Source organism: Heteronotia binoei, chromosome 2 (assembly GCF_032191835.1).
Source record: "Heteronotia binoei isolate CCM8104 ecotype False Entrance Well chromosome 2, APGP_CSIRO_Hbin_v1, whole genome shotgun sequence".
Classification (NCBI taxonomy): domain Eukaryota; kingdom Metazoa; phylum Chordata; class Lepidosauria; order Squamata; family Gekkonidae; genus Heteronotia; species Heteronotia binoei.
The window spans coordinates 188,395,708-188,507,265 of record NC_083224.1 but is presented as its reverse complement, the minus strand read 5'-3'; the positions used below and the strand labels follow the sequence as shown (position 1 = coordinate 188,507,265).

The window sequence follows — 111,558 nt, the reverse complement described above, 5'->3', positions numbered from 1 at the left end:
GCACAGCTTACACCACAGAAATCATGGATCCACGGCTTCGTGGCAGCGCCATGGACCAAAAACTTGCTTTTGGACCACGGATCCTCATGGATCCACATGATTTTTGCCTTGGATCCCCCCAAGCCGTCCATCCAGTCATATATCATGTCCATGGGCACAGCTTACACCACAGAAATCATGGATCCACGGCTTCGTGGCAGGGCCAGGGACCAAAAACTTGCTTTTGGACCACGGATCCTCATGGATCCACATGATTTTTGCCTTGGATCCCCCCAAGCCATCCATCCAGTCATATATCATGTCCATGGGCACAGCTTACACCACAGAAATCATGGATCCATGGCTTCGTGGCAGCGCCAGGGACCAAAAACTTCCTTTTGGACCACGGATCCTCATGGATCCACATGATTTTTGCCTTGGATCCCCCCAAGCCATCCATCCAGTCATATATCATGTCCATGGGCACAGCTTACACCACAGAAATCATGGATCCACGGCTTCGTGGCAGCGCCAGGGACCAAAAACTTGCTTTTGGACCACGGATCCTCATGGATCCACATGATTTTTGCCTTGGATCCCCCCAAGCCGTCCATCCAGTCATGTATCATGTCCATGGGCACAGCTTACACCACAGAAATCATGGATCCACGGCTTCGTGGCAGCGCCAGGGACCAAAAACTTGCTTTTGGACCAAGGATCCTCATGGATCCACACGATTTTTGCCTTGGATCCCCCCAAGCCATCCATCCAGTCATATATCATGTCCATGGGCACAGTTTACACCACAGAAATCATGGATCCACGGCTTCGTGGCAGTGCCAGGGACCAAAAACTTGCTTTTGGACCACGGATCCTCATGGATCCACATGATTTTTGCCTTGGATCCCCCCAAGCCATCCATCCAGTCATATATCATGTCCATGGGCACAGCTTACACCACAGAAATCATGGATTCACGGCTTCGTGGCAGCGCCATGGACCAAAAACTTGCTTTTGGACCACGGATCCTATTGGATCCATATGATTTCTTCTTTGGATCCCCCAAGCCCTCAATCTAATCACATATCATGTCCATGAGCAGAGTCTGCACCACAGAAATCATGGATCCACGTCTTCGTGGCAGCGCCAGGGAACAAAAACATGATTTCGGAGCACGGATCCTCTTGGATCCACATGATTTTTGCTTCGGATCCCTCAAACCCTCCATCCAGTCACATATCATGTCCATGAGCAGAGTGTGCAACACAGAAATCGTGGATCCATGTCTTCGTGGCAGCGCCAGCGACCAAAAACTTGCTTTTGGACCATGGATCCTCATGGATCCACGTGATTTTTGCTTTGGACCCCCCCAAGCCCTCCATACAGCCACATGTCATGTCCATGGGCATAGTTTGCACCACAGAAATCGTGGATCCGTGGCTTCGTGGCAGCGCCAGGGACCAAATACTTGCTTTTGGACTACGGATCCTCATGGATCCACGTGATTTCTGCTTCGGAACCCCCAAGCCCTCCATGCAATCACATATCATGTCCATGGGCAGAGTTTCCACCACAGAAATCATGGATCCACAGTTTCGTGGCAGCGCCAGAAATCAAAAACTTGGTTATGAACCACCGATCCTCATGGATCCACTTGATTTTTGCCTTGGATCCCCCCAAGCCCTCCATACAGTCATATATCATGTCCATGGGCAGAGTTTTCACCACAGAATTGGTCGATCCACGGCTTCGTGGCAGCGCCAGGGACCAAAACTTGCTTTTGGACCATGGATCTTCATGGATCCACATGATTTTTGCGTTGGATTCCACCATGATTTTTGGCAGACCTTGCACCACAGGAATGACAGGTCCATGGCTTTGTGCCGGTAACAAGGAGCCAAAATATGGTTTTGAAGTGTGGATCCTTCTTGATCTTAAAGTTATTTGCGTTGGATCAAGGAAAACTCGACATTATACCACATGTAACATCCATGGTCATAGCTTGCTGAACAACTATCACACATTCACAATTTTATTGTTCACCACACTCATTATCCATCCAGATGTCACGTCTATGTCCAGCGTTTGCAAAATACAAATTGGATTTCGAGTACCTTGTATGATGTCACAGTGTGGTTACATACTTTGAAACACTTAATCTTCATGAGTTCTGTGACTTTTCATTTTTGAATAGTTGGGCTCATCATGCATGGTCCCCCTGAGGTTTCTTTCACATCACACAGCACGTCCATGACCACAGAATAACCCACGAAAACCTCAGAACACTGCCAAGATGCCAAACACTGCTTCAGCTACTTTGAGGCTTGTGCATTATGACATCACACCAATGTCTACAGGATGACCAAACAAAAAAAATCTGTAATGTCTCTACCTTATCAAGGACACCACAGTAACATGAGAAATCAAAATCATGTCCGTACCTTTCACTGTAAATAACTGCATTCTGAACTTTCTGATGCCACTGAGTTGCAAACTATCCAAGGCAGATATTGTAATGGTCTTATCTTTGACTTCAAAACATCTTGCTCACTAGATAGAGGCCACCAAATTAGAATAATGGAATCATAGAGTTGGAAGGGACCTCCAGGGTCATCTAGTCCAACCCCCTGCACAATGCAGGAAACTCACAAACATCTCCCCCTAAACTCACAGGATCTTCATTGCTGTCAGATGGCCATCTAGCCTCTGTTTAAACACGTCCAAGGAAGGAGAGCCCACCACGTCCCGAGGAGGAAGCCTGTTCAACTGAGAAATTGCTAACGATCAGGAAATTCTTCCTGATGTTGAGCCAAAACCACTTTTGATCTCAACCGCTTCTGCTCCTACCTTCCAGGGCCGCAGGAAACAATTCCACACAAGGCAAACACAATTTATCACCAAAAACCAAGTGTCCACATCATGTTCAGTGATTGTGTCACTTTACTCTGCTGTGGTTAGGACCCTACCAGACTACTGCGTTCATTTTGGGGCACCACAGGTTAATAACGAAATATGTCCAGAGGAGGGCAATGGAGATGATGAGGGACATGGAGACCAAGTCCTATGAGGAAAGATTGAAGGAGCTCGGTCTGTTTAGCTTGGAGAGGAGACAACTGAGGGGTGATATGATCACCATCTTCAAGTACTTCAAGGGCTGTCATATAGCGGATGGTGTGGAATTGTTTTCTGTGGCCCCAGAAGGTGGGACCAGAACCAATGGGTTGAAATTAAATGAAAAGAGTTTCCAGCTCAACATGAGGAAGAACTTCCTGACCATTAGAGCGGTCCTCAGTGGAACAGGCTTCCTTGGGAGGTGGTGGGCTCTCCTTCCCTGGAGGTTTTTCAACAGAGGCTAGATGGGCATCTGACAGCAATGAAGATCCTGTGAATGTTGGGGAAGGTGTTTGTGAGTTTCCTGCATTGTGCAGGGAGTTGGACTAGATGACCCTGGAGGTCCCTTCCAACTCTATGATTCTATACAATTCTATTATTTTAGTGTAGAACAGGGGTGGCCAACAGTAGCTCTCCAGAAGTTTTTTGCCTACAACTCCCATCAGCCCAGCAAGCATAGCTGATGGCTGGGGCTGATGGGAGTTGTAGGCAAAAAACTTCTGGAGAGCTATCGTTGTCCACCCCTGGTGTAGAATGTCAATTTGGGGACACTGCTAAACCAGGAATAAAGGTCAACTGTGAAATTGTTTTCCAAGACTCCTATCTTTTCATAAGAGGACCCATGAGGATCCGTGCCTCAAAATCATGTTCTGGATCCATGGTGCTGCCACGAAGCCATGGATCCATTATATCTGTGGAGCAAGCTCTTTCCATGGACACAACATGAGATTGGATGGTGAGCTTGGGATGAGCCAATGCAGATATCATGAGGATCCATGAGGATATGTGCTTCAAAGCCATGTTTTCGCTCCATGATGTTGCCACAATGCCAAGGATCCATGATTTCCAGGGTGTAAACTCATGAGGATCCATGGTGCAAAACCAAGTTCTTCTTCCATGGTGCTGCCACGAAGCCGTGGATCCATGATTTTTGTGGTGGAAGCTCCGCCCATAGACATGATATGCGATTGGATGGTGAGGTTGGGGGAATCCAAGGCAAAATTCATGAGGATTCATGAGGATCCATGGTCCAATACCAACTTTTTGGTCTCTGGCACTGCCACGAAGCTGTGTATCTATGATTTCTGTGGTGCAAGCTTTACTCATGGACATGATATGTGATTGGATAGTGAGCTTGGGGTGGCCCAAAGTAAAAATCATGAGGATTCATGAGGATCTGTGTTCCAAAAGCAAGTTTTTGGTCCCTGGCGCTGCCATGAAGTTGTGAATCCACAATTTCTGTACTGCAAACTCTGTCCATGGGCATGATATGCGACTGGATGGAGGGCTTGGGGGGCTCCAAAGCAAAAATCATGTGGATCCATGAGGATCCGTGGTCCAAAAGCAAGTTTTTGGTCCCTGGTGCTGCCACGAAACCGTGGATCCATGATTTCTGTAGTGTAAACTGTGCCCATGGACATAATATGTGGCTGTATGGAGGGCTTGGGGGGATCCGAAGCAGAAATCACATGGATCCATGAGGATCCGTGGTCCAAAAGCACGTTTTTGGTCCCTGGTGCTGCCACGAAGCCGTGGATCAATGATTTCTGTGGTGGAAACTCTGGCCATGGACATGATATGTGACTGTATGGAGGGCTTGGGGGGTTACAAAGCAGAAATCACGTGGATTCATGAGGATCCGTGGTTTATAACCAAGTTTTTGATTTCTGGAGCTTCCACGAAGCCGTGGATCCATGATTTTTGTGTTGTAGACTCTGCTCATGGACATGGTACGTGATTCCATTGAGGGCTTGGGAGGATCTGAAGCAGAAATCATGTGGATCCATGAGGATCCGTGATTCAAAACCAAGTTTTTGGTCCCTGGCGCTGTCATGAAACCATGGAGCCATGATTTCTGTGGTGTAAACTGTGCCCATGGACATGATATGTGGCTGTATGGAGGGCTTGGGGGGATCCGAAGCAGAAATCACATGGATCCATGAGGATCCGTGGTCCAAAAGCAGGTTTTTGGTCCCTGGCGCTGCCACGAAACCGTGGATCCATGATTTCTGTGGTGTAAACTGTGCCCATGGACATGATATGTGGCTGTGTGGAGGGCTTGGGGGGATCCGAAGCAAAAATCACATGGATCCATGAGGATCCGTGGTCCAAAAGCAAGTTTTTGGTCCCTGGTGCTGCCACAAAGCCGTAGATCCACGATTTCTGTGGTGTAAACTGTGCCCATGGACATGATATGTGGCTGTATGGAGGGCTTGGGGGGATCCGAAGCAGAAATCACATGGATCCATGAGGATCTGTGGTCCAAAAGCAAGTTTTTGGTCCCTGGTGCTGCCACGAAGCCGTGGATCCATGATTTCTGTGGTGGAAACTCTGGCCATGGACATGATATGTGACTGTATGGAGGGCTTGGGGGGTTCCGAAGCAGAAATCACATGGATTCATGAGGATCCGTGGTTTATAACCAAGTTTTTGATTTCTAGAGCTGCCACAAAGCCGTGGATCCATGATTTCTGTGGTGTAAGCTGTGCCCATGGACATGATACATGACTGGATGGACGGCTTGGGGGGATCCAAGGCAAAAATCATGTGGATCCATGAGGATCCGTGGTCCAAAAGCAAGTTTTTGGTCCCTGGCGCTGCCACGAAGCCGTGGATCCATGATTTCTGTGGTGTAAACTGTGCCCATGGACATGATACATGACTGGATGGACGGCTTGGGGGGATCCAAGGCAAAAATCATGTGGATCCATGAGGATCCGTGGTCCAAAAGCAAGGTTTTGGTCCCTGGCGCTGCCACGAAGCCGTGGATCCATGATTTCTGTGGTGTAAGCTGTGCCCATGGACATGATACATGACTGGATGGACGGCTTGGGGGGATCCAAGGCAAAAATCATGTGGATCCATGAGGATCCGTGGTCCAAAAGCAAGTTTTTGGTCCCTGGCGCTGCCACGAAGCCGTGGATCCATGATTTCTGTGGTGTAAGCTGTGCCCATGGACATAATATATGACTGGATGGATGGCTTGGGGGGATCCATGGCAAAAATCATGTGGATCCATGAGGATCCGTGGTCCAAAAGCAAGTTTTTGGTCCCTGGCGCTGCCACGAAGCCGTGGATCCATGATTTCTGTGGTGTAAACTGTGCTCATGGACATGATATATGACTGGATGGACGGCTTGGGGGGATCCAAGGCAAAAATCATGTGGATCCATGAGGATCCGTGGTCCAAAAGCAAGTTTTTGGTCCCTGGCGCTGCCACGAAGCCGTGGACCCATGATTTCTGTGGTGTAAACTGTGCCCATGGACATAATATATGACTGGATGGATGGCTTGGGGGGATCCAAGGCAAAAATCATGTGTATCCATGAGGATCCGTGGTCCAAAAGCAAGTTTTTGGTCCCTGGCGCTGCCACGAAGCTGTGGATCCATGATTTCTGTGGTGTAAGCTGTGCCCATGGACATGATACATGACTGGATGGACGGCTTGGGGGGATCCAAGGCAAAAATCATGTGGATCCATGAGGATCCGTGGTCCAAAAGCAAGTTTTTGGTCCCTGGCGCTGCCACGAAGCCGTGGATCCATGATTTCTGTGGTGTAAGCTGTGCCCATGGACATAATATATGACTGGATGGATGGCTTGGGGGGATCCAAGGCAAAAATCATGTGGATCCATGAGGATCCGTGGTCCAAAAGCAAGTTTTTGGTCCCTGGCGCTGCCACGAAGCCGTGGATCCATGATTTCTCTGGTGTAAACTGTGCTCATGGACATGATATATGACTGGATGGATGGCTTGGGGGGATCCAAGGCAAAAATCATGTGGATCCATGAGGATCCGTGGTCCAAAAGCAAGTTTTTGGTCCCTGGCGCTGCCACGAAGCCGTGGATCCATGATTTCTGTGGTGTAAACTGTGCCCATGGACATAATATATGACTGGATGGATGGCTTGGGGGGATCCAAGGCAAAAATCTTGTGTATCCATGAGGATCCGTGGTCCAAAAGCAAGTTTTTGGTCCCTGGCGCTGCCACGAAGCCGTGGATCCATGATTTCTGTGGTGTAAACTGTGCCCATGGACATGATATATGACTGGATGGATGGCTTGGGGGGATCCAAGGCAAAAATCACGTGGATCCATGAGGATCCGTGGTCCAAAAGGAAGTTTTTGGTCCCTGGCGCTGCCACGAAACGGTGGATCCATGATTTCTGTGGTGTAAACTGTGCCCATGGACATGATATGTGACTGGATGGAGGGCTTGGGGGGATCCGAAGAAAAAATCACATGGATCCATGAGGATCCGTGGTCCAAAAGTAAGTTTTTGGTCCCTGGTGCTGCCACGAAGCCGTGGATCCACGATTTCTGTGGTCCAACATCTGCCCATGAACATGATATGTGATTGGCTGGTTATCTTGTGGTGGCCCAAAGCAAAAATCATGAGGATCCATGAGGATCCGTGGTTTGGAAACATGTTTTTTCAGTGCTGTGGCGCCACCAATTCGTGGAGGCATGATTTTTCTGGTGCTGCCTATAGTCTAAGAGAGGATCTACAACATGATGGTGGTTTGATTTCATTTCACCATAAAAATCATATGAATTCATGAGGATCCGTGCTTTGGAACCCAGTTTTTGCACTGCTGAGGTGCCACGAATTCGTGGAGGCATGATTTTTGTGGTCCTGCCTATAGTCTAAGACAGAATCTACAGGATTAAAGTGGTTTGATTTCATTTCAATGTAAAAATCATATGAATTCATGAAGATCCGTGTAGATCCGACTTTTACCCAGACCCACCCTTCCCCACCTCCTTCTCATGACCTGCCTAATTCACAGAACCAAAATTACTGTCAGATGACTATCTTTCTTTGTTGACCTTAAAGATGCCACTGGACTCAAACTAAGAATAGTTTATCTGTATTATTATTGTTGTGTCCAGTAGCAAGTTAACAAATCAATTAGTATTATTAATCGAGTTAACAATAATCGTAGAAATTATCAGAAGACCATAGTTTGAATCCAGTGGCACCTTTAAGACCAACAAAGTTTTATTCAAGACATAACCTTTCGTGTGCACTCACACTTTTCCAGAAATTAACCAGCGGTATTAAACTTGAAACGAATTATCAACAAGAGAATCCAATTGCTTTTGTTTATGCTTTCCTCGCGGATGTGCCTAATGGGATATGTAGTTTCTACACGTACATTCTACACTACAGAGTGGAACGCTCGCGATATATTGTCTCTGCTCCACGAGAACACACGCCGCAGACGACTCGCCTCCCGCGAGGACTGATGGGAAACGTAGTCCGTACGTTTCCCCTCCTCGCCTTCTCAGCAGAACGCGGGACACCGTAAGAGCAGAAGAATGTGAAACGAGCACGATCATCTCAAAGAAATAAAACATAAATACAGAAAGTCGGAAGGACGAGACTCCGGCCGCTTGCTTTTCTTCCTGCGTCTCGAATGCTAAACTATTACCCCCAGCAACCTTTGCCTTTTCGTTTGCCCATAATCCATTGCGGCAGTGCTTCCGGGGGGGGGCAGCGCAGTACAGGAAGAGGCTGGCGTGCGGTGCATTGTGGGCTAGGGGAGAGGTGGGGTCATTTTGGGGAGCCATGGACAACAATCGAGATGTGCCAGGTGAGTCCTAGCTTCAACCCATTCTCAGCCTCCTCCCTGGTTCTCTTACTCCCTCCCCCACAACCGTTGTGTGGCCTAATTCTGCATATTCGTAGTTTTCCTACTGATATTACCATCAGTCTCATCTCCCCGTCCTTTTCTGTCTGGCCTGTGCTTAGGGCTGCCAGTCCCCAGTTTGGGGGCAGAGGATCCCCCGCTTTGGAGGCCCTCCACCCGCTTCAGGGTCACCAGAAAGCGGGGGTGGGGAGGGAAATGTCTGCTGGGCATTATTCCCTGTGGAGACCGATTCCCATAGGGAATAATGGAAAATTGATCCACAAGCATCGGGGGGGGGGCTGTTTTTTGAGGTAAATGCCCCAAATCTGCAGTATAGCATCCGATGCCCTTCCTCAAAAGACCGTCCAAGTTTCAAAAAGATTGGACCAGGGGGTCCAATTCTATGAGCCCCCCCAAAAGCTGCCCTTATTCATTATTTCCAATGGAGGAAAGACATTTAAAAGGTGTACGGTCCCTTTAAATGTGATGGCCAGACCTCCCTTTGGAGTTCAATTATGCTTTTCACAGCCTTGCTCCTGGCTCCACCCTCAAAGTCTCCTTGCTCCACCCGCCCCCCAAGTCCCCAGGCATTTCTTGAACTGAACTTGGGAACCCTACCTGTGCTATATTTTGCCCCAAGGTTCTTGTTACCTGTGGCTGGCTTTAGAAATGCGCCTCTATCTTTCCCACACAGGCGAGTAATCTTCTGGCAACCCTTCCCCCTTGAAAAGGCAAAGCCATAATAAACATTTTAGCTTCTACTAAAATTTTTATTATGGCTTTCCAAGGGAGGGCACCAAAAAATGGGAAACTTGTTGAGGTAGAGTTGTTGCGTAATAGGGAGTCAGATGTTGTGGTCAGAAAGCTGGCTTAAAGTTGGATTCAAATCCCTGACTTGCAATGTTCCTTGTAATGTTTTCCCCTTCTGAGTAGAGTAGTTCACATCCTGAGGTGAATATGACTGCTGTAATTGACAACAACCTTTAATGGCATACAGCAGTATCACAAACAGACAAGGAAATAGTCATTAACACTTCTTAATGCAATCTCTCCTCTTGGTGGCCAGATACAGAAATTTGGTTACTGTTTCTATAATCACATGATAGAGAGTGGGGGGAGGTAAATCTTCCTCTTATCAGGTTGGTTTTCTTGGTTTCTTAGTAATGGCTCCAGAAGCAAGGCTCGGAGATCACAATAATGAGTACAATGCAAAAGGATATGAACCAAGATTTCTATGTTGTTGGTGGCACAAGAGCATAATCTATCAACGCATGGGACTGCTGTAATCTTAAAACAGGCAATGCAAGACTCTGCATGGATCCAGATTGCTGCTGAGCGGGGCTTGTGTTAATGAGTGGCCGTTCTCACACGCACAACTTAGGGAATGCTGCCTGCCATTGAGCTTGCTGCTAGACACTGGGCCACTTGCTCATTCTCAGCCTTGCAGGATGGAATGGGGTGAAAGGGCCAGGATTCCAGGAGTAAGGAGAAACAAACAAACAAAAACCTAATTTTTGTTAAGAGGATAAGGATCATATCCAAGTTACCTTAAAATAGAAAGCTTCTTAGTTCTGTAGAACTTGAGAGTCTGCTCTCTCGCAGTAGTCAAGATTACCTGGATATGAAAAGCTATTACATTGGATTGATTGGACTACTTATAATCTTCTAAGGGCACATTTGATGTGCTTGAGTTTGGCTTACTAGGAGTGGGTAATTCATTGCAGAAAGGAATTCTCTCTCTCAGAGCTTTCAAAGGCGCGCATGTGCTGTGCGTCTTACGTCACTGGTGGCTCACCAGTTGTAGATGGCCCGTTTGGACTTTGATGGGATTATAAATTGCCATTGCTCCATGGGAACAATCTAAAAAATAAAAGTTTTATTTCTTTGCTTTTCTGTTTTCATCAGGTTATCAAAGTTGCTAATAGATTAAAAACATAATAATGTCTTAAAAACTATTCAAACCAAATTAAAAACACACATTAAAACAATTACGACCAAAGCTAAAATGCGTATACAAAAACATAAAAAACATTTTTTAGACTTTATTTTCTGTTGCAAATGGAATTACAAGGTCCTGAAATGTAAAGAACATCTGAACTATAAGGAACTTCTTTTGCTGGTGTGTGAAAGAGGCAATCCCCCCCAAATAAAAACTGAACTGTATCCTCAGTATTTTCTCAGTATTTGAATTGTATTCCAGTATTTGCTTATCCTTGTTGTACAGGAATAGCTATGATTTGATAATTTGTCTTACATAAAAGTCTTCATGTTACATAGTGTTTAGAAATAATATTGGAGAATTAAATATATGAACTCCTTGTCCTGAACCTAGTATTTATCAGTATAAAAGAAAATATTCCATAATCCATTTCTTCCTGTTTTTTCGGTGGAGGGGGATGGGTTTGGGTGTATGGCTGGCTTCTAATATTAAAGATCTATATAGAGATTAAAACTGGAGTTTGGTAGGTGGTCAGTATTACAACTTCCTTGGTTTAGGGAAAAAAAGTTATGATTCCCAGAGTTATTTTCCTTTTGGAAATATACTCATAAAATCGACAAGGCAAATTTATGGCACAACCAAAGGTAGACTTACAAACTTTACAAAGAGGAACATTGGAAGGTGGGTCAGTATTTCTAAACATAGCAAATGATTAACATGTAACCATATGGAAGGCCGTTCATAAGTGGACTCATGCACGAAATAAGGGATAATGCATGGGATGGAGAAAGTAGAGAAAGAAGTACCGTACTTTTCTCCCTTTCTCACAATACAAGAACTCGTGGGCATTCAATGAAATTGCTGAGCAGACAGGTTAAAACGGAAAAAAGGAAGTACTTCTTCACCCAAAGGGTGATTAACATGTGGAATTCACTGCCACGGGAGGTGGTGGCGGCCACAAGCATAGCCACCTTCAAGAGGGGTTTAGATAAAAATATGGAGCAAAGGTCCATCAGTGGCTATTAGCCACAAAAAAAAAATTGCCACTGTGTGACACAGAGTGTTGGACTGGATGGGCCATTGGCCTGATCTAACATGGCTTCTCTTATGTTCTTAAGAAGAACCTTGATTTAATCTTCATTCAAGAATGTAATTTAATTCTATTGCCCAGGGGTTTTTTTGTAGAACAGCAGGAACTCATTTGCACATTAAGCCACACCCATTGACACCAAGCCAGCCAGAACTGTGTTGCTGCTCAAAAAAAGCCCTGCTGTTGCCTGATATTCCATAGTATGCTTCTACAGTAAAAATTATAAGGAGAGACTGTATAAGACTTAATATCCCAGTGACTGAGGCTGTAATTGATATCTGGACATCTTTCAGAAGGATTTTAAGCTCAGGTGTTTCATATTGAAGAAGAAGAAGAAGAAGATATTGGATTTATATCCCGCCCTCCACTCCGAAGAGTCTCAGAGCGGCTCACAAACTCCTTTACCTTCCTCCCCCACAACAGACACCCTGTGAGGTGGGTGGGGCTGGAGAGGGCTCTCACAGCAGCTGCCCTTTCAAGGACAACCTTTGCCAGAGCTATGGCTGACCCAAGGCCATTCCAGCAGGTGCAAGTGGAGGAGTGGGGAATCAAACCCCGTTCTCCCAGATAAGAGTCCGCACACTTAACCACTACACCAAACTGGCTCTCCTATATATTGCAGTGCTCCGTATTTAATGTATGCTTTGGAATCATGCAGCTTTGATCAGCTTTGTATTAGAGTCTTAGTTGTAATCCTTAACGTGAATTCTTTCCTAAATTCAAAAATGAAATAGCAAAATGGTTTCAGTTTTTTCAAATACGTTGCCTTATCATGGCAGATCTTGCATGTTTTGGCCATGTCCAACAGTAGAAACATTCTGGTCTATGATTCTTGCAGATAATTCCATGTTGCAGCAGGGGTCCCCAGTGTGTTGGCTGTGGTGCCCACCAACCCCTTTTCTGGTGCCCTCAAAGTAATTTTTAAAAAGTGAGTGTGTGGTAATGTGGGGCTGTTGCTCAGCAAGACTTCTGATTGGCCACTCAAGAACGGATTGATTGTGCAAATCAAAATAAGGTCTCAGCAGGAGTTGTTACCCCAGTGTCGCTTTTATTTTCTCCAGCCCCTCTTTCCCAGTGTATGGTTCTCCCCTCTTTTCTCCCCTGCACATGGGTTTCCTCTGTGGTGCTCTGCCTTCTGCAACAGGCATTTTGTAGTTGGCCTACCGCCCTGTGTTAGAATTCCAGGGGTGCCCACAAGTTCAAAAGGTAGAGAAAAGGGGTGGCTAAACTTGCTTAACGTGAGAGACACATAGAATAAATGTCAGATGTTTGAAAGCCACAAGACGTGCATGTCAGATGTTTGGGAGTGAAGGAAGGAAAATAGATGGGGGCAGGAGAGAGAGAGATGGAAAGAAAGCAACTTTAAATGCATCCTCCAAGCCACTGGCTTGGCTGGGAGAAGTGATTTTAAAGAGAGAAATGCCTGCTCCAAGCTGGCTGATGGGGCACTGGGGGCTTTGAGAGCCACAGAATATGTGTGAAAGAGCCCCATGTGGTGAAAGAGCCACATGTGGCTCCTGAGCCACAGTTTGGCCACCTCCGGTTGAGGACTTCTTTATTACAGGAATGATCATCCCTTTTGATCCCAGGACAGTATTGTCAAGATAAGGTTTCTGTCACTCAGAAAGCAGTAAATACTTCACGGGAGGGGTTTAAAGTACTCCCCCCAGAGCTCCCCCCCAGTCATTCCAATAGAAAAATTTAGCAATTGGGGGCACAGAAGAAACCTGTTTTTTTTTTCTTTTGAAAGTTTCTGGGTCCCCCCCCTCAGCCTTCACATTCTTAAGCAAATTAAGAAGAAGAAGATATTGGATTTATATTCCGCCCTCCACTCCGAAGAGTCTCAGAGCGGCTCACAATCTCCTTTACCTTCCTCCCCCACAACAGACACCCTGTGAGGTGGGTGGGGCTGGAGAGGGCTCTCACAGCAGCTGCCCTTTCAAGGACAACTTCTGCCAGAGCTATGGCTGACCCAAGGCCATTCCAGCAGGTGCAAGTGGAGGAGTGGGGAATCAAACCCGGTTCTCCCAGATAAGAGTCCGCACACTTAACCACCACACCAAACTGGCTCTCTAAAGAGCTGTGTTAGTCTATTTTAATAGCTACCGATCAGTGCGATTAACATAAGAAGTCTTAACCCGATTCTAGAAGCTAAGAAGAAAGGAAAGGGGCAGATCAGATACATGAAGTGACGCAGCCTTAGCGAAATACATTCCTTATTTATCCACCTTTTCAGATTAAAAAAAAAGTCTTCCAAATTGGCTTGTGGCTAGTAAGAACGCAACACGTGGATGTTATGCATTAAAAAAAGAAAATATGGGGCTTGCGAAAAGAGGGGTGATTGTGACGAAGGTTGATGCTTCAGTTGGTAGCACACCAGAAGCATTGCTCAAACCCAAGGATATAGAGACTCAGAAGGTGGAATTCACTGCTGCAGGAAGTGGTGGCGATTACGAGCATAGACCCCTTCAAGAGAGGACTGGATAAACATCTGGAGCAGAGGTCCATCAGTGGCTATCAGCCACAGCATATTGATGGAACTCTGTCTGGGGCAGTGATGCTCTGTGTTCTTGGTGCTTGAAGGGGGCGGAGGGCTTCTAGTGTCCTGGCTCCACTGGTGAACCTCCTGATGGCACCTGGGTCTTGGCTGCTGTGTGACACAGAGTGTTGGAGTGTATGGGCCATTGGCCTGATCCATTGTGGCTTCTCTTTATGTTCCTATGTAGGTACTAGTATTGACACTGGCTGACATGGCTACCACCAAGGTTTGGGGAAGGGGCGGCTTGGGTGAACAGTATGGGAATGAGTGTAGATACTGAAATGCTGGAGTAATACACACTTCTTTGTTTCCAGTTTGATTTGGATAATATATCAGTCTCTGCCTTCTGGGCGAGGTTGGCTCTGCTTAGAGCAACAGCAAAAAAAAAAGGAAGAGAAAGGTACGTGGGGCAGGCCATGCCAGGAGGTGCACAAAGTGCAGAAACACTGCCACGTACTGCTGAAGCCATGCCTGGAAGGGAAGGGAGAGCAGCACGATCAATCCGCTTCATTGTAGGACTGACAAATGGAGTTCGCTTTCACGGGGTGGCGGCAGCTACAGTCATACACAGCTTCAAGAGGGGATTGGCTAAACATATGGAGCAGAGGTGCCTCAGTGATCGTTAGGTGTAAGATATGGATAGAACATTCTGTGTGGGACAGTGATGTTCTGTATTCTTGGTGCTTGGGGGGGCAGCAGTGGGAAGGCTTCTGGCCCTGCTGGTGGACCTCCTGATGGTGTCTGGGTTTTGGCCATTGTGTGAAACAAGGTGTTGGATTTAGTGGGCCGTTGGCGTGCGCCAACATGGCTTCTCTTATGTCCTTGTGTCCCATCGATGGTCATCTTACTAGGACAACTACAGTGTAGATCTTCTGTTCACATGTAGTTTGGTTCTGAGTCCCCAAGTTTCAGTTGGGAAGCCGCTGTTGGGAACCGTGTCCCTGGAGAACCACCGCCAATCACAGTAGGTGGCCAGTACCAGTGATTGTCAGCTTCATGTGCATCCTGTGGCTCAGACTTTCATTCATAATCCTTCCTCCGTCTCCCTCCTGCAACCAGGGAAAGCCAGCCGGTGGTTTGGAGTCACGATGCCCAAGTCAATGAAAGCCAACGTGAACATCCTTCATCAGGAGAAGCTGATCGCCCAGAAGAAGCGCGAGATTGAGGCCAAGATGGCCAAGCGTGGCCAAGTGGCCAGTCAGCAGTCGGCACAGAACAGCGAGTGCGTCAGGATGGTGAAACTCTTTTCGGATGTAACCAATACTGGGTGGGGGAAGATAATGGGTGCTTTCACGTGCTTGCAAGTGGATTTTGCCATTCTTACATAACAAAAATCTAGTTGCAAAGTGCGTTATTTAGTTCGTGTGGATGCATCTAATGCCATTCAAGTGTTTTTGCAGTCCTGTTTATAATCGCATCTATAAATATGACAGCAATTGTTACACTTGCATTCTTTTTAATGACCTTTTTAACAACCGTGTAGGAAACACAATTCTTGGTATTGCTATAGTGCTGTTTGAGTGCTTTTAGTAGTTCATGCATTTTATCTTGTAATCTTTAGGTTAGCCCTGTATGGTAAGTCAATATTGCCCCTCCTGTAGTGGGGCTGAGAGAGATGGTGTGCCTCCCAACAGAGCAACAGACATGCATGTAATGGTTGCTTGTACTGTACCAGGCCTGCCTAGCAGAGCCAGCCAAATGCCTCCACAGCGCCCACAGGTGGTATAAAAGCTGCAGCCTGCCTTCTGACTTTGGAAGATAGACTGCTCTTGTGCAGGAAGATTCCACAGGAAGATTGGCTCAGACTTATGTAACTGTCTAGTGCAGCTTTCCATTTCTGGCTAGATGAACCTCTGGCAAGTCCGTGTGCGTTATAATGTGCTACCACCGTTAAAAAAAATGGTTTCTCTGGCTTAAAAATCCCATACGTTATCTGCTTGCTTACGCGCGAGGCTAGATTGAGACACTCCCCTCCCCAAACCAAATCTCAATTTAGCCTTGATTACTGAATGGGTCTATCTTAACCCTTAAGATGATAATCCACAAATAGCCAGCCAGCCTCACCAAATAAAGAGTTAATGCTTCCCGATGGCTCTGCTGGCTGACCATAGAGGCTGTCTGCAATGCCTCTGAACAGTTTACGACTCAACGTCCCTCCCAAAGGGCCATGTGGTCTTGCTGCCTTGCATGTTTGTTTATTTATTTATGATTTATATCCCGCCCTTCCCACCAAGGTGGCTCAGGGCGGCTCACAACAGATGGTCAAACATAAAATTAAATTGGTATTTAAATATATAAACATTTAAAACGTTCAAAACATTTAAAACCTTAAAAACCTTAAGCATTACAACAGTATGTTATAGCAAGAATCTGGTAGAGCTACATTTAATTTCCTATGTCAGTTAGGTGTAAGCTAGCCGGAAGAGGGTTGTCTTACAGGCCCTGCGGAACTGAATAAGGTCCCGCAGGGCCCTCACCTCCTCCGGCAGCTGGTTCCACCATGTAGGGGCCATAACAGAGAAGGCCCTGTCCCTAGTAGATTTTAGGCAGGCTTCTTTTGGCCCAGGGATAGCGAGAAGATTTTGGGTTCCCGATCTCAGTACTCTCAGAGTACTCAGTACTCTGCGGAACATGTTGCCCCTCCAACTGCAGAGTCTCAGCCAAAGCACTAACTTCCCTTCCCTTCCCTCCCTTCCACAGCTACTCCTCCTTATTTGGTGGTCTTTCAGTTGGAAGGAACACGGGTGTCTAGAGCCGGCACTGTATTTGGTCTCTCCTCCACTCTTAACTACCTTTTCCTCTGGGACTCGAAAATCTTTAGGGCTTTAAAGAATGAGCCATGCCCCCAGCTGGGGTACCTTAGGACCTTATTTGCATGTGCAGTGGAATGAGGGGGTGGAGCCCTCAGCTGGTGTAGCGAACTGTGCTACTTCAAACTGTATGGAGTAGATTTCAGCTTTGCATTTAAAAACTCCAAACAAATAGAGAACCAGCACAGCGGGGTGAAAAGCCCTCCCTTCTCTTTCTTTGCTTGCTGTACTCTCCAGTGGAGTCCAGAGTCTCCACCTACCCACCCCCATTTGCAGGGAGTTTTAACAGAGAGGAGTATTATAAAAGGGGACCCTCCATCTGCATTCTGATGTGACTTCATTTTGCTGTCTCCTCTAAGCTGAGTTGGTGTGAGCTAGCTCATAGTTTCTTAGCCTGTGCCTCACACATTGTCTTCTTAGGTGGGGAAGGATGGCCTTGGAGCAACCTAGTTTTTGCAGTAGCCTAATCTCTCACACACGACTTTAATACCAGTGGCTTACAAAGTAGAATTTTTGCTCACGTGACTCCTCAGCTTAGAGGGAGCATTTTGTTTTTGTGTTTCATTTTTCTGTACATGTGAGGCTAAGCCTTAGTGGCTACAGCCCCATAGACAGAAATGTATGGGGCTTGGTTGCTTCTTCCAGCATCACAGTTAGGTACAAGGAAAAGCCCCATTCCCTTGACTGCTTTTTCCAGTGGCCAGCCACCCAGCCCCAGCTCTCTCTCTTGTGCTCTTTCTGTCACTCTCTCATGCTCTCTCTCTCTCTCCCCTGCTCTCTTTCTCTCTCACTCGCTTTTCTGTTGCTCTCTCCTCTTATGCATTCTCGCTCACTGTTGCTGTCGCTCTCTCGTGCTCGCTCTCATTTTCTCTTATGTTCTCTGTTGCTCTTGCTCTCTCTTGTGCTCTCTCTCTCACTCGTTGCCGGTCTCTCTCACTCTCTGTCACTTTTGTTGTTGCTCTCATGCTGTCCCACTTGTCGCTCTCTCTCTGTCACTTTTGCTGTTGTTCTCTCTTGTGCTCCTTCATTCGCTGTTGCGCTCTGTCATGCTCTCTCTTGCTGTCACTCTCTCTCCTGCTCTCTTTCGTTCTCTCGCTCGCTTTTGCTGTCGCTCTCTTTTCTCACGCTTTCTCTCTCACTGTTGCTCATACTCTCGCTGTCACGCGCTCTCTCCTGCTCTCTCTCTCTCATGTTGTGCTCTTTCTCCTGCTCTCTCTCTCGTGTTGCGCGCTCTCTCCTGCTCTCTCTCTCTCTCACTGTCGCTCTCTCATGCTCTCTCACTGTCGCTCTCTCATGCTCTCTCACTCTTGCTCCCTCTTGTGCTCTCTCTTGCGCGGGGGGTGGGGGGAGAGAAAGAGCCTGGAAATGGAGGGGCCCTACAGAGGGAGGCGGGGGGTTGCACAGTGCAGCCTGCCCCCCGACCCCCCATAGCTACAGGCCTGCTTAACTATCAGAATTTTTTAAAAACTGCCTCAACCTCAAATCTGTGACTTGCCTCTAAGCACTGTGAACTTCAGAGGTTTCCCTATTTACATTCCAGTGACGACAGCGGAGATGGTGAAGGCAGCGTTTCCAACAAGTTTGCCAATGACGGGAGCTTCCTCCAACAGTTCCTCAAGCTGCAGAAGGAGAAATCCGGGAATGGTGGGTCTGACCACATTCTGCTTCTCCCACGTGACCTTATCCAAATGCTCAGATCTGAGCTTGGCATGCAGAAGGTCCTATCCCCAGCGTATCTGGTTTTGAAAAAGATCTCGTGGTAGGTCTTGTGAAAGACCCCCCCTCCGTGATGCTGGACAGCTACTGCCAGGCTTGTAGCTACAGGGGGGGGGGGCAGGCCACTCCATGCAACCCCCTCTTCCATCTATATGGCCCCTCCGTTAGAGGGCCTCCAATCTGCCTTCTTTGATCACTGCCATTCTGACCAAGTGCAGCATTGCTACTGTAGCATCGCTGCCAAGGGAGGAAGCCTTCCTTGGAACAAAAACAAGTCCCTGCTAGCTGGATCCTCAGCGGCCAGAAGCAGTGGGGGCCTTGGAATGTGAGAGGGGGTGGTTCCTTCCAGGACAGCGGGAAGGAGGCTTCGCTAGAGAGACCAGCAGGGAGAGGCTTCAGATCAGCACTGAGACAAAGGGGGGGGGGGGACTGTCATTTTATTTGAGAAGCAGAGAAAGTGTTTAGGGGCAAACTGAGTGACCCCTGCCCCCACCACAAAAACTGTCGCTGTGGGCCCTACCAAACATGAAATCCTGGCTACGGCCCTGGCTATTGCCTCTCTGAGGAGACAGTATTGACCGTGGTGGACTAATAGTCCGGTTTAGTATAAAGCATGTTTGTGTATTTTCTCATTTTAGTCGGAGCAGGGTTATCTAGCTGACTGTAACATCTTTGGAGTAAAATTAGTTGAAAACGTAAAGAACTCGACGGGAAGGGGCTTGAAGCTCTGCAGAGCCTTGGGCCCCTAGATGCAGGCGACTACGTGGCATAGGAATAGTCTTTAAGATCAAGAGGAGAAGTTTGATATAGTCGAATTGGTATCGTTCTGGGGTCAGTTAAGAGTTCAGACGTTTAGGATGTATGAGGCTGGTCAGGAAGGGGCTGCCTTAAGAATCCGAAAACTGTAAGACTTAAAAACGTAGGGTCGGAGGGGGCATTTCTGTGCGGTGTGTCAGATAATAATAATAATGCAAAGCAAGGCAAAGCAAATGTACACACATGTTCTTGGTATTCATTAGGGATACAAACTAAGTTTGGTTTGTAATAATAGAGAGTAGTCTTATTCTCTCAGATGTGAGGGTGTGAGCAAGTACATTGGCTTAAGGCCTCCCAGTGTGCCCACAGCTGTGTTGACATAGAGACATAAGAAAAGGCCTGCTGGCTCAGGCCAGTAGTTCATCTAGGCCAGCATTCTGTCTCACACAGTGGCCAGCCAGTTCCTGCAGATGGCTAACAACAGGGCATAGAGGCCAAGGCCTTCCCCTGATGGTGCCTTCTAGCTCTGGGATTTGGAGGATCAGCACCTCTGAATGTGGAGGTTCCTCTCTGTCACCATGGCAAGTAGCCACCGATCAGCTTATCTTCCATGAATCTATCTCATCCTCTGTTAAAACCAGGGCTTCTTTTGTAGCAGGAACTCCTTTGCATATTAGGCCACACGCCCCTGATGTAGGCAATCCTCCAAGAGCTTACAGGGCTCTTAGTACAGGGCCTACTGTAAGCTCTAGGAGGACTGGCTACATCAGTGGGGTGTGACCTAATATGCAAAGGAGTTCCTGCTACAAAAAAAGCGTATTTCTGTGGCTGTCACTGTATTCCACTAGCAATGAATTCCATGTTCTAATTGCTCTCTCATATTTGAATTGAGGACCTCAGAGCCCCCGTGCCACAGCTCCATAGAAACGTGTGTCCTTCCCCTCCCCCCTCCAGATGCTTCCTCCAGCTCCACTGAAGCCTCCTCAACAAACACGCCGGCTTCCGGTCCCGTGAAAAAGCCTGCCTTGTCCGGGAAGCGCCCCAACTTGAGCGTCAGCAGCATGCTGAGCCAAGTCAAGAACTACACCCATTCCAAGCAGACCCCCGTGACCAACCGCCTGAGCGTCTTTCAGTCACCGGATGAGGAGGATGAAGACGACTATGAGCAGTGGCTGGAGATCAAAAGTAAGTCTGGGGACTGAGAAGTGGCAACATCCTTTTTCCTACGAAGGCTGCGTTTCCACGAGGTGCTGCCGGAGTGGAATGCAACAGGCCCCAGGCAGTGGTCTATTGCCTCTTGAGCCGGGCCTTTTTTGTAGCAGGAACTCCTTTGCCTATTAGGCCACACCCCCCCGATGTAGCCAGTCCTCCTGGAGCTTACAGTATGAAGAGCCCTGTAAGCTCTTGGAGGATTGGGTACATCGGGGTGTGCGGCCTAATATGCAAAGGAGTTCCTGCTACGAAAAAAGCGCCCTGGTGCAGAAGTGATGACAGAGGAGAGACAGAAGCAGCAAAGGAAGAGTGGGTTTGCATTAATTGTAAACGAGGCAAAGTGAATTATCCCCTAGTGGGATACGGCAGTAAATATGCAGCTGCTGAAGTCAGTTGGTTGTACCTCTGCATACGGAGTAGAACTTGCATTGCTGTTCCAGTTTGGTGCAGTGGTTAAGTGTGCGGACTCTTATCTGGGAGAACCGGGTTTGATTCCCCACTCCTCCACTTGCACCTGCTAGCATGGCCTTGGGTCAGCCATAGCCCTGGCAGAGGTTGTCCTTGAAAGGGCAGCTGCTGTGAGAGCCCTCTCCAGCCCCACCCACATCACGGGGTGTCTGTCGTGGGGGAGGAAGGTAAAGGAGATTGTGAACCGCTCTGAGACTCTTCGGAGTGGAGGGTGGGATATAAATCCAATATCTTCTTGTTATATATTTACAATAAAGAAGAGGGTCAGGTATCCTTGATTTCATCCTCACAGTAGCCCTGTGAGCAGGGCCGGCCCTAGACTGGCCGGCACCCTAGGCAAGGCTAATTTTGGCACCACTCCCCCTGCACTGATAACGTCACTGAGTCGCATGGGAGCGTCCTGCGTGTGACTGGCTCAAAGTCAAGCCAGTGAGCTTCCACGGCACAGAATTCGAACCTGGCTCCCCAGGATCCTAGCCTGACTCGATAACCAATACACCACACTGGATCTCGAGCTCTGGACTCCTCTGCAGTGTCTTTGGTCTCCTTTTCACATATGCCGGATCTGGATCTCGAGCTCTGGACTCCTCTGCAGTGTCTTTGGTCTCCTTTTCACGTATGCCGATTAGTGAGAACTGCTCTGCTTTCCCATGCACCTCTGAGGGTTTGTTGTCTGAACAGTCTGTTGGCAGTGAAATAGCTGCATATTTGTGTAAGAAGACGACGTCATTGGATTTATATTCCGCCTATACTCAGAGTCTCAGAGCGGCTCACAATCTCCTTTATCTCCCTCCCCCACAACAGACGCCCTGTGAGGTGGGTGGGGCTGAGAGGGCTCTCACAGCAGTGCCCTTTCAAGGACAACCTCTGCCAGAGCTATGGCTGACCCAAGGCCAGCAGGTGCAAGTAAAATGGAGCCTGTAAAATGGAGCTGTTCCTCCAGGCTTTCGGCTAACTGGCAGAGCGGCTTTCGGCTTTCCTCCAGGCTTTCGGCTAACTGGCAGAGCGGCTATTTCACTGCCAACAGAATGTTCAGACAACAAACCCTCAGAGGTGCATGGGAAAGCAGAGCAGTTCTCACTGATAATCCATTTATTTTGGCCCTTCCTCCCCAAATTGCCCTTAAATTCCTTATGGCGCAGCAGGGCTTTTTTTGTAGCAGAAACTCCTTTGCATGTTAGGCCACGCCCCCTGATGTAGCCCATCTTCTTGGAGCTTACAGTAGGCCTTGTACTAAGAGCCCTGTAAGCTCTTGGAGGAGTGACTACATCAGGGGTGTGTCTGTGGCCTAACATGCAAAGGAGTTCCTGCTACAAAAAAAAAGCCCTGTGGTGCAGATAGCAGTTGTCGCTATTAATTGCAACCAGATTGCTTCCATATCTCCACCTGCCTGGTCTTCAGTACAAGTGGCACAACGGATTCTTGTTGGCTCACTGTCTGTTTTTAATTTGGGCCTTTATAGTTACAATTTTAAAACATTGTTTCGTTGTCACGTTTACGTTGTGACCCACCTTGAGCCCCCCGTTCAGGGGAGGGCGGGATATAAACCAAATCCAATAAGTGAAAAATAAATATTTCCTCACAGAGGCAGGATGAGGTGCCCGTGCAGAAAGCGAAGTGCCTGTTCCCCTGGATTTTATCCCAGGAGTGTATTCATTTATTTTTAAAAACTGGCTTATGGAATCAATTAGGATGGCCGTTTGCAACAGAAAATCGAAGACGAGAGTCACCCCTGAGCTTTGTATTTTAAAGTCTGGTTCTTTGCGACAGATTGCCTCACTCACAGGGTCCGGTCCTGCCTTTGCATCACCCTATTCTGTTCCCCCCGCCCCACCCCAAAGAGTCAGGCTTAATGTGCTTTCCGTCGTGGTTCCACCATTTCATCCTGTTTCCCCCCCCCCTCCTTCTCCCCGCCGACTCCTGCCTCGTGCTGTGTGGTTCTTAGAGGTAATGTGCCTGTTGGGTGTGTGAGTTGAGCCCCGTACTGACAGCGTGCTTAAAGTTTTACCCCCAGAGGATATGAAGACCCGCCGCGTGGTGGAGAAGCTGGCCAGGGTGGTGGCCGAAGGGGGACCGGATCTGGAGAAGGTCGCGCTGGAAGACTGCAAGGATAACCCAGTATTTGCGTGAGTCTTGAGCTTTTATTAAAAGCGTTAAAAATACTTCTTGACTTGCCGTTTCTTCCTCAGAATAGTTGTGAACGATATTCATGCGATACAGCACATCTGTAGCTATATGCTCATTAGGAACAAGAGCTCCATCTAAAACCAACAGCGCAACACTTCTGAGCTAGGCATTTATTTTTTTTGGCAAAGCATCCCCAGGGCTTTGGCCAGAAAGTGCCCTGAGCAGAACCCACCATTAGGCGGGCACGTGTTAGGTCAGGGGTGTCGAACCCGTGAGGGCCAGATCTGACATAAATAGACCTTGTTGGTCCGGGCCACGTCTGTCATAAAATGTAATGCCAGATAGCAGAGATGTAAACTTTATAAAGGACACAGACAATTAAATATATATATTTTAAAAACCTTAAGATAAAACATGCTTAAAACATTAGCACTTGTTGATCTCGATGCTGTTTTCTTTGTATCACTCCCAAGGAATCCAGGGAACTGAGCAAGGGAATCTCTGCCTCTTTCCTTCCTTCGCCAGGGAACCAGGAGGGGGAGGAGCCTCAGACAATTGAAGGGAGAGAGGATTGGCTCAGTAGCTCTGCTGTGCAATTGAGAGAGCCTGGCAAAGCAAGTTCTCCCCCCCTTCCTCCCAAAGGGAGGAGCCTCAGCCAATGGAGAAAATAGAGCCTTTGCTCTGCAGCTCCTGTGTGACTGAGAGAACCTAGCAAAGCAAGCTGTGATACAGAAGGAAGCAAGAGAGGGAGAAGGAAGCAGATGACAGCCAGTTGCTCGGGGGCCTGATAGGAGCTCTCTGGGTGCCTGATTCGGCCCCCGGGCTGCATGTTTGACACCCCTGGTTTAGAGTTTTATTTGTCTTTCCATTCTGATATACCAAATGTTAGAAGGAAATTTTTGGAATTACTGAGATTATATCAACATGTTATTAACTTAGATGCCTGGAGATGTTGTTCCCCCTTTGGGGGAACCTCTCTTTTCCCTTTTCTTTTTCTAAGCCCAGCCCCTCTTTTTCCTTTTCTAGCAGTCTCAAATTTTTCGTCATTTTTTTTCCTTAGCTACAGTAAATGCTTCAGCACTCGCCGAATTGTCAGGTCACTGCGGGGGTATTAGCCGTCCCCAGCCTTGACCTGGATGGCCCAGATAGTCCGGTCCTGTCAGATCTGGGAAGATAAGAAGGGTTGTCTCTGGCTAGTATTTGGAAGGGTGACCTTCGAGGAACACCTGGGCCATGATGTAGAAGCAGGCAATGGGAAACTACCTCTGAAATGTCTCTTGCCTAAAGAAAACAAGTCTAGCTCGCCACCTAGTGGTGCATAATGGTAAGTGAGCTAGAACTTCTGCTGCCAGACAATCTTAGGATCTCCTGGCTACACTATGCACACTGCCTTATGATAAATTACAAATAAATATAATAATAATAGCCATCCCCAGAGGCTCTGCTTTTGTGGTAGAGCTGTAATAGAAAAGTTACCTCATTTTGTATTTAGTTGTAACTTGTATTCATTTATAAGAGCTGAATAAATATTGCTTTTATTGAGCAGGTTTCCTTGCTGCCCAAATGACTTCCATCTGTTATATCTTTGGCTGGCTAGCAATGATCGATGAGTTACTTTGTCTGTGGTGAAGTTTAGATTTTATGCCTCTAGAACTGGACAGGCATTTGTTAAAACTATTTCTGGGGTTAAGTGACAGTGAGGCTGTTGTTGTGTTAAGGACATAAGAAAAGCCATGTTGGATCAGGCCAATGCCGCATCCAGTCTGACATCTGTGCCAAACTTCTGGTGCTTTTATGAGGTCCACCAGCAGGGCCAGAACTCCAGAAGTCCTCCTATTGTTGCCCCCCAAGCTCCAAGAATACAGAGCATCACTGTCCCGGAAACAACATTCTATTTATACGCTGTGGCAAATAGCCACTGATGGACCTCTGCTCCCTACGTTTATCCAGTCCCCTCTATGCTTGTAGCTGCCATCACTTCCTGCAGCAGTGAATCCCAAGTGTTAATTACTCCTTGGGTGAAGAACTACTTCCTTTCATCTGTTCTAGTTTTGCCAGGGTGCATTGGGGCACGTAAGTGCTCTGGTTTTAAAACAGGAACAGGTACAAGCAAGTTTTTCAGCTGGTTCTGGCTTATGCTGGTTAAGGTTTTCAGTGGTTTAATTAGCCTAAATTGGAACTAGGGACCATTTGGAAGTCAGCCCGGCAGGCCAGACTTTGGGCTTCTGTGTCTCTTGCTGCCTCCTGCTAGGTTTCCCCCCCAGCAATGCGGTGGACTGCTTGATTGGTCTCCCCACCTCTTTCCCTCGCAGGTGCGATTTTCCTCTCCCTCTATCTCCCCACAGGTTTTTGCATGATAAGAACAGCCGGGAGTTTCTGTACTACCGAAAGAAACTGGCCGAGATGTGGAAGAAGGGGCAAGACAACACGGAGGGGACCTCTTCTCAAAAAGGTAAGGCAGGGATGTGTGCCCCAACACGCACTGCTTTAGGCCAAACTCCTAGGCCACTTGGCCTCTTTGTACAATGATAGGCCTAGTCTGGCTTTGAGCCGAAGAGTTCTGTGCTACTCGAAAGCTTGCTTCTTGCCTCCTGCACCATGCTCTTGGCCTAATGCAAACCAAACCGGAGGTGCTCTTGCCTAGCTAATAAGTGCCCAACCCTAAAGCATCAGGAGCTGACTGTACATCCTAGCTCTCTGATATCTTTCTCTAAGCCCTGACCTCATGTAGGCGGGAGTGGGGTGGGGGGGAGCTCAGAGTGTGCATTCAGCTAGCTGGAGAACTGTAAGATGGATTTCTTCTCATACAATTGCTCCACACTGGAGCCTGCGTGGCTTGAAAGCGGCACAGTGGGGGTGTGAGGGCCTCCTGGAGGGGTTAGCAAAAGCATTCCACGATGAGAAGTTCAGTTGCGGGAAATGGCTTCTCCACCTCCCGCCAACGGCCCTGGCAGTACGCAGTCATTCCAAGGGAAGCTGTAGCCCGGGCGGCTGTCTGAGGCTTAGCTAAGGACCCCCCTCCCGCTCCCCCAGCAAGAGATGTCCTCTGTCAGATTACAGGAAGCTTATAAGGAGCTGTACGGCAAGCCGGTTGCTGTGCAAAACATCGATACAAGGGAACATTCTCTCCTTTGAGAGGTGTGAGAAGTCAAAAGGGCTTCGGAAGGGATTTTCTTCTGCCATTACTGTGGCTGCCCATCATGGGGTTACTGAGCCGGAAAGATTTTTGCGTCTGGAATTCAAGCCAGAAGGATTCTCTGATTAGGAATTACCAGAGCAGCAGCAGCAGCAGCAGTCCTGCAAACCAACTTGCCTCTCATTTGTGAATCTCTTTTGAAAAAGGGCATTGTAGAAGGGAGTCAGATACTTCCTTTTCCCGCCTGAATGATACCCAAAGAGTGCTTCCAATAAATACAACCTCCCAACCGAGACAGTTAACCTTTGATTTCCATAAAGGGCTTTGCACAGTTCGATGAACCTCATTGCCGGACCCCAGGATTAGTTCCGTGTTCTCAATCTGCAATTTCTCTTTGCCTCATTCTCAGCGCTGTAAATTTGCGACCATTTGGAGGCGGGGTGGGGGTGGGGGTGGGAAGCTATGCTTTGTTTTAACCAAAAGGAAATAAAGGAATTAAAATCCACCTCTTCCCCCTTCCCCTTATTCCATCCCCTTGGGAGTTCTTAAAGCCAGATTAAGCTTGTGGCTGTTGGGTGTGTGAGTTGGGGGCCCCGTACTGACAGCGTGCTTAAAGTTTCACCCCCAGAGGACGAAGACACCAAGGACTGCGCCGAGAAGCTGGCCAGGTTCGTGGCGGATGGGGGCCCCGTTGTGGAAATGGTCGCCTTGAAGAACCACCGGGAGAACCAGTCCTTCAGGTAGAGGCTGCAAACTAGGATTCGGGCAGTGTAGACCCTTCTGATGGGATGGGGGCATTTTTCCCACCAACCGAATGCAGCGTGGGTTAGACAGGGGAGTACATGTGTCTCAAGTCCCCCTTGATGGTGTCCTGAACTTCACAAGGTGCCATTGATCCAGACTAAAAAGGTAAAGGTTGTCCCTTGCGCAAGCACTGAATCGTTACCGACCCATGGGGTGACGTCACATCACAACATTTTCTTGGCAGACTTTTTACGGAGTGGTTTGCCATTGCCTTCCCCAGTCATCTACAGTTTACCCCCAGCAAGCTGGTTACTCATTTTACCACCCTTAGAAGACTGAGTCAACCTGGAGCCGGCTACCTGAACCCAGCTTCCACTGGGATTAAACTCAGGTCGTGAGCAGAGCTTGGACTGCAATACTGCAGCTTACCACTCTGTGCCACGGGGCTCCTTGATCTAGAATATTATTATTTCGTTTGCGGATTTCTACCCCACCTTTCCCCCCAGTGGGAACCCAAAGCAGTGAACTTTGTTCTCCTCTCCATTTTGTCCTCACAACAACCCTGTGAGGGAGGTTAGGCTGAGAATGTGGGACTGCCCCAAGGTCACCCAGCAAAATTCCATGGCAGAATGGGGATTCAAACTTGGGTCTCCCAGATCCTAATCTGGCTACTGCAGCATGCTGGCTTATTCAGCCTAGATCAGGGGTGGCCAAACTGTGGCTCTTTCACACATATTGTGTGGCTCTCGAAGCTCCCACTGCCCTGTTGGCTGGCTGGGAAAAGGCATTTGTCCCTTTAAATCACTTCTCCTAGTCAAGCCAGCCGACAGTTTGGAAAATGCATTTAAAGTTGCTTTCTTTGGGGAGGGACAGTGGCTCAGTGGTAGAGCATCTGCTTGGGAAGCAGAAGGTCCCAGGTTCAATCCCCAGCATCTCCAAAAAAGGGTCCAGGCAAGTAGGCGTGAAAATCCTCAGCTTGAGACCCTGGAGAGCCGCTGCCAGTCTGAGAAGACAATACTGACTCTGATGGACCAAGGGTCTGATTCAGTATAAGGCAGCTTCATATGTTCATATGTTCTTTCCACCTTTCCACCTTTCCCTCTCCCATCTCCCTCCCTCCCTCTGATGTTCATGTCTTCTGCCTCTCAAACGTCTGATGTTTATTCCGTGTGGCTCTTATGTTAAGCAAGTTTGGCCATCCCATTCAGATGGCCTAGGTTATCTCCAAGGGCCATGCAGACTGCTCCTGATAAGTGTGTGTGTGTGTTTTAATTGTTTTAAACCAGTGTTGTTTATAATTAATGGTTTCTCACTGATTTTGTATTGCTGTGAGCTATTTCAGGCAGCGAGTGGGACGTAAATAAAATTAAAATCTTAACTCTGCATCAATCTCAAGGCAGAGCAGCCAGGTCATCCTTCATTCTTGGCTGCTTCTCTCTAAAATATGCCCGAAGCAGCTGGCAAGCATCGAAACCTGAAGAGGGCAATAGAGCACAGCAGAACAGATAATTTTGTTCGGGTAGGGAATATTCAAAGCAAGATTTAAAAATAGCATCTTGGGAAAGCATCGACGCAGCTACAAGCGGGATGAAAGTCAGCATGAATGCACGGGGTCCCCGGCCTTTTCTAACCTACGGGCGCTTTTGGAATTCTGACACTGGATGGGAGGGCCCAGCCACAAAACAACTGCCCCAGGAGGCAGAACCAGCCACAAAACGTCAGGGAAGCCATGTTCCACATAACTCCAGTAATAACTTCAACATTTCAACCAGAAGCACTGCTTAATGGGGTGCCTTTTTTTTTTTTTGTATTTGTGTGCGTGCATGCGTACTTGGTGACTTCTGGCGATCCTTAGGGGCTAGGACTTCTCAGAGAGGTGGCTTGTATCACCTGCCTCTGCATCCCAGCCCTGGTATTCCAAGGAAGTCTGCCATCCAAGTACTTGCCAGAGTCTGCCCTACTTAGCTTCTGATATTGCTCAAGCTATCCAGGTCAGGGCACCGGGATGTCTTTTAAAATAATTATCCTGCTCCAAAACATATTTTTTTTTTGCCAGGGCTTTTTTTTGTAGCAGGAGCTCCTTTGCATATTAGGCCACACACCTCTGATGTAGCTAGTCCTCCTGAAGCTTACAGTAGGCCCTGTACTAAGAGCCCTGCAAGTTCTTGGAGGATTGGCTACATCGGGGTGTGTGACCTAATATGCAAAGGAGTTCCTGCTGCCAAAAAAAAAAAGCCCTGAGAAAAGCTAACCCAGTACCAGTTTCATATTATCTTTACATATCATTTCCACCATGTATGATCAATAAGTCTTTCCAACTCTATACAGCCTCTGTAGTGTTGTTTATAACATCCAGTCAGAGAAGAAGATTTTACAGTTGTGGTTTTCACCCTGCAATACGACTCAGTTGCACAGCAAATAGGAATCGCCCAGCAAATAGTAAGGATGTGGCTGCTGGCCCTCGGGCACACGAGGTTGACGAATCGTATGTTTATCTCGTAAATATCCTCATACAAAGAAGGTTGCCTTGTCCATTGGATGTTCTGATCTTTCCTGATGGGACATTTGACGTTTCAAATTTGGGTAATCATAGAATAGAATCATAGAATAATAGTTGGAAGGGACCTCCAGGGTCATCCTCTCCAACCCTCTGCACAATGCAGGAAACTCACAAATACCTCCCCCTAAATTCAGAGGATCTTCATTGCTGTCAGATGGCCATCTAGCCTCTGTTTAAAAACCTCCAAGGAAGGAGAGCCCACCACATCCCGAGGAAGCCTGTTCCACTGAGGAATCGCTCTAACGGTCAGGAAGTTCTTCCTAATGTTGAGCAGGAAACTCTTCTGATTTAATTTCAACCCATTGGTTCTGGTCCTACCTTCTGGGGCCACAGAGAACAATTCCACACCATCCTCTATATGACAGCCCTTCAAGTACTTGAAGTACATATCACCTCTCAGCTGCCTCCTCTCCAAGCTAAACATGCCCAGCTCCTTCTACCTTTCTACATAGGACTTGGTCTCTAGACCCCTCACCATTTTCGTCACCCTCCTCTGGACCCATTCCAGCTTGTCTATATCCTTCTTAAAATGTGGTGCCCAAAACTGAACACGGTACTCCAGGTGACATCTTACCAGAGCAGAGTAAAGCAATACCATTACTTCACGTGATCTGGACACTATAGTTCTGTTGATACAGCCCAAAATTGCATTTGCCTTTTTAGCTACCACATCACACAGTTGACTCATGTTCACTAAGACCCCTAGATCCTTTTCACACATACTACTGCTAAGACAAGTCTCCCCCATCCTATAACCATGCATGGGATTTTTCCTACCTAAATGCAGAACTTTACATTTCTCCCTATTAAAATTCTATTGATTTTAGCCCAGTTTTCCAGCCTGTCAAGGTCATCCTGTATCCTGTTTCTGTCATCTACTGTATTTGCAACCCCTCCCAATTTAGTATCATCAGCAAATTTAATAAGCATTCCCTCTTTTTCCTTCATCCAAATCGTTTATAAAGATGTTGAACAAAACAGGTCCCAGGACAGATCCTTGAGGTACTCCACTTGTCAGTCCTCTCCAGGAGGATGAGGAACCATTCATAAACACTCTTTGGGTGCGATCTGTCAACCAGTTACAGATCTACCTAATGGTAACAGGATCCAAACCACATTTTACCAACTTGTCAACAAGGATAGTATGTGGAACTTTACTGAAATCAAGATAAACGTTGTCTACAGCATTCTTCTGATCCAGCAAGGTAGTCACTTTCTCAAAAAAAGAGATCTGGTTAGTCTGATGTGACTTCTTCTTGAGAAACCCATGCTGGGTCTTAGTAATCATCTCCATTCTCCATAATAGTCAATTATAGTCACATCCATAATAGTCAATTCAAGGGGAAGAACCTCTGGGGTAATATTTATTTTGATCTGTACCATAAAAGACACAAGCTGGGAGGGTCAGCAACCGAAATGGGCAGGGCAAAATGCTTTTATGATGTGTTTTAGTTACGTCTTGCTTTTCTCCCCAGTACTTACTCAAAGTGACGTTACAGGGGTGTCAAACTCATTTGTTATGAGGGCTGAATCTGACATAAATGAGACCTTGTCAGGCTGGGCCATCTGTGTACCTATTTTAGATTAGGTAGCAGAGATATAAATGTTATAAAGGACACAAACACAATTAAAGATTTTTTTTTTGCAAAAAACCTTAAAACAAAACCTGTTTAAAAAATTAGCACTTGTTAGTCTTAAAGGTGCTTTCTTTGTATTTTTGCCATGGAATCCAGGGAACTCTGCAAAGGAAGCTCTGGCTCTTTCCTTCCTTCCCCAGGGGACTGGGAGGGGGAGGTGCCTCAGCCAGTAGAAGGAAGAGAGGCTTGGCTCAGTAGCTCTGCTGTGTGATTGAGAGAGCCTTGAAAAGCAAGCTCTCTCTCCCCTCCTTCCTCCCCAAGGGAAGGAGCTTCAGCTAATGGGAAAAACAAGAGGTTTTGCTCTGTGGTTCCTGTGTGACTGAGCAAGCCTTTCAAAGCAAGCTGTGATGCAGAAGGAAGCGAGAGAGAGAAGGAAACAGATGACAGCCAGTTGCTCAGGGGCCTGATAGGAGCCCTCTGGGGACCTGATTCGGTCCTCAGGCCACATGTTTGACACCCCTGCTTTAGAACATCATTCTTTCCTCTGTTTTCCCACAAGAGCACCCCTCTGTGGTAGGCCTGGCTGAGAGTTTGTGATGTGATGGGCCCAAGGTCGCCCAGCGAACTTCCGCGGCAGACTGGGGATTCAGACCCAGGTTGCCCAGTGTCCTAGTCGGCTGCTGTATCTGCCTCTCAAAAATGACTAGCAGTGAGCAAAAAAGGGATGCTTGTTTTGTTTTTGCTGCCTTGCCCAGGTTTTTGTACGAGCCCAACAGCCCCGGCTACAAGTATTACCGTCAGAAGCTGGAGGAGTTCCGGAAGGCCAAGGAAGATGCTGAGGGCGTGCCTTTAGTGCCGGAGCCCAGCCTGAAGCGCAGAGCCACTCCCGAGGGGGGACCCTGTTCCTCCACGACACCAGTGGTCTCATTGCTCAAGCCGGTGGCGGCGGCGGCGGCAGCCGCGTCCACATCCACATCCATGTCAAAGAAGAAGCGGAAAAGCCGGTGGGGCCCCGAGGAAGAGAAGGTCGACCTCCCCCCTCCAGAGCTGGCACAGACAGAAGACCCTTCGCCCACTCCGTTGTCGGGTTAGTGTTTGCTGCACTCAGGAAGGCAGTGGTTTGCCTCTGGCTCCTGCCACTCATTCTCGTGGAACAGCCCTCTTATCTTAGCAGGCACGAGCAGCTGACTCTCCCGGCGAGCCCAAGAAACCCTTTTATCTCACAGAGGCCCGCGATGAAATCTTATCGCCTCTCCCTCCCCACAGCTGGCTCTGAAGTTTGTATGTTGCAGCCTACGCTTCAGGGCTGTTGAGACTGTGTTTCCCTCCTCTGCAGATGATGCCAGATCTCTAATCTCTGCCTCCCCTGCCCTTCCTGACATGCTACCTCTGGCTCGCTTCTGGAGGGAGGGGGGAGGGGGCTTGGAACAGGCAGCCCACGATGCAAACAGTTGGGGGTTTTTTTCTCTCCAGTTGAGTAAAAAAGCAAACACACAACTCGCGGCTTCCAGAGCGGTCTCCTTTGACAATTGTAGCTTTGTATACTGCGTTCAGAGAGCCCCGCGGCGCAGAGCGGTAAAGCTGCTGTGTCTGTTTTTACTTTTCCATATTATGTTGACACCGTATCCTAGTCTTGAGACTGTAATAAACTGTGATGAATACTGCAGTCCAAGCTCTGCTCACAACGTGAGTTCGATCCCAGCAGAAGCTGGGTTCAGGTAGCCGGCTCAAGGTTGACTCAGCCTTCCATCCTTCCGAGGTCGGTGAAAGGAGTCCCCAGCTTGCTGGGGGGGGAAGCATAGATGACTGGGGAAGGCAATGGAAAACCACCCCGTAAACAGTCTGCCATGAAAACCTTGTGAAGGTAAAAGGAGTCCCCAGCTTGCTGGGGGGAAAGTGTAGATGACTGGGGAAGGCAACGGCAAACCAATCCGTAACAGAGCTCTGCCAAGAAAATGTCGCGACGTGACGTCATCCCATGGGTCGGTAACGACTCGGTGCTTGCACGGAGGACCGCCTTTACCTTTTCATATTCTGAGTTCAGAAGGAGGAAACCTCTACAGTGCACGCATATTGTAATCTGGGAGGAGGACAGTGGGTTTTGACTACTCGTGAGGTGCACAGTTAAGCAGAATATTGAAAGCCGCTGGCTTGGAGGATTTGGGGCGGCATCAGCTGCACACTTTAGGAAACAGTTTCCTGGCCTGGGGGACTACAAAGTTTCCAGAATTGCCTCGCTTGGATCTGACCGACGTTCTTGTTTCTTGCAGTAGCCGGTCTGTGTGACATCACACTGCTTGCAAGCGGGGTGGTAAAGGCAAGACCTTCCCCAGTTGCTGGCACCTGCTATAAAAACACCCCCCCCCCCGATGTAGCCCATCCTCCAAGAGCTTCCCGGGCTCTTAGTACAGGGCTTACTGTAAGCTCCAGGAGGATTGGCTACAGCAGAGAAGCCATGTTGGATCAGGCCAGCAGCAGGTCTGTGTCACACAGTGGCCAAAGCCCAGGTGCTGCCAGGAGGTCCAGCAGCAGGGCCAGAACTCCAGATGACCTCCCGCTGTCGCTCCCTCCAAGCACCGAGATATATTGCTGGCTGCCTTCTCAAGGCCTCCTTCCCCCGCAGAAGCAAGCATGTGAGGAAGGGCAGGGAAGGCATCATCTGTGGAGGAGGAAATTGCAGCCTGAGCAGCCCTGTAATGTACAACTTGAGAACAGCAGCAACCAGGGCTTTTTTTGTGAGCAGGAACGCAGTTCCGGCTGGCTTGGCGTCATGGGGCGTGACCTGATATGCAAATGAGTTCCGGCTGGGCTTTTCCTGCCAAAAAGCCCTGTGCGGAATAACGGTGATGTTGGGTGTGGCCTAACGTGCAAATGAGTTCCTGCTAGGCTTTTTCTTCCCAAAAAGCCCAGTTGGCAACCGATATTCAGGGTAGACTGCCTCTCATTGTGGAGGCTCCGTCATGCATAGTAGCTTTGTGGAGACCTAACGCAAGTTAAGCCTGGTTGGGTTAGGCCAGTCTGCTGCTTTCCCTTGTCGCCGTCATCCGTTTTGGTGCTTGTGAGAATCGCGGACGTAGGTCCCAAAGGCCTCTGGCTGACCTCCGCTGGAATCACAGAAGTTGGAACTCTTAAAGAAGCTGTTGTGTAAATAGCTCCTAGTGGAGTGAATGAAGATCATTAGGGGGTTGGAGCGCCTGCCTTCTGAGGAAGGGCTGAAGAGCAGGGCTTTTTCTCGAGCAGAAACTCCTTTGCATATTAGTCCACACACCCCTGATGTAGCCAATCCCCCAGGAGCTTACAGTAGGCCCTGTACAAAGAGCCCTGTAAGGAATTCTAGCAGGACCTCCTTTGCATATTGGGCCACACACCCCTGATGCAGCCAATCCTCCTGGAGCTTCCAGTAGGCCCTGTACAAAGAGCCCTGTAAGGAACTCTAGCAGGACCTCCTTTGCATATTAGGCCACACACCCCTGATGTAGCCAATCCCCCAGGAGCTTCCAGTAGGCCCTGTACAAAGAGCCCTGTAAGGAACTCTAGCAGGACCTCCTTTGCATATTAGGCCACACCCTCCTAATGTAGCCAATCCTCCAGGAGCTTCCAGTAGGCCCTGTACAAAGAGCCCTGTAAGGAATTCTAGCAGGACCTCCTTTGCATATTAGGCCACACACCCCTGATGTAGCCAATCCCCCAGGAGCTTACAGTAGGCCCTGTACGAAGCCCTGTAAGCTCTTGGAGGATGGCCTACATAAGGGGGGGTGGGGCCTAATATGCAAAGAGGTTCCTGCTGCAAAAAAAGCTCTGGAGAAGGGCTGAGGAATCTAGCACATTTCCATCTAGAAGAGAGTCAAATAAGAGGGGGACACGAGAGGTTTATAAAAACGATGCACGGGGTGGAGAGAGTCGGCGGCGAGACATTTTTCTACCTCCGTCCAAATACTAGACCTTGCAGGCCTCCCATGGAGCTGACGGGCAGGAGGTTCAGGACAGACAAAAGGAAAGACTGCTTTACGCAAAGCGATTAAAATGTGGGATTCATTGCCACGGAATGCCATGATGGCCACAGGAATAAACAGTTTTAAAAGGGGATTGGATAGATTCACGGAGGGTGTCTATCAGCGGCTGCTCGCAGTGGTCACTGGGGGGAACCTCCGCATTCAGAGGCACTAATCCAGAGCCAGGAGGCAACATAAGGGGAGGCTTTGGTCCCTATGGCCTGTTGCTGCCCATCCAGAGGAACTGGTTGGCCACTGTGTGAGAGGATGCCAGATTAGATGGACTGTTGGTCTGATCCAGCAAGGCTCGTCTCATGTTCTTAGTGCCCCGAATACATTGTTCTGTGGGTTGGAACACTGCTCTTGTTTTCTGGACTTTGCAGTCCTTCCTTTCCCTCCAGGTACCCATGTTAGTCATGTATGGCATAAAAAGAACAACTTTTGAGTAAGCCCCAATAAAAATGTCTCTTGGAGAGATCCACTGACTTACTATGGAGGCAATTAGGAACACAATGCATAAGAAGGGGGGAATGATCCTACACAGGGCTTTTTTTGTAGCAGGAACTCCTTTCCATATTAGGCCATACCCCCCTGATGTAGCCAATCCTCCTGGAGCTTACAGAAGGTCCTGTACTAAGAGCCCTGAAAGCTCTTGGAGGATTGGCTACATCAGGGGGGTATGGCCTAATATGCAAAGGGTTTCCTGCTACAAAAAAAACCCTGCTTCCTACAACTTGGAAAGAGGGACAGGGTTTGACACCTTTAACACTCGGCCTCTTTCAGTCCAGGACCTCAAGGGTCTCGGCTACGAGAAGGGGAAGCCGGTCGGCCTGGTGGGCGTGACAGAGCTCTCGGATGCTCAGAAAAAACAGCTGAAGGAGCAGCAGGAGGTAAGTTAACAACACCCTCATTGCTGTGGACAGGGCTTTGTTTGAGCAGGAAAGCTCAGCTTTTGAGCAGACTGACTCGGCATCAGGGGGTGTGGCCTAATATGTAAATGAATTCATGCTGGGCTTTTTCTACAAAAAAGCCCTGTCTCTAAGTCACAGCTGGAGGTTAGCAAAACTGGCCACTAGGCTCTGAGCCACTGTGGAGATTGTCTGCCAAGCAGACCTCGTAATGATCAGTGTTTTGGTCTGTCGCAGTGGATAGTCCAGCAGCCCCTCAAAGTATGCCCTGCCACAAAGCTTTATGGTGCTACTGGACTCTTGCTCTTTTCTACTGCCATGGACAGACAAAGATGGCTACCTGCCTTGATTGGTTTGGTTTAGGCCTTGGCTGAGACGTCCAAGTGCAGGTGACCCCAGTAGTCTAGAGATCTGCGCAGTGCCAGACTGGGGTTTGGAGCTTCTTTGGTGGGAATTTTCTCATTTTATTTTTGAGATTTTGGGGGGCGGGGGTTGCAACATCCGTATTCACAAACCATAGTTTACTACCCCTTGCATGCAGCCACTACCCCTTGCATGCAGCCCTGAGTATGGCATCTTTCCTGCCTTTAAGCAGGAAGCAGACAGACAAATCGGGACTTGCTGTTCATGTCTGATGGGCTAACCAGAGTGTGCACAAATCACAGTTGCCAGGGTATAGCAGTTAAGCAACTTCTGTAATAGCAGGATGGGAGTCCCTTCTGTCCCCTTGAGAGCCAGTTTGGTGTAGTGATTAAGTCTGTGGACTCTTATCTGGGAGAATAATAATAATAATAATTTTATTCTTATATCCCGCCCTCCCCCGCCAAAGCGGGCTCAGAGCGGCTCACATGACATGGTTTACACCATGATTACACTAAAATCCAGTCATTACAATAAAAGACAATTAAAATAGTTAAATACATTCAGTTAAATTAAATAAACAATTAAGATTATTAACAGCTACAAAATAAAATGCCACAGTTCAATATATGTATAAGATGGCTAGGTGTCATTTCCGGGTTCCATCTTAAACGCGAGTTGATAGAGGGTGGTTTTGCAAGCCCTGCGAAACTGATTTAGGTCCTGCGAAACTGATTTAGAACCGGGTTTGATTCCCCACTCCTCCACTTGCAGCTGCTGAAATAGCCTTGGGTCAGCCATAGCTCTCGCAGAGCTGTCCTTGGAAGGGCAGCTTCTGGGAGAGCTCTCTCAGCCCTGCCCACCTCACAGGGTGTCTGTTGTGGGGGAAGAAGATTAAGGAGATTGTAAGCCGCTCTGAAACACTGTGATTCAGAGTGAAGGGCAGGATATAAATCCAGTATCATCATCTTCTATCCAACTTTACTACCAGTAGAAAAGAATGTGCGCCCCTGCCCCGCCCATGACGCCCCTTGCTGTTGCTGGCTTCCAAGAGGTACAGCCAATAGAAGGAGAGAGGTCACCCAACGCTGAGACAAACCCTGACCTAAAAAAGTCCTACTGTGACCCCAAATTACTATGAATAAAAAAATTCTCTTATGGTATCAATTATGCATATTAGAACAGGCATACAATTGTAAATACAGATCAGTTCATTCCCAATTCGCTCAGTTGTTCCAGTTGGTGCTGAATAATTCCAGTCAGAGTTCATCCAAAATCACAGTCCCATTCTCCTTAATCCCAGGAATAGCGACAGGACTGTTAACTTTCACTTCCTGTTTCAGCAATTTCCTCAGGTATGGGATGAACAAAATTTTCAAAAGTCAATGAATTTTCAGCATTCCCATGGGGACAAAGACTTCTGCATGTTACTTTCTAACAGAAAGTAGCCTTCTTTAAGGTCAGGGTTTGTCTCAGCTTGCAAAGGGTGCCAGTCCCGGATTCATTTGAATTGGCATTCCAAGGTCCTTCGGCGAGCCAATCATTGCCAAGAAAATAGGACTCTGTTGCACCCCGGTTAGCAACGCAGGGGCAGAGAATACCCTTCCCCCAATGGGTAACAGGCTTGTGTTCGGGGGGTTGGCTGTCATGCTTCATGGTGGTAAATGATGGGCGAGGCTTTGTGAGAAGCAGGCAGCAGCGAAAGCGAGCCGCATATTGCCTTTTCTCCCTGTGGGCCCTGCCCAAAGATAGTAGTTTTCAGGTACTGGCTGTGAGTTCATTAAAAATCAAAGCCTGAGGCCAAACTGAGAAGTCTGCCTGCTCTTTGCCTGTGATTTATTGCTCGGGCTTTGCAGTGCCTGGCAAGCGAGTGATTCTGCTGCATCTCTGCATTATGGGCGACTCAACAGTTACCTTCGAAGGAGGCTGCCTGTTGTATCTCTTACTGAATTGTCGTTCTGAGCGTTCTTCTCTGAAGATGCGCATTTCATGCCCCAAGAAAAGATATTGAGTCAGCAGCAGTCTTGTTGAGCTTTGTAGAAATCCCCTGGTAAAATCCCCTCGTAAATGAAAATTTGCTTCCTCTGGCTTCTGAATATTGCAAGGGGGGGGTGGTGGTGGTTAAACTGCACACTTATTTTTTGCATAGTGACTGATCTCTGTGACCAGTGCAGAAAGCAGAAGGGCATTGGTGGCGCACATTGGCATAGATTGAGGCTGGGCGAGTGGCTGAGCCCCAGGGGTCATAACTGATGGCCCTATAATTGTCCTGTTTGAGTGCATGCGGGGGCAGAGTTGGGCCTCTAGGTTTGTTACAAGGTCTGCTTCATGAGTTCCCTTTGCAATAATCAGTCCTGCCGCTGCATTGTTCCATTTGCAATCTTTAGTACACATGCATCTGGCTTGCAGACCTTTACTTCATCCGTTTGATGAAGTGAACTCCAATTCATAAAAACTTAGGCCGGAATATGTTTTCTTGGTCTTTAAATTGCCACAGGGCTTCTGTATTGTTGCTACCGCCTAACCCAGCTACCCATCTGAAATGACTGGGGCGGAGGGAGGTGTACTGTTCCCAGGAAATCCAACAGAAAGGCAAGGATCGCCATCACTTAATGCAAGAAACTGGCTGAACTGCTGGGCCTTGTAGTTTGAAGAAGAAGATGATATTGGATTTATATCCCGCCCTCCACTCCAAAGAGTCTCAGAGCGGCTCACAATCTCCTTTCCCTTCCTCCCCCACAACAGACACCCTGTGAGGTAGATGAAGATATTGGATTTATATCCCGCCCTCCACTCCAAAGAGTCTCAGAGTGGCTCACAATCTCCTTTCCCTTCCTCCCCCACAACAGACACCCTGTGAGGTAGATGAAGATATTGGATTTATATCCCGCCCTCCACTCCGAAGAGTCTCAGAGCGGCTCACAATCTCCTTTCCCTTCCTCTCCCACAACAGACACCCTGTGAGGTAGATGAAGATATTGGATTTATATCCCGCCCTCCACTCTGAAGAGTCTCAGAGCGGCTCAATCTCCTTTCCCTTCCTCCCCCACAACAGACACCCTGTGAGGTAGATGAAGATATTGGATTTATATCCCGCCCTCCACTCCGAAGAGTCTCAGAGCGGCTCACAATCTCCTTTCCCTTCCTCTCCCACAACAGACACCCTGTGAGGTAGATGAAGATATTGGATTTATATCCCGCCCTCCACTCTGAAGAGTCTCAGAGCGGCTCACAATCTCCTTTCCCTTCCTCCCCCACAACAGACACCCTGTGAGGTGGGTGGGGCTGGAGAGGGCTCTCACAGCAGCTGCCCTTTCAAGGACAACCTCTGCCAGAGCTATGACTGACCCAAGGCCATGCCAGCAGGTGCAAGTGGAGGAGTGGGGAATCAAACTCGGTTCTCCCAGATAAGAGTCCGCACACCTAACCACTACACCAAACTGGCTCTCCTGTTTATTTGGGTTTTTTTGTATTTTGTTTGTTTATTTGGGGGTTTTTGTATTTGTGTGTGTGTGTGTGAGAGAGAGAGAGACGGCACCTGGAAGTCATGGCGACCTCTGGTGACTGACCCCTACCGGGGCCTGATATCTTTCCACTCGGCTGCTTCTTCCTCCCCTGCCCCTGTAGATGCAACAGATGTACGACATGATCATGAAGCACAAACGGGCCATGCAGGAGATGCAGATCATGTGGGAGAAGACTGTCAGGGATCACCAGCACGGCTACGACAGCGACGAGGAAGTGGACTCCGAGCTGGGCACGTGGGAGCACCAGTTGCGGCGGATGGAGATGGACAAGACTCGGGGTGCGTGGAGGAAAGAGTCGTGCTGAAAATGTTGAGGGATGCTACGAGGTTGCATTATGCGAACGCAGAAGAGAAAAATGCTGCATGATACGATGTTCCCACTTTCACTGTGCAAAAAATGAAGAAATTAGTAGTTTATATAAAAAGACATTATCAAAAACCTACAAGAGTTAGGGTTTGTAGAATCTTTCGGGATCAAGTGCCGTGTTCTACTGGAGAAAGTTTTCCTTCCAGACGTTTCGTTCTCAGCTGCGGAGAACATCCTCAGTGGCGTTGCAGCCGGAGCAGGGGTATCTTCAAACCCCTTCCAACCCTCCCAGCAATTAACACAGAACAATGGTCACATTCCACAGCCAGTTGCCTTATCACTACCCTTCCAGGAAGCCCCACCAAACAATGGGCACATCCACAAATAGCAGCTCTCCAGCAGCCCTGGCCCCACTCAATGCACAGCAGCCAAGAAGGTCAGAGCGCCTGCTCCGGCTGCAACGCCACTGAGGATGTTCTCTGCAGCTGAGAACGAAACGTCTGGAAGGAAAACTTTCTGCAGTAGAACACGGCACTTGAGCCCGAAAGATTCTACAAACCCTAATGATGTTACCAGCCGTGAAAACCTGAAATTTTTGATAATTATAGAGTTGTCCTTGCCAACCATATCAAGTAGGAAGACGTATACCATGGGTGGCCAAACTGCAGCTCAGGAGCCACATGTGGCTCTTTCACACACGTTGCGTGGCTCTTGAAGCCCCCACTGCCCCATTGGCTGGCTTGGAGAAGGCATTTCTCTCTTTAAATCACTTCTCTGAGCCAGGCCAGCAAGTGACTCGGAGAACGCATTTAAAGTTAAAGTTGCTTTCTTTCCACCTCTCCTCCCTCCCCCATCTGTTTTCCTTCCTTCCTCTGACATTCAGGTCTTGCAGCTCTCAAGCATCTGACATTCAGTCTATGCGGCTCTTACGTTAAGCAAGTTTGGACACCCCTGACGTATACATTCCAGCTATGGTCCGGGATTGTCTGGAATATATTTGAATAAATGCTGGCTGCAGTTTTGAAAATAATGTTCAGATGTGATGCTGAAGGTGACATACACTGATGAAGAATTGCCACAAATGAGAGCAGACCTAGGCTTCTTGCTATTGGGTTGCACTGACACGCAGTCAGCTTACCTGAAAAGCCGAACTGATTGCATTCATCGTCGCTTTATTTGTAACTGAGGTCTTTGCAAGCTGTTGTTTGCAACCTCACTTTGTCAATTGGATGTGGCTCCTGTATTTTGGTGCAGAGCATTAAAGCTGCAGTACTGCAGTCCTAAGCTCTGCTCACGACCTGAGTTCGATCCCCGGCGGAAGCTGGGTTTTCAGGTAGCCGGCTGGAGGTTGACTCAGCCTTCCATCCTTCCGAGGTCGGTAAAATGAGTACCCAGCTTGCTGGGGGGAAAGTGTAGATGACTGGGGAAGGCAATGGCAAACCACTCCATAAAAAGTCTGCTGTGAAAATGTTGTGAAAGCAGCGTCACCCCAGAGTCGGAAACGACTCGTGCTTGCACAGGGGACCTTTCCTTTCCTTTTCCTGTATTGTGGACATCTGTGTCGTTATAATAATGTGAATGTTGTAACAAACAGTGTGATGTGCAATTTGAAGTATTGTTTACATCGACTATAATTACGAGTTTTTGAGAATACGTAATAAGATTTTTTAATATAAATTTTTAATTTCTTAGGTTTTTTGCATAATGAAAGTGGCAATGGCATATCACACAGTATTGTTCTCTTCTACATTCCTGTAATTTGCTGCTTTCCCTTTTGTCCCGAGGAGGCTGCAGTACAGCAGGCCTTTTCTCCTGGGACAGAGAGGAAGAGGGGAATGCCTCTTCCCAGCCAGCAGGAATGCTTCTTGCCAGTTCCTTCTTAGTCCATGCTCATCACCAGCAGCTGCCCAAGGATTTGTATCAGAAAATAGTTCTGTCTTCTCCTTATTTTAATGGCTGTCCCCCCCTTGTCACTTTCACAAATTACGAATAATGCACTTTTCAGTTCCCGTCAGGGATCGTTTGCAAGTGGATTTTCCTGTTTCTCACAGTAAGCTCCAGTTGCAAAGCGCACGGTTCAGCACGTGTGAAAGCATCGTTAAGTCAAACCGTTTTTAATCGATCGGGTTGAGGCAGCCTGAAGACCCCAGGTTCGATCCCTTTGTCTCTTTCCCAGAGTGGGCCGAGCAGCTGACACAGATGGGCCGAGGGAAGCACTTCATCGGAGACTTCCTGCCGCCGGATGAGCTGGAGAAGTTCATGGAGACCTTCAAAGCACTGAAGGTAAGACGCTGCTGCTGTTGCTGCGCAAGGCCACTCCCTAGGTTTTGTTTTTGCAGCCCCTCTGCTTTGTTTTTGTGGCGTTTAAAACCCTTATGTGGAAGAGCTTCTGAGAGACAGGGCAGCTAGGGGCCAAGATGCTGAAGAAAGGCAGCCTGAAGATTGCATGAAGCTGCTGTTCATGCATCAAAGTCAGTATTGCCTACTCAGACTGGCAGCCATTCTCCAGGGTCCCAGGTGCAAGACTTTTACATCACCTGCTACCTGAACCTGAAGTGGAGACGCTGGGGATTGAACCTGGGACCTTCTGCATGCAAAGCAGATGCTCTAGCACTTATCCATGGCCCCTCTCCTAATCCCAGGGGAAGGACGGGTGTACATTGCTGTGAGTCATGCAGCTGGTTTCTTGACTGCAGGCTTTCTAGCCCATATCGTTGAGGAGGAGACCACAAATTGAATCCCAGCATGATAACAAAGTGTAAACGTCAGGATGGCCTCTTCATCCCTGGCTGTCATTCCAAGCATTGAAAATACAGATCCAAATTGCGCTCTGCTATCTGTTGAATGTGGGTGGGTGTCCAGCCCTTTTGCCAGTTCCAGTCTGAGCTTCACCCTATCACCCTGCTGCCTGCTTTCAGATCTTCAGCCTGGTCAGCTATATCTGGTAGTGGAAAGTTTTGTCCATTTGCAGCTGTCTTACGACTGACCCCGTAGGGCTTTCAAGGCAAGAGATGAACAGAGGTGGTTTGCGATTGCCTGCCCCTGCCTAGCGATTCTGGGATTTCTTGGTGGCCTCCCATCCAAGTACTAATCAGGGCTGACCCTGTTTAGTTTCCAAGATCTGATGAGACTGGCCTGGGCTCTGCAGGTCAGGGCAGCTGTCTCCAGCGGGTCGTGAACACCTTCTGCCCCTTTTGCCCTGCAGGAGGGTCGTGAGCCTGACTATTCGGAATACAAGGAGTTCAAGCTGACAGTGGAGAACATCGGCTACCAGATGCTGATGAAAATGGGCTGGAAGGAAGGAGATGGCCTTGGGTCCGAAGGCCAAGGCATCAAGAACCCCGTCAACAAGTATGAATTTCATTCTGGGGTGGGGGGGTTGACTCATGTGGTTGCGTGTCGTTATGTGCACCCTGCTACCCAAATCCCCTCCACGGCCAAGCTGGGGATATTGCAGTCACAGCCTCCTGCAACCAAACAGTCTGCAAGCACGGCCTCCCTCTAGCCAGTTTGGTGTAGTGGTTAAGTGTGTGGACTCTTATCTGGGAGAACCGGGTTTGATTCCCCACTCCTCCACTTGCACCTGCTGGAATAGCCTTGGGTCAGCCATAGCTCTGGCAGAGGTTGTCCTTGAAAGAGCAGCTGCTGTGAGAGCCCTCTCCAGCCCCACCTACCTCACAGGGTGTCTGTTGTGGGGGAGGAAGGTAAAGGAGATTGTGAGCCGCTCTGAGACTCTTCGGAGCGGGGGGCGGGATATAAATTCAATATCTTCATCTACCTCACAGGGTGTCTGTTGTGGGGGAGGAAAGGAAAGGAGATTGTGAGCCGCTCTGAGACTCTTTGGAGTGGAGGGCGGGATATAAATCCAATATCTTCATCTACCTCACAGGGTGTCTGTTGTGGGGGAGGAAAGGAAAGGAGATTGTGAGCCGCTCTGAGACTCTTCGGAGTGGAGGGCGGGATATAAATCCAATATCTTCATCTACCTCACAGGGTGTCTGTTGTGGGGGAGGAAGGTAAAGGAGATTGTGAGCCGCTCTGAGACTCTTCGGAGTGGAGGGCGGGATATAAATCCAATATCATCATCATCTTCTTCTTCTTCTCTATGCCCTTTTGGTGTAGTGGTTAAGCACGCAGACTCGGGTTTGATTCCCTCCTCCTCCACTTGCAGCTGCTGGAATGGCCTTGGGTCACCCATAGGAGTTGACCTTGAAAGGGCAGCTGCTATAAGAGCTCTCTCAGCCTCACCCGCCTCACAAGGTGTCTGTTGTGGGGGAAGAAGATAAAGGATATTATAAATCACTCTTGAGACTCTTTCAGAGAGAAGGGCAGGGTATAAATCTGCAGTCCTAAACTCTTTCTGCCCCTGACAAATAAAAGACAGGCAAAGCTAAAACTCAGTCTGTGTGTCGAGTCGGCAGATTCAATAACGAGGCTTTGTTGATAACAAAGTAGCTAGTTTATTGATATCATGGTTCTCGACTACAAGGAGATTGAAAGACTGAAGATCATACAGTAGAATGCAATCATATAAGGTAACTTCAAAGGGATTCTTGAGGGAGGGGTACTATGCAGGGCACATTCACACATTGATGTTGCAATTTCGTTCTCAGGCCTGCTTTGGCCTTGAGTGTCTCCTCAGCTCCAACCTCCCCCGATGCCCGGCCTGAGAAGGCTCTATAATCTCTTTCACATATTCCCATTTCAAAGCGCAACTACATAACAAAGGAAAGGAGGGGGGTGAGGAGAATTCAAGCTAGCAGCATTGGCATACAGTATGGCTTTACCCAGGATGTTTCTCTCCTGAACCAAAGATTGAGTGCAGGCTTGACCAGAGTTAAAGCAGACTTGACACTGTGTCTCTCTTAAAACAGGGGATTGAGGAGAAAAAGGCAATACCTCCATGACTAAACTGTTCACACAATTCTCTTATCTTGTCACATCTAATTAGTAGCTTGAGAAAGACAGATAGTATTCCAAAAAGACAGAATGTCCAAGTACAGAATGCAAAACAGAAGGAGGGCACCACAATAACTCCAATTACAGTTCAGAATCGTAAACAAATTTCTTCCTCTCCTTAAGTGGATGTCCGTAGCTCCCGTAATGCAGCAAAAAAGGCTTTCAGAAGGACACCTGTCCCAATCCACTTTTAAATATGCAGTTCAGAAATTTATCTTCAAATAGCTGATAGCTAAACGGTTATTTCCGGAATTTTTCCAACCACATTTTCGCCAAAAGCTTCCTCTAAGTTCTGTATCAAAGACGAGGCTTCTTTTCAGATCCGGACTTCAGCTATTACATTTTCAGTAGATTTCAACTATTACATTTTCAGGGGAGTGACGGCGGTGGATGGGGCTGGGTTCGGCATCGATCGTCCTGCTGACCTCACCAAAGAAGACGATGAGTATGAAGCATTCCGCAAGAGGATGATGCTGGCCTACAGGTTCCGGCCCAACCCCCTGGTAGGACAGGCATTCTCTGTCTCGGGTTATTTTCTCACTAGTTTCTGTATTTAAACTGCCATCAAGTGGCAGCTGACTTATAGCAACCTTCTAGGGCAGGGTTCCCTGATCTTTTTGCACCTGCAGCCACCTTTGGCATTCTGACGCAGTTTGGCGGGTACATTCACAAAATGGCTGCCGTGGAAGGTGGAGACAACCCCCAAAAAGGCTTGCACAGGAGGCAGAGCCAACAAGTGAGGTTGTGTGTAACAAATCATTACCCCTTCAACATTCCAGGCGGAAGCACTGCTTACCAGGACATATTTTGACATGAACATAACTGTTTTAAAACATTTTTTGCATAGACGTACTGCTTAGTTTCAGTCAGCCAGCAAAGACTGTTGTGCTACGGTGGCAGCTGCTTGCAGAGTTAACATTTTAAAAAAGCTGCTCATTCAGTCGGGCCTCCAGTGGCCAGCCAGAAGCCCCACAAGGCAGGAGTGCCATCTAACCCCACCCACTTTGATAGACACTAGGAAAGATGTTGGCGGGCAGTGCAGTGCCTAAGGGCACTGTGCCAAAGACCCTCACCATAGAGTTTTCAAGGCAAGAGGTGGTTTGCCATTGCCTGCTTCTTTGTAGCGAGCCTGGACTTCCTCTGTGGTCTCCCTGCTGATGAGATCTGGTCAGTCTAGGCCATCCAGGTCAGAGTCCCGTAGGTGCCCCTAGATTTTTTTTTCTTTTTTAAAAAGCTGGGTTGTTGATAACCCTGATATTTTTGGAATATTGCACTGCAAAAACCCCAGGCTCGAAGTGTTCTCATTTGAAACTCGCGACCTTTTCTTAAAAAAGCAGAACAGAAGAAAGGAGCAAGTGTGCATCTGTTTTACTCCACGCACACACACCCTCCCCATGCGCATGCCTAGCCGACTCCATTTTTCTGCACAGACAAAGCTGCTTCAGACGGTTAGACCCTCAGGCTATTGAGCTCCATCTTCTCTCAACTGTTAGCAGCTCTAGAGTTTCCAGCAGAGAAAGGCTTTTCCCTGCTACAATCCTTGAAATGGATAAGCCAGGGAGTTGGCATGATGGAGACTCCTGCAAGCCCCAATAAGGCAGAGGCTGGGCTGTGGGGGCCCAACCCCTGTGCCAGATCAAGAGTATTTTCGGGGTGGTGATGTGGTGTGCTTGCACACACACACACACCAGTATTTTTTTTTAATTTGGCTTTATTGGACCCCAAAAATATTGGTAGTCCCAATATTCCTGAATTCTAATACTGATATGGCATTTGGATTCAGGTTTTTTCAGAAATCCTGAATTTTTCTTTCTTTCTTGCTCCATTGTACTCCATGGGGACTTATAGTCAATGGGGAATCTCTCTGGAAGTATCCAGGACTTGGGGTGGTGATGGTGGTAGAGGCACCAAATCTGCAGCATAGCTGCTGGTACGTCTCCTCAGAAGAACCGCCGGGTTTCAAAAAGATTGGACAAGGGGGTCCAATTCTGCAGGCCCCCAAAGAAGATGCCCCACCTGCCATTGTTTCTAGTGGAAGAAGAAAAGAGCAAAAACCCAGGGGACTAGAGAAACCCAGCAGAACAGGATTTCTGCAGTAGAATCCCAGAGAATCTCTGCAGTAGAAACTAAAGGGGGGCATTTTTGAAGCCCAGCAGAACCAATGCAGTGTTCAGAGAGCCCAGCAGCACCAGTGCAATCACAGAGTGCCCAGCAGAACCCAGTGCCATTTTAGCAATTCCAGTTCAGCAGGTTGAGTATATTAATGATACTTGGAGGTGCTTGCTTCTGAAGGCATAACCTCAAAAGAGGAATTTGTCTGGACTCCTGTACTGCCTCCTGGTGCAGGTATTCAGAATTCCACCATCTCTGCACATGCCTACACAATGTAAGAGTCTACAAAAGCAAAATGAGACCCAAAAGCAGTGGATGGCAACTTAAGGAAACGGGGAACGTTTACAGGCTGCTGTCTGTTCTGGGCTTGCCTAATTCATCCTGCAGACATATGAGTGATGGTCTAGACCAGGGGTGGACAAACTGCGGCTTGGGAGCCACATGTGGCTCTTCCACAAATATTGTGTGGCTCTCGAAGCCCCCACCGCCACATCAGCTGGCTTGGAGAAGGCATTTCTCTCTTTAAATCGCTTTTCCAGGCCAAGGCAGCTGGTGGCTTGGAGAATGTATTTAAAGTTAAAGTTGCTTTCTTTTCACTTCTCAAACATCTGTCTTGTGCCTCTCAAACATCCGACATTTACTCCATGTAGCTCTTACGTTAAGCAAGTTTGGCCAGCCCTGGTCTAGACAAATCCTCCTTTTTAGGTTATGCCTGTAGGAGTAAGCACCTCAAAGTATCCTAAATACCAAAGATTTCAGGTTTTCACGGCTGGCAACATCATTAGGGTTTGTAGAATCTTTCGGGCTCAAGTGCCGTGTTCTACTGGAGAAAGTTTTCCTTCCAGACGTTTCGTCCTCAGCTGCGGAGAACATCCTCAGTGGCGTTGCAGCCGGAGCAGGCGCTCTGACCTCCTTGGCTGCTGTGCATTGAGTGGGGCCAGGGCTGCTGGAGAGCAGAGACCAGGGTGAGTGAGACCAGGGCTGCTGCCTCAATGCGCAGCAGCCAAGAAGGTCTGAGCGCCTGCTCCGGCTGCAACGCCACTGAGGATGTTCTCCGCAGCTGAGGACGAAACGTCTGGAAGAAAAACTTTCTCCAGTAGAACACGGCACTTGAGCCCGAAAGATTCCACAAACCCTAATTATCCTAAATACAGTCAATGTGTTTGTACGATTATGGGGCAGCGGGGGGGGGGGGTGGGGAGAGGAGAGAGAGAACTCTTCCTGGTGGGCTGTGGCATCTACCCATCAGACCTGGTCCCCTGCTGCAGTCTTCGCTGTCCTCCAGTATCCTCTTGGCTTCTCACATCCTTCTCTCTTTGTCCCCACAGAACAACCCCAGACGTCCTTACTATTGACTGGGTGCTGCCCGTTTTCCTCCTCCGAGCGGTGGTTTGTTTGTACTGTGAGATGTTAACAAAAGTCAATATTCTCCTCCTCCCCCTGTGCCCCCCTTTTCTTTCTTGTTGAAAAACATTCTGTTATAATATATAACTCCTAGCCAAGAGTGTTGAAGTTGTTTCTAGTGGGGGGGGGGGCGGGGTTGCAGGGTTTCTTTAGTGGACCGAGGTGGAGGAGAGGGGTACAGTCAAAATGCTCAGCCTGAAGTCAGAGAAAGAGGAAAGGGCCGATGCCCACCCCAAACCTTTTGAGGTTTCGAGTGTGGACGTTACGGTGGGCCGAGCGAAAAGCATTCTTCGGCCTCTAAGGGAAGAGGTCCCACTGAGGTCTTGTTCCTCTGCGCTGTCCCCACCAGGAAAGGTGCCCCAGCAGAACACAACACTTGGGGTGATGGAGAGATCTTGAATGGCGAGGAGGCAGAGTGGGGGGGGGCTTTGCTCTCTCCTCCCTCAAATGGTTGAGAGTCAGCTCTCTCCCCTCCTTTCAGGCCAGGTGGCAGGAAGATGACACCAGAGTCTTACAGATTCCTTTGAGGCGCTTAGTTTTCCTTAGGGAGAAAAGAGATCCTTTGGGGGGCAGGGAAGTGCCCAACGGGCTGTTGATCCAGCCGTGGCCTGTGTCAGAGGAGGGCTGGTTGTCCTTTTCAGAAAGGAGAAATGAAATTCAGTCTGGCAACCGAAAACAAACAGCAGGGATCCCTGAATTGAGTCCCGGTGTCTGTCCTGTTTCAGTGCGAAGGTGCTTTCCTTCTCAAACACCACCAGAGACCCCTAAGACTTCTTCTCATCTACCCCCCCCCCCCAACACTCTCAGCAGCAAGACCTAGTCTTCGGTTTGTATCCTGCCCCCCTTCTCTCCCCCAGAGTACAGAGCGACTTGTGCCACTTTTAGTATTTTTTTATTTTCAGGTCAGTTGTTTTTCTTTGTTTAATCTTGCAGAGCTGTAGAGTTTATGCTTTTTTGGCTTTTGACAAAATAATAAAGTTGCAAAATGATATCAACCTCAGGGACGGGCTGTCTGTGTTGTGTGTTAAGGGCAGGCCCCAAGAAGTGCCGGTGATGTTGCCGTCGCGGGCGGAGGCGTGGCTCATCTCTTCTGATTGGCGGCAGCTCTCCTGGCAGAAAAAAGTCTCCCACAATCAGGGCTGGTTTCTGTAGCAGGAACTCCTTTGCATATTAGACCACACCTCCCTGATGTAGCCAATCCTCCAAAAGCCTAAAAGTAAGGTAGTCCCCTGTGCAAGCACCAGTCGTTTTCGACTCTGGGGTGACGTTGCCTTCACGTTTCCACGGCAGACTTTCTACTGGGTGGTTTGCCATTGCCTTCCCCAGTCATTTACACTTCCCCCCCCCCCCCCCCCAGTAAGCTGGGTACTCCTTTTACTGACCTCAGAAGGCTGAGTCAACCTCGAGCTGGCTACCTGCACCAGTTTCCACTGGAATCGAACTCAGGTCATGAGCAGAGGGCTCTGACTGCTGTACTGCAACTGTACCACTCTGCGCCACGGGGCTCTACAGCACTGTTATTACAGGGCCTACAGTAAGCTCCAGGAGGATCGGCTACATCAGGGAGTGTGCCCTAATACGCAAAGGAGTTCCTGCTACCAAAAAAGTCCTGCCCACTATCCATGAAATCCTTTCTCTGGGGATGCCAAAGACAGAACCTGGGCCCCTTCCAGGTACAGAGCTACCGCTTGGCCACTGAGCCACAGCCCCCGAAGCAAATGAAACTTGAATTGCCCAGCCCAAATCCAAATCATTTCTGTGTACTGATTGCCTCTTCGACACGGCAGCTTTCTGCAGTACTTGGAGATGCTGAATTCGAACCGGGGACCTTTTTGTGTGCCAAGCTGAGGTCAAGCTAGTAGTTGTGGCGTGTGTGAAGAGGCAGGATATGTGATGGCAGCGGGGTGGGGGTGGGGGTGTTCTTAGTTGCAAGCCTGGACATTTTCTTTGGATCTGGAAGCCAGCTTGGAAACATTAGAGCCAGACTTCAGTCATTCACCTTTCAGAGATTTGGATTCTCATGACCAGATCTTCAGGTTTCTTGCCTCTGTGAAACATAACACTAACTTCTTCATAGCTCTGTATAATTCTATTAAAGCTCTGATTACAGAAGTGTTGTGCGTGTAAATGAAGGGGGGGGGATGTAATCCTTTAGATCTTCACCCCAACAAAAGACTGTCTTCTAACTTTACTTCTCCCGAACTTTGCATAATTTTATTTACTCCGTTTATACCCTGTTTTGATTCAGAGCGGCTGACATAATTCCCCTCTCCTCCATTTTGTCCTCACTAGTCTGACATTCTAACCACTGCCCCACACTGGCTCTCCCAGTTCCGTTAGCCACCTTCAAGAGGGGTTTAGATAAAAATATGGAGCACAAGTCCATCAGTGGCTATTAGCCACAGTGTGTGTGTATATATAAAAAATTTTGCCACTGTGTGACACAGAGTGTTGGACTGGATGGGCCATTGGCCTGATCCAACATGGCTTCTCTTATGTTCTTATTACTGATTTTAAAATCTGTTGAATTGAGTTTCCCAGCCAGTGTAGAAAGCAATAGGTTAAGAAGCGGATTCATCCACCACAGTAAGTTTACTTTACATATAAACAGGCAGTAATGAAAACTTCATGCACATTTTGTTTTTCTTGCTTATTCATTCTCGCAGCCTCCATAGAATCCCAGAGTTGGAAGGGGTTACGCAGGCCATCTAGTCCAACCCTCAGCTCAATGCAAGACCAGCCTAGAGCATCCCTGACAAGTGTTGGTCCAGCCGCTGCTTCGAGACTGCCGGGGAGGGGGGAGCTCACCATCTACCTCAGCAGGCGATCCCACTGCTAAACAACTCCTACTGTAAAAAATTTCTTCCTGATATCCAGCTGGTACCTTCCCGCCCCTTAATTTAAACCCATTCTTGCGAGTCCTCTCCACTGCTGCCAACAAAGCTTTCGTACATGCCAGTCCTGTGATCCTCCACACCGTTGTTTTGGTGGTCAAAGCGGGGGAAGACCCTTTCCTCCCTTTTTCACCAATAGGAAAACTGGATGGATCTAACCTTTTGCGCATCCACTGAGAAATGCTGCAATGCAATCATTTCTGAAACTGTGGCCCCACGGTGAAGTTTTTAGGTGCTGACAGGGCTTTTTTTTTTGTAGGAAAATGATCGGCATGAATTCATTTGCTTATTAGGCCACACCCCCTGATGCCAAGCCAATCGGAACTGTGCTCCTGGGCATTCCTGCTCAAAAAAGCCCTGTTTGCCGAGCTGACCTGGGATTGAACAAGCCTTAATTTAACGTATCTCTATGCGACCTCCCAACAAGTATGAGCTGTTAATTTCATTTTTAGAAATCAGTCTTAATAGCAAGAAGGAGCACACAGAACATAAGTTTTAGAAGGTGGCCAAGCCAACTCATTGGTCTCTTAAGGCGCTCTTGGATTCGAATCCAGTGGAAAATGTAAAAACCCTCAAGCCAGACATTCACAGTATCATGAACTCACCAGGAATTCCATTTGTACAGTTCTAAGGCCACCCTTGTCCCCTGCGCTGTATGACCTTCAGTCAGGCTGTGAGAACCAGTGAGTGAAGAAGAAGATGATGATATTGGATTTATATCCCGCCCTCCACTCCGAAGAGTCTCAGAGCGGCTCACAATCTCCTTTACCTTCCTCCCCCACAACAGACACCCTGTGAGGTGGGTGGGGCTGGAGAGGGCTCTCACAGCAGCTGCCCTTTCAAGGACAACCTCTGCCAGAGCTATGGCTGACCCAAGGCCATGCCAGCAGGTGCAAGTGGAGGAGTGGGGAATCAGACCCGGTTCTCCCAGATAAGAGTCTGCGCACTTAACCACTACACTAAACTGGCTCTGATGGGTTTGTGGTTTGTGATGGGTTGACTGATGGGTTTGTGGTCATCCGGTGAAGTTTGCAGCAGAGCAGGAATTTGGCTGCCTTGGAAAAAAGTTGTACGGGGTTACGCCTGCCAGGGCCACCTATCCTCTTTGAGGCTCTGGCTTTCAGCCGCAGGCAGCACAGATGGAGAGGTTCCGGCGGTGGAAAAGCACTGTCCATTTGCAGCCGGCTTATAGCAGCCCTGCAGGGTTTCCAAGGCCAGAGACTTGCCGAGGTGGTCTGCCTCTGCTTAGCAACCTTGGACTTCCCTGACGGTCTCCCATCCGAATACAAACCGGGGCCGACCCTGCTTAGCTTCTGAGATGGGGCCATTCGGGTCAGGGCACAAGTTCATTTTAATGCATTGCAATTGTTCTCCGTAGGTTTCTTTCAGCTGGGAGGCGATCTGTATACTAGCGAATAGGCTTCGCAGATAGGCTCATTGCCCTGCTGCTGTTTTTGAAAAATCTCCAGGACGGGTGGGGTGCAGCCCCCCCCCCCAAGGTGTGCATGACTGCTGGGCCTTGCAGGACTGCTCTGCATCGTATACTCTCCCCCCCCCCCCCAGTAACCAGTTCCACGCACACATTTTGAGAAGAGAAAGTATCGGGGACGCCATGGCCCCTGTCTTTGGTGACAACCCGTCCCTGTCATCTCCAGGAAGACACTAATTTATCTCGGCTTTTAACTCCATTCTGGTTTCTTGGGTCTAGCACGGCGGGGGAGGCCCAGAAGTGGTTTGTTCTGTGCACAGATGGCTTTCAGGAGCTGCCTCTTCTCTTCTCTCCCCCCCCCCCCCCCCACCATCCCACAATGAACCATTCGCTTATCTCCGGCCAAAGGTCTTGCCAGCCAAAGCCGGGTATGCGGACTGTTGCACTCGGGCTCGGAAAAGGAGGCGCCAGGTGAGAGCACATGACGCCAACCTCGGGTTCTTGCAGCTGGCAACCAGCGTTCCCTCTAAGCTGAGTTAGGGTGAGCTAGCTTGCAGTTCTTTAGCCTCCAGCTCACCCATTTTTGTCTTAGCTCAGAAAAAAAATGGCCCCTGAGCAAACGAATGGCCAGTAGCTCACCGAGTAGAATTTTTGCTCACAGCACCCCACAGCTTAGACGGAGGGATCATCGCTGGCAACCCCCTTCCATCCTCTTTCCGACTGACCCGCGTGGAAATCTGAAATAGCTAGTTCAGGAGCCTCCACTGGACATAAGGAAGGCTTTGGAACGGAGTCTTCTGGCTTTGACTTGGAAAGCAAATGCTTTCCATCCCTTGCAAACACTCGCAGAAACTGCACACAGAAGATTTAGATTTGCAAAGGTTTGAAAGGAGAAAAACTTGAGGCGTCAGATGCATGTTGCAGGGCACCCCGTTCCGGTGTTCCCTCTAAGCTGTGTGCGTGACACCCCCTTAATGCAGGAAACCCTTTCCAATAATCTGGAGCTGTGTAGGGTCTTAAACTGCATATTGCCCACTTTACGATTACAGCAGTTCTATTCTGCTCAGTATGTGAACTACTCTACGGAGCAAGGGAGGCAGAATTAGATCCCGGTTCCCCAGAGGAAGGCCTACAATCAGAGCAAAGAGACCAAAGCCTCCTCTGTTTACTGCCCCCAATCAGCCCTCGGTATTCAAAGGTAGCCTGCTTTTGAGCCGGGAAGTTCCATTTGGCTGTGACTGTAAATTCCGCTTATGAATCACGCATTTGAACTGGCTGGAGGAGCTTGCAATCTCTAAATGGAGTCAAAGGGATTTCATTTAGTTTCATGCGCAAAAGATCTTGAACTACGTTTTTTTTTTTTAATGCATGCTTTTGCATGGCAGGAAAGGATTGAAATTGCTGAGCAGCCAGGTTAAAACGGATAAAAAGAAGTACTTCTTCACCCAAAGGGTGATTAACATGTGGAATTCATTGCCACAGGAGGTGGTGGCGGCCACAAGCATAGCCACCTTCAAGAGGGGTTTAGATAAAAATATGGAGCAGAGGTCCATCAGTGGCTATAAGCCACAGTGTGTGTGTATATATAAAATTTTTTGCCACTGTGTGACACAGAGTGTTGGACAGGATGGGCCATTGGCCTGATCCAACATGGCTTCTCTTATGTTCTTATGAATGGGAAATTAGTGTTGGCTGCTGGGAAAGATGAAGAGAATTTTCAGACCTGAGAATCCATACGAATCTGTGGGACTGTTACTCGGTGCATCCAATTAAAAGCATTTTCACCAATTCATTGCCTGTCTTTTTTTCCTCCTCTGTTTTGCTGCCTCCAGTCTTAATAAACGTGCATAAAGGTGCCAATCTGTCTTAAGCAAGGGAGAGAATGGTGGAACCAGTTTCCCCTTGCAGTCATTCTGAAATGAGAAAGGTTCTCTGAGGTGCTTGTGAAGAATGGATGTGTTCAAATGCTGTTATGCATGCGTGGAAAACTGAGTGCAAAACAGTGCTCTGTGCATCTGTGAAAAGCAGCCAGAAGGGCTTACGGGTCTTAGGGCTAGGGTTCCCTCTAAACCAGGGGGGCCGGATCTGGCATAAATAAGACCTTGTTGGGCCGGGCTATTTGTGTACCTATCTAAGATTAGGTAGCTAAGATATAAACTTTATAAAGTACACAGACAAAGACAATTTTAAAAAAAACACACCTTAAAATAAAACATTCTTAAAACATTAGCACTCGTTGGTCTTAAAAGTGAACATACATACATATGTGTGTGTGTGTGTGTTCACTTTTAAGACCAACGAGTACTAATGTTTTAAGCATGTTTTATTTTAAGGTGGTATTGTCTACTCAGACTGGCAGCGGCTCTCCAGGGTCTCAAGCTGAGGTTTTTCATGCCTATTTGCCTGGACCCTTTTTTAGTGGAGATGCCAGGGATTGAACCTGGGACCTTCTGCTTCCCAAGCAGATGCTCTGCCACTGAGCCACCGTCCCTCCCCAAAGTGCTTCCTTTGTATTTCTCCCATGGGATGCAGGGGACTGGGCAAAGGAAGCTCTGGCTCTTTCCTTCCTTCCCCAGGGGACCAGGTGGGGGAGGAGACTCAGTCAATGGAAGAAACAGAGGTTTTGCTCTGTAGCTCCTGTGCAATTGAGCGAGCCTGGCAAAGCAAACCGATGCAGAAGGAAGTGAGAGAGAGGGAAAAAGAAGCAGATGGCAGCCAGTTCCTTGGAGGCCTGAAAGGAGCCTTGGGGGGGGGGGGGGGGGGGAGCCTGATTTGGCCCCGGGCCGCATGTTTGACAGCCCTGCTTAAGCTGAGTTTGCTTGAGCTAGCGCACAGATTTTGTCTCCAGCTCACACACATTTTTCTCTTAGCTCAGGAAGGATGACCCCAGAGCACACGAATTTATGCCGTAGCTCACAAAATAGAATTTTTGCTCACAAAACTCTGCAGCTTAGAGGGAACATTGGTGGGGCCTGGAGTCAGCGTTGTCAGCTCTGGGTTGGGAAATGTCTGGAGATTTTGTGGGTGGAGGCTGTGGAGGGACCTCAGTGCAGTATAATGCCATAGAGGCTGTCTCCCATCACAGCCGTTTTTTCCCATGGGGACAGGTCTTTGTCACTTGGAGACTGGCTGTAATTCCTGAACATCTCCAGCCACCACCTGGAGACTGTCAACAGTACCTGGAGCGCTGGAATTCCAACTCCTCTCCAGATGACAAAGGCAATGGGAGTTTTGGAGGGTGGACTCCATGGCATTAGACCTAGCTAAGGTCCCCCCCCCTCCCCAGGCTCCATCCCTAAAATCTCCAGGAATTTCCTGACCCGGAGTTGGTAGCTGTACAGAGTGCTCATGTGAAAAACACTCAATTTTAAGTGCTATTATGTGGGAGTTTCTGAATCAAAAGATGACCATCCGGGGAGATGGATTGGACAACAACATGATTTCTTTCTATGCCATAGCAGTTTAAATTGTCTAACACCTCCTGGTAGGGTTGCCAGCCTCCAGGTGAGGTCTGGAGATCTCCTGCTTTTACAACTGATCTCCAGCCGTCAGGGCTTTGCTCCCCTGTAGAAAATGGCTGCTTTGAAGCGTGGACTCTCTATGGCCGGGGTGGCCAAACTGGCTCTTTCACACATATTGTGTGGCTCTTGAAGCCCACACCACCCTATTGGATGGAGGAGGCTGACTAGGAGAAGACATTTGTCCCTTTAAAACACTTATCCAAGCCATGCCAACTGGTGGCCTGGAGAATTCATTCAAAGTTAAAGTTGCTTTCTTTCTGCCTCTCCCCTCTCCCATCTAATTTCCTTCCTTCCCTCAAACATCTGACGTTCATGTCTTGTGGCTCTCAAACATCTGACGTCTCTCCTATGTGGTTCTTATATTAAGCAAGTTTGGCCACCCCTGCTCTAGGGCCTTGTGCCCTGCTGAGGCCCCTCCCCTCCCCAAGCCCCACCTCCCAGATCCGCCCCCAAAGTCTGGGAGGGACGGTGGCTCAGCGGTAGAGCATCTGCTTGGTAAGCAGAAGATCCCAGGTTCAATCCCTGGCATCTCCAAAAAGGGTCCAGGCAAGTAGGCGTGGAAATCCTCAGCTTGAGACCCTGGAGAGCCGCTGCCAGTCTGAGAAGTCAATACTGACTTTGATGGACCGAGGGTCTGATTCAGTAAAAGGCAGCTTCATATGTTCATGTGTCTCCAGGTATTTTCCAACACACATCTGGCACCCCTAAGGGTTAAGCTAGGCTTGTTCAAGAAGCGGAGCTAGAAAAATTTGATCTCCGCGCCCCTCCCCAAAGAGTGTTAAAAGTTGCTGGAGGCCGGCCCAGAAGGCGCCTAGCCCTTTAAAGAGGTGTTGCCACGTTCCTATTCCCCCCCCCCCCCCCCGGGGCTGGATTGTGCAAGGGAATCGCCTCCGCCGGCGACCTTTGGATAGCCCGTCCTTTCTTTTGCTTTCTTTCTCCGGAGCCCTCGGAGGAGCCGTCGAGGTCGGAGGGGGCGCCGCGGCTTCCTTCCTCCATTGACTCGCCCCTACCAGCACTCACCATGCGGCTCGCCCCGCTCTGGGCTGCCGTCGCCCTCTCGATCTCCGCCTTCCCTGTCTCGTACATGTTGAACAGCCTGTCGGCGATGGAACAGTAAGTATCGTGTGGACGCGTGGCGACGCGTGTCTTTTCCCTACCCCGTGCTTTTTTTTTAAGTATGTTAAGACACGACAGAAAACAGGGACGTTGCAAAACTTTCTGCCATGCTGTCGCTACGGTGCACGAGAAGGGTTGCAAAACCAGTTGAGGTGGGCGTGGCCGGGGTCAGGGGTTGCCGCCCCTTTGGCTTGGCTCCTGGGCACGGTTTTCAGATGGGAGCGAGGGACAAAGGGAGTGGAGCAGGCTGAGCGCTAAAGTGGCTGAGCACCAAGGATCAAGGAGACCTGGGTTCAAATCCCCATTTGGTCTATGGAAGTCACAGTCTCCCAGCCTAATTTACAGCGTTGTTAAGAACATCAGAAGAGCCCCGCTGGATCAGACGGTCTAGTCCAGCCATCTAGTCCAGTATGCTGTCTCACACAGTAGTCAGCCGGCTCCCCTGGAGAGCCAACAACAGGACAAAATGGCCAAGGCCTTCCGTGATAAGAACATAAGAGAAGAAGAAGAAGATATTGGATTTATATCCCGCCCTCCACTCCGAAGAGTCTCAGAGCGGCTCACAATCTCCTTTATCTCCCTCCCTCACAACAGACACCCTGTGAGGTAGATGAAGATATTGGATTTATATCCCGCCCTCCACTCCGAAGAGTCTCAGAGCGGCTCACAATCTCCTTTCCCTTCCTCCCCCACAACAGACACCCTGTGAGGTAGATGAAGATATTGGATTTATATCCCGCCCTCCACTCTGAAGAGTCTCAGAGCGGCTCACATCTCCTTTCCCTTCCTCCCCCACAACAGACACCCTGTGAGGTAGATGAAGATATTGGATTTATATCCCGCCCTCCACTCCGAAGAGTCTCAGAGCGGCTCACAATCTCCTTTCCCTTCCTCCCCCACAACAGACACCCTGAGAGGTGGGTGGGGCTGGAGAGGGCTCTCACAGCAGCTGCCCTTTCAAGGACAACCTCTGCCAGAGCTATGGCTGACCCAAGGCCATGCCAGCAGGTGCAAGTGGAGGAGTGGGGAATCAAACCCGGTTCTCCCAGATAAGAGTCCGCACACTTAACCACTACACCAAACTGGCTCTCCAGAGCCCTGCTGGATCAGAGCATTGGTCCATCTCGTCCAGCATCCTGTCTCACACAGTGGCCAACCACTTCCTCTGGAGGTCAAACAACAGGGCGCAGAGGCCAAGGCCTTCCCTTGATGTTGCCTCATAGCTCTGGGATTCAGAGGTTCTGTGCCTCTGGATATGGAGGTTCCCCTCAGCCACCATGGCTAGTAGCCGCTGACAGATTTATCCTCCACGAATCTGTCTAATCCCCTTCAAAGCTGTTTATTCCAATGGCCATCACAACGTCCTTCAACAGCAAATCCCGTGTTTTAATCACTCTCTGTGTCTTTCCTTTTGTCCAACCTGAACCCACTGCCCATCAGCTTCATTGGATGCCCTGGAGTTCTAGTATTTGGGGAGAAGGGAGAAAAATTAATCTTGATCGACTCTCTCCACCCTAATCGTAATTGTATAAACCTCTATAAAAGTCCCAAACTCTACAGCCCTTCCTCATCGTGAAGGGGCTCCATCTTGGTTGCCCTCCTCTGCTCTCTTTCCAGCTCTGCAATGTCCTTTTGGAGACAATGGTGACCAGCACTGGGTTGACACTTTGACCAGTTTTGCACTAGACCTTTAATCCTGGTTTATCTCTGTCCCCCAGCTGACATCCTACACTAAAATAATAGAATCAGAGAGTCATAGAGTTGCTTTATCTGATTCTGTTATTCTAGTGCAGAATGCCAGTTTGGGGACAGGGCTAAACCAGGATTAAAGGTCTAGTGCAAAATTGCTCATTTGAGTTATCCGCTGGGACCTCAAGATCTTTCCCCCTTTCAGTCTCAGCAAGTTCAGGGGTCCTTTTATAGAAAAATAGGTGGTGGAGCTCATTAGCCTAACTCATTAGCATATGCTGCCCCCCAACCAGCCAAATGCCCAACGCAAGAAAGGAGAGCTCTGGCGAGCGAGGCCTGCTTGGGCTGCCTAGAGATCCAGCCAGCTCAAGAAGGCCTCGCTCGCTTGGGGCTCTCCTTGGCCAGCCGCCCACCCCCACAATCAAAAGGCCAGCAAGCCACGCACCACCCAAAATCACATAAGAAGTGGAGAAAGGGTTCTCCAGGGGTTAATGAGAGCGGCTTGGGGTGTGGCAAAGCTTCTGGTGGCTGGCTGGCTGCCCGCTCTTCTAATCCAGGGATTGTTATGCAGCTGCACCTTCTATGCAATGGACAAGGTAGGTGGGTGGGGAGGAGGAAGGGGGGTCGTCAGAAAGGTTCAGGAGCTGCGCTTCTGTGAATTCAAGGCCCTATTAGCCTATACTTGAAACTGGGATGTTGTTGTTGCAATGTTTACACTTACAAACATTGAACTTCCTTTGCCACATTGTCGTCCACTCACCCAGCTTGTGGAAGTCTTCTCGGAACACTTCCCAGTCAGCCTCGGCTTTCACCATCCTGAACGTGTAAGCTGCTAACTTGGCCAGGACACTCCTCACCTCCAGATCACTGATGAATTGATTAAACAGTACCAGCCCCAATACCGATCCTTGCGGGATCTCCACTGCTTCCGTCCCTCCATTGTGAGGATAAAAAGGAGGAGAAGAGAATGACGTCAGCTGCTTTGGGTGTCCACTGAGGAGAAGGCAGGATAGAAATAATAATAGTAATAATTATCGTATGGCGGTATGTGTAATATAGCCTGGAGATCCTAAAATCTCCTGGTCAGGCAGAAGTTCTAGCTCATTTAGCGTTGTGCACCACTAGGTGGCGAGCTAGACTTTTTTAGGCAAGAGATGTTTCAGAGGTGGTTTGCCATTGCCTGCCTCTGCACCACGCCTCCAGTATTCTTTGGAGGTCACCCATCCAAATACTAACCAAGGCCAACCCTGCTTAGCTTCTGAGATATGATGAGATTGGGCCAGGCTATCCAGGGCAGGGCATAAACCGAATGAATGAATAGACAGTCTCATTCAAAAGGGAACATGTTCTCCGAAGGTGGCAGGAGATCTCCTGGAATTATAACTTATCTCCAGGCTACAGAGATCAGTTATCCTGGAGGAAACAGCTGCTCTTGAAGGTGGACTCTACGCCATTATAGTCCATCCTCCCCAGGTTTCATCCCCCCAAAAATATCCAGGAATTTTCCAAACCACAGTTGGCAACCCTAGGAGAATCTGCTTTGCACGCCGAAGATTCCAAGTTCTGTCCCCAGCAGTATCTCCTGTGAAAACCCCGGAGAGCTGCTGCCAGCTGGGAAGACCTAGATGGACCTAGGGATAACCGCAGGTTCAAGCACCGCCACAGTAGCTTGTGTGAGACAGGATGCTGGACTAGGTGGACCACTGGTCTGATCCAGCAGGGCTCTTCTGATGTTCTTATGAAGGCCTCAGCCTCTGTGGCCCATTGTTGGCCCTCCAGAAGAACTCGTTGGCCTCTGTGTGAGACAGGATGCTGGACTAGGTGGACCACCGGTCTGATCCAGCAGGGCTCTTCTGATGTTCTTATGAAGGCCTCAGCCTCTGTAGCCCATTGTTGGCCCTCCAGAGGAACTGGTTGGCCTCTGTGTGAGACAGGATGCTGGACTGGAGGGACCACTGGTCTGATCCAGCAGGCTCTTCTGATGTTCTTATGAAGGCCTCAGCCTCTGTGGCCCATTGTTGGCCCTCCAGAGGAACTCGTTGGCCTCTGTGCGAGACAGGATGCTGGACTAGGTGGACCACTGGGTCTGATCCAGCAAGACTGTTCTGATGCTCAGCTTCCTGGGAGAGAGTCTTGCTGCTGCTTCCTGCAAAGGGTGTAAGAGCTTGATCTGCTAGCAGCGGGAAACTATATTATTTCCCCCTTCTCTGTAGCATGTTTCACTATTTTTACTTTATTACATTTGTATCCTGCCCTCCCCTGACAAGCCGCTGGCAGCCTGTACATACATGCATATACGTGTTTATAAGAATAAACCAGTACCACTTAGCAAACAGAACTGGGGACCGATGCCCTTTTTAAAATTGGGATTTCAATCACACGTTCAGCTGTTACAGGCATTGCACGTAACGTGATTATTCAGCACATGTATAAAGAACATTAAATTGTACAAAGGGTGTGGATTGCATGTGTATTTGCTGTAATTTGTGAACAGGGGCTCATGTTACCTCTTTTGCTGTCCGATGAGATTGTAAACTCCCTGGGGCAGGTTTTGTGGAGTCGAGTGGCTGAATATCTGAACAATGAATCATGAAGTCTCCAGGCTGAATCTTGGTTCTGCCCCAAAATAATTCACCGGCTTTAGGCAAGCCCCATCTGTATCCCGAGAGCCTTCTCCAAAGGGTTGTTGTTACGATTGCATCAGGATAAGAAATTAAGACTTTCATTTCCCGAATCACAATGTGCTCCATCCAACCCAACATCCTGTTTCCAGGTTACCACTGCAGCACCTGTTATTCGAAGGCCTCTGAAGATGGAGGTTTCATTTTAGCCTTTATGGTTCCATCCAGTTGACTGACCTATCATGTGCGTTTGAACATTAAGGCCCTAGAGCAGCGCTAAGCTTTAACTGCGTGATGCTATTTTTGTTTGCTGTGTTTGTAGTCCTTTGGGTTTTTTTGGGGGGGTGGGGGTGGGCGGAGGAGCACGATAGCGATGGATCGTGTCTATACTCCAGTCTGCCACTAGAGAGCCCAGCCCTGAATTTGCAAGGCCAGGCAGAAGTTTCCAAACCAAGAGTGGCTCTGAGCATGCGTGGACTGCACGCCTGACTCTCAGATGCTCAGCTTCCCTTACAATGCAAACCTTGCTCAACCTGGCTGGCCCTGGCACTTTCCCCTCTGGACAGGAGAACGGGGGAGAGAGAGAGAGAATTATTAAATGATCGCAGCTGAAAATGAATTTCACGATGAAATGCCAATTTATACAAGCGAGCCTTGGCTTTTTGCCCACCATCCCTGGCTGCTCAAAGAAGCATTGGCTCTCCTGTGTGTGTGCATGTGTTTCCAAATAGATTATAAATGTATTCTAAGGCAAACCCCCCCCCCAACAGTATCTTAAGAGAACATGCATGCATATTCTGTGCCCACCTGGTTCTAAAGAACAGTTTAATTATGCTCCTTCCTTCCTTCCTTCCTTCCTTCCTTCCTTCCTTCCTTCCTTCCTTCCTTCCTTCCTTCCTTCCTTCCTTCCTTCCTTCCTTCCTTCCTTCCTTCCTTCCTTCCCACACCTAGAGCCTACTATGCCCTCTGGCCGGCATACTCCAACAACATACAAGCAGGTTGATCTTTGATCCCTTCAGTATCAGCCCCAACGCTTGCCAGCTAGCAGAGCACACTGATTAGCTGCGCTCCCTGCCCGGCACATGGGACTCGTGAGGGATAGCTCTGCTGTTGGTTGGGCTATGCGTTGGGATAGTTGCATGGAACCTCCACCATCCAAGGCAGTACACTTCAGAGTTCTATATGCTAGAGGTGCAAACAAGCAGGGAAATGCTGTTATGGAGTGAGCTGGGTTTTGCACTCATGGATTGCCATTTGCCATAGCGGTTTGCTGTAGGGAGTGTGGTCAGAGTGGTCAGTCTAGGATCCGGGAGGGCTGATTTCCAATCCGTGCTTGAGCACAAACAGGGTTGCCAGGTCTGGGTTCGAAAATACCTGGAGACTTTGAGGGTAGAGCTGGGAGAGGGCGGAGTTTGGGAAGGGGAGGGACCTCAGCATGGTACAATGCCATAGAGTCCACCCTTCAAGGCAGCCATTTTCTCCAGGGGAGCTGATCTCTGCCAGCTGGACATCAGTTGTAAAAGCAGGAGATTTCCAGGCCCCATCTGGAGGCTGGCAACCCTTAAAACTTTGTGATCTTGGGTCAGTAGGGGAAGGAGATCCCCTCAGGACTTTGGGTTGCCAGCCTCTAGGTGGTATCTGGAGATTTTCGGCTATTGCACAGAATCTCTAGACCACCAAGATAAGTCCCCCTGAAGAAAATGGCCGCTCTGGAGGGTGCATTGCGTGGTGTTATACCTCACTGAGGTCTCTCCGCTTCTTAAACCCTTCCTTCCTCAGGTTCCACCCCAAAATCTCTAGGTATTTCCCAACCCAGAGCTGGCAGTCTTAGTTGCCAACCTCCAGGTGTGGACTGGACATCTCCTGGAATTACCACTGCTCTCCAGACGGCAGCAATCACTTATTGTTTATTTATTTAAAGCATTTATCCCACTTCTGGAGAAAATGGCTGCTTTGAAAGGCAGACTGCAGGGCGTTATGCCCTACCAAGATCCTACCCCTCTCTAAACCACACCCTCCTAGGCTCCACCCTCAAATCACCAGGTATTTCTGAACCCTGGGTTAGGAAGGGTTGCCAGGCCACCTCTGAGTTCGGAAATACCTGAAGATTGGAGTGTGGAGCCTAAGGGAGCGGGGTTTAGGGAGGGGAGGGATCTTGGTGGGGCATGATGCCCAGCAGTCCACCTCACAAAGTCCCCACTGCCCCTTCAGCTGGCTTGGAGAAGGCATTTGTCTCTTCCCCAACCCCAGCCAACATTTAAAGTTAGAGTTGCTTTCTTTCCACTTCTTCCTCCCCATATGTTTGCCTTCCTTCCTTCCGTTTTGTGGCTCTCAGTCATCTGACATTCATGTCTTGTAGCTCTCAAACATCTAACATTTATTCTGTGTGGCTCTTACATGAAGCAAGTTTGACCACCCCTGACTGAGGCCTTTCAAAGGGAAGGGAAGAAGAAGAAGAAGATATTGGATTTATACCCCGCCCTCCACTCCAAAGAGTCTCAGAGCGGCTCACAATCTCCTTTACCTTCCTCCCCCACAACAGACACCCTGTGAGGTAGATGAAGATATTGGATTTATATCCCGCCCTCCACTCCGAAGAGTCTCAGAGCGGCTCACAATCTCCTTTATCTTCCTCCCCCACAACAGACACCCTGTGAGATAGATGAAGATATTGGATTTATATCCCGCCCTCCACTCCGAAGAGTCTCAGAGCGGCTCAAAATCTCCTTTACCTTCCTCCCCCACAACAGACACCCTGTGAGATAGATGAAGATATTGGATTTATATCCCGCCCTCCACTCCGAAGAGTCTCAGAGCGGCTCACAATCTCCTTTACCTTCCTCCCCCACAACAGACACCCTGTGAGGTAGATGAAGATATTGGATTTATATCCCGCCCTCCACTCCGAAGAGTCTCAGAGCAGCTCACAATCTCCTTTATCTTCCTGCCCCACAACAGACACCCTGTGAGATAGATGAAGATATTGGATTTATATCCCGCCCTCCACTCCGAAGAGTCTCAGAGCGGCTCACAATCTCCTTTATCTTCCTCCCCCACAACAGACACCCTGTGAGATAGATGAAGATATTGGATTTATATCCCGCCCTCCACTCCGAAGAGTCTCAGAGCGGCTCACAATCTCCTTTCCCTTCCTCTTCCACAACAGACACCCTGTAAGGTGGGTGGGGCTGGAGAGGGCTCTCACAGCAGCTGCCCTTTCAAGGACAACTCCTGCCAGAGCTATGGCTGACCCAAGGCCATGCTAGCAGGTGCAAGTGGAAGAAGAAGAAGATATTGGATTTATATCCCGCCCTCCACTCCAAAGAGTCTCAGAGCAGCTCACAATCTCCTTTCCCTTCCTCCCCCACAACAGACCAGACACCCTGTGAGGTGGGGGGGGGGGCTGAGAGGACTCTCACAGCAGCTGTCCTTTCAAGGACAACCTCTGCCAGAGCTATGGCTGACCCAAGACCATGCCAGCAGGTGCAAGTGGAGGAGTGGGGAATCAAACCCCATTTCCCCAGATAAGAGTCCACACACTTAACCACTACACCAAACTGGATCTCCTGTTACAAATACAAATGTCCTAGTTGGGTTCATTTGGAAAAAGCCAGATTTTTTTTTTTAAGTTTGTGCATTTAGTGCTTTGAGGCAGCCCAAGCTCTCCCGGTGAGTGACCTCTTTGTCTTTCCAGCTGCCCTGTAAGTTGGAGCAGTGCTCTGCTTTCCCGCGTTGCAGATGCCAGGGGAGGGCGGAGGCTACCTTTGCTTCAGGGCAGGGATAGGAAGGTGACCCTCCCTGCTTCGTAGCGCAGCCTCTCCCCAGCCTGGCTCCACCAGTTCTTAGGAATTAAGGAAACACACTGAAACCAGATAGCCAGAGCAGCAGTTCTGCAAAACTGAACTGTTCTGACAGGCCTTTAACAGCTAAGCCGGAAGAGGACTGCCACCCCACATCACTAAAGAGATGCGATTACTATACGATCACCGTCAGGAAAGAAGAGCCAATAACTATATTGAAATTGTAGAGCACCATGGAATGTTTTAATTGAAATTGTATTTTATTGGTTTCAATTGTAGATAGAATTGGTTGGAACTGACTGTGAGCTGCCCTGAGTCCGCTTGCAGAGAGGGCGGGATAGAAATCTAAGATAATTAATTAATTAACTAACTAACAAACAAACAAATAAATAAAAGTTCATTGTCCATAGTCTTTCCGGTACCCAGTTCTTTCTTTTGGCATGTGTGTGTGTGGGGGGGAGGGGTCCCACTGGCTCAGAGGATGAATTGCTTGCCCAATAAAAAAGCTCCTGATTCTCCACCAAGTGTTGTCTGAGCCCCTCCTTCTCGCTCTCTTTGCAGGAAAGGTTTCCTGTGCTCAGCTGTCTCTGCAAGCTGCCCCCAAGCTGGAGAGCCCATGCGGCTCTGCAGACGCTCAAAGGCCCTTTCCTTCCCGAGGCAAGGGTATCGCTCAGGATTGCTGCAAGCGTCCTTTGCAGCCAGGGTCTGCATTGCAGTTGTTTCGCAGCGGCAGCTGGCGCTGGGCAAAACTTGCAGCTGCAGCAGGCTTTCCAGCTCCCTGGCTTAGCGGCGTCCCCGTCCAGATGGTGTCAAACGCGAGCCCGGGCCCCTTGCTTTGGCATCAGTGGATTTGCAGACGCAAGGATTTCTGCAGTTCTACTCAGATCATTCAGCGTGGTGGGGAGGGGTTTGCACCAGAATCTCATCTGCGCTTCTGAAATCTTTTAATTTCTGAACCAAGTTTGAGCCCAGTGGCACCTTTAATACCAACAAAGTTTAATTCTGGGCGTAAGCTTTTGTGTGCAGGCACACTGCTTCAGAGGCGGCACACTGCTTCAGAGACTTTGCCAGCTGTTACATATAGGTGAGGGGAGGAGTCCAGGAGCACTTTAAAGACTAACAACATTTTTGGGAGGGAATGAGCTTTCGTGAGTCGCTGCTCACTGCTTCAGATCCAGCTAGAATGCGAGTCCATCTGTCATATATTGGTAAGTGGAGTGATTTTAGATGCCAAATAACATTTGCAGGCAAATGACAATAGCAGAGGGGTGGCCAAACTGTGGCTCAGGAGCCACATGTGGTTCCATCGCCCCATCGGCCAGCTTGGAGAAGGCATTTCTCTTGGAGAATGCCGTTAAAGTTAAAGCTGCTTTCTTTCCCCCTCCCTCCCTCCTTTGTCTTATGGCTCTCAAACATTTGATGTTCATGTCTTGCGGCTCTCAAACATCTGATGTTTATTTTAGGTAGCTCTTACATTAAGCAGGTTTGACCACCCCTTGCATAGCAGGCTTGATTGGATTAGTGATATGCAGAGGGGTAGTAGGTGTCGAGAAGTCAGCATTGGTAACGAGACTGGAAACCTAGGTCTCGATTCAGTCCAGGTGGATGCCAATGCTGATTTCTCCACGGCCTTTTAAATGAAGTGGCACATCAACCTTTTCTTGTTTCTTCTGCCCTTCCTTTTGGACCAGCTGCCCTGCTCTGATTGGATGAGCTGCTCATTGTCCTGGCATCAGACTGGGATCTGGAAAACCCAGGTTCTGATCTCCTCTTGAGCCAGGGAAGCTTGCTGGGTGACATTTCAACCCAACCTACCTCACATCGTTGTGAGGATAAAATGAAGGAAAGGAGAATGACGTAAGCTGCTTTGGGTTCCCGTAGGGGCAGAAGGCAGGATATAAATAAAGTAAATGAATCAATACATTTTGGATTGTTTTGGTGGCTTGCTTGGATTCCTGGCATGGGGGCTACAAATATTTAACTTCAGTATTGGAGGGCCTCAATCCAGTGCCTCTTTCTCTCTTTCTCTCTAGCTCCTGGTCCGTGGCCTTGGTGGGTGCTATGGTCCTTGTGGGCTTGTTTGCTCTGGTCTACCTCCCTAGTCAGCCCCAAGATCCTCTCTTCTACGGTATGTTGGCTCCCCTCTTCTCCCTGCTGGATCAGAGCAAAAGAGCAAAAGGCCTGCTGCTCCTTTCTGTTTCCCGTACTGGCCACCCAAATCCCCTCTGCCATGTATACCCAGGGGATTTTTTTGTGGGAAAAGCCCAGCAGGAACTCATTTGCATATTAGGCCACACACCCCGATGTCACCATCGTTTCACACGAGGCCGGTTTTGTGGGAAAAGACTAGCAGGAGCTCATTTGCATATTAGGCCACACCCCCTGGCGTCACCATTGTTTCACGCGAGGCCTTTTTTGTGGGAAAAGCCCTCTGTATATCAACACGGCAGGGAAGTCCCTGTATTGGAGATCCAGCACAAACATCTGTGATTCACGCACTCTAATCTAGATCCTCTCTGTGATCTTTCCTGCAAGTCAGACTATGAAGAGTATAGAAGTCAGAAGTTACATTTGTTGACGAATTAGAGTTGATCCTTAGATGTGGGTTTCCCACTGCAGCTCGGAAGAAGAATTGCCGCAAAGCGCTGTTAATCCAGAGGCATGTCCCTGGATTCTTTGAGAGGCAATAGCTGGCTTCTCCGCCTGAACATTTTATCTGGACTGTGGTGCATTTGTGAGCGCTTATGCACCGTTTGATTGCCGTATAATATTTGAGGCTTCGTTGGCTGCAAGCCTCTGTTCATACGATATGGTCAGAGGAACGTTTGGAACAGTAAATAGCTTGTCGTTTTGATGTATTAATTATTTGATCAGAGTCAATTTGCAAAATATATAACAACATTATTGGGAAAAAGTTGGCAAAACAAAGTTAAAGTGCATGTATATCAACATGGCAGAGAAGTCAACATGACAGAGATGCCCGTAGTTCTCACGGCCCTTTCTTCCATGTCCAGGGAAATGCCGATCACCACTTTGGGGTCAGGAAGCAATTTTTCTCCAGGCCAGTTTGGACAGGGGTCCTGGAGGGGTTTTGGTGTAGTGGTTAAGTGTGCGGACTCTTATCTGGAAGAACCGGGTTGGATTCCCCACTCCTCCACTTGCACCTGCTGGAATGGCCTTGGGTCAGCCATAGCTCTGGCAGAGGTTGTCCGTGAAAGGGCAGCTGCTGTGAGAGCCCTCTCCAGCCCCACCCACCTCACAGGGTGTCTGTTGTGGGGGAGGAAGATAAAGGAGATTGTGAGCCGCTCTGAGACTCTTCGGAGTGGAGGGCGGGATATAAATCCAATAACTTCTTCTTCTTCTTCTTTTGCTGTCTTCTGGGCATGGAGATACAAACAAACACTGTGATATGCTGGCTAACACATTTAGTAAAACTTTTATCAAAAATCTTACAAATCTTTGCCACATTATAAAGACGTACAACCCTACAATATTACAATTAAAATTCCATCCTAGCGAGCCCCCGGATATAGACTATTTTCGTCAAAGTCTTTCTCGGGAGTATTCCTATACATTTCAAAGTTATCAGCCTCTTGTACAATTTAGTGCATGTATTGGGAACAAGCCAGTCCTTATGTTTTCTAAACAGATGCCAAAGCCTTCTGGATTTGGCTGGCAAAATGCTCTCTGCAGCCTCTTTGTTTCCTTCAAAATTAGCATCGTGGAATGAACCATGGTAATTGTAACGAGATACAACACAAAGCTGAATGGGAGTAAAGATATATTTTTACATTTGATTAAGAACTTACCTCTTGGTGCCACTTAAGTGATTAAATTTATTTGGGTGAGCCAGTCTTGAACCTAACCAGATGCAAAAGCCTTCTGAATTTAAGTGACAAAATGCTCTTTTACAGGCAATGCTCTCTTTTTTTTATCACTTTTTTTTTTTTGTATCCCCTCTACTATGAACTGTGATCCCATGTTTGTTGTATCTTCTGGGCATGAAGCAGGGGTCACTGGGGATGTGCGGGGGGAGGTGTCTGTGAATTTCCTGCATTGTGCAGAGGGCTGGACTAGATGACCTTGGGGTCCCTTCCAACTCTGATTCTATAATTCTATTCTATGATTCTAAGTCTCTGCATTGGAGACCCAGTGCAAAATGCTGTGATTCACGCCCTCTAATCTAGACCCTGTCCTCGTAATCCTTCTCTTCCAGTGTTTATGGTCTTTTCCTTCACTTCTGTGATCGACACAATAATCGCACTGGAAGAAGATGGTTATATCGGCGGATTCATGGAGTTCTACATGAACGAGGTACCAGACCACTGTGAGAGGTGGCCTCGGATTTGAGTTGACCTTAGCTTGGCCGCGTAGTTTGGCTCCCAATTAGGGCTTTTTTTTTGTAGCAGGAACTCTTGCATATTAGGCCACACACCCTTGATGTACCCAGTCCTCCTGGGAGAGCCAGTTTGGTGTAGTGGTTAAGTGTGTGGACTCTTATCTGGGAGAACCGGGTTTGATTCCCCACTCCTCCACTTGCACCTGCTAGCATGGCCTTGGGTCAGCCATAGCTCTGGCAGAGGTTGTCCTTGAAAGGGCAGCTTCTGGGAGAGCCCTCTCCAGCCCCACCCACCTCACAGGGTGTCTGTTGTGGGGGAGGAAGGTAAAGGAGATTGTGAGCCGCTCTGAGACTCTTCGGAGTGGAGGGCGGGATACAAATCCAATATCATCATCATACAGTAGGCCCTGTACGAAGAGCCCTGTAAGGAATTCTAGCAGGACCTCTTTTGCATATTAGGCCACACACCCCTGATGTAGTCAATTCTCCTGGAGCTTCCAGTAGGCCCTGTACGAAGAGCCCTGTAAGGAATTCTAGCAGGACCTCCTTTGCATATTAGGCCACACCCCCTGATGTAGCCAATCCTCCTGGAGCTTCCAGTAGGCCCTGTACGAAGAGCCCTGTAAGGAATTCTAGCAGGACCTCCTTTGCATATTAGGCCACACACCCCTGATGTAGCCAATCCTCCTGGAGCTTCCAGTAGGCCCTGTACTAAGAGCCCTGTAAGCTCTTGGAGGATTGGCTACGCAAGGGGTGTGTGGCCTAATATGCAAAGGAGTCCCTGCTACAAAAAAAAAGCCCTGCTCCCAATCCTTGGACTCTGAGATTCAGAATAGGCGGCTGCAGGACTGGCACAGTCAGGCTGCTATTCAGGAGGAATGTATAAGAAGCAAAAAAGCCCGGTTGTTACTGGGGCTCCCAAGATGGGAGCACATTCGGCTGGGGCTCTGGGAGGGAGGGTGGCTCAGTGGTAGAGCATCTGCTTGGGAAGCAGAAGGTCGCAGGTTCAAACCCTGGCATCTCCAAAAAAGGGTCCAGGCAAATAGGTGTGAAAAACCTCAGCTTGAGACCCTGGAGAGCCGCTGCCAGTCTGAGAAGACAATACTGACTTTGATGGACCAAGGGTCTGATTCAGTATAAGGCAGCTTCATATGTTCATATGTTCTGCACTGGCTGCCAATAATATACCGAGTTCGGTACAAGGTGCTGGTCATTACTTTTAAAGCCCTATATGGCCTAGGACCTGCCTACCTGAGGGACCGTCTCTCCCCACATGTTCCCCAGAGAGTACTGAGATCGGGAACCCAAAATCTTCTCGTTGTCCCCAGGCCAAAGGAAGCCCGCCTGAAATCTACCAGGGACAGGGCTTTCTCTGTAATGGCCCCTTCCTGGTGGAACCAGCTGCCGGAAGAGGTGAGGGCCCTGCGGGACCTTGCTCAGTTCCTCAGGGCCTGCAAGACAGCCCTCTTCCGGCTGGCTTATAACTAACCGGCATTGGAAACTGAGTGTAGCTTTATTAGACTGCTGTTATGTTTTTTAATGTTTTAACTGTATAAAATGTTTAAATTTAATATTTTTATGTTAGATTTTATGTGCTGTGAGCCGCCCTGAGCCACTTTGGTGGGAAGGGCGGGATATAAATCGTAAATAAAAAAAATAAAATAAAATAAACTTCCTTCTGCCTGTCCTTTTGTTTCATTTGTTGCTTTGTTGTTTCCTGCCATCAAGTTGCAGCCAACTCATCACGGCCCCTTAGGGCAGGGGTGTCTAACTCATTTGTCATGGGGGCTGAATCTGACACAAACGAGACCTTGTCGGGCTGGTCCATGCGTGTCATAAACCGTAATGCCAGGTAGCAGAGATAGAAACTTTATAAAACACACAGATAAACACAAAGATTTTTTTTTAAAGTTTTAAATAAAACATGCTTAAAACATTAGCACTCTTTAGTCTTAAAGGCGCTTTCTTTGTGTCGCTCTTGTGCAACCCAGGGAACTGGGCAAAGGAAGCTCTGGCTCTTTGCTTTCTTCCCCCCCTGGGGACCAGGAGAGGGAGGAGCCTCAGCCAATCAAAGGAGGAGAGGCTTTGCTCAGTAGTTCTGCTGTGCGATTGAAGGAGCCTGGCAAAGCAAGCTATCCCTCTTTCCCTTCCTCCCCAAGGGAGACGCCTCAGCCAATGGAGTAAATAGAGGTCTTGCTCTGTAGTTCCTGTGCGACTGAGCAATCCTGGCAAAGCAAGCTGTGATGCGGAAGGAAGCAAAAGAGAGGGGGGCACTGCACCACTGAGCCAAACCTCTCTTCCTTCTATTGACTGAGGCTCCTCCCTCTTCTGGTCCCCTGGGGAGGGAGGGAAGGAGCCAGAGCTTTCTTTGCTTAGTTCCCTGGATCACACGGGAGAGATACAAGGAAAGCACCTTTAAGACCAATGAGTGCTAATGTTTGAAGCATGTTTTATTTTAAGTTTTTTTTTTAAAAAAAAATCTTTAATTTTTTTGATCTGTGTCCTTTATAAAGTTTATATCTCTGCTACCTGGCATTATATCTTATGACACCCATGGCCCAGCCGGACAAGGTCTCATGTCAGATCCAGCCCTCATAACAAATGACTTTGATACCCCTCCCGGATTGTAGCCTAAGCCAAGTATGATCTCAGTTCTGTTCTGTTTCCAGGGCATTAGGAGCAGAACTGAATCTCACATCTCTCTGATGCTTCTTTTACCAGGGCGAGCCATACCTCCGCACGACCTACGGCATTATGATCTGTTACTGGGACGGCGTGGTGCATTACGGTCTCTACCTCGTGATGATTGCAACCATGTCTCAAAGGTAAAGGGAGGGACTGTAAAGTGCTGAGGATTTGCCATGGTGAGGGGTCCCATTAAGGTGTGGAACAGGCTGTAGTTCAAGGGGTGCAGTTGGAAGAAGCTATAGTGCAGGGGGGCATTGCACTGGTTGGATTACAGCTGTCAGTTTAGTGTAGTTCTTAAGAGCAGTAGACTCTGATCTGAAGAACTGGGTTTGATTCCCTACTCCTCCACATGCAGCTAGCTGGGTGACCTTGGATTAGTCGCTGTTCTCTCAGAGCTGTTCTCTCAAGAGCAGTTATCTCAGAGCTCTCTCAGCCCCACCTGCCTCACAGGGTGTCTGTTGTGGGAGAGGAGAGGAAGGAGATTGCATGCCACTCCTTCGGATAGTGAAGGGCAGGATATAAAAAACCCCAACTCCTCCTTCCTCCTCCTCTTCCAGCAACACAAATAGGGAGTTTGGAGTCACATCTTCATAGGAGAAGATTTTAGTAATGGATTCTGAAAGTACTGCTTGGCAGAAAATATATGGTTAGCTTGTAGAACTTGCTGCCATAAGAGACAGCTATGGCCACTAGGTTTAAAAAACAGATTACTCAAAGGTAAGAAGGATCGATCTCTCCACAGGTGTTAGCCATGACAGTTAGGTGAAACCTCCATGTGCAGTGACAGTGTACCTTCATATACCAACTGCTGGGGATGAATAGTGTGGGGAGGGGCTGGCCTTACTGGTCAATGTTGGAACCTTTTGATCCAGTCCAGCAGGGCTCTTTTTGTAGCAGGAACTCCTTTGCATATTAAGCCACATACCCCTGTTGTAGCCAATCCTCCAAGAGTTTACAGGGCTCTTAGTACAGGGCCTACTGGAAGCTCCAGGAGTACTGCCTACATCAGGGGTGTGTGGCCTAATATGCAAAGGAGTTCCTGCTACAAAAAAAGCTCTGAGGAGTCCAGCAAAACAGCTCTGAAGTTAAGGGTAAAGTTTGTTTTGGCAGAGAAAGGAATGGCAGGATAACACAAAGGAATGTTTCTTTTTTCTATTTTCGTTAATTTTAATTTTTAAAATGGCATCCTGTTAAATTGGTTTTAATGGGAAATGCTGGCAAGTCACAGCTGATATGGGAACCCCTTAGGATTTTCAAGGTGAAGGACAAACAGAGGCAGCTTTCCTTTGCCTGCCTTGGTGTTGCGACCTTGGACCTCCTTGTACTAACCAGGGCTGACCCTGCTTAACTTCTGCGATGTGATGAGATTTGCTTTGCCTGGGCCACCCTGTTAAATTAGAGTAAGAGAGCCAGTTTGGTGTAGTGCAGGGGTGGCCAAATGTGCTTAAAGTAAGAGCCACATAGAATAAACACCAGATGTTTGAGAGCCCCAAGACATGAATGTCAGATGTTTGAGAGTTGATTGGGAAAGGAGAGGCAGAAAGAAAGCAACTTTAAATGTATTCTTCAAGCTGCCATCTGGCTTGGCTTGGAGAAGTGATTTAAAGAGAGAAATGCCTTCTCCAAGCCAGTCAATGGGGTGGTAGGGGCTTTGAGAGCTACACTATATGTGTGAAAGAGCCACATGCGGCTCCTGAGCCGCAGTTTGGCCACCCTGGTGTTGTGGTTAAGTGTGCTTGGGTCTTTTATTGAGCAGGAACGCAGTTCTGGCTGGTTTTGAGTCAGGGGTGTGGCCTAATATGCAAATGAGTTCCTGCTGGGCTTTTTCTACAAAAAAAGCCCTGTGCAATACAATGGTGATATCAGGGGGTGTAGCATAATATACAAATGAGTTCCTGCTGGGCTTTTTCTACCCAAAAAGCCCTGAGTGCGCCGATCCTTATGTGGGAGAATGGGCTTTATTTCCCCACTCCTCCACATGCAACTGCCGGAGTGATCTTAGGTTAGTCATAACTCTCCGTGAGCTGTTCTGCTCAAGAGCAGTTTTGGGAGAACTCTCTCAGTCCCTGCTGTGGGGAGGGGAAGGGGAAAGGATTTTGTAAGCCTCTCTGAGACTCCTCCGGGTAGTGAAGAACAAGATATAAATCCAGACACTTCTTCTTCTAATTCTTTTTTGGGGGCGAGACGGATCAAGTCACAGCCATGGGCGACCCCATGGGGTTTTCAAGGCAAGAGTAATTCAAAGTTGGTTTGCCATTGCCTGTCTCTGTGTAGCAATCTTGGACTTCCTTGGTGGTCTCCAATCCAAATACTGATCAGGACCGAGCATTCTTAACTTACAAAACCTGACCCCATCAGACTTGACTGGGCTATCCAGGTCATGGCACAATCCTTCATGCTGGAGTAAGATTGATTATCCAAGCTTTTGCCGAAGGTCAACAGTTCTATCTAATGAGACTGGACTGCCTCAGGGAGTCCAGTGGATCCAAGCTTATATATACATGCCACAAAGAAAGCTCAGCATCGTGGATGACATCCATAGGGGTTCTAATGATGAAGGTTCTCTGATTCCTTTTCAGCAAGAGTTACCGGAATTTTGGCCTCTACTGGATTGGGTCCCTCACAATGAGTCTTCTGGTTTTCTTGCCGGGCAACGTTGTTGGTGAGAAGCTTTGTGACCATTCTGTGTTGGGTGCCGTCATAACAGAAGGTCATCGAGAGGAATCGGTTAGAACAGTTGTACGGTTCTTTCTTTCCAGTTTAAATTTAAAAGAAAGCCCAGTCTCTCCTGTCCCCATCGGTACACAGAGGGTAGGTCATGGCAGGATGAAAGAAACAGATTTGAAATGATTGAATTCTCAAATATTAACAATCGATGAAACGTTTGAACAGGGAACGATGACAGTTCAAAATCAGGTGTAACTGAATTCTGTGATTCATTTTTGTTTGACTGTCCAGCTTTGGCCAAACTACAAATCGTGGCTGTAATTCACGGAGAGCCAGTTTGGTGTAGTGGTTAAGTGTGCGGACTCTTATCTGGGAGAACCGGGTTTGATTCCCCACTCCTCCACTTGCACCTGCTAGCACGGCCTTGGGTCAGCCATAGCTCTGGCAGAGGTTGTCCTTGAAAGGGCAGCTGCTGTGAGAGCCCTCTCCAGCCCCACCCACCTCACAGGGTGTCTGTTGTGGGGGAGGAAGGTAAAGGAGATTGTGAGCCGCTCTGAGACTCTTCGGAGTGGAGGGCGGGATATAAATCCAATATCTTCTATCTTCTTCTTCTTCTAATTCTGGGCCTGCAAAACTGTCCTCTTCCAGCTAGCTTTTTAAGACGGAACCCCTGATAACATCAATAACACCGAGCCATCTTATACACAATTTGATTATATTATAATGTTATATTGTTTTATTGGTTTTACTATTTAAATTATTAATTATATTATATATTGTTTTATTGTATCATGGTTTTACCATGTCTTGTTAGCCGCCCTGAGCCTGCCTTGGCGGGGAGGGCAGGATATAAATAAAAGTTTATTATTATTATAATTCGGTGAGTTCCCCATGGAAACTCAATTTTAAAGCAAGGACCCCAACTCAGCAGGAAGAAGGTCTCCTCTTCCCTACCTCCTGTACTGTTTTCCTGACCCAAAATGACGGGAGGGGGCAAATTAGGCTCCCCTGGGACCCTTTTGGGTCAAGAAAATAGTGTGTGGGGGAACTGGGACCCTGTGTTACATCTAAATGGAGCTGCTATGGAGCGCTTGCGCCTGTTATTTAGGGGGGAAGTCCCTGCAGCTGTCCCAGGTGAAATGCAATTTGTAGATCGGCCCCATGCCTCCCATATGTGACTTCACACCTGGTTGAAAATTCTGCACATTGACAAGGATAAATCAGTGGGAACTATCCTTGTTAAACAGGGCCAGTGTGCCCTATAGGCAACCTTAGGCCATCGCCTAGGCAGAGGTGACCGACGGTAGCCCTCCAGATGTTTTTTTGCCTACAATTCCCATCAGCGCCAGCCAGCATGGCCAATGGCTGGGGCGGATGGGAGTTGTAGGCAAAAAACATCTGGAGAGCTACCGTTGACCACCCTGGCCTAGGGCGGTGGCCCTTGGGGGGCACCAAATTGTGCACCCCCACGCGACTCACAAGGGGGCAGGACCAGCACAGCACTGCCCGCCCAGCCTTGCTGGAGCATGCCAAGCACACTGCCGGCTGCTCTACCCACCCAGTCCCATTCAGCTCCCTCGCTGGCATGGTGGTGGCAGCAGCCAGGGGAGGTGGCGCCAGGAGCTGTCATGTAGGAGGGGCCTCCCCCTGGCTTTTCCCGTGGGTGGGGGAGGAAGGGTGTGACCCAGCAGGCAGGGTGACAGGGCAGGAAGTTGGGGGTGGGGGGTTGTTAGTGGAGGGGGAGGCTAGTAGGGTGGGCTGGGGTGGGCCCCTTGCCTAGGGTGCCAAAAAGCCTGGCGCCATCTCTGTTGCTAAATGTGCACTATTGTCAGCTGGGTGTTTTCTGTTTTGGTTTTCTTTGCATTGATGGCATAAGATGGGAACCCCAGCATGATTCTGACTAGTCACTGGCTCTGATTAGTGACAAGCAACTCAGGGAAAGGAAAGCGTTGCAGATTGCAGGAGAAAGCAAACGCAATCAAAACTAGACTGTCCCTTGTCTCTCCTGTTTGGATCAAGGGGAAGAGAGAAAGAAGATGTGTGTTTGTGTGTTCTCTCCATAGGGAAATACGGGTCTGAGATCCGTCTGGCCTTCCTCCTCAACTTCCCTTATCTTCTCATCCCCATCTGGGCTGCAAAGAGAATCTTCAGCCAGCCCAAGCCTCTGCCCCTTCTGATGGCGGATAAGGTACTGAAGAAGAGCAGTTCTAGGTCAGGGCTAGAGGTTCTGGAAAGAAGGCAACTGTTGTCAGTCCCCAGCTTTTTGGATTCCTGCTAATAGACTGCCCCTTCACATGGAGGTTCCATTTAGCTACCCCTGGGAACCTCCTCTATTTAGGATCACACTGTATTTGCCATTGCCTCCTGGATACTAAAGCAGGAGGATGGACATGACATTGAGTCAGTTCATTGGTTAAGAACATGAGAGAAGCCCTGTTGGATCAGGCCAGTGGCCCATCCAGTCCAACATTCCGTGTCACACAGTGGTCAGAAATCCCCAGGTGCCATCAGAAGGTCCACCAATGGGGCCAGGACACTAGAAGTCTCCCCACTACTGTCCCCCAAGCACCAAGAATACAGAATCCTTGGTGTGAAAGGATACTCATTCACCAACTGTAGGGAACATTCCCCATTTCTTCAGCGCAGTGTTTCCCCTTGACCCTCATGCTCCCTGGCAGCAGCAGAGCTGTCATTCTCAGAGTGGGACACATCTAACAAGTCCCTGAGAGTCTTATGGGCCTGACTGTCTCTGCTTCTCCAGGTCAGCCACCTTGGTAGGGTTGCCAAGGCCAATTCAAGAAATATCTGGGGACTTCGGGGGTTGAACCAGGAGACCTTGAGGTGGAGCCAGAAGCAAGGTTGTGACAAGCATAATTGAACTCCAAAGGGAGTTCTGGCCATCACATTTAATGGGACCACACACCTTTTAAATGCCTTCCCTCCATTGGAAATAATGAAGGATAGGGGCACCTTCTTTTGAGGCTCAGAGAATTTTACTCCCTAGTCCAGCCTTTTTGAAACTTGGCATGTGTTTTGAGGAGAGGCATTGGATGCTATGCTGCAAAAACAGCCCCCCCCCCAGTGATACCCAGACTCTAGTGGATCAATTCTTCATTATACCCTATGGGAATCGGTCTCCATAGGGAATAATGGAGTGCCCAGCAGACATTTCCCTCCTCCCCCCATTTTCTGATGATCCTGAAGTGGGGGGAAGGCCTCCAAACTGGGGATCCCCTGCCCCCACCTGGGGATTGGCAACTCTATACCTTGGGTTCGAGGCTGTGAACTTGTTCCCTGAGAACCAGGAGCTCCTTGCACCAAAAACACACCCCTGACCAATGTTCCCTCTAAGCTGCAGAGTCTTGTGAGCCAAACTTCTACTTTGTGAGCTATGGGTATTAAAGTTGTGAGTTACTGCATAAATTATATTATAAATTATATTATATTGGGGAGGGACGGTGGCTCAGTGGTAGAGCATCTGCTTGGGAAGCAGAAGGTCCCAGGTTCAATCCCTGGCATCTCCAAAAAAGGGTCCAGGCAAATAGGTGTGAAAAACCTCAGCTTGAGACCCTGGAGAGCCGCTGCCAGTCTGAGAAGACAATACTGACTTTGATGGACCGAGGGTCTGATTCAGTATAAGGCAGCTTCATATGTTCATAGTGCTCTGGGGTCATCCTTCCTGGACTAAGACAAAAATGTGTAAGCTGGAGGCTAAAACTCTGTGAGCTAGCTCACACTAACTCAGCTTAGAGGGAACACTGCCCCTGACTTCTGTCCAGCTGGCAGATAGCCATTCACATCACAATCAGGAATACACCGGATAGACCCCAGTCCCCTGGTGGCATTCTACTTTCATAATTTGTTTTAAATCCCCCTTTTTGTAAATTTCCCCTATATATAGATTGTTTGAGAAAAGTGTGCTTGCCCTTTGAGGGACTTGGAAAGACTACTGGCCTGGATTTCTCACCCTGCTGGTGAAACTCTCATATCTGCTGAACTCGCCTGTTTATTCCTCTGTTCCAGACACTTTGTCACTGGAGCTAGGGCGCTCTGGCACTGGCATGGAGCCTGCTGCCTTTCAGAGCTGAGGCCCTAAATAAATAGCTTGCGCCCAGGGCTTTTTTTGTAGCAGGAGCTCCTTTGCATATTAGGCCACACACCCCTGAAGTAGCCAAGCACTCACAGGGCTCTTAGCACGGGGCCTACTGTAAGCTCCAGGAGGATTGGCTATATCAGGGGTGTGTGGCCTAATATGCAAAGGAGTTCCTGCTACAAAAAAAAGGCCCTGCTTGGGCCAAAGCTCCACCCCCTACTGGAGCCAATCACACTCATTGGGATCTAACCAATAAAGGAGGGTGACTGAGACAGCCTCTGGTTGATCCAGCCCTGCCAGTAATCTGTTGTTACTGTCAGGTGTGTTCCAAGTCTCAGGCAGAGAAGGGCCTTTTCCCAGTGTGGGATGTTTTTTTCTGGAGACGCTAGCACCAGGGACTTTCCCTACGCAAAGCCCATGTTCTGCTCCTATGCAACAGTCCTTCTATCGACACACTGATCTTATGGCAGCTGTGTTGATTCTGCAGTGCCCTTGAATGGGGTTATGGTAGAGGGAAACGGAAAACCGTCTTTCCCCTCCATCTCATGGTTTTGCAGGGAGCATGGAGCTCCTGCCTTCCACTCCTGGAAACTGCCATTCAAGACTCCCTGGCACTTTGCACTCTTGCACCCTGCTTTCCAAACGTGCTCCCCCCCCCCTTTCTGCTCTAAAATTCAGCTTCTTGGGTTTTTACTTGTCCGTTTTGTCTTGGGGTAGGTTTCTGCAGAGCAAAGCAAAAGTATCCTTCAGCGCCCGCTGGACTTGGGACTGGTGGGATTCTTTCTCCTTGCCGCAGCGTTCACACTCTTCAGAGGCCTGGTGAGCAACAGCTTGGCCCTCTGCTAGGGCCAGAGAGGACTGGGGAGGGTGTGTCGAGAGCCCTTCTGTCCCTCCCGGATCTCTTTGACCTTGTGCTCCTGGAGGAGTTGGACCTTAACCGAGCTGCTGGTCATTCAGGGGAACTGAGCTACGATAATTTCAAATTGCTTTGTGCATTTGTGTCTTTGCATTTCCGTTGTCCGTATTTAGGTCGTGTTGGACTGCTCGGCTGACGCTTGCTTCGATTATGTGTACCAGCAAGAGCCATACCTGCGGGACCCCGTGGCCTACCCCAAAGTCCAGGTGAGCTGAGAGCATCTTACCCAACTTGTTGTCACGGGCCTCTTTCACAGTACCGTTAGCTAGGAAGAGAAAAACACTCTTATTGTATAGTGAGTTCGTTCAGTCAGCTCTCCAGTAAGCAGCAACAGTTTATTTCAAGAAGGAACAGTCACAAACGACACAGGCAACTCCACTCAATATATACACCGTGGTCGAGTAAAACGCACCTCCTTTGGTCGGTGGCAAGCCCTGCTATTGGTCTCTCCGGGATCCTTAATTTGCATTTCCTGAAAGAAATGCCTCGTGTTCTAAGAGAACGGCCAATCGGAATGTAGGCATCAGGATCCTGGAGAGTAATGGAAGCAAGCTTCAAACTCGAGCCAAGTACCCTAGTGAGAACTATGATACATGACAACTCTGAGCCTCCTTTTGTGATGTGCAGAGCAGGTCTGCCCGTGATCCTGGGAAAACTGGGGGCCCCTAAACAACCATTCTCCCCATTTGCCTGTTGCACTGTTTGCCAATCCCCCTTCTCAGCCAACCCTCTGCCCAGATCCGTCTGTCTTTGTCCTCGTTCTCCAGATGCTGGTCTTCCTCTTTTACGTCTTGCCATATTTCTGCCTCTGCCTATATGGGCTGCTTCGTCCTGGATGCACCTGGATGCCAGACTGGGCTTTGGTTTTCGCTGGTGCCATAGCGCAGGTAATCAGAGAATCCCTTACCCTTGAACCCACAATGTTGCGGGTCTGGGGGGGTCTTTCCATTATTTTTGGTCCTTCTCTTGTGTAAATCTGGCGGAGAGATAGGGCTGCCAAGCTCCTGCTGGGGACGGGGGATCCCCTGGTCTGGAGGGCCCCAACCTGCCGGCAGGGAGCAGGCCATTGTGGGATCCCCGCCCCCGAAGAGTCCCGTCGTTGCGCACCATCCCCAGCACAATGACATCACCCGGAAGTGACGTTATTGCTCCAGGGATGATCTAAGACTCACAGAGTAAAACTCTGTGGTACCAACCAAGGAGTTTTATCGTGAATCATAGAATGTCCCTGGCACAACGCTGTAGGACTCAGTTTACGCAAAGTAAACTGTGATGCAGAAGGAAGCAAGAGAGAGGGAGAAGAAAGCAGATGACAGCCAGTTGCTTGGGGGCCTGATAGGAGCCCTCCGGGGGCCTGATTCGGCCCCTGGGTCGCATGTTTGACACCCTTGCTCTAGGTTTTCAATGCGAGAGGTCTTTCATGTCATCTATTACCTGGCCCCCTTTTTAAAAAAAACTGGCGATGCTGTAATTAAATCTGGGACTGGGGACTGAACCAAGCAGATGCTATACCACTGAGTCTTAGCCCCTCTTACTCCTTCCTTCCTTCCTTCCTTCCTTCCTTCCTTCCTTCCTTCCTTCCTTCCTTCCTTCCTTCCTTCCTTCCTTCCTTCCTTCCTTCCTTCCTTCCTTCCTTCCTTCCTTCCTTCCTTCCTTCCTTCCTTCCTTCCTTCCTTCCTTCCTTCCTTCCTCTCCTCTCCTCTCCTCTCCTCTCCTCTCCTCTCCTCTCCTCTCCTCTCCTCTCCTCTCCTCTCCTCTCCTCTCCTCTCCTCTCCTCTCCTCTCCTCTCCTCTCCTTTCTGCATTTGTGTGTTTGTGCATGCACTGAAGTCATGGTGACTCCTGGTGACCACTTCTGGGGCATGGAGGACGTTAAGAGACGAGGCTTGATATTTCCTGCCTCTGCCTCCCGCTCCTGGTGTTCCTTTGGAGGTCTCCTATCAAAGTAATTGCCACCCAAGTACTTGCTTAGCTTCCAAGATCTGATGGGATCAGGCTTGCCCGGGCTATCCAGGTCAGGATGTACTCATTCATTTTCAATCTAGCCTACCTCACAGGAACGTTGTGCGGATAACCTCGGAGAGGGAAACCAGTGGGAGAGGTGATAACCTGGGGAAGGGAGGAGCAAGTCTGCTGCTTGGACCTCCTTGGAGGGAGGATGGACAGATTCAGGGAAGAGATGCACCTCCCTTTAATTAGTGAAATAATTATTGCTGCAGCAGAGCAAATGTGGAAGGTGGCTGCAACCCCTCGGAGCTTGCAATCTGAACAGCACAGCAGGCTGAGGTGGGGGGAGAAGAGCCAGGCTAACCAGGGGTGCCCCCTGCTAACAAGGGGGCTGAAGGTTCTAGCCCCCTTGTCTCTACCTCTCTGTCTTTTCCATGTTCCAGGCACAGTTCTCGCACCTGGGTTCTTCCCTCCACCACCGCACCCCCTACCCCTACCGTACCCCCGAAGGGGCTTGGTGGTCTGTGATGATCTCCAATGTGGCGTATGCCCTGGGGCCCCACCTCCTTGCCTACCGCTGCCTCCGCAATCCCGCCTTCTTCTACCCAGTGGCTCTCCGAGATGAAGAAAAGAAGAAGCAGTGAGAGAGACAGGGAGCCCCCCTGTGTGTCAGGAAGAGGGGCTCTGTTGGGGGGGGGCTTGCAGGACGACTCTCCTGCAGTCTTTACTCTGTGTCTGAGCTGCAGTGGCACTGAGCACTGGAGCTTGATTTCAAATTTGGGCCCAAGCAGGAACCTTGGGAGCTGGCATGTGGTGAAGAAACATCTGGGCATCTTCACATGCCCAAACATCCTATTGGAAGGGGCAAGGAAATGGGTTCAAATGTGTGTAATGTGCAGGGCTTTTCTTTTTCTTTTTAGCAGGAACTCCTTTGCATATTAGGCTACGTACCCCTGATGTAGCCAATCTCCTAAGAGCTTACAGGGCCTGCTGTTAAGCTCCAGGAGGATTGGCTACATCAGGGGTGCGTGGCCTAATACGCAAAGGAGTTCCTGCTACAGAAAAAGCCCTGGTAATGTGGACAAGCCAATTAATGCAGGCCAGGACTATATTTGGGGGCAGGGCACAGGGGTTCCTTTTCTAAAAGAAAGGTCGTTTTTTGTTTCGAGAAAAGAGCCAGAAATGAGCAATGCAGGTACTCCAAGAAGTCCTTGTTTACAATATTAAAAATACATGTGTGTGTGTGATTTTTAAAAAAGGTTTGCTATGTGAAAGTCGTTCTTGAAAATTTGCTGATGGTGTTTGGGTTCAAAGGTGAGCAGCCCTCCCTTCAGAATACCGTATGCTTGGGATCAAAGGCAGACTGGGCTCAAAAGAAGATATTGAAGAAGATGATATTGGATTTATATCTCGCCCTCCACTCCGAAGAGTTTCAGAGCGGCTCACAACCTCCTTTACCCCCCTCCCCCACAACAGACACCCTGTGAGGTAGATGAAGATACTGGATTTATATCCCGCCCTCCACTCCGAAGAGCCTCAGAGCGGCTCATAATCTCCTTTCCCTTCCTCCCCCACAACAGACACCCTGTGAGGTAGATGAAGATACTGGATTTATATCCCGCCCTCCACTCCAAAGAGTCTCAGAGCGGCTCACAATCTCCTCTCCCTTCCTCCCCCACAACAGACACCCTGTGAGGTAGATGAAGATACTGGATTTATATCCCGCCCTCCACTTCGAAGAGCCTCAGAGCGGCTCACAATCTCCTTTACCTTCCTCCCCCACAACAGACACCCTGTGAGGTGGGTGGGGCTGGAGAGGGCTCTCACAGCAGCTGCCCTTTCAAGGACAACCTCTGCCAGAGCTATGGCTGACCCAAGGCCATTCCAGCAGGTGCAAGTGGAGGAGTGGGGAATCAAACCCGGCTCTCCCAGATAAGAGTCCGCACACTTAACCACTACACCAAAAGACATCCACCAGGCCTTGACTAGGTCCGGGGCTTTTTCTTCTCTGGCCTCAGCCTTGTGGAACATGCCCCTGATTGAGAGCAGGGCCCTACGGGACTTATTAGAGTTCCACAGGGTCTGTAAAACGGAACTATTCCACCAGGCTTTTGGCTAACCAGTGGCCAACCACACATTCTGGCCCCTCCTGCTCAAAGTGCCCTCATACTGGCTCCATGGTGTAAAGGGCAATGGTTTCCATCAATAGTAACCAGACTATTACGATGTTTCTGCCCACCTGCCCTTCAATGCAGGCAGCACGGTGGATTACTGCTGGCTTGCAATCTGTTTTCAAATTGGATTCAGTTGTTAATGGTTTGATGATGCAGTTTTAGTGTTCCTATTTCTTTTGTGACCTGCCCTGAGCCCGCTCGTGGGGGAGGCCGGGATAGAAATGTGAAATAAATCAATAAATGTTTCTGAGGAGCTGCCCTCGCTGTGCCTCCGCACAACTGAAAAGCGAGCGGAGCATTTGCTGTTTTGGGATCCCCCAGGAGTCTAACACCCTTGCGTCCCCCGGCCCGTCCAGCTGAAACGGGAGACGACAGATAACCTCGAAACCTGATAGCTGCTTTCTTGCCACTCTACCTTGTGAGGCAGCCTGAAACGGGGACAGTAGAGGCTGGGGAAACTTGAGAGTCCGGCAGAACTGAGTGTCTCAAAAAACCTGGGCTTGGAGTTCAGGCAGGGATTGCACGGTGGTTGTGGCTTTTGAAAGGGCCCCACCATCTGCACCACCGGATCCCAAAGTTGTGCCTGTGTTCTGGGCCCAGCCCATTGTTGGCTGAAGTCCCGCTGCTTCAGCAGCCTGGCCTGGCTTTCATCCATGCAAAGAATTCGCAGGTTTCCCTTTAAAATTCTCTTCTCTCCCCCCCCCCCCCCCCTTCAGCTTTATCCCTCCTTCCGGTCCCATTGCAGCCTCTTTTAATGCAGTAATTGCCACAGTCTCTTTGCCACTGGTCCCTTTGCGCAACTTTTCACCTCTTGCAAGCAGCTGTTTTCTCTCCCCCCCCCTCCCCTCCACGCACACACATCGCTGCCAGCCCTTGCCTTCCTCTGACTTTTGCTGAGTAAGACGCCAGAAGGGATTCTGCAACTCATCAACTGGATGTACTAAAAAAGAGAGAGGGAGAGAGAGAAAGGAGGAAAAGAAGAAACGTGAGAAACCAGAACCTGCCCCTCCCCACCTCCTTGACTTCTCCCCCCCACCCCACCCCATCCCTGGGCGAACTGCATCTGTCTCAAGTTCTCCAGCCCCTGAGAGTCACTTCTGGGCTGGGACAGCCCGTCCCCCTTCAAGGAGAAATGGTGAGTCGTTGTGGGCTTTTTTTTTTTTTTTGGTGCAAGGTTGCCTTACAGTTTGTGGTTCACCTTCATTCTGCAACGTTGGCTCATGTGGGGCTTGCTGCAATCTCTCAGGAGAGCATCCCTCCTCTCCGCTGGGTACCACTTTTCCAGGGATGCTGCCTGCATCCCTTTTCCTTGCAGTGAGATACAGAAAGAGAGAGGGGCAAACAATTTTTTAAAGTCGTTTTTGAAGAATTAGGGTATGGGGTTTTTGTCATGTTACTTTTTAATTCTCTTCCTCCCCCGGGGAAACCAAAAGTGTTAGGATTTCCTCTGCCTTCTTACCTGCGCAAAGAAAGTTTGCTTTGTATCCTAAAGGAGTGCATTTGAAGGGGGAAAATACGGAAAATTATCTTTGGATTGCCGCAACCTGGCAAAGGCAGTTAAAGACTGGGGTCCCTTAGAGGTTAAGAGAAATGCCCATCAATTTTTCTCCATCAGATGAGAGGCATACATTATTAACTCCTTAGTGGCTGGCATGCTCGTGTAGTCCCCCAAACCTTTGCGCTGCTTGCTAAATCTCACAAAGAAAAGTCATTTCCTGCATTTGGATTTCTCCGTCAGCTGAATGCTCTAGCCGGCCGGCCCTGGAACTCAGGATCTTTCCACACCAGTGTTCCGTCTAAGCTGAGTTTGTGTGAGCTAGCTCACAGTTATTTAGCCTCTGGCTCAGGCATTTTTGTGTTAGCTTAGGAAAAATGGCCCCAGAGCAGGCTAAGTTATGCAGTAGTTCACAACTTTAATGCCAGTAGCTCATAAAGTAGAATTTTTGCTCACAAGACTCCATAAGTTAGAGGGAGTATTGTTCTACACCACCCATTTTGGAGCAGCAAAAGTGAAATTGAAATATTCAAGCAACCTCCTTAGATGGAGGACTGTAACAGCAGGGGATCTGTCCCAATGGTGGGGGAGGAGGGCATCAGCTAAACTATAGCCTCAGCTGAGGGTTGCCAAAACCTCCAGGTGATGGCTGGAAATCTCCTGGGATTACAGCTGACTTCCAGGCAACAAGAGATCAGTTCACTTGGAAAAAATTGCCACTTTGGAGGGTGGGCTCTGGGTCATTGTACCCCACTGAACTCCCCACCCTCCCCAGCAAGGCTTTTTTGTAGAAAAAGCCCAGCAGAAACTCATTTGCATATCAGGCCACACACCCTAACGCCAAGCCAGCAGAAACTGTGTTCCTCTGCATTCCTGCTCAAAAAAAGCCCTACTCCCAAAATCTCCAGGAATTTCCCCACCCAGAGCTGGCCCGTCTACCCGAGACTTGTGCACTGAACCATAGAAGAAACTCAGTCTTCTTTCACGGGGCCTTTTTTTGTGGCAGGAACTCCTTTGCCTATTAGGCCACACTGCTCTGATGTAGCCAATCCTCTGAGCGCTTTCAGGGCTCTTCTTACAGGGCCTACTGTCAGCTCCAGGAGGGTTGGCTACATCAGGGGGTGTGGCCTAATAGGCAAAGGAGTTCCTGCTACAAAAAAAGCCCTGCATCTTTCACGCTCATTTGTGGGGGAGAGGGGGGAGGTTCCTCCCATGCTGCTTGGGACCCCCTCTTAGAGCCTCCCAAGATATCCCACCCTGTCCCTTAAATGCTACCACCTCTCTCTGACACACGCACACACACACTTTGCCTTCAAATCCTTCCGCAAAACCTGCCTTTTCCCAGCGACGCCTTTGAGAGAACCATTCTGCAAAGCCAGAAAGCCGGGAACTGCCTATCTTGGCATCCGCCCAAGCAGGGATTCCTGGAAGGGAATGAGGGAATCGTGTTACCAGGTTGGGAAATTCCTGGAGATTTGGGGGTGGAGCCTGGCGAGGACTGGGACCTCAGTGGGGCACAATGCCATGGAGCCCACCCTCCAGGGGAACTAATCTCTGGAGCCTGGAGATGAGCTATAATCCCAGGGGAGGGAATCCCCAGGTCCTACCTGGAGGCTGGCATACCAACCGCCAAGGTTCCCTTTCTGCTTCCCTCCCTCTCGTTTTCCCCCAGCTGATGTAGCCAATCCTCCTGGAGCTTAGCCCTGTACTAAGAGCCCTGTAAGCTCTTGGAGGACTGGCTACATCAGGGGTGTGTGGTCTAATATGCAAAGGAGATCCTGCTACAAAAAAAAGCCCTGCTGTGGACATCAGAAAGACCCCAGCTGGATCTGATCAAGGGATGTCCATCTAGACCAGCATCTTGTTTCCAACAGAGGATAGGCAGATGCTGCGTTACAAAAAAAAATCTCCACAGGAGGGCATAAAGTCCTATTGCATTATCCTTTTCTTCTCTGCTAGATTCTTCCAAGAGGTCCAAACTCTTCTTCACGTTGCTGTCTTGACGCTGCTCCTCCTCCTTACCCTGTCCTGCCAGCTGGCCGTTGGCCAGAAAAGGCCGGAAAAAGGTTGTGCATGTCTCAGGTGTGTGATGGTACTCTGGCTTTTTGGGGTGGGTGTATTATGCATGCACCATTTGGGGCAATAAGTCCTTGGTCTTAATTTATGTCTTGCATGAACATAAGACTCTGACTATAGATGGGGTTGGTGTTCAAAATATATGGCTTGTTTGTTTTTTTTAATTTTTGTACCACTAAGAACACCCCTTTTTGTCCTGTCAGAGCCAGTTTGGTTAAAAGTGGGGGGCTTTAATCTGGGAGAACCGAGGTTTGATTCCCCCACTCTTCCTCCGCATGCATCCAGCTGAGTGATCTTGGGTCAGGTCACAGCTTTCTCAGAGCTCTCCCGCTACCTCACAGGGTGTTTGTTTGTGAGGAGAGGAAGGAAGGAGATTGGAAGCCACTCCAAGTGAGGGGTTTGGGTATAAATCCAACTCTTCTTTTTTTGCTGCTTGGTTGTTTTGTCCATTCTTCCTTCTTTCCTCTCCTATGGCCTGCCTTCCTTCCTTCCTTCCTTCCTTCCTTCCTTCCTTCCTTCCTTCCTTCCTTCCTTCCTTCCTTCCTTCCTTCCTTCCTTCCTTCCTTCTTCCTTCCTTCCTTCCTTCCTTCCTTCCTTCCTTCCTTCCTTCCTTCCTTCCTTCCTTCTTCCTTTCTTCCTTCCTTCCTTCCTTTCTTTCTTTCTTTCTTTCTTTCTTTCTTTCTTTTCTTTCTTTCTTTCTTTCTTTCTTTCTTTCTTTCTTTCTTTCTTTCTTTCTTTCTTTCTTTCCCCCTCCATGTTTCAAAAAGATTGGACTAGGGGTTCAATTCTATGAGCCCCAAAAGAAGATGCCCCTATCCATTATTTTCAAATGGAGGGAAGGCATTTAAAAGGAGTGCGGTTCCTTTAAATGTGATGGCCAGAACTCCCTTTAGAGTTCAAAAAAATCTCTCCAACCATGAGACTTTTTGCTAGCTGCTCTGTAAAGAAAAACACATTGACTGTACAAACCTTCCCTCTTGGACAAAGATGCCATCACATTGAAACGTGTAGAATATGTTGCTCTCCACATAGAGGACTGTTTGGAACGTCTGCTCCGCTTGGAATCATTTATGAATGGACTTTTGCGCTTATTCTAGCACTTTGAGTTCACAGCATTGATGTAATTATGAAGTAATTTTGTATATATTGATTGGAATTCAATGAAACTATCTATGAATTGTCATTGATTTGTGAAACTTATTATATTTAGTGAATATACCAGTAATTTTGTAAGGATTTTGTTTCTGGATTGGATCTTGTGTCTGTACTTCTCCCTTGTGCTGTATTTCTTGAGTCAGACCTGGCAAACCTCCCCTGGCTGCTGTCTTTGCTTAGCTCCCAGGTCCTGGTAAGCTCTGGTCAAACTGGACTATTCGGGCTGTTCCCTAAATTAAAACCCAGCATTACCTTAAATTAAACCTCGAGAGAAAGAAGACTTTAAAAAAAAATGAAAGAAAAATAATTGAGCAGCTTAAAATGAATCTAACCGTTTTGTCCAAAAATGGTTAGACGCTATGAAATTATTTTAAATGATCAACACCTTAATCTAAAGCCTGGATGCATGGAAATTCTTTGGCCTGGCATCCAAAACAGTAACCTAGGCAGTAGGTGAGCCTCCAGGGCAGGGCTGGTCAAACTTGCTTCACATAAGAGCCACATAGAATAGACGTCAGGTATTTGACAGTCGCAAGATGGAAAGGAAAGGAAATAGATGGGGGGGGGGGTGAGAGTGAGAGGTGAAAAGAAAGCAACTTTAAATGCATTCTCCAAGCCAGTGGCTGGCTTGGCTAGGAGAAGTGATTTAAAGAGACATTTGTCTTCTCCAAGCCAGCTGACAGGGCAGTGGGGACTTCAAGAGCCACAGATTATGTGTGAAAGAACCACATGTGGCTCCTGAGCCACAGTTTGGCCACCCCTGCTCCAGGGGAAGGGCATTCTAGAAGTGAGGTGCCATCCCTGCAAAGGCCTGTATCTTATTATCCCCTGACTCACCTCAGAAGGCAGGGGTACCAAGGGAGCAGGGCTTGCAAGACACAACTTAACTGATGGGCTGGACAATATGGAAGGAGAGCGTCCTTCCCTGTTCCTTAGCCATTTATGGTTTTTAGGATTGCCAGCCCCCAGCTTTTGGGAGCTTCAAAACCACAACCCCAAACAGGGACATCGCTGTGTGATGTCCCTGATGTGATGATGTCACATCCAGGTGATGTCATTGCACCAGGGCTGTCATACAGTGACATTCTGATTTTGAGGCAAACTCTATGGTTTTGAGGGCAAAAAACCCCATAGAGATTTGCCCCCAAAACCCAGAGCATCATGTGTGCCATTGCCAACAAGATGATGCCACTTCCAGGTGATGTCATTGCGCTGGGAACATCATATGCGATGTCCTGCCCACCCTCAGAACATCCCCAAATCCCCTCCCCACTGTGATTGCAAGAGGACCTGGCAACCCTGATACTTTTAAAAGTAAGAACCAGCACTTTGAATCATGACCTGAAACACATGGACCATTGGGTTAACAGGCTCAGCCTGGCAACTAGTAGGAGGATTGGGGATGGGGACCTGGAGGCACAGTTGCAAGTGCAATGGCATCATTTCCAGGAAACACCCAGAAGCAATGGCAGTTGCTCTAGGAATTGGCAGAAGCTCTATGGTAAAACCGTAATGTTTCTAGTGATTCCTAGAACAACCGTTTTCATTTCCAGGTTTTCCCTGGAAGTCATGTCATCATGATTGCAATGCCATTAAAGTTTTAGAGACTGGCAAGCCCTAATGGACAACCATGGGAACATGTAACCCTTGAACTGTGTTTTCCAGAGAAAATCCAACCTAATTGTCTTGTATATTCATCTTCTGTTATAGTATTCAGATTATAGATTTGTTACTAACCCTGAATGAAACTAAGGCACGTCAAAGTAGCAACCCCCACCTTTCTTCTTTCGCCAGGCTCAGCCAGGCCTGAACCCAGGATGTGCTAGCCGCAAGATAGATAAGGAACCTAGCGTGTGAATTTCACACGTGAATGTAGAATTGCTTTCGATAAAAAGCTTTTGATAAAGTTCCTCATCAAAGGCTCCTTAGTAAGCTCGAGAGTCATGGAGTAAAAGAACAGGTCCTCTTGTGGATCAAAAACTGGCTAATTAATAGGAAGCAGAGAGTGAGTATAAATGGGCAGTCTTCGCAGTGGAGGACGGTAAGCAGTGGGGTGCCGCAGGGCTCAGCACTGGGTCCCATGCTCTTTAACTTGTTCATAAATGATTTGGAGTTGAGAGTAAGCAGTGAAGTGGCCAAGTTTGCGGATGACACTAAATTGTTCAGGGTGGTAAGAACCAGAGAGGATTGTGAGGAACTCCAAAGGGATCTGTTGAGGCTGGGTGAATGGGCGTCAACGTGGCAGATGAGGTTCAATGTGGCCAAGTGCAAAGTAATGCACGTTGGGGCCAAGAATCCCAGCTACAAATACAAGTTGATGGGGTGTGAACTGGCAGAGACTGACCAAGAGAGAGATCTTGGGGTCGTGGTAGATTACTCACTGAAAATGTCAAGACAGTGTCTCTCTCTCTCTCTCTCTCTCTCTCTCGGCTTGGCTTCGCGAACGAAGATTTAAGAAGGGTGCAATAGTCCACGTTTGCTGCAGGCTCGCTGGTGGCTGACAAGACCAATGTGGGACAGGCAGGTCCGGCCACAGCGGCTGCAGGGAAAAGTCTGATTTAGGGTTGGTCCTGTAGCAGTGCGATTCTTCCTCAATCTCCTTTTGTCCTCAAGACCAGCTATGCGTGCGTTCTCAAAGGAAGAGACAGCCTGGTGGATGGTGTGCCTCCATGCTTTGCGATCTGAGGCTAGGTCAGACCACTGGTGATGGTTGATGTGACAGGTGCTAAGGGATTTCTTCAAGGAGTCCTTGTACCTCTTCTTTGGTGCCCCTCTATTTCGATGGCCGGTGGAGAGTTCGCCATACAGGGCAATCTTGGGAAGGCGGTGGTTTTCCATCCTAGAAATATGCCCTGCCCAGCGCAGCTGCGTCTTCAACAGCAGTGCCTCGATGCTGGTAACCTCCGCCCTCTTGAGGACTTCAGTGTTGGTCACAAAGTCACTCCAGTGGATGTTGAGGATAGTGCGAAGGCAGCGCTGATGAAAGCGCTCAAGGAGTCGCAGGTGATGACGGTATAAAACCCACGATTCGGAGCCGTAGATGAGGGTTGAAGAAATCCCTTAGCACCTGTCACAAAGGAAGTACTTCTTCACCCAAAGGGTGATTAACATGTGGAATTCACTGCCACAGGAGGTGGTGGCGGCCACAAGTATAGCCACCTTCAAGAAGGGTTTAGATAAATATATGGAGCACAGGTCCATCAGTGGCTATTAGCCACAGTGTATGTGTGTATATAAATTTTTTTGCCACTGTGTGACACAGAGTGTTGGACTTGATGGGCCGTTGGCCTGATCCAACATGGCTTCTCTTATGTTCTTATGGTTGTCATCACAACCGCTTTGTAAACATTGATCTTTGTGCCTTTTTTCAGATGCTTGTTGCTCCACACTCTTTTGTGCAGTCGGCCAAATGCACGGTTTGCCTTTGCCAGCCTGTTGTCAATCTCCTTGTCGATCTTGGCATTTGAGGAGATGATGCACCCCAGGTAGCTGAACTGCTGGACTGTCTTCAGAACTGATTCACCCACAGTGATGCAGGGAGGGTGATAATCTTCCTGGGGTGCAGGCTGGTGGAGAACTTCTGTCTTCTTCAGACTAACTTCTAGGCTTCATATGCTGCAGAGCTGACAGTGTGTGATTGCAATAAAAAAGGCCAACGCCATGCTGGGTATTATTAGGAAGGGAATTGAAAACAAATCAGCCAGTATCATAATGCCCCTATATAAATCGATGGTGCGGTCTCATTTGGAATACTGTGTGCAATTCTGGTCACCGCACCTCAAAAAGGATATTATAGCATTGGCAAAAGTGCAGAAAAGGGCAACTAGAATGATTACAGGCTTGGAACACTTTCCCTATGAAGAAAGGTTAAAACGCTTGGGGCTCTTTAGCTTGGAGAAACGTCGACTGCGGGGTGACATGATAGAGGTTTACAAGATTATGCATGGGATGGCGAAGGTAGAGAAAGAAGTACTTTTCTCCCTTTCTCTCAATACAAGAACTCGTGGGCATTCAATGAAATTGCTGAGCAGTCTGGTTAGAACGGATAAAAGGAGGTACTTCTTCACCCAAAGGGTGATTAACACGTGGAATTCACTGCCACAGGAAGTGGTGGCAGCTACAGGCATAGCCAGCTTCAAGAGGGGGTTAGATAAAAATATGGAGCAGAGGTCCATCAGTGGCTATTAGCCACAGTGTGTATATATATATGTGTGTATGTGTGTGTGTGTGTGTGTGTATACATATATATACACACACACACACACATATATATATATAAATTTATATATATTTATATATATTTATATATATAAATATATAAATTATTGGCCACTGTGTGATACAGAGTGTTGGACTGGATGGGCCGTTGGCCTGATCCAACATGGCTTCTCTTATGTTCTTATGTTCTTAATTGTCTATAGAATCTTTGATGTGCCATCTTAAAGCCTGTATTCTCCTGTTACAAAGTATCAGTTCCAATTTCTCCCAGCTTGGATGAGCCACATGGATTATCAATAAACCAAACTTTGTTTCAAGATTCAAGGACTGGTTATTTTGAGATCTCATGCTTGACACAGCCATGTTTAGAGCAGCCGATCCCCAGGTTGGGGCAGAAGATTTCCCAGTTTGGAGGCCCTCCCCCTGCTTCAGTGTCATCAGAAAGCGGGGGTGGGGGGTGGGAATGTCTGCTGGGCAGTCCGTTATTCCCTATGGAGACCGATTCCCATTGAGTATAATGGAGAATTGATCCACGGGTATCTGGGGCTTGGTGGGGAGGCTGTTTTTTGAGGTAGATGCACCACATTTGCAGCATAGCATCCAACCTCTCCTCAAAACACCCTCCAAGTTTCAAAAAGATTGGACCAGGGGGTCCAACTCTATGAACCCCAAAAGAAGGTGTCCCTGTCCTTCATTATTTCCAGTGGAGGAAAGGCATTTAAAAGGCTCACAGTCCCTTTCAATGTGATGGCCAGAACTCCCTTTGGAGTTCAATTGTGCTTGTTACAACCTTGCCCCTGGTTCCACCTCCAGTGTCTCCTGGCTCCACCCCCAATGTCTGCAGATATTTCTTGAATTGGACCTAGCCATATTCTACCTTTGGGTAGGCCAAGTTTTATCTATTTATTTGTTTCTTTATATATTCCATTCATTTGTACCCTATCTTTCTCCTTAATGGGAACCCAGAGCAGCTTACAGCACCCCCCTCTCCTCCATTTATCCTCACAACAACCCTGCAAGGTAGGTTGGGCGGAGAGGGTGTCAGGTTCTGAATCCCAGAATCCTCCTAACATCCCTCTCTGTCCTTAGAGGATGACAGTGGTGCTGTCGTGGTGCAGACGGCCCCCGGCAAAGTGGTGACCCATCGTGGCGGGACAATCATCCTTCCCTGCCGCTTTCACTACGACGTGTCGGCTCACGATCCCGACGAAATCCGCCTGAAGTGGACCAAGGTGGTGGACCCCATGTCGTTTGAGGACGTCTTCGTGGCCATGGGCAAAGAGCGCAGGGCCTTTGGGAGCTACCGGGGCCGCACGGCACTGCAGGAGGACGATGCCGGGGATGCCTCCCTGATCATCCGGAACGTCACCCTGCAGGATTACGGGCGCTACGAGTGCGAGGTCACCAACGAGCTGGAAGACGATGCGGGGATGGTCAAGCTAGATCTGGAAGGTAACGGGAGGTTGTTCGGGGTGAGGGAACCAAGGGAGTCACGTCAACCTGCCCCATAGAAGAGAGATTGGAGGGGCAGTGCATCTACAATAGCAGGGTTTGCCGGTTCCAGGTGAGGAAATACCTAGAGATTTCAGGGGCAGAGCTTGAGGAGGGCAGGGGCTGGGAAGGGGAACAGTGGAGTCTTATGCCGTGAAGTCCATCTTCCAAAGTGGCCATTTTCTCTAGGTGCATTCGTCTCCGTTGCTTGAAGATCTGTCGTAATTGAAAGAACAACCAGTTTGGTTTAGATACCATTTTCCAACATAACAGATGGAATCTAAACCAAACTGGTTGTTCTTTCAGTTTAAGTGTACTATTCTGTCATAGATTCTAACTTAGAGCGTTTTCGCACTCACCTTCAGCCGGCGCGACGCCCCTCTTCACCGCGCAGGATCTGCGCGGATTTCGCACTTAAAGCCTCGGAGCAGCCGAAAGAGCCGGAAATTCCCGGCGCAAAAGCCGCGCAAACGGAAACTGCTTTTTGGCGGTTTACGTTTGCGCCGCAAAAGCGCCGGGAGTTTCCGGCTCTTCCGGCTGCTCCGCGGCTTTACGTGCGAAATCCGCGCAGATCCTGCGCGGTGAAGAGGGGGGTCGCGCCAGCTGAAGGTGAGTGCGAAAACGCTCTTAGAAATAGTTTGCATGTTTAACCACTGCCCACCAGTTCTATGTAGCTCTGCTCACTGTACCCCATTCCATTGTCTGACGAACTGCGCATGCACACCAAAGCTTACGTTCTGAATAAAACTTTGCTGTTCTTAAAGGTGCTGCTGGACTCCTACTTTGTTCCATGTAGGTTGAGAGCATCTAGAGAGGATGTTTTCCTGTACTGTTTGTTATTTTTAATCCCAGGAAGCCCTCCCTTTATTAGAAAGTAAAGTTTCCGTTTTAAAAGCTAATGCGTTTGCTTTGCTGAGTTTTGATCGCTGCTGCATTTACGTTTAGCTAGCAAGAACCCCAAAGCTTCGACATTCAAAGCAAGTGTTCAGGTGCTGGCCCAGGGCCCTTTGATAGTCAGCTAAGATGCTAGGTCCAAGGAGGTGTAATCGAGGTTTCAAAAAACATCAGTGGTGTGCAAAGAACAGAGAGAGTGGTAACAAAAAAAAACAAACAACCACCACTGGGGCTGCTCTAGAGTTGCAAACATCCAGGTGTCACCGGGAGATCTCCCATGGTTAAAATTGATCTCCAGACAACCAAGATCAGTTCCCCTGGAGAAAACGGCTGCTTTGGAGGGTGGACTCTATGACGCAAGGGGGGCCAGACTTGCTTAATGTAAGAGCCACATAGAATAAACATCAGATGTTTGAGAGCCACAAGACGTGAACGTCAGAGGAAGGAAGGAAGGAAAATAGATACGAGCAGAGCTTTTTTGTAGAAAACGCGCAGCCGGAACTCATTTGCATATTAGGCCACACACCCCTGACACCAAGCCAGCTGAACTGCATCCCTGTGTGTTCCTGCTCAAAAAATGCCCTGGATATGAGAAGGGAGAAAGAGGTGGGAAAATGCCCTGGATATGAGAAGGGAGAAAGAGGTGGAAAGAAAGCAACTTTAACTTTAGATGCATTTTCCAAGCTGCTGACTGGCTTGGCGAAGGGATTTAAAGAAGCAAGTGCCTTCTCCAGTCCGTCTGACGGGGTCGTGAGGATTTGAGAGCAACACAATATGTGTGAAAGAGCCACATGTGGCTCCCAAGCCATAGTTTGGCCTCCCCTGCTATGGCATTATACCCCTGCTGAAGTCCCTCCCCTCTCCAAACCCTGCCTTCCCAGGCTTCACTCACCAAAGATATACGATTAGCAGAGTAACGTGGAGAGAACCACGAATAACAGCCAGGCACACGGTTTAGCTTAAGAATAAAAGGAGTTGACTTTACTAATGATGAAAGGGATGACTGGGATTTCTAGAAAACAAGAAAGGATTCAATATCCTATCTAGCTTCTAAGCTACATCTCGACTCTCTCTCGTCTTAACTTCAACTGCATGGAGATCTGAGGGCTTAACACAAAGGGCAATAAAACTGACCAAATGTTTTCCCCTAGACCACCACCCCAAAATATGGATTAGCCTATTAGGGCTCTCCCTCAATGGTCACTATGCATATTGACACCTAGCCTTGGCGGGAAGTACGTGCAAACATTCTCATTGGCTCTACCAATCTCACTGGCTAAACATCAGCATGCATATACAAACACTTAATTAACTCATGACAACAGGAAGTGAAATTGCATCAAACCCCCAACAATTTCCCATCCCAGAGCTGACATCTCTGGACACTTTGCCAAGGTACACTGCTCCTTCGCCTAGGGGTAGAAAGGGCCCCCCAAGTCAGCAGCCAACTTTTGGCCACCCCAGAGGGTTTGCAAGGCAAGAGGCGAAGAGAGGTGGTTTTCCCGTTGCCTGCCTATGCGTACCAACCTGGGAGTTCCTTGGTGGCCTCCCATCCAAGTACTAACCAGGGCTGATCCTGCTTAGCTTCTCAGACCTGATGAAATCCAGCTAGCTTGGGCTATCCAGGTCTGGTCTTTCACAAGGGTTGACCAGTACCCCATGGCTGCCAGTGGGGGGCTTTTTCCCCATGTCCGTGCAGTGCATGTGGCGCAAGGACATCACCTGAAATATCATGCCAGGCATGTCATGTGGGTGACGCTCTAGGAATTTGTGGAAACTATAGTTTTGTGTGGGGATGCTCTAGCAATTGGGGGGGGACTCTATGGTACCATAGAGTTTCCCCTCAAATTGCTAGAGTGTCCCCACTCAAAACCATAGAGTTTCCTGCGAATTCCTAGAGCATCCCCCTGTGACACACCTGGTGTGATATATCACTTCTGGGCATTGCACATGCCGTGCAGCAACAGGTCTCTTTGGGGCATGGGAATCTCTTGCTGGCCTCCCTCCCTGCTGTCAGGTTGGGGCCCGCCAAACCAGGGGATCCTCCATCCCCAGCGGGAACTTGGCAGCCCTCTCTTTCACACAGGAGTGCAATTTTTCATATTCAAGGGGGGGGGTGCAAATGAGGAACGTGGAATACATTTCGAGCTGATTTTAATTTCAGTGCGATGGAAGAGCTGTTTGGGGGAAGAGGGGAGGTCCTTGAGGGCACAAATTCAGAAGGGTCCCTTGGGGGGCGCTTTGGCCTCCTCCTCATGCTCCGGTGCTGCTTCGTTTGTTTTTTATTTCTCCCTGCGGAAACTGCCTCTCTCCCTAGACACACTTTCCCCCCTCTCTGGTTGGGATGTTTTACGAATCCGGCTCCCTTTCATCCATCTTCCCAGTTTTATTAGCTGGTGACACGAAAGCCTTCAGCCACAATAAAAGTCAATAAGAGCTACGATAAAGCACCCCAGACACGCTCCCACATGGGGGGAGGGGAGGAGGTGAGGAAAGAAAGGGCTGGGAGGAGGGAGGCTTGAAAGTTGGCAGAAGAACAGCCACCCTGTTTCCCAAGTGACCCGGAGTTGCATGTCAGGATGCCATCCCTCCAGGCAGGACCTGGGGATTCCTCATAGAATTACAGCTTATCTCCAGACTACAGAGATCAATTCCCCTGGAGAATATGGCTGTTTTAGAGGGTGGACTGCATGGCATTTTACCCCACTGAAGTTTTGGTGTAATGGTTAAGTGTGTGGACTCTCTTCTGGGAGAACCGGCCAGCCCTGGTTTAACCATAGAGTTTGGTGAATCATAGTGTTGTCCCTTGCAATAATTATGTCACTTCCAGTTTTCTCCAGAAGCGGTGCTGTGTGGCAACTCAATGCTGGCATGCCTGTCCCTACCCCTCCAATCCTCCTAGAGTTGCCACTCTAGCATTTCCCAGTACTCTATAAACCATAGAGTTTGAGATGAATGCTACAGCATTACCCCTGCACAAATGACATCACTTTTGAGTTACACTGGAAGTGACACCACGGTGTCTCCAGCAAGGCCTCTCCCAGATGCCAGTTGTCAGCCTTGGGTTGACACTCGTATCCTTTCCAGATAAACCCATGCACAGGAGCAGGCTGGGAAGTAAAAATGGCCTCCCTGACCTAAGCTTCCCACTCAGATAGGTGGTGGGGAAAGATTCAATGCCATGCCAGTGTGTAATGTGCAATGCCGCTTCCAGTGCAAAACTAGGGTTTAATCATAGAGGAATATTCCGCATTCTCATTTTCCTTGTATCTGCGCTTCTGTTGCTTCCAGGGAGGGGTCTAGCCCACCTGTGTTGCTCCCTCTAGGGGCTGACTCGATATTGCCTCACTTTATGTCAGGCATAAAAAGCTGCAGGCAGATATACCAGACATAAAGCGATGTAATATCAAATCGACCCCTAGAGGGAGCAAAACACAAGTGGAACAGAGGTGGGGGGGAACCCCTGAAGCAACAAGATTACACAAGTGAGGAAGATGCAAATATGGAAAAGATCACAGTTTTGGATGCATCCTACAGCATTGGTTTTCCTTGGGAAGTGACGTTGCACCAATGCCTTGTCCCAGCCCCTCAAAGTCTCCTGCTGTACTGACAGGCACTCTAGGTCTGAGCAGGGCTTTTTTTGTAGCAGGAACTCCTTTGCATATTAGTCCACACCCCCTGATGTAGCCAATCCTCCAAGAGCTTACAGAGCTTTTAGTACAGGGCCTCCTGTAAGCTCCAGGAGGATTGGCGACATCAGGGGGTGTGGACTAATATGCAAAGGAGGTCCTGCTACAAAAAAAGCCCTGGGCCTGAGCCAAGTGAGCCCTAAGCTCCTGGGTGTTGGCTCCGCCTGCCCTGATTCTGCCAGTGACTCTCTAAGAGAACCCCAGTGTATGATGGCATCCAGATGTCTTCTTTTCAGCCTTATCAGTGTGCATTGCCTGGTCTAGTGGTTGTCAGATGAGGGTGTGGGAGACCCAGATTCGAATCCCCACCTATGCTGTGGAAGCTCACTGGGTGACCTTGGGGCAGTCAAGCTCTCTCAGCTCAAAATACCTCACTGGGTTGTCATGAGGATAAAATGTAGGAGAGGAGAAAGATGGAAGCCACTTTGGGTCTCCATTGGGAAAAAAGGAAGGGTATAAATGAATCAAATAAATAAATAAATTATCCACACACAAAAAACCCTCCCCACAATCCGTGCACATTGTTTTTTGCTCGTTGCACTGCATGCACACTCCTCTTTTTATCTTTTTTTCCCCTCTGCTATTACCACTGACTCTCTGGAGCTGATCTTGTATTGAAATAAAACTTCGAACCTGAATAAATAACCGTTTGTGGGTGGGGAAAGAGACAAATTGCCGAAAACTGCAAGCTTGGCTGGCCCCCAACTCTCTGTGCAAAATGTGGAAGCAAACAGAAAGACAGAAGATCCCTAATGTGCCAGCTTCCCTCTGGAAACAAGCCCAAATAATTCAGAACTCCAGATTCCAGGCTTAAATGTGGACGAGGAGAACTTTGGAAAGATCCCAGTCATCTATTTCCGTTTCCAAAGCCCAGGCTTGCTATATTATGCTGGGCAAAGATGCGCCAGTAGATGGTCCCCTTCTCTCTCCTGCCTTGTGCTGTTCCCACTGGACCTAGTTAGTATCGGATTCCACTGGGGCTTGGTGTTAAATTGCAGGAGTGAGCTAGCATTGGATTGCAGGGGGGTGGGGGGGGGGGGAGGAACATAGATGCTGCTTGCTGCAATAAAGGGAGATTCTCCTGGCGCTTGTCCGCCTCGGATGCTGTTACGACTGTAATCCCCAAACAAGCCATCAAACCGCTGAATGCCACAGAAAAGAAATCATTAAACAGCAAAAGGTTTCTGTCTGGTAAAGCTTTCAAGCGACTGCAATACTGCTTCCCCGTCTGAAAAAGAAACCCCAGTCCAGAGCGGCAACTCATACAGTGAGACAAATGGGCACTCTCCCTGACATGAGCCTCTGCATTCTCCATTATAGCCTTTGGGAATCATTACACTGAATGGGCCTTTAGGGTTACAGTTTGTGTCACAGTTAGGTTAGGTTTAGCATTATGGTTAGCTTTAGGGTTGGTATAAAGGTAACTTAGATTTAATAGTGATGTTTTTCCATTCTCTATCATAGCCTATGGGAATCATTAGAGTGAATACCCTAGGGTTAGGGTTCAGATGTTGACCAGTTATTTTTTCCGTTATTCCTCTGCTCTGAATTTTTTTTTTTTTTTTGCTTAAACAGAGAGAGCAATTCTGAACCTTATTAGGAAGGCTATATTTCTCTCTCCCCCACCCCCAGTTTTTAAAAAGGTTTTATTAAAAGATAGAAGAATAACAGAAAAATAATATTTCCAAGGAAGGGGAATTCAACCTTATTCCTTCCACCAAACAAGGCGTGTAGTCTGGTCAGTAACCTTAAGTTTGCCTAGTGACAGGGCCGGCCCTGACCTTAAATAAGAGCCAGCTTGGTGTAGTGGTTAAGTGTGTGGACTCTTATCTGGAAGAACCAGGTATGATTCCCCACTCCTCCACTTGCAGTTGTTGGAATGGCCTTGGGTCAGCTATAGCTCTGGCAGAGGTTGTCCTGCTGTAAGAACTCTCAGCCCTACCTACCTCACAGGGTGTCTGTTGTGAGGGGGGAGGTAAAGGAGATTGTGACCGCTCTGAGACTCTGAGATTCAGAGTATAGGGCAGGATATAAATCCAAATCACACTTTGCTGCCTTATCAGGGTCACTAACCCCTGTTGGCTAAATGGAACCTTCATGTCCATTTAACCAGGGGATGCTGTTGCTTGTTAACTCCCTTGGAGCATCTAGCTTGACCTTGTTTGGAAGCAGCATGCTGAGTTTAGTGGCTCATTTTGGGCTTTATCCCTCAAGATCAGAGGTGTCAAACATGTCACCCGAGGGCCAAAACAGGCCCCCAGAGTCTCCTATCAGGCCCGCAAGCAATTCCTTCTCTCTTTCTTGCTTCCTTCTGCATCACAGCTTGCTTTGCCAGGCTTGCTCAATTGCACAGGAGCTACAGAGCAAAGCCTCTATTTTTCCATTGGCTGAACAGCACACGAAGCAGTTTAGGTACAAAAGCTCGCAATGCCCAGCCATTTCATTTTTTTTCCCTCTGGGTCTTGGGTTCAAAGCATTGACCATGAGATTTCTATAATGAATGTCAGTCAATCAAAACGAGGTTTGCAACTTACAGATACCCCCCTGAACAACACCTGAACACCATACTCAAGATTGCTCCAGGGCAGACATCAGATTTTGATGCAATAATGCAGAGCAAGAGGTGTTAGTTATCGGAAACTGTTAAGTAAGCAAAATATTGCAAGAGTGCTAATCTTTTAAGCATATTTTATTTTAAGTTTAAATTTTTTTTTTGTATATCTCTGTGTTCTTTATAAGGTTTATATCTCCACTACCTGGCATGACATTTATGACGCACACGGCCCAGCCCGACAAGGTCTCATTTATGTCACATCCGTCCCGCATAATGAATGAATTCGACACCCCTGCTCAAGATGATCCTTGTACTTTTCTCCCTTAGGGGTGATCTTCCCGTACCACCCCCGCTTGGGCCGCTACACCTTGAACTTCCACGAGGCACAGAAAGCGTGTCTGGAACAGGACGGGATCCTGGCTTCCTATGACCAACTGCATGAGGCTTGGCTAGAAGGGATGGATTGGTGCAACGCCGGGTGGTTAGAGGACGGATCGGTGCAATACCCCATTTCCAGGCCGAGAGAGGAATGCGGACAGAAGGAGACCCCTGTTGGGGTGAGGAACTATGGATACCGGCACAAAGATGAGGAACGTTATGATGCCTTCTGTTTTACTTCCAACCTGAATGGTAAGGGACATGGGAATGTGTTAGGGTGGCTGGGAGACAAGGGGCAGGATTCTGGCAGAATAGGCTCATGTGATGCCGTGACATCATTTCTGGCTGTGACATCACCATGTTGTACGATGCATTAAGATTTCCTTGAAACTCGGTGGTAGGACCCAGACAGATCAGGGAAATTCCTGCTGTGCCACATGATCTGGTGACGTCACTTCTGTGCGCAGCTGGAAGTAACTTTGCAGCAACTGCACTACACTGTTTCCTCCCATTTCCCCCTAGATGTCCCACTGTGTGGCAGTGGGGGATGGAGCACTAGGGTGGGAAGGGAAGTTACCCACCACAACCTGGCCACCCTAGAGTGAAGACAGGTGGCATATGTGTTGGAATTGATTTATTCTAAAATCCAGACAGACAGACAGACAATATAATTTAGCAGCTGTCAGCACAAAGAAAATCTGAGGCGATTTGCTTGTGTTTGAATTGGGGCTAACTGTTCTGTTGGAAGCTGAGGCCCTGGAGCCAACATTATTAGAACTTTTAGGACTGAGGCCTTAAATAGTCAGGCAAAGAGGTGGAGAAGCAAGCACAGACCCTTACAGGAACGCCAATGAATTCTTAAATGGACAGCATCCAATTAAGGTGGCCTGTCATTTGACAGGGTTGGTTTGGTTCTAGGGTTGTCAACTCCAATTCCAGAAATATCTGGGGACTTTGGGGGTGGAGCCAGGAGACTTTGGGGGTGGAGCTAGGAGCAAGGGTGTGACAAGCACAATTGAACTCCAAAGGGAGTTCTGGCCATCAAAATTAAAGGGACCTCACAACTTTTTAAATGCCTTCCTTCCCTCCACCCTCCCCTTTTCCGATTCCACCCCAGAGGCGGAGTGGAGTGGGTGACACCACCGTGCTGCTGCCGCCTCTTCCCCACCCCACTGCAGCCGCTCCTCCGAGATGGGCCCACTCCCCCCCACCTCTGACTCCACCTCAGAGGCAGAGCAGAGCGGGCGATGCTGCTGCGCTGCCGCCCCCTCCCCGCCCCATCCCAGCTGCTCCTCCGAGATGGGCCCAGCCTGAGCCCATCTCGGGGAGCAGCCACGGTGAAGCAGAAAAGAGGCGGCAGACGTGCAGTGGTATCGCCCGCTCCGAGATGGGGCGGCTCGCCACGCTCCTTGGTGCCGTTTCCCCCCTCCCCCCGCTTCCGTTTTTTGGGGGAGCGGGGGAAGAGGCTGGAAATTCTGGGGTCCCCCGCCAGGGCGGGAGGGTTGGGAAGCCTATTTGGTTCTCAGTTTTGTGATAATCCATGCACGCCATTCAGCAGCCACCGTCTTAGAAGAGGCATTACCTCCTTTCTGAAGAGCTCTTCCAGGTTGCAGGGCTAAGCAGGTAGATTCCCTTTGTGTGTTCAAGAGGGAGGGGGGAATGTTTGTACTTAGGAGGCATTCCCTTCTGGGTGTTTCCGAAATAAGAGAGAACACCTTACCTGAAGAGGCTTTCTGTCCTGTGAGCTGGAGCTGAAGAGAAGGTTCTCTCAAACGATAGCATTGCCGACCTCCAGGCGGCAGGAGATTTTCTGGGATTACAACTGATCTCCAGGTGACAGAGATCAGTTCACCTGGACAAAATGGCCACTTTGGAAGGTGAACTCTATGGTGTTATACCCATTGAAGCCCCTTCCTCGCTAAACCCTCCCCTCCTCAGGTTCCACTTTCAAAATCTCCAGGTATTTTCCACCCCAGAACTGGCAACCATACCCAGGTGTCTCCTGCAATTTCTGTGGGATATCAGGGCTTTTTTTTAGCAGGAACACAGTTCCGGTTGGCTTGACATCAGGGGGTGCGGCCTAATATGCCAATGAGTTCCTGCTGGGCCTTTTCGACAAAAAAAGCCCTGTGCCCTGTGTGAAACAATGGTGATGTTGGGGTGTGTGGCCTAATATGGAAATGAGTCGCTGCTGGGCTTTTTCTACAAAAAAAAAAAAAACCCTGGTTATCATACTGAAAAAATTAACAAGGATTTTTCAATGAACAAAAATCTGCTTGCCAGTTAGTCAGGACAAACTTTTGAAATCAACCAACGTAGCTGGAGAATCAACGGAGTGGCATAGTCCATTTTTTATACCAGCTTTGTAAAAAGGAAGAGGAGGACATAATGTTCTCCTCCCCCTCCTCTAGCTCAGATAGTTTCATTACTCCCTGTCCCAACAGATGGGGTTTTCAGCAGTGGCTGCCGGTTGTTTGCCAGAAGTCAAATACAGCCACAAGCCGGCCGGGTTTATATGACAGGCTGTCTGTTAGCGGTAGATTGTCAAGGTGCCTTCGTAATAAAACCTGTAATGGAGTATGGTGGGGGAAGCAGGAAGAGAGGCATTTATTCAAACTGTGGCCTGAAAAAGCCATTTTACTTTCTGCCCAAAATAATTTCAGACTCCTTTATGTGTTTGCCTGACTCTTTATCTCTGTAGAGTTGCTGACCTCCAGGTGGAACCTCAAAATCCCCTGGAATTGCACCTTATTTCCAGACCACAAAGAGCAGGCAAAGGTGGCTTTGGAGGGCAGACTTTGTGATATACCTTAGAAAAGGGGTGGCCAAACTGTGGCTCAGGAGCTACATGTGGCTCTTTCACACAGATTGTGTAGCTCTCAAAGCCCTCACCGCCCCATTGGCCGGCTTGGAGGAAACATTTCTCTTTTTAAATCACTTCTCCTAGCCAAGTCAACCAGTGGCTCGAAGAAGGCATTTAAAATTAAAGTTGCTTTCTTTCCATCTTTCTCTCTCTCCCTCCCCTCCCTCATCTGTTTTCCTTCCTTCCTTCCTCCCTCCCTCCCAGAAGGAAGATGTGGAGGAAGGGAGAGGTGGAAAGAAAGCAACTTTAACTTTAAATGCATTCTCCAAGCCACTGACTGGTTTGGCTTAAAGAAGTGAATTAAAGAGAGAAAGATCTCCTCCAAGCTGGCCAACAGGGCAATGGGGACTTCAAGAGTCACACAATATGTGTGAAAGAGCCACATGTGGCTCCTGAGTTTGGCCCCCCCTGCTGTGTGCCCTCACCTGAGTTCTTTGCAGGAAAGTCAGGATAAAAATGGATGAGACGGAATTTTTAAATCCTGCTGATGAGATTTTTCCTTTCTGCTACAGCTAACTAAGAACCCATTAGGAAACAACGGTAATCAATAACCAATCAAACTGATGAAATGGCAATGTAAAAAAAACAGCAATGAGAAAAAGCTCGGTAATAACCGTTTCTGCAAGGGCCAACTGCAAACGGATAGTAAAGAAGATTGCAGAACTGGCAAAATGAAAACATTTCTGCTGGCTGCCTCCATGTTCCAAGACCAGGCACCACCTGATAGGGTTGCCAGCCTCCAGGTGGGACCTGGAGATCCCCAGGGAAAAGAGACCAGTCCTCCTGGAGAAAATGGCTGCTTTGGAAAGTGGACTCTGTGGCATTATACTCTGCTGAGGCCCCTCCCTTCCCTTCCCCTCCCCAAACCTCATCCTCTCCAGGCTCGACCCCCCAAAAACCTCCATGTATTTCCCATCCCAGAACTGGGACCTGGAGTTCCCTAGGATTTACAACTGATCTCCAGACCACAGTGATCCAAATCCCCTGGAGAAAATGGCAGCTTTGAAGGGTGGGCTCCATGGCATCACATTAGGGTTGCCAGCTCTGGGTTGGGAAATACCTGGAGATTTGGGGGAAGGAGCTGAGGGAGAGCAGAATGTGGAGAGGGGAGGGGCCTCAGCAGGGTACAAAGCCATAGAATCTACCCTCCAGAAGCAGACCTTGGTCAGTAATAATGGGGCATCTCCAGGTGGTACCTGGAGGTTGGCAGCCTTACATCACATCTCAGCTGAATTCTTTCCTTTCCTCAAACATGAGGGGTGCCAGTTCTGGGTTGAGAAATACCTGGAGATGTTGAGGGTGGAGTCTGAGGAGGGCGAGGTTTGGGGAGGGAAGAGACTGCAATGTGGTATAATGCCGTGGGGTCCACCTTACAAAATGGCCGTTTTCTCCGGGGGAACTGGTCTCTGTCACCTGGAGATCAGCTGTAGTAGCAGGAGATCTCCAGGCAGGAAGTAGGAGGATTGTTCCCTATGTAATTATTGTAGGCTTCAGCTACTGATGAAGAAAAAGAAGACTGCAGATTTATACCCCGCCCTTCTCTCTGAATCAGACTCAGAGTGGCTTACAATCTCCTATATCGTCTCCCCCCACAACAGACACCCTGTGAGGTGGGTGGGGCTGAGAGGGCTCTCACAGCAGCTACTTTTCCCAGGACAACTCCTGCGATAGCTATGGCTGACCCAAGGCCATTCCAGCAGCTGTAAGTGGAGAAGTGGGGAATGAAACCCGGTTCTGAGTCCGCACACTTCACCACTACACCAAACTGAATGTTTGCATTGATTTTTCAATATAAAACCAGGGACTCCTGTGCATATTAGGCCACACACCCCTGATGTAGCCAATCCTCCAAGAGCTTTAGGAAGTTAGTACAGGGCCTACTGTAAGCTCCAGGAGGATTGGTTACATCAGGGGGCATGGCACAATATGCAAAGGAGCTCCTGCTACACAAAAGGCCTTGTATAAAACAAATAAGATTGTAAGCTCTTTGGAGTCTGGTTTGGTCCCATTCCAAAGTGATAGCAACAAAGAAGACGGTGAGCTTTCTGGATTCAACTTATTCATCCTTGGACCTGAGGAAGACTTGAAACGGAGTACTGGATCGACCTGTAGTCCATACTTTATATTTGGGATTTGTATGTTGTATATGAAAGAGCCTCATGGCACAGAGTGGTAAGCTGCAGAGCTGCAGTCCAAGCTCTGCTTGCAACCTGAGTTCAATCCTGGGGGAAGCTGGGTTCAGGTAGCCGGCTCAAGGTGTCAACAGGCTTCCATCCTTCCGAGGTCAGTAAAATGAGTACCCAGATTGCTGGGGGCAAAGCGTAGCTGACTGGGGAAGGCAGTGGCAAACCACCCTGTAAAAAAAAAAAGTCTGCCAAGAAAACGGCATGATGTGACATCACCTCATGGGTCGGTAATGACTTAGTGCTTGCACAGGGGACTACCTTTACCTTTTACCTTTACCTTTTAATGTTGTATATACTTGGACACAAATGACTGGCAATTACTAAATTGCTTATTGCTGCGTCTGGAGCAATGTATTTTTGATCTGTACACTACCTGGAGGTTGGCAACCCTCGGTCTGGCTGCCCCCTTTGCCCTTCTTTCTCTCGCTCATTTCTCCTCTCTCTGCCTTCCCTTTCAGGCAAAGTCTACTTCCTCAAGACCTATCGGAAGCTCAGCTTCCTGGAGGCTGTCCAGGCCTGCAAGAAGAATGGTGCCACGGTGGCCAAAGTGGGCCAACTCTACGCTGCCTGGAAGATCCAGCTGCTGGACAAGTGTGAAGCGGGCTGGTTGAGCGATGGAAGCATCCGGTACCCCATTGTCAACCCCCGGTCTCGGTGCGGAGGCCGGGAGCCGGGAGTTCGCAACCTGGGCTTCCCGGACAAGAAATACAAACTCTTCGGCGTCTACTGCTACAAGGCCGCTGACAGCCCGGAGCCCAAGAATAAGGGAAAAGACAGTCAAGGGAAGTGGAAATCATTCCAGGTGTAGCGGGGACAGACAGTCACAGCACAACCATTGGCCTGTGAGGAAATCTGCCCTCTTCCTTTCCCTTCTGGAGTGCTGGGGGGATTTCTTTGGCATCCCCTTTGAGGAAATGGATGGTGCCCAAAGGGACCAGTTGTAAAGCTCAGAATGAGAACGTGTCTGATTCGATTTACGTGCCGGAACCACCTAGAAGACCAGCTTGGGTTCGGGCTGCTTGCATCTGGCTGCAGCTGCTAATTCTTCCGCTTGTCTGCCCCCTCCCATGGGAAAACAGAGGGTCTGTCTTGGCTTCTTGCAACTCGCTCTATATTAACGCTTCCGGTAAAGCTTTAGCGGGGGTGGGGGGATTGCTCTGGGTTTCAAAGGAACAAAATGAGGGACATGCGGAGTCAACCCTGACAAAAATTCTCTGACTTTTGAAGACCTGGTGGCATCCGGTTGGAACAGAAACTCCCGCTGTGCTGCCCAGGGAACTGTTTTAGGGAGGATTTACATCTCTCTTTTGCATGAGCCTGTCGGTAAACACCCAGCAGGGATTCCAAAATGGAACGGGGGCGAGTCCCCCCCCCCCTCCGCTACCCTCCCTGCTTTGGACCACAGGCACTCTTGTCCGGTTTCCTTTCTGTTCTGGCGACCCAAAAATGCTGTCAGCCTTATTCATGACCTGGCTCGTTGCGTAAGGTTGTAACCCCTTTGGGGGACAAGGATGTATTCTTTATTAGCTCTTGTGGCTCTACCAAGGGACTAGTCAACAAATGGAACTTTGTATGTGGAGGGGGTTGACTTCAGAAAAGGGGGTGGGGCTTGATTTCAGGCAAGAGCGGCAGCCTCCCTTCTCCCTCCACCCTGTTCCACCAAACTGGCGCCCCAACAAGGCTGAAATATAAAAGACAGGGCTAAAATGGGAAGGGCACAGAGGTCAGGGGGAAGACAGAGGAAGATTGCCTGTAGAATAAATTCCAGGACAAGTGGGTGGGGCAGAGAGAGCTCTAAGAGAACTGCTCTTGAGATGTGACTGACCCAAGGTTGCCCAGCTGGCTGCATGTGGAGGAGGAGGGGGAGAATTGGTTCTCCAAATTAGTCTGCCGCTCCTAACCAGTACACCAAACTGGCTCTCCAAAGACTTTCTGTGCTGAACCCATTGGCTTCATGGGATGTTTCTGATTACGGTGGAAGGGGATGTGGATGAGTTAACTTTTTTCGACCTCATCTGTCGTTTTATCAGCCTTTCTTGAATTGCATTTTCTCATCCTCTTTAGCCTTTCCTCGCAGGGAATCGGTGTCCTGGATGGCAATCAATAGTACAACATTTTTTCCCTCCAGGAAGGCTTGGCCGTGCAGTCCAAGGAGGACAGAGTTCACTTGGGATGAAAGCAAGTAACTGGCTTTGGAATTGCTGTTGGAGAGCCCTGAGCAGGATTTGGCCTAGAAATCGCTGGGAGCAAATGGGCATCTCCCCACTGTGTTTCTCCCCCATCCCATTCTGTAAAATATTGGATGTCTTTGCCTTGTTCCAGTTGACAGTCCTGATTAAAAACAAGCCTCCATGGTGATTCCAGAGTGAGTGGTGTCATGCCTGTTACACAGCGCAGAGGAGTGCAAGCACAGCGGGGTGGGGGCGGGGCTGGAGGGTTGCCAACTCTGTGTTGGGAAATACCTGGAGATTTGGAAGTGGAGCCCAGGGAAGGTGGGGTTTGGGGGAGGAGAGGGCTCTCGCAGGGCTTTTTTCTTGTAGCAGGAACTCCTTTGCATGTTAGGCCACACCCTCGAATGTAGCCAATCCTTCAAGAGCTTACAGGGCTCTTCTTACACGGCCTGCTGTAAGCTCCAGGAGGACTGGCTACATCAGGGTTGTGTGGCCTAATATGCAAAGGAGCTCCTGCTACCAAAAAAGCCCTGCATGAAGGTATTCCACGGACTTGGTGGATTTCTTGGTGTTCAGATTTTGCATTAGTTCTACCCCTACTATCAACAACTCCTTTCCATCAACTCAGTCACAAGAAGGGGGAGGAAAATGGCCGTGCTCTCAAAGGGGCTGCTCTCCCAAGCCTGGCGACTGGCCCGCTCCTTTGCTGGCAACCCAGTTAATTTTAAACTCATGTACATGTAGCTCTCTTCAGCGATAGGCTTCCCTGGATCAGGCCTCCTTTGGAAAGAGGGTGTGAAACGACAGCGAGTTAGCAGAGACTCAAATCTGGGCAGAGAGCAGAGGGGTAAAGCGACTGCTTTGCTGGCTGGGAATGGAGACCTCTGCATCAGAATCCAGCATCTCCCCCAAGCAGCTGGCTCTCTTTAGCCCTTTTACGAGGTTGGCTGCATCAGGGGTGTGTGGCCTAATATGCAAAGGAGCTCCTGCTACTAGAAAAGCCCCACATTCATGAGTAGGGTTGCCAGCTCTGGGATGGGAAATATCTGGAGGGGTTTTTTTTTGGGGGGGGGGAGGAGTTGGAATTATATTCTGCACTTCACTCGGAGTCTCAGAGAAGCTTACAATCTTCTTTCCTTCCTCTCCCCACAGCAGACACCCTGTGAGGTAGGTGGGGCTGAGAGAGCTGTGACTGACCCAAGGTCATCCAGCTGGCTGCATGTGGAGGAAGAGTGGGGAAATCCCACCCAGTTTTCCAGATCAGAGTCTGCCTTTCTTACCCACTGCACCATACTGGCTTTCAGGTGGAGGGTGGGGATTGAGAAGGGATGTAATGCTATAGTCTCCAGTCTCCAAAGTGGCTATTTTCTGCAATCTCTGATCTCTGTTGCCTGGATACCACTTGTAATCCCAGGAGATCTGCTGCCCACCGCCTGGAGGTTGGCAAAACTACACAATGACATATAACAGTGTTGCAGCTGGGTAGCTATGCTGGTCTGAAGAAGATCTGAGTCCAGTAGCATCTTAAAAA

General features: G+C 48.8%; 3 protein-coding genes across 3 annotated transcripts; all 3 read left to right on the top strand.

The window, feature by feature from the left end:
* The first annotated feature begins 8,602 nt into the window (after nt 1–8,602).
* SUGP1 (SURP and G-patch domain containing 1) lies at nt 8,603–49,964 on the top strand. The gene is made up of 14 exons (XM_060232693.1): nt 8,603–8,686; nt 15,350–15,512; nt 18,641–18,744; nt 20,527–20,757; nt 23,255–23,378; nt 25,725–25,831; nt 27,132–27,255; nt 32,152–32,483; nt 36,172–36,278; nt 40,284–40,461; nt 42,666–42,772; nt 43,695–43,840; nt 45,822–45,951; nt 48,889–49,964. Exons 1-14 carry the CDS (start codon nt 8,662–8,664, stop codon nt 48,913–48,915), a joined length of 1,905 nt encoding a protein of 634 aa, XP_060088676.1. The 5' UTR covers nt 8,603–8,661; the 3' UTR covers nt 48,916–49,964.
* A 7,768-nt stretch (nt 49,965–57,732) lies between these two features.
* On the top strand, nt 57,733–83,913 carry TM6SF2 (transmembrane 6 superfamily member 2). The gene is made up of 11 exons (XM_060233408.1): nt 57,733–57,921; nt 68,068–68,162; nt 70,251–70,348; nt 73,095–73,198; nt 75,641–75,723; nt 77,792–77,916; nt 80,539–80,640; nt 80,851–80,943; nt 81,505–81,624; nt 83,127–83,576; nt 83,806–83,913. Exons 1-10 carry the CDS (start codon nt 57,830–57,832, stop codon nt 83,325–83,327), a joined length of 1,113 nt encoding a protein of 370 aa, XP_060089391.1. The 5' UTR covers nt 57,733–57,829; the 3' UTR covers nt 83,328–83,576; nt 83,806–83,913.
* Nucleotides 83,914–84,875: 962 nt separating this feature from the next.
* HAPLN4 (hyaluronan and proteoglycan link protein 4) lies at nt 84,876–108,671 on the top strand. The gene is given in 6 exon segments (XM_060233091.1): nt 84,876–84,946; nt 88,312–88,393; nt 88,395–88,434; nt 94,891–95,253; nt 102,757–103,059; nt 108,315–108,671. Coding segments are annotated over 6 exon segments (1,209 nt in total). The 3' UTR covers nt 108,665–108,671.
* Nucleotides 108,672–111,558: the final 2,887 nt, after the last annotated feature.

Bases quoted from the DNA above. Each gene is read 5' to 3' on its own strand.
- TM6SF2 (XM_060233408.1), top strand. From the start codon at position 57,830: ATGCGGCTCGCCCCGCTCTGGGCTGCCGTCGCCCTCTCGATCTCCGCC. The intron at 75,724-77,791 runs GTGAGAAGCTTT...TTCTCTCCATAG, and splicing joins CTTGCCGGGCAACGTTGTTG to GGAAATACGGGTCTGAGATC. The intron at 80,641-80,850 runs GTGAGCAACAGC...GTCCGTATTTAG, and splicing joins TCACACTCTTCAGAGGCCTG to GTCGTGTTGGACTGCTCGGC.
- SUGP1 (XM_060232693.1), top strand. From the start codon at position 8,662: ATGGACAACAATCGAGATGTGCCAG. The intron at 15,513-18,640 runs GTGCGTCAGGAT...TTTACATTCCAG, and splicing joins CAGTCGGCACAGAACAGCGA to TGACGACAGCGGAGATGGTG. The intron at 25,832-27,131 runs GTAAGGCAGGGA...GCGTGCTTAAAG, and splicing joins GGGGACCTCTTCTCAAAAAG to TTTCACCCCCAGAGGACGAA.